The 125,531-nt window shown below is 33.7% G+C and overlaps 9 protein-coding genes across 9 annotated transcripts; 4 read left to right on the forward strand and 5 right to left on the reverse strand.

Moving 5' to 3' along the window:
* Positions 1-19,267: 19,267 nt before the first annotated feature.
* Positions 19,268-20,411, reverse strand: LOTGIDRAFT_118531 (hypothetical protein; the record flags this gene model as incomplete). Its single annotated transcript, XM_009056885.1, has 3 exons — positions 19,268-19,436; positions 19,777-19,958; positions 20,220-20,411. 3 exons carry the CDS (start codon positions 20,409-20,411, stop codon positions 19,268-19,270), a joined length of 543 nt encoding a protein of 180 aa, XP_009055133.1.
* A 10,353-nt stretch (positions 20,412-30,764) lies between these two features.
* LOTGIDRAFT_118845 (hypothetical protein) lies at positions 30,765-36,022 on the reverse strand (the record flags this gene model as incomplete). The annotated part of the gene is made up of 14 exons (XM_009056886.1): positions 30,765-30,856; positions 31,127-31,198; positions 31,592-31,703; positions 32,041-32,121; positions 32,433-32,553; positions 32,753-32,821; positions 32,991-33,138; positions 33,492-33,626; positions 33,919-34,087; positions 34,320-34,394; positions 34,657-34,759; positions 35,166-35,268; positions 35,512-35,677; positions 35,921-36,022. 14 exons carry the CDS (start codon positions 36,020-36,022, stop codon positions 30,765-30,767), a joined length of 1,548 nt encoding a protein of 515 aa, XP_009055134.1.
* Positions 36,023-39,437: 3,415 nt separating this feature from the next.
* On the forward strand, positions 39,438-45,103 carry LOTGIDRAFT_118548 (hypothetical protein; the record flags this gene model as incomplete). Its single annotated transcript, XM_009056887.1, has 7 exons — positions 39,438-39,557; positions 40,769-40,876; positions 41,724-41,786; positions 42,489-42,651; positions 44,100-44,225; positions 44,370-44,453; positions 44,886-45,103. Coding segments are annotated over 7 exons (882 nt in total), but the record flags the coding sequence as incomplete, so codon positions are not given.
* Positions 45,104-48,593: 3,490 nt separating this feature from the next.
* On the reverse strand, positions 48,594-54,514 carry LOTGIDRAFT_189601 (hypothetical protein). The gene is made up of 15 exons (XM_009056888.1): positions 54,383-54,514; positions 53,917-53,994; positions 53,693-53,757; positions 53,271-53,395; positions 53,018-53,155; positions 52,579-52,686; positions 52,011-52,198; positions 51,649-51,773; positions 51,191-51,324; positions 50,722-50,865; positions 50,288-50,388; positions 49,868-50,079; positions 49,648-49,713; positions 49,375-49,501; positions 48,594-49,211 (listed from the first exon to the last, which is right to left on the reverse strand). Exons 1-15 carry the CDS (start codon positions 54,420-54,422, stop codon positions 49,036-49,038), a joined length of 1,827 nt encoding a protein of 608 aa, XP_009055136.1. The 5' UTR covers positions 54,423-54,514; the 3' UTR covers positions 48,594-49,035.
* A 1,775-nt stretch (positions 54,515-56,289) lies between these two features.
* Positions 56,290-66,417, forward strand: LOTGIDRAFT_161520 (hypothetical protein; the record flags this gene model as incomplete). The annotated part of the gene is made up of 19 exons (XM_009056889.1): positions 56,290-56,399; positions 57,838-57,967; positions 59,430-59,480; positions 59,662-59,787; positions 60,137-60,187; positions 60,555-60,680; positions 60,869-60,985; positions 61,310-61,375; positions 61,689-61,769; positions 62,518-62,556; positions 62,863-62,964; positions 63,211-63,314; positions 63,556-63,685; positions 64,030-64,198; positions 64,562-64,693; positions 65,026-65,121; positions 65,415-65,548; positions 65,829-66,015; positions 66,302-66,417. Coding segments are annotated over 19 exons (2,067 nt in total), but the record flags the coding sequence as incomplete, so codon positions are not given.
* A 774-nt stretch (positions 66,418-67,191) lies between these two features.
* On the forward strand, positions 67,192-94,413 carry LOTGIDRAFT_71188 (hypothetical protein; the record flags this gene model as incomplete). The annotated part of the gene is made up of 51 exons (XM_009056713.1): positions 67,192-67,371; positions 67,726-67,888; positions 68,581-68,771; positions 68,895-69,051; positions 69,332-69,522; positions 69,924-70,089; positions 70,304-70,571; positions 70,973-71,103; positions 71,332-71,518; positions 71,833-71,993; positions 72,467-72,648; positions 72,894-73,047; positions 73,347-73,528; positions 73,882-74,041; positions 74,469-74,650; positions 75,041-75,213; positions 75,257-75,258; positions 75,603-75,784; positions 76,033-76,195; positions 76,596-76,709; positions 76,963-77,205; positions 77,549-77,681; positions 77,956-78,155; positions 78,633-78,820; positions 79,268-79,445; positions 79,924-80,131; positions 80,769-80,911; positions 81,433-81,605; positions 81,833-82,200; positions 82,351-82,535; positions 82,784-82,993; positions 83,271-83,411; positions 83,748-83,929; positions 84,143-84,311; positions 84,726-84,941; positions 85,319-85,471; positions 85,938-86,059; positions 86,380-86,605; positions 86,876-87,060; positions 87,446-87,605; positions 87,946-88,101; positions 88,646-88,834; positions 89,101-89,227; positions 89,601-89,818; positions 90,404-90,603; positions 91,968-92,130; positions 92,402-92,613; positions 92,801-92,945; positions 93,289-93,470; positions 93,802-93,967; positions 94,175-94,413. Coding segments are annotated over 51 exons (9,069 nt in total), but the record flags the coding sequence as incomplete, so codon positions are not given.
* A 3,019-nt stretch (positions 94,414-97,432) lies between these two features.
* LOTGIDRAFT_189606 (hypothetical protein) lies at positions 97,433-98,892 on the reverse strand. Its single transcript, XM_009056890.1, has one exon. The coding sequence runs from the start codon at positions 98,851-98,853 to the stop codon at positions 97,933-97,935; it is 921 nt and encodes a 306-aa protein (XP_009055138.1). The 5' UTR covers positions 98,854-98,892; the 3' UTR covers positions 97,433-97,932.
* An 8,871-nt stretch (positions 98,893-107,763) lies between these two features.
* On the forward strand, positions 107,764-112,154 carry LOTGIDRAFT_118541 (hypothetical protein; the record flags this gene model as incomplete). Its single annotated transcript, XM_009056891.1, has 9 exons — positions 107,764-107,892; positions 108,232-108,326; positions 108,613-108,682; positions 109,139-109,231; positions 109,572-109,664; positions 110,405-110,524; positions 110,758-110,937; positions 111,331-111,483; positions 111,834-112,154. The coding sequence occupies 9 exons, from the start codon at positions 107,764-107,766 to the stop codon at positions 112,152-112,154; spliced, it is 1,254 nt and encodes a 417-aa protein (XP_009055139.1).
* Positions 112,155-121,630: 9,476 nt separating this feature from the next.
* Positions 121,631-123,598, reverse strand: LOTGIDRAFT_161524 (hypothetical protein; the record flags this gene model as incomplete). Its single annotated transcript, XM_009056892.1, has 5 exons — positions 121,631-121,827; positions 121,967-122,059; positions 122,513-122,648; positions 122,899-123,027; positions 123,476-123,598. The coding sequence occupies 5 exons, from the start codon at positions 123,596-123,598 to the stop codon at positions 121,631-121,633; spliced, it is 678 nt and encodes a 225-aa protein (XP_009055140.1).
* Positions 123,599-125,531: the final 1,933 nt, after the last annotated feature.

A 125,531-nucleotide genomic window follows, 5' to 3' on the forward strand; every position in this document is an offset into this window, starting at 1 on the left:
ATGTCCAGAGGCCGGGTCAAGATTCATAATGGGTCTTGGACCTCTTGGCATAGGACCAGGCTGCTGACCATGAAGCATCTGTCGAATCATGTTTGGGTCCACCCCTGGATGTCTAAACTGCATCTGTTGAGGATCTAGTGGATTTCGCAAATGATACCTCTCCTGCATTGGAGGTGGTTGATCTGAATCCGGAGTTTGAGGTCTCATCATCATTCGAGGTTCCATTCCAGGTCTCATCATGGTCTGATCAAATCCAGGATGACCCATTCTAGGTCTAAATTGTCTTTGATCCATGCCAGGTGGCACCATTCCTGGTCTCATGTATCGTGCATCAAAACCATGCCTAAATTGTGAAGGATCCTGACCTCTGAACATTCTCATTCTCATCATTCTTGGATCTCCACCTCCTGGAAACATTCTAGGATTGACCCTTGGTCCAAGAGCTTGCTCCATTCCAGGTCTCATGCCAGGAGGAACAGTTCCTCGTACATATCCAGTTGATACTGATGGTGGCATGTGAGGTGCAGAGGTAGGAACCCCTGGTCTGGCTCCAGGAATTTGTGGATTACTCATAGATCCTGGTGGTAAGTGAGTGAGAGGACCTGGGTATCCAGATGACTGAGGGTAAGGTGGAGGTGGTGGATGACCTGGACCTAAAGCACCTGGTTGACTAGGTGATGATGTCATGACACTAGAGGGAGCCAAAGGTGGTTGACTTGATGGTGTAGAAAGAGGATGTTGTGTAAGAACCGTTGTCATTTCTGAAGATTTTGGTACTGGTGCAGCATCTACATTGGTTTCACTTTCAGAGATAGGTGGTTGAGACACTGTTTCACCAGCTGTTGTGGGAATAGCTGATGTTGATTCAGATCTTTGCTCTCCATCTGTGGATTTATTCAGATCCTTTAATTCCTGCGTTGCCTTTTTCTGGTGCTCACATGACGGAGCAAAAGAAGTTCCTGGTTCTGCTTTTATTCTTGGCTCTTCTGAAATAACTGCAGGAGATGTACTACTTGTGTTTGGTGTACAATCTGCTGCAGGTTTCTCATCGTTTGAAGCATCCTTTTCCTTTTGGGTTTTATCAGTACCAGGTTCAGTTTTGACAATGACTGATGTTTCTGTGATAGTTGAAGGTTCTTTCTCTTCAGTTTGTTCTTCAGTAGAATCAACCAAGGTCTCTGGTGTTGTATTGGACTCAGCAGTTACTGTCGTACTGGGCGCTGAGTCTTGTATGGCCTGAACAGTAATTTGATTGTTGGATGTTGATACACTGATAACCTCTCCCTTTGCTGCAGAAGTACTTGGAGTTGATATGATACAGGGTTGAGGTAAGGGAAGTTCCTCACTCGCACTCAAAGTTACATTTTGTAGAGTTCCAGTAACCACAGTTGCTTGTGACTCATCCATCCCTAAAGACGTATCAACACTTTTTTCCTTCTCAGTTTCACTCGTAATAGGAGCTTGTAGATTGGATTCAGATGGTTCAGCCATTTTATCTGCCTCATTTGTTTCCATGTTTTCTTCTTGATCAGTAACTGTTAATTCTGTTTGAGCAGCAGATTCTTCAGGAGCTTGATTATCTTGAGTCTGTGTTTCAGCTCCTTTTTCTGGATCTGGAATATTAGGTTCAGCATCATCATCTTCATCATCAGTGCCACAATGGATACCATCATCACACACTGGCTTTTTGGGAGGTGACTTGTCTGCTGTTTCACTTGATTCAGTTGGTTTCTCTGCTGATTTGGAGTCTTCTTGATTTGAACCATCTTCATTCCTTGTTGTCTCTTCTGAAGTTTTATCTGTTTCCTTTGATTCACCTTGTACTTTGGACTCTGTATGTGATGATGTTTCTGCTATTGAGGTCCCTGTTGTCATCTGAGTATTTGGGGATGAAGATATGGTTGGTGATTCTACTGTACTCTTTTCAGATTCTGAAGTCACACATTTCTCCTGTTCAACTGATCCAGGTTGCACAGGTTTTTGTTGTTGCTGCGGAGGAGGAGGTACTTGTGCTGGTTGCGGACTAGCAGAAGGAAGATGTGGTCCAGTCATGTTAGGTTCTGGATGTGGGTGTCTAGCTTGCCCTTGAGGTACTGTTGGTAAATGCAGTCCATGGCTTGCTGATACTGGAGGAAAAGGTCCATGAAGTCTTGGATGAGGCCCTGGATGACCCGGAGGCATACCTTGTCTTGGAACTGGACCAACTTGTCTGAAATGTGGAGGGACACCAGGACCATGAGGTCCCATAAAGTGAGGAGGTGGTCCTCCAGGAGGAACAGGCATACGAGATCCTGGCATCTGACCAAATGGAGACTGAGTTAATTCAGTGCTTGAATCTGGTTGAGATGAGGGTGGAGTTTGAGATGAAGCTGCAGTTGCTGTTGATGTCTGAGAGGATGGTGTGACTGATGTTGATGCTACTGAAGATTGAGCTGTAGTTGTAATGGTTGATGATGAGGTGGATTCCGCATTGGAAGCAGATGACTTTTGTTGAGCTAAGGCTGCTGTGTTGCTCAAAATCTCCAAAATTCTTCTTTCTGTTTCTGAATGAGGTTTGACGGGAAATTCTGGTTTCGAAACCGGTGGAGGTGGGCCAGCCTGATTTCCCATTTGACCTGAAATTATGTTACAAATATCTAACATCCAGAAACATATGAGTTTCCTTGAACATGCAGAAGTCTGATTGGCTTAGTGATAACACTTTTGATTGCAACTTTTAGACCTCAAAGATCTTCAAGATACAAAATTTATGCAAGAAATTCACATTAGGGGACATAGAAGCACAATGAAATGTTTTGGACAAAAGGTGTGGAGAGGGGAATTACCAGCGAAGTCATGCAGAGAGCAATTTTATTACAAAAATCATGCAGTACATAACATAGATAGGCATATTTTCCTTGTTTTGTATCAAATGCTAAGGTTTATGAGACAAAATTTGAGACTGAATCAAAGACAATTGTCAACACCATCATTTTCTTTCCATAATACAGTTAAAAACACTTTTGCTTGCAGATGATGTCTCCCTTTTTAGCACCTAGTCGGGTGAACCAAGAGTTATTTTCTCAATATCCATTAAACCTATTTTTCCACTTCTTTTCAAATGTATTTGACAAGTTGTCGTAATGTCCAATGGTCTTTTGTGATTTTGTGCAGAAAAGAGTAAGTTGTTAGTAAGTTAGTCACTAAACAGTGCAGGAATGTACCTAATAAAAAAGTAAAGGGCCTAATAAATCTACATGATAGAATACTAAGTGATAGTGTTGACATTTGTTTTTGTTTCATATCCCCGTCTCTAGATATCCACATATAGCCTACCACTTACACCTTACTTACAGTTCAGTCAAATATCTTTTGTGTGAGTATAAATAAACACCCCTTCAGCAGAGATTATGGTTTCAATCAAATGATTTAAATAAATCTTTATAAATTTCTTTCAAATTTGAAATACAAATTTCAGAACAACAAAATTCTGTGCAAACCACTTGCTAAACTAAATTAGAATTTAAAGTTGAAGCACGAGTTGCTAGTACATTTACCAGTCAACATAAACGTAAGTAGTAAGATATATAAGGAAAAGGGGGAGATAAGTCATATAAGATTAATCTAATTCTCTCTATCTAAAATAATATTTTCTATTTAAACTACAGATCTACATTTTCTAAGCATTTGACACGTGTTTAGAATAAAGATAAAAGACTGCTATAGTAAAATGTAGATCAAGATAAAAAGTTTAGGCTTATCATACTTCGTGAAAGTCATTCCAAATTTTGCATGTTTTATTGAAATTAGTATTTGAGAGGCTAAAGAGATAATTTAGGCTAAATTCTTATTCATAATCAAGATAACGAAAGAAATTGATGATTTCTAAACAATTGGAAATGACTGTCACAAAGTAAGATGTCAGTTCTGTTATATTTATACCTAACAAAGCAGCCTGATTTGGTAAAGAGGGAGGCAGTGGTTGAGATTGGGCATTCTCCAATTCTTCGCCCTTCTTTTTCTTCCGCCGTTTTTTAGGTTTGTCCTTCGAACCCATCTCTGGGGGTAGGTTAGAGGGTGGAATACCGAAGCCTGCAACAGCCACAATCAATATGAAGCAATTGATACAACAGCTTGATTCTGTTTCTTAGCAACAAATATATGCACGAAAAACAAATTACTGAATTGCACTTCAATACTTGGAAAAATCTGATTTTCTTGAATATAGAGTTGAAATTTAAAGACAAATTCACTATAATTAGAGAAAAGATTGAAAAAAGGAAACAAACAAAAGTTTAAAATTCACAAAATAAAGCATGCATAGTTAATAGGAACAAGCCAACTTGTGACAAAAGGGTGAATCAAGGTGGTTCAAGGTTAAAATTAGGTTAAATGTGGTTGGCGCATTGTTTGGGCATAATCAATTTATGAAAAATAAAATTTGGATTGAATTTTTCATTAAACAAAATCGCTGAAATTGAACCAAAAATTATTTTCTCAGAAAAATTTACTGCCAAAATCAAACCAAAGCCAAAATCCAAAACAAAAAGCAAATTATGAAAGCCAAGATTTTAATGTAAAAAGAAATGCTTTTAATTCTATAAAATATCTCAGAAGTAATTGACTACTTATCTAAACCCACAAGAATCTACAAAAATCTAAAAAACTAAAAATCCCCAAAATATTAGACAACCGAGAAAAAAAATTTACCTTGATGCATTGGATTAAATCCTGAAAATCGTGGATCTCCCATCTGTTGACCAGGAATTCTGGGATACATTGGGCCAGAATCTGGATAAGGTGGTGGAGGATGCTGGGAAGGGTCAAACGGGCGCATCATTTCTGCTGGTATTGCAGAAACTGAAAAAGAGGACAATCTTGAAATTTCAAATCTTAAATAAGTTGCATACAACAACAAATGCACCTTGAATTACTAAATATCATCATAAACAATAGCCATCTATACCACTAGCTACTGCCAAACAATATCAAATATTGTAAGATTCATAACGTTCATTTCTCTTGATAACCTCTGCCACTATGAGTATTTCTATTTGTCTTAAAACAGAATAATTGACAAAGTTACCTGTAGCAGAGTTATCAGCCTTGAATTTCTCCATGTTTTCACGTTCTTGGAAGGCTTCACTGAATGGATTATTGTCCTGATATAAAATATAAAATTTTTGTTATTTATTATAACAGATCATTGGTATGAATAACAAAACTTCATCAATTCACAATATATATACAACAATATTTCTCTAGTCCTTCTCAGGCATTAACAAATTATAAGAAAAAAGGAAACTTTAGTGATTAAATTTTGAAAATTTAGCATTAGCTTTAGCGCATTAACACTTTAGATCTTCAAACTATCATCACAAAAATTCATACAGTTAAGCTAGTTTCTAATAATTATTAATCTTTTGAGGATAATTGATATATAAGAGAAGATAGTTACTTACAGCTACAACTGTCATGGCAGCAGGTGGTTTTGGTATTGGGGGCACGTTAGGATTAGCAATAGCAGGATTGGCCATACGTAATCGACTTTGCATATAACTTTCATACTCTTGTCTAGCACTAGGGCTCATTCGAACTGAGTTCCCAGCTGGACCTCTGGGTCCTCTAGTAGATGGTGGTCCTCTAGGACCTTGGAAGCGTTGTGGAGTTGGCATCCTTGATGGAGCTGCCATTCTTGAACCTGGTGACATTTGACCAGGTGCTGGCACTGGTCCTGGAGGCATAATTGGCTGCCAATTACGCCCAAATTGTTCCTGAAAATGAAATTAAAGTAATCAATGGAAAGACATTCATACGAAAATTAACTGTGTCAAATTTGATAACTCTCTAAGAGATGCAAAATATGTTTAAAATTATCCTGGATTGGGTTTCTCAAAAAACCCATCTGACCAAAGCCCAGATAGTTTCAACATCTCAATAACCAACAGCCTCTTACCTTTTGTTTTTCTCTATAGTCCTGGACCATTGATTGATGATTTCTGAATTGTTTACGGAAGTGGTCCAGTTGTTTCTGTAGACCAGCTTGTTCTGTTGAAATACGTTCCAACTCAACCAAATCTGCTGGGTTCAATTCATTACCAACTTTTCGTGCCTGAAGTAAAATAAGATTAAAATTAGGACAAGTAAAATTATGTTAATAAAAGAGAGATGAACTTCTTCTTGCTGTTGACTTAGCTGAACCAAACAATGCATTAACACAATTTTTACAATGAAATGCATTAGGACAATATAAAATTCATCATTCAGAAGTCATATCTTTTAGATTCAATCTTGAAATTAGAAAGGTAACAAACCTGTCTCTGACGAGCCTGTATAGATCGTTTAGCTCGTTTCTGCTTCTGAGTTGATTGCTCAAACATTTTCACCTGCATCTCTAGAAACTGGCCCTGCTTTATCAACCAATCTTCATATGGTATTCTCTGTTGATCATCTAGTGGCATATCTATAACATTAGTTAATATACATCAATACTGGCTTGTAGCCAACATTTTTTACATAAAAACTTCCAAAACTAACAGAAGCATAATTCATTTAGCTTACTTAATTACTTTTTATGTAAACTTAAAGATATCAATCCTTACCACTAGGGGGTGTGGGAGGTGGTTGTGGAGCCATCATGGCTGCCATTGGATTCATAGGTGGTTGTTGTATTCCTGGAGATTGTCCACCAAAGGGAGATGGTGTCCTAGGACTCATCCCTCCAGGAGGTCGTACTGGAAACTGTCCAAACTGTTGGGACATCACATCTAATGGTTGGGAACTGGGTCCTTGTTCTGGGGTGGGCATTCTGTAATAGATAAACATAAAGATTCACTATCAACAAAAAGAATTAAATTCTCTAAGAATGAGGTCTTGAGCTTATGGATAATGTGGTCTGAATTAGTCCATTCTAAACAAGAGTTACTTCCCTTCTAGTCATATATAGAGTTGTCATATGACTGGATTACAGAATATTAGTATTACAGAGAAACATCTGACAGCAATTTGACTCTTGATTGTGCCATAATCTCAGATGATTAACTACATATTTAACATGGTTAGAGCAATTTCATCTGTCTGTTGCAACTCATCTAATGTCTAGCAAAAAACTAAAATTCCAAGTTACACTTTCACAAATAGACAGTTAACGCAATCCTTACCTTTGTTCCATTCTAGGACCAACAGGAACTCCAGGTCCTGCAGGTCTAGGTCCAACAGCCATCATACCTTCAGTGGTAGGCATACCGTCCCGTCTAGCTATAGCCTGCTGTTCAGCTTGTCTCTTTTGCTCCTTCTTCTCCTTCAATATAAATAGATCACAGATAAAGTTTACCATACTACAGAAAACGGGACAGACACAAGAATCAGAAAGGTTTAAGGGAATGCTTACTTCTTGTCAATAATATGTACATCAAAAATCTTTATATGAAATATAAATGTGCTTCCATACATATTTTGTATATCTATGCACAAGAATTCAAGACATAAAGAAAACGCATTGCATGTCAAATATAAAATTTCAAACAATACTCACTTCTTCCACAAGTTCATCCAGCAGAGTTTGTTGTTGAGAACCAGGTGGAAACATTCCAGGTCGGATTCCAGGCGGAAGAGGAAACCCAGGAGGACTAGATCTCAGTCTTGGTCCTACACCAGGTGGAGCTCCTTGAAAACCAGGTGAACCAGGAGTTTGTTGTCTAGGTCCAGACATCCTCATTCCAGGAGGAGGCAATCTTTGACCTCCTGTGGCAAATCTTGGTGAGCCTGGTCGCATCAACATCATCGGACGATGTCCTTGTCCCTGTGGTCTTTCTGGTCTTAGAAAAGATTGGGCATGGGTTGGAGACATGCCTTCTGGAGGAGTTGGGCCTTTTCCCATTTCCATCAATCCTTGCTGGATCTTCTGTATCATGTTTTGAGGTCTAGAATCCATGGTTGGTGAAGTCAATTGTTGTGGAGCCTGACTGGACATTCCTGGTGCTTGGGAGTACATAGCTTTAGGATCTTGATTGGGGTCCATAGCAGAGAATGGTGGTCTCATGCCAGGTCCTGGGCCTCTGATAGCATGTTGAGCAGCTGCTGATTGTCCATATAAGATGCTGTTCGGAGATGGTGTTAGAGTTCCGCCTCGAGGTGGCATGTATGGTTGGCCATAAGTTCCCTGAGTGTACTGGTTGGTTGGTGTGATAGTTGCTCTTGAAGCATGCTGCAATGGGAATGTTGCACCTTGGGTGGTAGCTTGAGATACAGTGTGTGAAGGAGATCCATATGGAACTTGTCCAGGAAGACCATAAGGTGGTTGAGAAACATTAGGTCCAAGTTGTGGAAAAGGTGAATGAGGGCCAGAGTTAGATGCTGGGTAAGGGGACAAAGGATTTGATGGAACAGGTGGACTGAATGGTGGCTGAGCTGACCCAGGTGGAAAAGATAATTCTGGATTCATGGGAGATAGAGCTGGTCCAAGGATTGGTCCAAAAGGACTCTGCATGCCAGGAGTTCTCGGTGAGGGTTGTCCTGATCGCGGAGATGGAAGAAATTTGGGTGATTGTAGTCCGCCAACTTCTGGATTCTGTGATGGGATGCCAATGCTAGGTGATTGGTGTGGACTTGTCACATGATGTAATGGAGAAGCCATTCCAGGTCCAAAATGTGGACGTTGTCCCATTGGACTATGTATTCCTTGACGAGCTTCCATGTCTTTACGCAGTGCTTCTACAGTTCCTGCCAAGTTTTGAATCTCCTGTTTCTCAGCCTCAGCTTTGTCAATTCCTCTTTCGACTGGTTTCGTTCCTTGTAGTAGAGCAGCAATATGGCTGACACCAACAGGGCCTTTGGATTTCTCTCCAGGTTTTGGAGTACCTGGTTTACTTTCCTCTGTACTGTCTTGGCGTTTTTGACTGAATTCTAGAAATTTCTGTTGAAAGTCTTTAGATTCTGATGATTTTTCATCTTCAGGTTTTGTTTCTGGCTTTTCCTCAGCTTCTGGCTTCTTTTCTTCTTCCTTGACTTCTGTTTTGTTCAAGTCATCTTCCTTCGTTTCTTCTTTGGGTTTGGGGTCGTCCATAAAATCATCAAGTAGATTGGTCTCATCCTCTCCTAATATCTTGGCTAACTCAGGATCTGTGTACTTCAGGATATCAAAAGTGCCATCATCATCTGGAAAACAATAAGTATTTATTCAGAAATGGAATTCATCAACATTTTTTGACATAATTTGTTCAAAGTTTTAATCCCTCTCCTGGTTTTAATATAAAGCTAGAAAAAATGATGTGCTACCATCTTGTTTCTAATTAAAAATATCAGTAAATAAAACATGCCAAATAGAAACGTCATTCTAAAGAGCACTAATCATATGACTATCTGCTACATGCAATACTTACTTAGAAGATCCTCATCCAGAATATCATGCTTATCATCTTCAGAGGACTGGGAAGGTTTATTTTCTTTAGTTTCTATATCAGGTAGATGTATATCAGAATCTGCCTCAGACTGGTCAGCCGGTAGAGTTGCCTTCAAATTAGATGTTGACTGGAATACATCATCCTCAGAATTTGATGGCGTAGACTCTGGTAGTGGAATATCTGCTGCAGGAATCTCTGGTAATGGTTGGAGATCCTCTGATGGTGCTGGTTGAGGTCCTATTTGAGGCATCCCCATTGATGGTCCTTGCCCAATTGGCCCAGGAATCTGTCCATGTGCTGCTGCTTGTTGTGCTTTTCTCATCATTAGATACTGAGCCCTTCTTTCAGCCATAGGATCCTGTAATATTGGTCAAAAAAATTCTTTGACTTTCGTCATATTTGATTTAATATTGGAGGCGAGTTATCACACATTTTGTATATAATCAACATACTTCAAAACTATGTTTGAAAAAAAAAACAGCAACTTCTATAGATTCCAATGCATTATTTCAACAACCTTTAGAGATGGATAAGAGCATTTTCATTAAGTAACTTACACTAAAAACAACTGAACCGCAAAACAAAACCCATGGTCCAAAACAACAGTTTGGAAATACATTGCATTGCCAAGAGGATGTCTGATATTGTTTAACATTCAAAATCTACTACTGTTAGGAGATTTACCTGAGAAACTTGTTGACTGCCATCACCTGGTGGAGGAAAAGGTCTAGGCATACCTCCTGGACCAGGGGGTCGCCCCATTCTCATCTGTGGTGGAAATCCTGGTCTCATCCCTTCAGGAAATTGTCCTTGCATTCTAGGGTGGAAACCTTCAGAATCTGAAGGAGACAATATAAATGGTTCATCTAAGACCATTTTACAAATGATGACACAATGAAATAACTGCAGAACAGTTTCACCAAATATGGGAATTGAACACCCATTTACAACATGTTATCCTCATGAAAAATTTTATATATATAGAAACATAGTATTCTTCGTAAGTTCTTCCATGAGGTAATTATAATAATTCTGAGATTGTATAACTTACCTGGTGGAAATTGTCCAGGATGTGGTGGTCGAACCATCCTCTGACTCATCCACTGTTCTTGTGATAAGGGATTGCCAGTAGCTGGATCTGTAAATGGTGGCCTGGCTCCAGGCATTCTAACCATACCTACAAAACAAAGCTTTGAATGATTTTCAAGCACAAGCATAAGCATTTTTCAAATATAATCAAGAGATCAAGTGAGGAGACAAGCAATTTTCAAATGGAGAAACATGGAAATAATTTACAAATGATTGGTTTTGTGACAAAACTTACCTGGATGCCTAGGTGAGGCACCTTCAGGATGTGGCCAACCACCAGGTGGAGCACCCATCTGCATCATCTTTTCACGATCTTCAATTTGTTTTCGAATTTGGCGTTGTTTTGTTTGTTGGGCAAGTCTTTCTCGTAAATGCTGTGGGTTAACTCCCCCTGCCATGTTGGTGTCAACTGGCATACCATCAGGTCCCTATGGGAAACAATTGAAAAGAATACAATTTGGGAGAAAAGGGTGAAGAGAAAACAGGGAACATCTGTATTTTAAACCTTATTTAAATGAAGATGTGTAATAGATTAAGTCTTATAGAGACTGACTAAGTTAAAATAGAAGATCTAGTTGATAAATAAATAAATAAACCAAATCAACAATTACTATGCAGACTTTTTGAAAGGAATAGCAAAGTCCATTCCAATCATTAATGTTTTCAGATATTAGCAAAGATATTGGTTAATTGTAGTTATAGAAAGAGCACACATATACAAAATTTTAACATCAATTATGCATATTTCCTAAATTGAAATTATTTAAAACTGAGTTGCAATGAGAGACAGATTAGGTCATAAAATAGCAACTGAAGTTATTGCAAGCCATTTTAAAACTAAAACCAAAGCCACAAAGTTATACTGGTATCATTCAAAATTGTTATATATCTCCTTGTTGATTACACAATTTTAAGCAAAAAAAAAAAAAAAAAAAAATGATGACCATTATCATGCTTATTTTTGAATACTGATAAGGTGAAACCAAGTTTAAAGAATTTGCATCAAGAATTTCAAGTTGGAATCGCAACAAAATATGAGTCAGCAATATTTTCCCTTATTTTGTCATATTTGTTCTCTGGACGTGCTGTTTTTGATGTCAGTTTGTAGTTTCATAATTCTCTGATATTAGTATCGACATCAAGAAAACTCCACAATGTCTGGAATTTGCTGTAGAATTTTGAATGATACCTGTGAAATACTTACAATGAGAAAGTGTGGATTATGAGAGAGAGGCCAGACTCCCTGTGGATATAGAGTTTGTCTACGTCCAATCAACTGTTGTAACTAATAGCAACACAAATAAACAAAAAATAATGATTTACTACAAAATTAAAAAGCTGATAAACATCAACAAAAACTGTTTCAGTTTTCAGTCAACTTGACAGGCCAAAAAGTTCAAAATAAAATGAAAAATTTCAAGAGACAGACAAGAGACAAAGAAGATCATTTCTTAAAGTAATTGTAAAGAGGTTTTCTAAACTCGATAGCATCGATTTGCATTATTACAATATCTAGTCATAGTAATGTGGTTTTGACAATTCCAATAAAAATAAGTGTTTGATGATGTCACTATCTCAAATTTTGTTTGGTAAAGCATATCTTTAATTACAGGAACCACAGACATCTGACAGAAAATTGATATGATGCAAATTGCTGATATCAGTGTCCACAATACACATAAAAAAATTTAGAAAACCTTTTTTCAATCCATATAACCTCTTGCCAAAGAAATAATCAGAGCATTTTCAATCTGGGTTTGTATTGAATCTATTGAGCCAAAAATAACAGTCATCATGGTGACATTTTTACGAATTTTGCTCCTGAAACAGCTTTGGTTTATGTTTATGTTGGTTAAAACTATTACTACATGAATACAACATTGATAAAGGTATTTAATATTAGACTAGAACTACATTAATATTGTTATAGCAGTATGGTTCTACTGTCTACAGTGCTTACAATAAGCTAGTAATGCAATGAGTATGACACATCTTATAACAAAATGACCATTTTCATTGATGATTCTGTCCAAAATAGTCCCAGATCCTATAGAGTGCACTGACTAGACCTAGACTCTAAATACAAGGTGCTATACCAGAGCAATCCATCTAGAAGCCAACACCATTACTACTTTAAGCTACAACACTTAATATTCAGCATGCACAGTTAAACGTCTAACATCAGTGTAGAGATGTAATGGTTTTAACTTTTAAAACAAAATCTTAAAATATTTAAGTCCACAAGGCATTACATATTCTTTCAAAACTTAGTTTGCTTGCAAGATAATCTGTACAAATGAATTGGAAGAAATAATTCAAACCTAATATCTCTACACTCATGTTATGTATCTTCAAAAGAATGATATTATTTGTATAGATTGAAATCGAAATACTTACCACTGATGTTTCTGGAAAAGGTGGTCTACCTGCAGGTCTGTATTGAGGCATGCCAACTTCACCCCCTGCAACAGTCATAGCTCTAGACATTGGTGACCCCATCATAGGATGAGGTGTACCTGGTTGGGAACTATATGGATCTGGCATACTCTGAGATCTTGCAAGTGGATGTCTGAATTGTGGTTGAGATGGATCTGGGTGACGTAAAGGTCCAGGTGGTCTGGCAGTGGGGGAATGTAGCGGTGATCCCATCCCAACTGATGATCGTGGTGTCATTGGCTGCTGGGCATACGGATCATGTCTTGGAGACTGTTGTGTCTGCATAAAACCTTCCGGTGGTCCAGTTGCTCTGGGAGTGCCAGGAGGAAGTGCATAAGGATCCTGAGCTGGTCTTGGAGTCATTGGTTGCTGATTTAAAGGATCTGAGGCAGTTGAAGATGGAGTTGGAGGCTGACTAAAAGGGTCAGCTGCACTTTCGGTTGGTCTATCAGATTTTGGAGTCATTGGGGGTTGGCTGTAAGGATCTGTTCCTGGTGTAGGTGATGATAATGCTTCAGGAAGACTGGCATGAACTCCAGCTAAATCAGGGGGAAGACTACTGGTGGTATCGCCTGGTTTACTTGATTCATCTGTGGGTACAGCTCGAGGTGTTGAAGGAGAAAATGCATAAGGATCTTGCGATGGGGGAGTCATGCGTGGACCAATACTTCCTGGGGTCCTTGGAGCACGAGAGTAAGGATCTGATTCGTTACTGGTTTGACGTTGAAGACCACCTGGTTGATATCCTGGTGGACCCATCCTTGGAGGATGACTCAATGGTCTGGTGGCTCCCATTCCATCCAGTCTTGGACTGGGAGGCGGAAAGGAATAAGGATCAGGATTGGACAGCTGGCGTTGTAAACCAGGGGTTGGTGATGATTGCTCTGAACTTGGTCCTGGTTTTCCTTCCTCGGTCCATATTGGTGGCATGCTCATAGTCCCTGGGCTGTGTAGGGGACTTTGTAATGGGCTTTGTCCTACAAAAAAAACGTTCGCCTTTAGAAAAGAACTCAAAATTATGCTCATCGACTAACAAATACTTACAAATTACGCCCAAAGCTATCAAATATGGCATTTATATTGTGAATGAAGAAGAGATTAAAGCTTCCTTACAAACGTACTTTAACTATGTAATACTCACCATCAACAGGAGTGCCAGGTAAGACTGGTCGATTTGGGCTCAAAGGACTGGTTAAATCTGATCTTGGAGACATTCCTTGTGGTGGTAGTCCTGGATGTCCAGGTACCATGTGCTCTAACCCAACTGACTGCCCAGGTGAATGGAGAGGTGGTGGGGCAGGTGGAGGGGGCATGACCTCACTATCATGCTTCATCTGAGCTTCTTGTCTTCGCTTTAACTCTTGGGTCACTTGCTGCAATAGATAATGATGCAGTTATAGGAAACATTGAAAGGCAAATATCTTTTAGTGTTTTCTTATTTTTGAGATCCTATGCTAATTAATTGTCTGGATCCCATTTTTGGCATTTTCATAAATATTTTCCAGTTTCAAAATACCACTAATCAGATAAATGGCAGACATGTTTAACCACAGTAAATCAGCAGCTTATCAGCGAAGAATTCTAACCAAATAAACTTACTCTTTGTGCTTTCTGAACTCTGCTACTGGTTCGATTCTTTCTGGCTTGAGCCTAAAAAAATAATAATAAGAGAACCAAGATGTTATTTCTTGACAACACTGATCTAAAAAGATTGAATCAAAATGATCATTATGTAGAGATTTAAATAAAAACCTGAATATAATAACATACCAAATAAGGAGCCTTTTCATCATGTGACAATTTTCTCCATAGTTTAGCAATCTGTTTCGCTCGTTCTGGCCATTCTGGATATTCTTGTATCAAAGTTGGGTAGTTTGTATTGACGTATAATATGGAAGAAATAGTGGCATTTTTGCCTAATTTCTCATCTGCTTCCCATTTTAAAATATTTCTCCGACTTGATCCAAATCCTGATGCATCTCCATCATCCATCCACATACTGGGATCACCACTATACTGTCCTGGCATTCCTTGTGGGCTGCAAATAGAGGAGAACAATTACATTTTAAAAAAATTAAATCACAACATAAAGTCATATTTTCGAATAACAAGTAAATCTGGTAGTCATATTTTTAACCTTTGAGTTTCTGATGGCCATATACTCCATTAGCATTCAAAGAAGTCTAACCAATTCAAGGCTAACCAATCAAAAAAATACAATGCAAAGCAGCTGATATAGTAAATTTAAAGAAGGTAGGGTAGCTATTTCCCACTTACTTGAAGTTTGGATTAAATCCTTGAGGTCCATATGGAGGTGGTGGCATCCCAGGTGGAAAACCAGCACCCGCATCAGGGGGCATGCCTGGCATACCAGCTCCAGGACCCATAGGTCTAGGCATATCTCCACCCAGGGGACTATGTAATGGTGACTGTAATCCCATGCCAGGCATTCTCGGATGTCCAACATTTGATAGACTTTGTCCCATACCAGTTAGTTGAGGCATTCCTCCTGCTTGATGTGCTGTTTTTAATAAACCTTCTGATGAACTTGGTCCATGTAAACCTATGAATCAAGAAATGGTGTCTTTAAATATTCAACATTTGAAACAAATAATATTTGCTGAAATTCCGTTGATATAAACCAATCAGAACGACCCTATGTTCAGTTAATAGAATACTTCGTATTTCTTTGGAGTGAATCTTGTCATATTAAATAATGAAAATCATTTTCAAAAGATTTTCTGAAAACTGTAATTTACCTTGGGATTGATTGTGCTGTATATTATCACCAAGAATATTGGCTACTTCACTACTGTCCATTTGGATCAATCCTGAATATATAAAATTTCAAAATTATTATACAAATATATATATATACGTTTCATGTGACTAGGGATTGTAAAGAGGTTTCGTAAAATATCTATGTGTATTAAGGACACTGTTAGCAGCAATTTCCACCTAACCATTTCCCACTGGTTCTCACAATTTCACTAAACTTGGAATTTAATGAAAGTACTGTTAATTATATCTAAGGGTCAGTCTTAAAACCTTCTGACAATACCTTTAAGTTGCCAATTATTCATAAGCAAATACTTTGAAGAAAATCTGATACATGAGAAAGGTAAACGAACCTTCAGAAAGTATTTGGTCAACATCAATATTTTTCTCATCAAGGTTAGGATCTAGTAGATTATCTAAATTATCTGTACTAGATGTTTTACTTCCACCAATATCCAGATCTAGATCAAAATTTCACAAAATAAATACTTTTCCAAACTATTGCATCATAAATAACAATGTATTAGAAATTGCAAATTCAACCATTTCATAAAAAAAATAATTAAGATTCATAGGTTGAAAGATCAAGACAGAACATTTCATGAAAATATTTTAGCAAGGAATTGAATTATCAAAATTTCTAAACTATTCCTAAAGCCTTATTTCACAGAAAATAACGTGATGTTACAAGAAAGAGTAAGAAATTACCTTGAGCTTTCAATCCCTCGTCTAGCATATTGAAAAAATCATCATCTTGTTGTATATCTGGTAAAATATCTTTTAAATCACCTTCATCTAGAATGAAACAAGAAGAAATCATTTTAGATAGTGTTTAACATCCTACTGTCCCACTCTGATGAAAAAAAAAATACAATGGAGACCCAATACTGTTTATACTGTATATTGCAAATATAGTGTAGTTGTTTCATGCAATGATATATTGACATCAGGTACTAATAATGGAAGTGGTTTCCTCCAAATGGTAACTACCCATTAGACTAACATAGCATCTTTCAAGTTAGAGAAAAATACCTAGTCTATCTAGTCCTCTTAACTTAATTATGAACCCCTTACCTAAATTCTGTATATCGTCACTATGTTCTGTAGAAGCAAGGCTAGGTGTCGTTACTAGTTGTGGACGTCCTATTAAACCAGACGATAATGAGATGGACGGACCACCGTCTAAGTTCAATGGACATGGGGACATAACTCTAAACTTTTCCTGATCTTGTTCAGAATTAACTAGTGGATCTTTGTTATCTTTAGCACTTTCTAAAACATCCCGGCCAAAAAATGCTTCCTGAAAGAGACAAGAAACAGCCATCATTCGAGTAGCTTTTAAGGAAATTAATCTGTAATGATGAATATAGAGAATACCCTTGCTACACAAGGAATTGAATTAGACATGATCAATAGATAAAGTTTTAATTTCAATTTCAATTTAGATTAGTTAAAAAAAAAATTGCATTTCTTGAATATTTTCTATAATTTTAAATTAGCATGATACTTCACATACCCGTAGATAGGGTGGAAAACTCTCTTCCAGTTGAGTTCTTTTAGATTTTCGGGGTTTTCTCTGACGTTTAAATCCTGGATCTACTCCAGGTATCAGTGAACCATCTTCAGCCTGTGTTGGTTGTGCCTGATCTGGATCTATTGAGTTCTGTCGTTTATAGGCTGCTGATGTACGATGTTTAGCTCGAGGTATAAACCCACCAACACCTTTAGTAGATAAAAATAGAAGAGATTCAAATATTTCATCCTTATTGACAACACAAATGGGTTTTTTTGTTGTAAGATAATTATCAAAGATGGCGTATTATCAGTGTGCAATTGATTATAATGTAATCAACATTTTTTGTTGAAAATTTTTTGAAAATTCTTAGTTTTTTGAATCAAATTTTACATCAGAATGAATCAAACTGTCAAAACAGATACACACAAATAAGGTTTATAAAAAAATCATGATATTTCACTCTACTACTGAATTGATATCAAACTATCTTTTCTCGGAACATTAAACTTGAAACAATAAACTCACCTATTTGTCTCCTGATTTGACGTTTTTTTCGAACCTTTTTAATGGTACCATCTTCATTGTACTCTACCAGTGGTGTTTCAGGGGGACCTCCTATTAATCCTGGCTCCTGGCTTGGGGGTAGAATAGGTGGTGATGTCAATGAACCCTCTGTACCCTCCATATCATCAGTATCTGTAATCAAAATAACATCTTTATTATACTTTAAGTTGGCACTAAAGGTAAATTTGGAGATTGGAGGGATGATAAATTATAAATCAGTTCAATAACAAGTAACAATGTTTTCAAGTTTATAAACTGAGATCCATATAGCTGTCTTGCATGCAGATCTGGCTTTTTGTTTCATGTTTTTCTCTACAGTTCCATATACATGATTTGTCGCCATTCTTCTTTGAAAACTGTTCTGTGTACTAACCAATCAATAACACTGTTAAAAGTTGACTAACAATAAACAATGAATTACCCAGAATTACTTACAAAGAACAAGGAAATATTTCCAGAACAGAGAATTTTATTTGCTTGTTAATAGATACTGCTGATTGTAAATAACATCATCATGCATCAAGCTTACCTTTATCAAAACTTTCGTCACCCTCCTGAGACGCCATAGACAACAACCTTGCTACATTAGGATGTCTATTAACACCACTAGCGCCACCACCTCTACCTCGTCTTACTACTGGTTTGCGTGGCATGTGTATTTGTAGACTTTCAACTTGTTGCATTCCAGCAGCATATAAATAAACTCCATCAACCAGGAACTTTCTAGGTGGTTCTGAAATTTTAAACAGTACATTACATTACATTACTATATCAAAGAATGTGTGTTTATTATGACAGAGAGGCTTACATTACATTTTTTGCAAATATAGACCCCTTTTTTTAGAGTTATTCTTATTTTATTCTCATTTTAAAGTAAAAATTGATAAGAATAACCAAGACATTTCAGATAACTAAAATAATTAGTACCTACCTGGTTCTTTAGGTTGAGGTGGAGGGGAGGGGGGTTTGATTTCTTTTGGCTCAGAGGGTGGGGGTGGTGGTGGAGGAGGTACTGAAATGAAAAATAAATATATCATAATCTTATTCAACCTTGGTTGGGATAATTAGTTGTAACTGATTGTATTCAATGACAGCAGTATTCTTGATAATGAACGAAATATTTCTATGTGACAACTATCTCATGATTTAGGAAGAAAAATACAAATACTTACATGGTCCATCATGACCTGTTTTAGGTCGACAGAATAAACAATGGTAGCCATAATCAGCAGCAAGCTCAGCCTCATCTTCATTCTTTAACCCATCACATTGAGCATGTAACCATCTACAAAGGTAAAATAATCATGGTCTAATATCTAGACAAAGAAAATGAAGGGCTTTTTTTGTTTTGTCATTTTGTCTAAAACCAAAGCAGGGAAAAGCAGATACTGTAGTGTTAAGGTAGAAGATATAAAAAATAATTTGAATTTATTTTATTTATCTAAAATGGAAACAGGGTAAAGTAGTTGGTGTAATACTATGATAGATATTAAAAGAGAGTGACCTACCTATCACACTGAACACACTGTAAGATTAACTCTTCTTGTTGATACGACCGTCTACAAGCTGGACAGATGACCTTACTAGCACATGGTCCACACTGCGTATAGTTATTCTTCCAGTTACAACCAAACCCTGGTGTAGTAGCTCCACAATTTAAACAACTTACACACCTGTTACAAAATATATAAGAAGGTGAAATTGAGTTCATAAATAACTGTGTCTCTATATGAAGTATTGAAGACCTTAATTTTACTGTACTTTGAAAAAGGACAAAGGGTCAGCTGAATGACTACAAAAAGGTTCTTACAACTATAATGAAATGAAATTAAACTGAGGTTTACATCCTACTTTTCTGCACCTGTTTGGGCTTTTGGGCAACGCCAATGCAGTTTGCCAGGACAAACTTTTTATCAATCTCCAACCGTTAAGGGATCTGTAATGTGCATAGGCTTCATCACAAACTATTAGAATGAGGTTTTTTAATGTTGCAATGAGAATAAACACCATTACCATTTGCATTTCCAGTTGCCTTTAGGAACATGTTCTAATGGTGGTTTAAGACAATATGTATGATAACTTATATCACAGTCATCACACAGCAGTAATCTCCCTTCATCATCTGGTTTACCACATCCCTCACAGACTGTACAATCTAGACATCGCCATCCTTTTAGTAGGATTACTTTAGTAACCTACAATACAGATATAGAAATATACAATATGGGGCTAGACTAGATTTACATTTTACTATGAAAAACATCACAAACAATATACAGTGTGCTCAAATTGAGTATGGTATTGTCTTTATTATCTGATTAAGGAATTGTTTAATTCCATACCCAAAATGCTTTTAAAAATTACCTTCCATCAACAGCTTTACATTAGATATGACACAATGCTATGTTCCTTGTAAAATCATTATCAAAATTAAAACACTTGAGCATCAAACTAACCTTAACATTAGCACAATAAGGATGATAACACTGTCCACATTGAGTACAACTGATTAATTTACTTTCTTCATCTCTCCCAAAGGCTCCACAACTTTTACACACGTCCTGAAAAATACAACCAAAATATTGACATTGATTTTCGTGTAGTGCTAGCACAATATATCGGTGAATGGATCCATCGCAATACAACATGTCAATATATGATTCGAAATACCCAGCACCATTCTGATTTTAGTTTGATGAGTATATAGACCAAGAGCATGCATGTAACTGATATAGGGCTAATTAAAAGGTAAAAGAATACAAGAATAGTAAGCAAGTATTTACCTGATCTAATGTAAAAGTATCTTTAGCACTACATAATGTTATAGTGGTAGGATGATCATCACCACTGTCTTCGCTCTTATCATCTTTACATGACCCTGTTGTTATAATCTACAATAAAACATATATACTGTATAATTGTGAATATAATGCACACTCATTCTTACCAATGTGGAAAAATCTGAGTATACACTCTAATAAACCTATTTTGTTAAATCGTTTACACAATCATCAATATAATTTAGTTTTGTTGTTGAGGCTAGTACTAAGGGTGGGACTGATATGTCAGTCATTATCTTTGCAGACAACTTCAGAAACGCCCCTCTCTATATAGGGGAGTGTCTGAAGTTGTCTGCACATGTTGCTATTAGCACAATTCAACCTTGTTATAGCACATCAAAGCACCTCCCACTTGTTTAAACAATGCAAGATCAAAGGAAATTCTCGATATATTATAATCTATATTACACCATGAATTTATACACTTACCTGGCTTGTAGGAGTTCCACCACCTAGCTTTATTTTAACTTTTGGTCCTCGACGTTTTTCACCGTATTGAATAGGTTCACTTCGATTTCTTCTCTTCTCAGAAAATGACTGACCCTGAAATTATTCATTTTATTTAGAATACGAAATTTTTCTTCAATGAAATCAGATGGAGTTTTCTCTCCTCCTTTTCTACACCTGATTCTAAGCAAAATAATAAAATTTTATGTCAGACCAAATAACTATAAAGCCATGTTTTTAAATACAATCAACAGCATAAACTCATGACAAGAAATTCTTGATTCCTAATATGAACACCAAACTAACTTACCCGTTTTTGACTTGAGGAAAGTTTTTTCTTGCCTGCTGCCTTGAGTTTACCACGATCTATTAATTTACCCTTACCACCATGACCTTTACCACCCTGAGGGGGAGCAGGTGCTGTTGGGAAGCTTGGTGGATGAGCTGGTGAAAGTCCCTAGGAAAGAAATTAAATAGCAGTATTGTTCTGTACCTTATAAGACCTATTGCAATCTACCCAGGCTGTATTTGCCAAGGACCCGCTGGTAGAAAGGAGCAAGTAGTTTTCCTTGTAAAATACAGCAGTTTCAATCAAATATTTTTTTATATTTTCTTCATGTCATCCATTCATATTTTGGGGATATATTAATAATAAGGGGAAACTAGAAGAAAGTTACATTTCTTACCTGATCAATCATGCTGAAATCAAAGTCCATACTGGAATCTTCATCATACAGTGATTCTTGAGAACTGGCTGTTAACATACTGGTACTCTCACTTAAAAACGATTCTTCTTTTAATATTAAACTCTCTGTCACTGGATCTACAGAAAATAAATCAGATATTAAGCTAAAGTAACTGAGACTAAAGGTAAGAAATCAAAGTTGTTAATCTACTACAATATATCTCGAAAATAAAGTTCACAAGGGATAGTCATTGACCCAGGGGTTAAGCAAGCAACTAACTGAATAAATGGAGAAAGTTCCAACATTTTGAGAAATGGTTGTTCATTTGAGTGATCCACTATGCATCATTTTAAGTTCAATCAGTAATACATAAGCTTTTAAATAACCTTTCAGTGGTTCAAATGTCTCTGACAATGATTCCTCTTCTGGTAATGGTAATGGAAAGGGACCTAACTCCATCTGTTGCTGCAAAATAAACAGAAAGATAAATTACTATCACTGTAAGAATCAAGATTTTTCAAGATAACACACATCTTAATATAAACAACACATATCCTTCAAGCAACTTTCTCATTTGTAACACTAAAAAACACAAAGAATCAATATCAAAATTAAAATCCTTACCTCTTGTTCTTGTTCAATACAAACAGAACATACATAATCTGTAGGTTGACCATCTCGTAATTTTTGTAATATTGTAGCGTCTATACTTATATCACATTCACTATGCACATATCTATAAAACAATGTTAATAATCAATAATCAATATAAATAATGTACAAATCTTTTAAGCTTGATGAGATAATTTCATGGTAATAGAACAACATAATTACTGTAGGAGTTACCTTAAACTGAGACATACTACTGCCCTAATCAGAACAGTCTTTCTACTAAGAAAAACTGACAACTATGTACTCTTTAACATAATCACATTAGATGACAAGCCTTATGAGCAATAAACCAAAAGAGTCTAGTTGATCATAAGAAATAGTATAACTTACTTTTTACACTTATTACAGGGTACCATGGTTTTATTATGAAAATGTCTATAAGCTTTTCCACACAATGGACAACACAATCCTTTATTTCGCTGCTGATAACAACTGTCACAAACAGAATAATTTAAATGCCATCGCGAACTCGGTCCATTACCGGGCGTCCGTGCACCACAATCACTACAAACTCGACAGTTTTTACATTTCCAACCGTTTTTGGGTATTGTTGTCATCGCTGGTTTTAAACAGAAAGTATGATATCCTTTATCACATGTATCACACACTAACATCTTACTGTCTTCTCCTGGATGCCTGAAGCATATACAAATATAATATTAATCAACGGTTTTCCTTGTATAAGGAGGCAGTGGTTTACATCTGACACTGGTCAAACAAAATATCTGAATGTGGCAAGGGATTTCCTTAGCTTTACAATAATGGACAGAGCTATTCAATATAATGGATGGATTATTCTTTTTGATTTATATTTGTTTTAAAGATGGACATAAGGCCTTTTATATAAGATTTCAATAACGACCAGACCTGGAATTGCCAAGTACCATTTACCTCACTGAAATACATTGTGAAATATATGCACTGAACTGGTTTCATCTCAAATTACCAAGTAACAATCAACTCACCGACATGTTTGACAGATCTTACAGTTAGGACATTGCCAACCAGCCCGGACAATAGCCTTGACCTCTACAGCTGGACAGAGACAGGTACCATGGTAATGCATGCCACAACTTGTACAGAATAGCTGTTCTCCTACATTACCAACTGTAGCACATTGAACACAAACTGCACTCGCTACAACAGAACATTTAATTTGAAAACATTGAGAAACTGAAAAGATTTGGCTGCCTAGTATTCAGTTATTAAAAATTTACAAAGTGATTAATGGTTGTGATCATTCAGATGCTTTGTTGTAACATTTCAAATCTTGAATAAATAAATAAATGAATGAATGAAAACTGTTTCAAAAAACAAACAATTGAAAAGATTGTTTGATGTTTGTTCCATGTAAAAATGTTTTACAATTCATTCTACTGACTTTAAATCTGTACTAACATACACAGCTGAATAAATTTACAAGAGTGTCCACTTACGTATATTCTCAGCCTGTTGAAGATGTTGTGGACACCATAATGATAATGTACTGTAATCTTGGTACGAACCACCTGCTGCAGCACAGGGATAATGATAAAATAAACCACAATCTGATGTACAACATTGGATTGATGCACCAAAACGATTACAATAATTACATTTCTACAAAAGAAATAAATCAATATATTAGATTGTTTAACAAAAATAAAAGAAAATATGCAATGTTAGAATGGGCTCAATAAAATCAATTTCAAGAGCTAAGGTTGATTTTATTTCAGTTTTAACATAGATTTGGAAAGTTTTTTCCTAAGAAGGTTTTTATTTTCTTTCCTCTTAAAATAAAGTGACAAGAGATAATATAATTAGAGTTTCACATTCTACTGGAAGGCGAATAAGGAACAAATTCTTGTAACACATACCGAAGCCGGAACTTACTCAGGGAAGAGGAAAGATTAAAACTTACATGTGTTAAACCAGCAAACACAGCTTTATCAACGTTTAATAATGTTGTTCCATCTTCGCTTCGTGTTACACCCAATTTTATTGACCATAGTGCACAACCTTCATGGGCATATAACTGACCTACAATCAGAAGAAATAAAATTAAAGGATTTAGAAGTGGGATCACAAATAAATACTTTAAAAAAAATACAATGTACAGAAAATTCATTGTCATAAACTGAAATAGCATGCTCATATACAGGTCTGACTCAAAAAATCTAGTCGATTTAGTTTCTATTAGGTACTATTTAATCTACTATAAACATACAGTAGAGTTCTTGTATTAATATCTTTTCTTGACTATACTTCACACATTTTGTGATAAAATTTTATATTTCATTAGAGGACAGCCAATGAGCAAAAGTAAAACTGAACATTTTCCAGTTTAAAATAAAGATTATTTACCTGAGGGTTCAAAAACATTTATGAGCTCAACACCTTCATGAAATCCTACCAGGGATAATTCATCTATAACATGAGATATCAATTCATCTTCTGATAATTGACGTGGTGATCGACTTCGCTCTCTGGAAAATATTAGAAATATTAGTCATCTAACTCAAAGCACCATGTAGTTGATCAAATTTCATAATGTACATCAAATGAAAATAAACAAACCAGATATGAAAATGTGTGACGGTAAGATACGTCTATAAACATTACTCATTTTTGTTATGTTAAAAACGTCTATAAACATTACTCATTTTTGTTATGTTAAAAACATAAGGATTGCACGATTTGTTCCCTAATGACAGCTGCATTAAATTACATCGCTACCCAACAAATATTTCCTTACCGACATCCTTTGGTTGGACCTCTCATTCGTCTAAATGTTGGATGTTGTTTCAATGCTCTATCTCGATCTTTCTCCACATCACTGCTAGATCTATCTCGATGTAAAACATTAGCGAAGACATCATAACCAGGTGTTGGCTCATATAGTGTTAATTTACCCTGTCCTAATAGACTTTTCTCACCACACCCACAAAATGCACAAATATTTCTAGACCTACAAATAACATGAAATTAAGCATAAATATAATATTAATTGCAAAAGGAAAACATGTTGCGAAAAGCAGACGCTGATCATACAAGGATCTTTTCACTGATGAATAGGAATCAAATACCCTATATTATATTTCAAACAAGAAAAAGATAGAGGATCAAACGTTGGCATACTGTTGATGGCGTTGTTGCAACAAATGATTTCAGAGAGATTTGGGTGTAAAAAAAAATTACTTTAATGCAAATGTCAAAAGAACAGTCCTGAGCATATAATCAATCACAAATTATTATCAAAAGTTTAGAAGCAAGACAGAATTCATCTCATAACTGAAATCTGAATTTATAATACCTACCCTAGATCTTCTTCAGGATCCATTAAACTCATGTCTCTGATTACCAGCCCAGTTTCTGTTAGTACTGGAAAATAAAACAAATTAATAATTGAAAATGTGTCGTACGAAATTGGGATTGGGAATTGTACAGAGGTTTTCTAAATTTTGTATGTGTATTGGGGACACTGATGGCATCAATTTGCACCATTCCAATTTCTAACCAGATGTCTGTGGTTCCTGCGATTCCCCTAAAACTTAATGTTTAATGACATCACTCATTGCAAAGAGCCTTATATGATAAAGCATATTTTGAGATTAGTGACGTCATCAAACTTATTTTGAGTTTGACTGAAATTTTGAATTATGCAAATTGATGCTATTGGTGTCCGATACAAATAAAAAATTTAGAAAAACTCTTTACAATCCCTTTAAATGATATAATAATACTACACTTAATATTGTACAATAAATTGAAAAATTTCCTTGAATACTAATGTAATTTGTAACATGTCATAAATAACATCTGGTTGCAAGCTCACAAATCAATCTAACAATAATTCACCGGATGTCTTCAAAAGAAATATTCAAGTGACAATAAAACCATGATAAAAATACGATACTTACCTGGAGGAAGATCAAAACCAGATAAATCTCCTGGAAATGATGACTGAGAGGATGATGATCCAAGATTACTTAAACTTCCACCACTATCCAGAAACTCTCCTCCTGATAACAATGGTGTTGAGGACATCCCAGTTAACGGAAATGCTTGACGATAAGTTAGATTCTGATATGATGAGCCTCTACCTCGTCCACGACCACGGGGACGACTTCCACTGAAAACGACAGAAATATTTTTATATTCCAAAAGTTCTAGCAAGTGTGAGAGAGAAAGATGAGGAAACTCATCAAAGAACTATAGAAGCTATGCAGCAATGGTGAAGACTTTTAATTTATCGCTCTTGCTCAACACAAAATAGATCAGCCTCGCTTTCAACAGTTTAATGAAAATGCAGTGACTTACGTTTTTTTCGGTAATGGAGACTGGCCATCTTTTCTTGGTCGACCAGGACCACGTTTTTGTATAAATAAAGGAAGTTCTGAAAATTTGTCACCACGCGTTGGTGAGCTATGGTAGAGTCCTAAAGGTCTGCTAAATGAACGACTTGGTGATTGACCATAAATGGAGGATGATGGGCCTTGAAAGTTACTGTAGTCATCAATGTCAGGTATATAGTCTTGATCAAATAGTCGTGGGTCTTGAGATTCTTCAGTTAAATACTGATCAAGAGAGTCTTCCTGTGGAGGGAAGTCAGGAACTCTAGGTGGCGTTATTCCCAGACGTCCAGGATCGAACGGTAGATGACGTTGTAATGATGAACTTAATGATTGATGAGAGAATTCTGGAAGATTGTGAGGTAATCCAAAATGTGGATTTGTATCTAACAATGGTGGCTCCCCCTGTAGATGATGTTGTGCAGTTCTCTGGGGAACATTGTCGCTGTCTGAAATGAAGAACATCAGAATTGTTTTAATCATAAGTTTCGTGTTGATAGGCTAGATATTCAAGAAGAAGTGGCTTGATGTTCAAGTCATATTCAACAACTTAATTCAAATATCTTAGTGTAAAAATGTAAATGTAAAAATCCAAGATCCAAATTGAACATCAGGTACATCAGGGTTTCCTAATAATAATGTCCATCTGTGGTTATAAAAACATGCATTAAAGGTTAGTAAAAGGTTATTAACAATAACAAATTTAGGCTTCAATTATCAAACTTTGATAAACAGTGTGCTAGCTTTGTGTTAAGTGGAAGCAAAATTTTATCCAAACATAAAAATAACACAACCTAACTCATTGGGGGAGTTTGCAAAACTTGGCTAAAAAGCCAGAAATTCAATAAAAAGATTTAGATTCTATTATTTCTTAGGTCTAAATTTTAAGTGCTAGCAGTTTAACAGAAAAGTTTGACAAGATATGTCTTCATCTAATTTGCACAGACAGTAATTAGCCAATTAATAAAACTAATCATAATACAATATTACAATCAGACAAGGTGTTAATTCAATCAGATTTCGTCATCTTTACACATTGCTGAAAGTAAGCAGCAAAAAGATTTGAAAAATTCTTGATAAGCTTATGGTTTCAAAAGCAACATTGGCTTGAAATTTATGACAACTCCTTTGTTCTGTTACTTTACTTATAAGTTAATATCATCACATGCCTTTTCTTAGTAGGTACTGGTCATGGGTGGGGAAATGGAAAAAGAAAAACTTTCTACTAAATAATAACTTTCTATAATGAGGTTAGATAATTTACTCAAAATTTGATTGAGTTTTTTACCATTCAATTCTGTTTCAAAACACAAATTGAGACATTTATGTCTTTAAAAACAAACAAATAAACAATAAGAAGCCCCAAGATTAAATGAATGAAGTTGGCTTGATATACTATTTACAATTTCTTTGTTTTATAGACTGGCTATTTTTTTTTTTCATCACCCTAAAGCATTTTGTATACATTTACATAAAGAATTAGACTAGTTGGCTAGAAGCTTATTGCATTAAGTAGACTTACTTTGTCCCACAGAATGTTTATTTCTATATGAAAATATTCACAAAGAACATATGCCATGCTTTATCCATCATCTTTACCCTGATATACTCTTTACTATGCCTCTCTCTTATTAATAATAATCTAGAGGTTTTGAATGTTAATAAAACTCAATCAAACATTGTATGGAGAAAGCAAATGACAACATACCATCCATTTAGATAATTTTGTACTAAAACCTCATCTTTATTAAGCAAACTAATATACAATTCGATTGTATATTCTTGGTCAACCAATTTGTATAATTACACTAATTAAAATAAGCCTCAAACATGGACCCATATAGCCAAACTGTAAAAATGATTACTCCAAAATCGTGCGACACAATTTAGTTTGCAACCATTAAAAATTTTTGTCCAGTTTTACAACATCTATTCAGAATCTGAAATATAGTACAATAAATAAAACAAAAATTAGCGAAAAACAAAAAGTTAGAGGGTGTCGTGAGGTGCACAAAGTGAAGAGAAACTGAGAAAAAGTTGGTGTAACATTATGAGGGTTAGAATTTCAACGCACCCGGGACACTTCAACCCAGGTTGACGAATAAAAATCTTTGTGAAATGTGAAAAATAATATTTGAATTTCTACTCACCAATTTAATCTATGTACAAAAATTTGATTTTTTAATTTAGTCTATCCAAAATAGTTTATAATCCAAATAATTAAAGGCCGCTAATTTAATCTAAAACAGTGTTAAAAGAGAAGAAAACGTCCAGAGTTTATTGATAAACTCCCCTTCAATCTCCGGCCATTTTGTTGAGTGATGGGGTTTTGTCATTGATGCGATAGAATATAGTCCTCATCTCAGACTCTTCATTGTAACAAACCAGTGAATGAAATACATAATTCAGAACTAAATTCATTTTATGAATGTAAAATGTTTCGACAAACAAAATTTTCAAAGAGTTTGCGAGAAAAAATTGTTAAAATAGGTCAATGGAAATTGACGCGGAGTAATATGTGTTTATATAGTACTAAAGTGGATTCTAGAGAAGAAGAGCGAAAGGGGAAAAAGCGTCGAAAAATGTTGGAAATTCAAATAAAAAATGATATATTTTGATGCCCTCGTCTCTCAGTTTTTCATTTTGACTGTTGAACATCCCGAAAAGCTGATACATTTAGACTGAAAGACATTTTCAGACTAAGGTGCTAATTACGTAGGGTATTAATTGCTTTCGTGCACAAGCTTGTTTGAAGTTGACCCCAATTAGTAGGGAGGCTTCATTGTTTCAGAATTAGGTCAGAAACCGAAAGTAGATTTTACCAATATAGGTCACAGTAATAAGAGATGTGGGTGATGACGATTTAAAGAGTATTTAGACATTCTGCACAGGAACTCAGGTTTTTATGACTGTAAAATTCGAGTCAAAAAAGCCTGAAAGGGGTTACCTGCTAATAAGAGGAGAAATGACTGTAAAAATTCGAGTCAAAAAAGCCTGAAAGGGGTACCTGCTAAGAAGTTCAGAAATTATGCATTCTACTCAACAAAGCTTTCATCTATGAATTTTTTTGAAGAACTATCGAAGACTCACAAGTTGAGTGAACATCACAAATAGTACTCATTATTCTGAGCTTTTATATTAGCTTTATAATATGCTTTTATTGCCTTGCTTAATTGTAATCTGATAACATTATTTTTTAGGGCTGTTCTTGTAAAATATACGTAGAACAAAAAGTTAAGCGCCACTAACTTTAATTCAGTATATTCTGGTACGTCGTAGAGACCCTCCTGTGCAAACTATAACAGAGTTGGATGAAGCATTGCATCAGGAGTGTCCTCAACAGGACATTCAAAGACTGATGAAAAACAGATACTTTGCATTTGGGACTATAAAGACAATTTAATGTATGATCATCAACTTCCTGTTGTTGATTTATTCACAAATACATATATATACATCTCTGTTATCAAATATGATTGTAAATTGAATTCATTTGCGAAACAATGGTTCAAAATCTGGTGGCGCTTAACTTTTTGTTCTAGGTATATATTAATGTGTAGACTTGCAAGGAAAAACAACAACTGAATTAATAAATACAATTTATTTCTGTGATCAAAATGAAAACTCAGTATGAGTTAAATAATATATCATTAGGCACTTGATCAAAGTTTATCAAACTGTAGTGTCAATGCACAATCAGACAAAGGATCAAAAAGTAAAAAGTTTTCACATTTTCTAGAAAATCAAAAGTAAAACATTATCATGATCTATGTTTCTGTTAAAATGTCAATAAAATTCATGTAAAATACAATTCCAACACATTTTTAAGTAATTCAATCATTCACCATCATCTGTTCAATTTTTCTGTTATGGTACATCACATTAACAATTTATCTTTTAACACATAATATAATTTGAATTCCTTCATAGAAGTATAATAAACATGTTCTCAATCTGATCTAAATATAAATCTTGCTTCGTAATTTGTTTGTTTTCGATAGGTAGTTAATAAAATAATATATAAATTAAGGAGTAAGACGTTTTGGATCACGTGGGAATAGAGAAGTTTTTCTAACATTGTCTAATCCTAGATATAACATCAATACTCTCTCCATACCTGAAAATATATACATAAGTTAGATAATTCCATGAGTATTTCCAACCTTAACAAGTAATCCTTCGAGTAAGACTGAGATGGGTTGCCTGATAATCAATGCATAGATGGATAAAAGGTCAAATATGTTCACATATCTGATCTGTATGGAAATGAAGTGTCAATATCTTCTCTACAACAGTGTCCCGATCGGCAATCACAGCATTGACCAGTATTCAGAGATTCATTATAATTTTGCTTGAATCAATAAAATGCCTTTGAAAAATATATTACCTATTCCTCCACCAGCATGAGGAGGCGCTCCATATTTAAATGCATCAATATATGATTTTATTTTACTGATGTCTGGAATGAAAAGAAGATTTATCAGGTGACTGGTTCATCTTAATAACAGTGATTGTGTGAGACTTAACCATAGATAAAACTATTTACAACGGAGTGAAGACTGGAGACAGAGGGTTTAAACCCAGGACACAATTAGATTTTTCCCTGTCAGTGATATAGCTGATATTATACTGCAGAATGGGCATATCAGAGACCCTTTGAAAATTGAAGATCTAAAGCAAGTAAACGAAGCAGAATTTCCTGCCAAAAATTTCTTTTTACCAAATGCATGGCTTGACCCATCTTCACTTGTGCAATAAGTAAATAAAAGTAAACCACCCTTTTATTGCATATTTAACAGCCTTTTCAATTATAAGTCAGAGTGATCAAAGTCAAGATAATGTTCCTTCCTACCTATTTCATGTTCTTTTGCACGTTCTAGTAAGAATTTAGAATCGTGTATTCTCTGAGCACCAGACAAGATTTCCTCTCCTCTCATAAACATATCATAAGAGTTGGACCATTTCTGGAAGTAAAAAAAATCATAACCATCAAGAGTTTTTGAATTTTCAATCATGGAAAAAGCAATAAAGGTAATAAATGTTATATTGACTGCAAAGAATTAATCTCTCGGAACTTTATGATCTGAACTATATTGCCTTCTCACTTCAAATATAACAAATAATTTGATTGGCCATAAAAAAACACAACTCTGATTTCACAAACAAACATTCTTAAATAACCATATAACTATATCATATTCTTAGGAAATCCAGATGGGAGGGTCCAAAAAGCTAAAGTGTCAAACAGATGACTGGCACACTATTTCTTGCCATGACAAATACCAATATTAATAAATTTACCTTGTTATTAGGATCTGGCATGGTGTAAAATGGTCGAACAGCCAATGGAAACTTGTCAAGAATGAAAAAATCTGTATCATACTGAAAATTAATACATAATAAATTTAATTAAGATCTTGATACATAATCAAAGTTTAGAGTGGATTCCTTTAATTCAATGTAACCAATTCCTTAAAATGTGAACCCAATTTAAAACTATCATGTTATCAAAAGGCAATTAATAGAGGTAAAGGCTTCCACATATCAATGCTGTGACAAGCATTTTAATTATCCTAAGAAGCATTCCAATCCACAGCACTTAATCACTACACAGTCAATAATACAACTCTGTACAGAATGAGTTATTTCCTCTGTCTGATCTTGGCTAATATGATGCGCAATATATAACTTACTTTGGCTTTAACCAGACGACCCAGTAACTTTTCATTTGGTGTACTAAGATCTTCGTCTTCTTCCATTTCAATACCAGCTGCTTTCAACATCTGTACACCTTCACTGTAGTCCAATCGTAAACTGAAATCATATAGTAAGATAGTTAACTATGGCAATCATTCTTGTACAGGACTTCTTGGTCATGTTCAGTAAAGGTGGCTTGAGTTAGTCAAACACACACAATAAATTCATTTGGCATCATATTGATCAGAGCCATGTTCCACAATAAACAATTGTCATAAATGTATCTTGTATGGATTATTGATCAAATTTTTTCTACCTGGGTCTTAGAAATCTAAATGGCTCTGCAGGATATTGTTTATGAACAGCAGCAATTTCTTCAGCATACCTGAAAAGATAAAAATTATCTTTTGTATTCTTTTGTACCAAAGAAATAGTAGTTTAATCACTACAGTTATCTCTTAACTCCATACAAATTCTAAGGGAAGAAAACCTCTTTTGAATCTTTTAACGATAGGACACTCCCTAATCTCTATGAAAATATTAGGTAAACTTACTGTTCCTGTAGACCAGAGAATATAGAACAGAACAACTCTCCTATAACATCTAATACTTCATGATAATGATAGTTAAAAGTCATTTCCATATCCAAGCCTACAAACTCTGTTAGATGACGGTGGGTATTGGAATCTTCAGCTCGAAACACTACAAATTAAAAGACAAATCAAATTCGCTTAAATCATTTCAACTGAAAGAAGGTTTCATATTGTCTGCATCACATCATGAGTTTGCCTGATAAATCTAGTTCCTCAGACATGATATATGGATGGGAATGAACTCCCCAAAAAGGTAACATTAGATGTCTGGAAATACTAGCCACAAAATCACATTTGTATATCAAGTCTGAGGATCTGGGTAGGGCCAGATTTGTCAGACTTTTATGAGAATATCACTTTTTAAGATAAAGCCTGTATACAAGTCTCAAAGGATTTGAGATCTAAACAATTGATATCTCGAACAATATATGTACAGCAAATTTTAAACAGGTCTGTACTTACCAGCTCCTACTGTAAAGACTCTATCAAAGTCAGAACATATTGCCATCTGTTTATATAACTGTGGAGATTGAGCTAGGAAAGCGTTGCTTTTAAAATAAGACACAGTGAATACATTAGCTCCTCCTTCAGATGCAGCTGTAACAGAATTTAAACATTAAAAGTTTCACTATCATTAGATCTGTAGGAGAAAAGGGCTTTCATCACAAAAGGATGCTATTGGAAAGAATGGTATCATATGACGCAATCTTCTTGTATGCACAATGAACTTTTTTATCAGTAATAATAATGAATTGCTTGGGTGGGATACCATGAGATACACTCATGTAACATATATCCACAATTCAAAGTCTTTGGAATCAGTTATTCTGAAATCTACATGAAAATCATCTATAAACTATTTTCACAAAATTCTAACATAATGACATACCTGAAATGATTTTCGGTGTATGGATTTCAATAAAGCCCTGTGATGTCAGATATTCTCTAAATAATCGGCAGACTCCAGCCTCTATACGGAATATAGACAGACTAGTCTGGGTTCGTAAATCTAATATTCTATTATCAAGCCTTGTATCAGGATTCACTGTAGCCAATTCCTGGATAGTAAAAATTATGACATCATATAGAGTAACTTCCCTTGAAAAATTTTTACTGCGATATATCAGCCATCGAAAAAGATAAATTCCTCTGTTCACATCAGAGCATTTAACTCTGGTAGATAGAAATCCTTCTGTGTAATCATTGCTTAAGAAATTTTTTTATATACAAAATGTTAATTAATACTACTACCAACGTAGTTCGTTGAATTAAAAGTTATCAGGCTCTTACCCCTTCCCCCTCTCTTCGACTAGCATCATCTATTTGTAAAGGAAGTTGTGGCTCAGCAGAACTTACAACCCAAATCTGGAAGACAAATTGCAGGCACTGAATGATTCAAATCTCTTCAATAAACACACTGAATATACAATAACATTAATGTGGTCTCTATGTTATTTCATATATTTTATAATTACAACAAAATTACTTTAAAAAAGAAAGGAGGTTACAAATGTATATTGAATTGAAATGGTGTTCTTTACCCTCCTTTTCTACTCATGGTTGTGCTGTTATAATACCCTACAGTATGAAAAGCTGTAGAAGAAGATGTATACTAACTAATACTAACCTGTTCAGCATGAAGTTCAACATCTTGCTGTGAACAAGCCTCAATCTTCTGATCTACTGTACGTATAAAACCTTCCACTTCAATAATAGATTCCTTATTGATACTGAAATATCAGGTATACAAATTAAATACTTATATTGACAATATGAAATTTGTAAAGAAAACAATCTATTGCATTCGGACTTTACAGATAGATCACCCAATAATTCTAATTGTATTTGTCAGTTATTTGTTCTTCAGTACTAAAATGTATTGCACTTTTCGGAAACATTTGTGCTCCATGCCATCCACACAGAAACATTCATAATTGGCTTGTAATGACATTTTTACCCAGTAATCAAAATGTGTCTTTTTATTTTAAAATTAGGCTAAGTCTCCTTTTGTTATTGTTTACTTTGTTGAGAACTACTCTTAAAATCTGACATAATTAGATTCATTTGTACACATTTTCCCATGAGTCATTAAAACAATTGTACAATATAGGCTAGAAAAGATGAAATGTTACTTACGAGGCAGCAAATTTAATCATCTGTTTACTGACTTTTTCACCAACAGATAATAATGCTTGAATGGAATATTTTTGTTGACGTAATACAAAAAAACATTGTTTTCCTGAAATATCAAATTTGTACAAATCTTATATATCTATAGATAGATATTTTGAAATTAACAAAAGGAAACTGAGGGTTCTCATTTATGACTAATTGCTACATTTGACTTTACTAAAATCTGAATTGTTTTTAAAAAAACTTAAAAGTTGACAAATAAATGATATCATAGATCATTATTATCTCCCTTGAACCACAATATACTGAATCACTTTTATTATTCTTAAAAACATTGGCATTATATTACCTTTACTACGACTAGTATGCAATCGACCACGAAGCCACACTTTTTGGCCAGCTAAATCAGTTGTTAATGTTGAGATTTTCTGTAATCTCCGAGCTGATTTGGAAGCTGATTGGATGAGAGGTAAGTTACCATAGTTATCTTTGGCATAATCTTCGGTTTCAACTTCCTACATCAAAAAAAAGTTTCTAAACTTTAGCATTAAATTGAACAGTGACTTATCAATCAGTAGAAAATAGTAAAACTTTTGAAAGCAATTTTTTGAAAATATGACCGCATCCATGGTTCAACTCTTCAACCAAATTTCATCATAATGGTTTATCCTCCAGCCCCAGAAGACTGGCATGATAATTATACTCATTTGATCTTTAAAAAAATTAACTACAGAGTTAAATATAATAATACAACTTACTGCCTGCTGTTTATTTTGTTGTTTCTCAGCCTTTTTAGCAGCTTTCTCTGCTTCTTTCTGTTGTTTTTTCAAACCTTTCTTACTGGTTGGCTTACCATCCATTCTAAAAATGTATTACGACCAAATAAATATTAAATCAAGGAAAAAACAGTAGCCTATTCATCAAACTTGTAGTAAAAACCAAAGAGCACTGATTTCAACAAATTTCATCAGAAGAATTTGTAAAATATCTACTCAATCAATGAATGATATGTTGAGGTATGTCACTGTCAGTAGTGTCAGAACAGTATTGCATCATACAATCAAACAAAACATTTAAAGATTGTAAGGCTAATAAACTCTATTAATAAAACAATTCAAGAAAAATATCACAAAGGCTTCAAATTAGAATTTAGCAATTGTGAGTACTGGTACAATATATAGTTATAGATATATATCACAGGTTAAACAGGTTAAAATATTGCATAAAACATTAACCAGTGATTGGTGTTCAATAAAGCTAAGTTCATATATCGTATCATAAATAGACTCACAGTTAGATAAATATGTTATATGACCTGTCACTAGAAAAAAACAAAATGTTTGCTATGTGTATTTTTGTACCAACTTGTTGAATGTATGAGCACTTCTCAATTCAATGTTAACTGGATTAGAAACCAGTCTGTAATTTTTATATTTTCTGTCCTTCATTTTTCACACTTCAATATTAGAAATTTTGAAACAGGTAATCTGTGGCTGATAGTTATGAAGTAAAGTATATTTGGTTAGATTTCTAGGTTAGGCTATAAAATATTGCAAAACTGTTGGAATAGCCTACTACCGTAATTAGAATCTTATTAATTACATCAGGGTGTCAGAGTTCATACAGCAATAACAATAAGCATTGCTCAATAATGGTAATAAAGCTGAAGATCAAGTTTATATGTGTACCGGTACCCTACTCCATACATTTGAATAACACATAAGTGTCATAAATAAGACAACACGTCAGCAAATAAGAAAAACAATTTCCAGTAATCCAGTAGATTAAGCCTACCTTGGATTTAAGACACTGAAAACATAATCAGATACCGGTAAATGTATTCCGATTTCATCATTTTTTCGCCTAGGACCAAGTTGGTAATTTGCAAATAACAGACACCAACTTCAGAAAATGCATGCACGTTCACTTTAATCTTACCCGATAACATCGTCAGTGTTTTTAACCTGGTCCATGTTGTCTCGTCTGCCTCGGGAGATTAAAATAATCTGGCTCAATCTTAAATAATGTTGTCAAGTCAAGCAGAACGAAGCCTGTTTCCTCACGTTCACTAGTCCGAACACGGCCACCATTCACTCCAACACACACGTGCCAATCCCAGCATTCACCGCTCAAAATGGACGGTGTTTAGCGCAGGCCGAATTTTACACTTGATCTTGATTTAATTTTAATGCCGCCAAATGAATTTGTGTGGGGGCCAGAGTAGATTAGATAGATGGCAGAAACAACCAAGATGTCGCGCAGAAAACAATCCAAACCATCGCACGTGTATAGTAAGTGCATTTTGTTAATAAAATGGGTCAATCTAACGGTAAATTTGGTGTCGGGCGTCAACAAAATTTAACATGCACGCACTCCATTACGCGTGCGCACGTGACGTGTGATCTGAACGTGACACATTCCACAGTAAAATATTCCGTGACATACTCAATACAATTTTTGAAAAACTTCAACAAAAATCTCTTTAGCTTCAAAACTTTGTAACCACTGAGCTATTTCTGATCCTAAGTTTTCTAAGTTGACAGTGTCGGCACGTTTCAGTACGTGCACAAATTTCACCGTTACCTTCAAGTGCATGGCACATCTCTCTCGATTTATATTTCTACCGCATAAATATTGTCAAACTTTGTCAGCATGCACGAGGGAAAACGTGCTAAATCGAAGAAAAGTGAGATAGAAAATGAAAAACATTTTAACCTGATGTTGAAAATACAATTTTCTCGATGAGATCATCCACTCTTTAAAGTGCTGGTGCATTAACAAGGTTCAGTTTGTAGTGTGTATTGAATGTTGAATTCTTTGATCTTATCGCCTGGATTCTTATTTCTTTGATCTTTGCTGCAGGGTGAGATTTGATTTATTTTTTATGATCTATAGCTACTGTTTGGTAGATCTACTGTGACTGTGTTGTTGGATAACCATGATAATGTTTACATTCATTGAAATTATATGAGCTGGAAATCCTGTAGGCCCTATTAGTTTAAAAGCTGAAAAAAGGAACTTTTTAATGAATGTAAATATTTATAAATATGCTTCTCATCTGTGTATTTTCTGTCTACAAAAAATACTTTTGTTATTTAGTGTAGGGCTATTATGTATTATTATATACATAGATTTAATCATAAATCAGATTTACCTAAACATAAAAGTTATCTGCAATGTTTTTTAATAACAGTAGGTCTGAATAATTATGATTTGTTTGAGAATGCTTTTCGATAATAACACATGCGAAGAAAGGTGTATTTCTTAAATGCAGACTTAATTGTTTAGTTTTCACATACTGTACCTTTACCCAGATATATACAAGCACACTGGCTAAAGAGAATACAAAAGCCTCTGTTTTGAATTATAATTCTGGCTTTTTATTGGGTTTTTTTTCTTTTTACTGATTATTTAGAACAAACTATATAATTATAAATTTTTCATGCAAATTATGAAGGCAGTAAAGTTTAATGGACTATAAACTTTGGTGTCAGTGAAATTGAGCACAGTATTCTGATAAATTGAATTTTGAATTTAACCAATTAATGATATATTTAGTTAATAAGTACCAGTATACATAGTTAATATTAGTGATTGTCTGAGCATGTAATTAATCAATTAATATTACTAAAACATAGATCAGTTGAAGGGATGGAGGGAGAGAAATAGATTCCTGTAGTGACGCAGTGTTCATCTGAGCATCCTTACATACCTTTGCAGATTTTAGAGGGCATTGGTTATGGGGTACGGAGGTTATGGCAAGGGAGGGAAGGGAATTACCCCAAAATTACAGCCTAAATATGCCACTGGATTTCTTACCAGTATTGCTAGAGATTATCTAAGTTATGTGATAAGTATTTCTTTACCTTTTATTTGTTGCAAGTCACATGAGTGAATTTTATTTTTTTTTTTTTTGCAGATGATTCTGATGACGAAGATGATAAGAAATTAGAAATTGATTTAAGTCGAGTTAAAAAAGAAGACACGGAATTTGAAGTCAAGCCTAAGGAAGAAGAATTTGAACCTCAAAGAAAACGCCCTAAGCGAAGTCATTCAAAAAAGTCGCAGAGAAAGAGTCCAAGGAGACCACCAAAATCTGAAAGCGAATCAGAAGGAGATCCTATCCAAAGTGACGCTGAAAATGAAACAGTAGAAGACATTCCACAAGGAACCAATCCTGAAATTAAAGTAGAGGAGGATAGCACTATTTCAGACCCTGGTGTAGAATTAGAATTAGTTGATGACGTAGCAGATGAATCTCTATCAGTATTTTTCACAAGGGACATAAGATTAAAAGGGAGAACTTGTGAATTCTGTGGAGAGGTGAAAGCAACACCTGCTGCGTTACAACGCCATCGACGTAAACATACAGGAGAACGCCCATTTATATGCTCGGTAAGTGCCTATTTGAAATTGCTGCCTCAAGATTTCTGAAGTTTTTTCATATCCAGATCGCAGTTCAATGTCACAGGTAGACACAAAAAGAGTCCAATAGCCATCCAAGATCTTTCAAAATGATTAATTCAAGAAGGCTGTTAATAGTGTTCCAGTCATCTTTTTGACACCCCCCTCAAACTTAAATGGACTCTCTAATACATGCTCCTTCTTGTCAATATGATATAGTCACTTGTTTGACACCCCCAAATTTAAATGGACTCTTCAACACATGTGCTTTCTTTTCAATATGAAACTGTGTTAAAGGAGTATTTTTGCTTCACCAGTGTGTTTTTTGTTACCAGTCTAATTATTTGCTGCTTGGTTTTGAAATCAATTTATTTTGTATATTTTAGAAATGTGGTAAAGCATATAAAGCTAAACGTAGTCTGCAACTTCATCAAATCACCTATCATCCTGGTTTGGCTGAACAGGAAAAAGAAGTTGAAAAATCAAAGAAAACTTACAAAACTACAACTGTCAATCCAGAAACTAGTTCAATTTTACAAGAAGCTTTAAAAACTCGTGGTCTTCAATCAGACACGGGAAATTCTCAGGACTCTAATAATTCCTCTACCTCAGAAAAAATAGTTTTTGGAAAGGAAGAAGTTGTGTCCATCGCAAAAAAAGATTTATCTGAAAAAGGTGACAATGTGTCCATTGAGACAAATGAACATGCGGGTGTGGCAAAGAAATGCAGAAACTCCGCAATGATTTCATTGTTAAAATCTGTGCCGTCTGTTTCCCAAACAACTGAAACCATTCTTACTTCAACCATTAAATCTTCAACAAATAATACTACGGACCACAAAGAACTATTGGATATTAATTCAGAGTTATCCAATCCTAGTGAGATTATTGATAAAAAGAATTTGGAAGTTAGCACTGATAATATTGTGTCTGCTACTTTGAAGCCTGAAAAAGGTCAAACCACGCAAGCTAATTTGACTTCTTTAAAAGAAAAGGGAACAGTCTTATCGGCTATTTTAACTGAGGGGAAGAAAGCATATCAACCTGCAGCTAGTGATTTGCGACAGACTAACACCTCCTCAGTTTCTGCTGCTTTGAATATTCCAAAAGTCCCACCTTCTGTATCGAGGCCACAACTCTCTGAAGTGTCATCTGCTAAAAAGAATTCAGAAGAAAAGGATAAGGTTACGCCACCTAGTGAGATGTTTGGTGATCGCGTCTGTAGCTACTGTGGGAAATATTTTGCAAAACCAAGTGAATTAAAACGTCATCAGTTGGTTCATACGGGGGAGAGACCATTTAAATGTGAGGTAAGGTGCACTATTTTTCATTTTATAATGATGTTCTCAATTTGTTGTACCGTTAAGCATCCTTTATGCCATTTGGATTTGCTTTATAAAAATAAAAAGTAAATTCAATAGAAAGGTATAATTTTATGGCATTAAATCACTGATGATATTCATAAAATATTTAAAATTTCTGTGCAATGAAATATGATTAATAGTGAGCAGAAAAGTAAGTTGAGTACCGGTAGCTCACTGCCCAGATGAACCTATGTAGAGTTCAGTTATTCATACTTCATGTGCCCAGTACAAGGTTATTGCTTAAAGGGGCATTCCAATTTTTTTGTAAAACATTTTCATTATCAAAAACATCGTAAATTATACCTGAAAATATTTCTAAAGTATGCTAATTATATCTATGTATCTACTTTTCAAATTTGTTTTAAGGGTTAATTAAAAACTGAGAGTACAAATTGTTAATTAAGCATTAAGACCTAGTTTCGGTGATTGTCTTTATAATGACTCGTTATATTTAGTTGAAATCTTTAGAAAACGTAGGAGACATAATTCTCTAGAATTAGGCGTTTATTTTACTCAGATCTAACAGCTTGCAAAAAGCATAATGAACTTTAAAAGGTTACATAATTAACTGCTGGATTTTTTTAGTTAAAACTTTCACATATGTTATGGGATACATTTCTGTAGATTTTGGTTTAAATTGGAGCAAAAAATTGTCAACCTACAAAAAAGCGGAATGTCCCTTTAAAGTTATATTTGTGGCCATGACTAGTGCTTATAAAGAACTGTTACTATTTATAACACCCAATATAGAGTGAATTCATAATTTTAAAAATTCCTTGTTCCTCTATTTTAGATTTGTGGAAAGGCATTTAAAGCCAAAGGTAGTCTGTTTTATCATCAGAAAGCAGCCCATGATGTTGATGTGGAACTTAGTGAAGGTCTAGAAGAGAGATATTTGAAATTAAAAAGTCGAGCTTTGATGAAGTCATTATTTGTGAAAGATCGCATGTTAGAACAGGAAAGGGCCATAACTGCTGAACATTCTCAAAAACAATTATTAAGTATTAATGATATTAAAAAAGAAAAGGATTCTCCATTCCAAATTTCTCCAAATTTTCCTGTGGACCAATTCTCCCGTTCCAGACAAGGACTTTCCAGAGATGGGAGTCCGGCAATCGGAAGACAGTTTTCCAATAGCAGTGAATTATCTCCTGGTGAGGGACGTGGGTTGGAAGGTATGGAGTCCGAATCTCCAGAAAGTTCGGAATCTGGAAATTACCGCCTTGATCGCTTGACAATCAAAAACGAAACTGTAGTGATCACACGAATTGATGGGGTTAACAAGGAATCAGGAAATGACGTTACTGTCTATAAATGTTATATTTGCAAAAAGATTTTCACGTCATTGAGTAAAGTCCAATGTCACATGTCTTTGCATTTTGACCTTGAACTTACGACCTATCAGTGCCAGTCTTGTGATGAGTCTTTTGATTCGAAACTGCTGATGTTAGAACATGCTAAAAGTCACCAAAATTCTTCTCTGAACACAAATTTAACGAGTGATGTTGAGTCTACAATGGAGGTTGAGGATAATTCCAACCAATCAAACGACAATAAGTCAGCCAATCAAAATAATGGCAAGAAATACTTTGTGAATTTAATGACTGGGATGTACGAATGTCGTTTTTGTAGAAAATCTTTTTCCAGAGAATTCCTTCTTCAGCGACACGAAAAAATCCACACAGGTCAGAAGGGTATATACTGTAAAGAATGTGGTAAAGGTTTCACTGAACCTATAACGCTTCATCAACATCTTGAAAAAGTTCATGGCATTCCAAAATTATCATCCTTAGATGGCGTTCTTCAAAATGGCACCCACCTTGAAAATAGTCAAGATTCTTTAGGTACCACTGATGTTGATATTAAAATTGAACCAACTGAAATTGAAGATGAAAAGGACAAGACACCTGAAAAACGTGACTTCGAAACTGCCAGGAGATTATTAGAAAAGGAAGGTTACAAGGAGGAGATAACTGTTGTAATGCCATCTGATCCACCAGAAGATGACAGTGATGGAGAAATGTCAGATTCTAGGGATTCAAACACCATTTCAGACATTCCAAGCTCAGATACTGGTGATATTGATGATGAAGCCGAAATCAAAAATGCACCAAAGCGATCTCTGATGTCATTCTGTAAAGATGGCCAACCTGCTAAATCTCGTAGAAAAACAACTCCACCAACCAAACTTCGAGGCAGGGAAGTTGAGAATGGGGAAAAGATGGATATTAAAGAAGAAGTTATGGATGATAAGGGTTCAACAATCACTGTTCTACCAAACGTTCTAACTCCTGTCTCATTATCAGCTTCAAACATGATTACTCTGAATCCAATACTTCTTGCTAACTCCATTGCCGCTGCATCTCAACCAGGCCTTAGCCCGTTTCTTCGTGGCCTTCCTGCTTCAGGATTAATAGAAGACTCCATTCCTTTTAAAAAAATTGCTCCAAAACCAAATCTTGGAACCACACCAATTCCTGCTGTCACCCCAATCTCTATTATTGTTCCTCAAGAAGAACAGACACCAACATCAGCAGCACAAACTTCACAGAGCTGCACCAATTCACATTCCTCACCAACTCAAGACCATGACAACCTAATAGGTTTCCCCCGTCTGCAATGGAATCCCAATATTTCGGAAACTGAAAGTGGAGGATCAAGCTCTGGTAGTTCAGGCGGTGAAGGAAAGGATGGTAAAAAACACAATACACCAAACTGGCATCATTCTACACCAGAAGATTTATCAGTGTCAACAGATGGACGTAAAGTTACCTCCCTTTCTAGAACACATTCCAGGTTAGTTGAAATTTTTTTTTGGGGTATTAACAGCTCTGGCCTAATACAGGATATGTCAATACTCATAAATGTTCATTTTCTGACAAGGATATCTGTTGATTGACTGCCACCAGTTTGTTAGTTTATGATCAGATATTGGATATTGAAGATGCCTTATACCTATTTCACATAATACTGGTAATATAAAGTATTTTTTAGAAAGTCAAGAAACTATTAACTCTTATGACCTTGACTGCAATAGCCACCGTTATTGTATTATTGAAGTTTGTAAATGCAACAATTTGTATACATTCGAATACAGCCATTCAAAGATAATAATCTGTATGATGCATTATTGTAATATTTTTCAGATTACATGTTGTAAATCAGCCAGTAAATCGAGATAATTTATGTAAACCAACAGTTCTACCTGATGGACGTTATGTTTATCGCTGTGAAATTTGTTCCAAAGATTTCTTGTCATTCTCAGATGTCAACAGGCATATGGATTTTCATGAAGGTATGTTCCTTTTTTCTGCTATAACTAATAAAATGGATTAGTATAATTGTAATTTTGCTGAACTGGTCACACTTAAGCAGACACTTTATATTGGTAACGTATAAACAAATCAATGTTTTAAAAGTTCCTAACATCTATTTTCAGATATTCGGCCGTATAAATGTGGATTTTGTGATTATTATGCCAGAACAAACAGTCAGTTAAAAGTGCACATGATGAGACATCAAGGTAAATATTGTTTATATCATTATAGATAAAATATAAGTATCATAATTAAAAAAATTACAACAATAGAATATTTTCACTGTTAAAATAGTGCTAAATACATCAATTGTAGAGCGATATATAGAAATACCACTGTTAAAATAGTACTCAATACATCAATTGTAGAGCGATATAAATACCACTGTTAAAATAGTACTCAATACATCAATTGTAGAGCGATATAAATACCACTGTTAAAATAGTGCTAAATACATCAATTGTAGAGTGACATAGAAATACCACTGTTAAAATAGTACTCAATACATCAATTGTAGAGCGATATAAATACCACTGTTAAAATAGTGGTCCATACATTGATTGTAGAGCGATATATAATACCACTGTTAAATAGCGCTCAATACATCAATTCTTTAACCATATTCTCATATTTTTCAGGTATTCGTGAGTTTTGTTGTAAATTATGTAATTATAAAGGTGTCACCCAATCAGATTTAAATCGTCATACCAAATCACAGATTCATACTCTGAAGGCTCGTAATGCCTGTATTCACTGTGGAGAGGGGTTCGTTACCAGATCTAATCTTGATAAACATATGGCCAGCAACTGTTCTATTAAAGGGTATGCATTATCGGCTAGTGTACGGAAAACTTAAATGATATTTTTAGCATGTCAAGAAATAAATTTTGTTGTGGTAAAATATGAATGGCATTTAAAAAAGAAAAATGAATTATAAACAAGATACTTAATGGTTGAGGTTAAGAATGAATAACAGCAGCTGAAGTAAGAAGGCTAGAAAATATAACTTATATTGTGACTTGTAATCTAAAGGTTGTGGTCTATATCAAATATATATAGAAGAATATCAACACTCAGCTTAAACCTTGGTTCTATTGACCTTGGTTTTTAAGTTAGTGTCTGACCACAACCTCTTAATTAGCCAGGGGTGTCTCGAGAGTTTCCATTGTATGACTAGGGTTGTTTTTGTACTAGAAAAATTATTTCCACACATGTGTACCAAAATTAAATATACTACAAGAACTGTAAAAAGCTTAATATCTGTGCAATGAATTTGAAGTATTTATCTTACATGTAAAAATGTAGAATATTGTAAAGAATTTTAACCGAAAATATAAGATTTTCACTTTATAGTTTAACATCATATAACACCTGTCCATATTCACCCATTTTTTAATCCTTATAGAATTGTGCAATGGATTTTAGTTTATCATCTCACATTGATTTTAATGATATTCTCTTTAAGGGAACTGTTTTTCTGAATTTCAGCAACCTAAGCATTTTATAAACAAACTAACTTAATCCTGAAAAGGGATATTATCTTGTTCCATCAGTTGATAAAAGATAGTTAGGCTGTTTTAGTTCTGTAACAATATTGTGACATTTCTCAAAGTATCAATCATATTCTGCTCATTTGCTGAACAGGCTGTAGTGTAGTCCATTGCATGACGTAATTTCCTTGATTACTTTAAAAAGAATGTTCCTGGGCTGTAAATGGGTACAGATAATCCAGGAAAGATCAATGCCAAGTGGAATCAAACTTGTTCCCTAGACTACTTATATAGTACCTAAAAATCAAAATATTACTGTATTAAATACTATGTTCATATAAATTATATCTGCCTAAAACTTAGATGATACTACAGCCAGTTAGATGATACTACAGCCAGTTAGATGTATCTTTTTCCAACCGTAAATATTAACATATTTTATTATAATGCCCTTTATTCTTAATTATGTACATGTTTCTCTGGTTTAATGTTAAATCTAATGTTTGTTACCCATTAACCAATCAGAAAACAGTATTCAAAGATATTGTTAAATGATTGGTTGATGAAATCATGTGATGAAATCAGGCTTTCCGATTGGTTTGTGATAGTTGTAAAGATATTATATTTGTTATTGTTATGTGGAAGTCAGGTTGAATGTTTCAAACATGTTTACACAGAACCTAAAGGGATTTTAAATTTTAACGTCACTTATCATAAAGGGCTTTATGTGACGTCATCAATGTTTTAGTGGAATTGCAGGAACCACAGACGTCAGATTGAAAATTGGAAATTAAAATATGACGCTATCAGTGCCCCCACTACACATAAGAAAATTAGAAACCCTCCCTAAAATCCCTTTAAGATATTCCTCATGGAAACATTAAGCATTTGGTTTTATAGAGGTATGTAGTTATAGGGTAGTTATAAGAAAAGTGCATTTAACAACAATATAATTCTAATTTGTTGAAATAAAGTAATCTGATTGGTTCCAAACCACAAACTGTTCATTTTTATTGGACTATTACAAATTTGAAATTAATGTTAATACTAAAAGCATCTCCAGTATTAGAGAGTAAGGCACTAAGTATTTTAGTCACATTTAAATGGCAATTTTTCTTTTGATATTAATCATACAATAAGAAAGAAGTAAATAGAATAATATGCCGTAATGAAATAAACAAAAAAATTTGTATTAAATTCTAGTTTAAAAATTTGACAAACATCATTTCGTTAAGCTTCACTTGCATGAATTCTTGGATTATGAATTAAATTTTCAAAGATGAATTCCCCATGATTTATTTGTTGGAAGTCTATTATTTCTGTTATGTATTTTTGTTGTCATGTTTCAGAGTTTATAAGATGTTTCAAATCAGAAAATTATTCTGAATTGTATAAATTTTATTATGAATTATGGTTTTAATTAATATGTTTATATGATTTTTAATTTAGACAAGTTATTTTTTTATCCAGCAATTACCACAATAGTCAAAGATGTTAATTAAATCATGTCACCATTTACCTACTCTATTTAATATTGTTTCAAGCAAACTGACAATTTCAAAAACATTACAAGGTAAAGACATATGAAAACTTGTACATTACTTGTTCTAAAACAGAACTTTTTGTTCAGTTAAAATTTTAGCTCTTATTTTCGATTTGAGAATTCCCCACAGTCATAAGTCATTGAAATATATTTGGCATAACACATCAAGATTTTAAATTCAGAATTTCTACGTGGTAATTGCTCGATATTTAACTTGTCTGTTCTGTAAATGACACTTCTATTGTTATTTCACAAATTGCACAGAAAATACAATTAATTTCTTTTCCTATTGTTATTTGTTACATTTTTATTCATTCCAAAGTTTATTTTTAATTTGCGCATAAACATTTTAATATGAATTTCGCATTGAATAGATTTATTTTATTCATTCATTTCTTCACTCATTTTTTACAAATTCTTCTTTAATTCATCTGTCAGCCCACCTGCTGAAAGTAAGTTCTTCACAAATATGAAAATCCCTTGTTAGTGGCTATTTAACAATATTCAACACAGATGAATGTCTTAACATATTTTTTTAGTTGAAATTTCTTAATTTAATTTCTATAATATAAGTATTTGAAATGTAGACACTGTTTATATATTATTCAGTAAAGCTAGACCAAAGGTCCAGTAGGTCACTAAACTTACTTATGTTTTCAATTTTCACCTCCATATCATGATGTTTCTCTAGTTTTTTTTCAAGATACTGAATTAGTGCAACTCAAGTGGAGAATACTCATTGTTGAAAAGTCTTTGTATTGAAATCAACTTGAAATTCTTTTGAGTTTCATTGTATGAAATGAGAATAGTTGAGGAAACAAGGATGAAAATTAGAAGCTGACTTCTAAACAGTCTTCATACATGTCCAAAATAAATTGCTAATTCTGGTGTAATGTCATTAGAGAATTTTGACAAAACAGTGAATGAAAACCTTATTCAATGAAAAACTAACCCTAGCCTATCAGTTCTGATCTACAGTGTTAAATATTCTACTCCTATATCAATATTTTATTGTTTATGTACAGTTTTAAAACCTCTATATAAAATATATTATGTTAACATTTTTATTCGTCAAAAATATTAAAATTTTATTATCATTTTGTGTGTTTTATTGAGACTTGTGGACCATTCATATGATTAGTCTAAATGTGGCTTTATGACTGACCATAATGTAGTGTATTGACATTTTGCAAATTTGTTAAAAAATTTCCAGCTATATATGAACATATTGGGTTCAGAACTGAAACCTGTTCAATATTGATTGACTGGGTTTTGGGTCATGAAATTAATGTATGCAATGGAAGAAAGCAAATAGTATAAATTATAATTTAATCAAATAATTATCACAGATAGGATCATAAACAAATTAATCAATTAATAACATGGATGAAGTATAATGCATTTCAATATTTTGGTAGCCAAGAAGAATATGACAAATCAAAACTAGTTGAAATCATTTCTATATAATTGACAAACAGCTTCTCATCAAAATATCTGAACTGTAAACCAATCAAAAATGGACAAAACTTATACCAGCGACTGTTTGACCTCATCAGTAATACATTTTGATGTCCATTCCTTTGTTTACAGGAAGAGTTTTATATTTCTAAACCAATCCAGCATTAATATAATTTGTAACATTCAGAGAATACATTCAGTTAAGTAACAGCAAACTCTGACAACTTGAATTGGGTATTTCTTAATAAATACATGCAGACATAAAACAAAGATAGTAAAGTTCTAAGTAGACGTAAATTATGACCAAATTCTAACAGTACAATCACTGCCACCAGATACCATAAATTCTCCAGATTTATCAAACAGGGCACACTGGACAGCATCTTCATGGCCATATAGAGCTGTCACTTGTCCTGAAGCTACTTCATACATTTTAATAGTGCTATCATTACTTGATATACCCAATACACTTCCTGCAAAAAAGAAAATACAGTGTGTACATTCATATGGCAGTGGCAGTGCCAAAAGGGGGGCAGAGGGGTCATAAATAGGTTAGAGATTCAGGCAATCTCAGATATCCTGACCACTTCTATTAACCAAATTTATTATGTTGAATTCTATTGAGATGTTACCAACCTGAAGGATCGAATGCCACATGATTGGCTGGATGAGGACCGATATCAACTGATACCATTTCTGAACCATTTCTAACATCCCATAACTTAAATATACCATAGGAATCGCAGGATGCTAGAGTATCACACTGAAAATAGAGTTCACTTATTAGAAATTTTTTACATTTTCTTAATTGAATCAAGGACCAGCTTGACAAGGTTTGTTTAAAATTTAAGCAAACTGAAAGAAATTCAAAGCTTCAATATTGGGAAAGATAGAATTACTCATACTTACTCTGAGGTTGAAAGTGGCATGATTAACAGAATGCATGTGACCGTAGAAAGTTTGTGTACACAATCCCTGCAATATAAATGACAATAATATATATAAAAACGAGATTTTTGAACATCAATGAACACCATGAATACAAATTTCCACATAGAAACTTTTGAAGAAAAGTTCTTTCTAACCACAACAAAAATGATCACCATTGAAGAATACAAAATCAACTTACAGTCCTGGCATCCCACAATGACAGTGTTTTATCAGCAGATGAAGTTATCAATGTATTAGAGAAAGGTACAAATTGTATACTGTTAACAGAATCTGTATGTCCTCGTAATGTAAATCGACATCGTAAACTATTCAAATCCCAAATTTTAGACGTATTATCCATAGAACAAGTACCAAGAAAATCTCCACATGAATGCCAACTACAATTCCACACTAAAAGATAAAAAAATAACAAATCATAGACATAAAAACTTTAAAAGAGAATTTTGATATCTAGAATCCAATCTGTAATATCTTTCATATAGAATAAAAGATGCTTGAACATACCTATAGTCAATTTAGTCTTATACATGTTATTCAAATCAGTATTTAAACTTTTTTAATAAACTTCTGACGATAAAAAAATGAAAGCAATAATAACCTGCTAAAGTATGATCAGTAAATGTATGGACACATTCTCCTTTCGAGAAATCCCAGATTTTGACTGTTGTATCTCCACTGGTAGTTGCTAATTTAGCTCCACTGAAATAAATACGAGATGATATCACCTAGCTGTTCGGACAATTGGATGTTATGATAATTGGACATATACATTTAGGCTCTAAAACACCCATGACTAATTAGATAAATCACCGCCCCTTTTAACCCTTTGAACCCTGAGTGTAAATGAAATATAACATCATATACCCTGAACTCCAAGTAATAAAAGTAAAAGCGTATGACGTTAACGCTGTATGATGTCACTTAGTAAAGGCCAGTATACCGGCTGCTCGGGTATATATTGCGTTAGTGTGTAGCCGGTAAACTAGCCACTAGGGTTGAAAGAGTTAATATTATCATCTCATAAATACCCACCTTGGATGGAAATCACAGCTTGACACCCAGTCTGTATGACCTTCACCTGTCATTATGATGTCACCACTTGGTACTGCCCACATTTTCCAGGAATTGTCATCACTACTGGTTACAAGAATCTGTTTACGGGGATGAAGAGCAACACTGAAAAATAAAAAACAGTCTTAGTCCCAAAGCACAAATCATTCGATATAATTTGAAATAGCTAATATTTATTCTCTTATGTTTTTTTCTTTGGCTTTTCTTGAAAAAGATATTGCTCAAATGTTATGTTTCCCAATAAAGCATGAAGTGACCACATCATTGTAGTATGTTATTGTAGAACCAGTAGAGTCTGGCCATATAATAAACTGGTCTGACATTTTCTTACCTAACGGGTTGGAGCTTGTTATATTTATAGCAATAGTGAACACACAAAAGATCTAGTTTAGTCATACACTATTAATAATAGTAAAGTAAGGCTACCTACCCACTAACAGAGTGACTGTGAGCCTGTATGGTGTGTGATAATCGGAACCCTCCTGTTCTAGTCAGGTGACTGGGTGGGGCTTTAGATTGTGACAGATAGGGGTTGACACCTGTATCAATTGGGAACTCAGAATCCTACAAAAAGAAAAAACAAAAATTAGTAAAACAAGTTGAACCTCTCATTTCAACGGAACATTTATAATAATTTCCAGCACACTTACTATCATATTGTAATATTGTGGTCTAATTAGTAGGTATTAATAATTATCTCCCTTAGAAGAGTGATTAAGGGCCTAAATAAAGAGCCAAGCCATTCTGGAAACTTGCTATTGGTGGCAAACTTTAAAATTTTTCTTTTCTGTTCAAATCTTATTGGATCATACGCTCAAATACAGTCAAGGTGATTTAACAATCTGGAAACCTTAATATCTGCACGCTTTTTACAGTACATCAACTTACATTAGGATAACGTTTAAAATCTTCTGGTAAAAGTCCGACATCCTCTTCCATTCTCTTCTCACGTTCTATGGCTAGAGCTCTCTGAGTCGGTCCTAGTTTATCTTGATTATCTCCCTTCCTTGATCCTAAAAAATGATAAATCAAGTTTGTGTATTAGTAATATTGCTAATGATATAGAAGTACTTGGAAATACCCTATATGGATACTATTTGGTCATCCAATTGTTAACGGTTGTACAATTTATTGACCTTCAAAAATGCCTTTTAGTTCTCAATAATGCAAATAAATCCCTTGTTTCTATACACACAAAAAACATTATCTTCAATATTCCTTTAATCTAGTCACTATTATTTGGTACAAACCTTGTAAGGATGTAGATGACGTGCCTTTAAAACTCTCCATAGACTTCAGGGTGCTCTGTAAACCATTAACCTGTCCTACAGCTCTATCTCGTTCTAATTTAGCCAACATTTTCTCTTTCATGGCTACTTCATACTTCCTCTTTAACTGATGTAGAGTAGGTTCATATTGTTGATAATGTCGCTTTAATCTAAAATAAAATATTTGAAGTGAAACTTGAGACTTGGTTTTGCAAAGACCGTGAAATTTAAAAAAAAATCTTTCTTGAATGGAACACAATGTTTGAGATAAGGCCAGCCAGCATTGGCATTGTACTGAGTATTTGATGGTGTTTAAATAATAGAATAAGTTATTTTTCCTCATTATTCCAGTCAACCCAGTAATCAAAGGGTATATATGGGTAATAACCCAGTAATCAAAGGGTATATATGGGTAATAACCCATTAATCAAAGGGTATATATGGCTAATACAGAAAATTTCAATGCCAACAGACTGGATCCATGTGAATCTAGGTTGTTAACATTGTAAAATAGAGTTCTTTCTTTGAATAAGCTTACTTCATATCTTACCTTTTGATGTCATCAATAAATTTATTTTTCTCCTGTACAACTCGTTTATGATGCATTCTATGATAGTCTCGTTCTTTGCGAAGTTTAACATACGTTTCTTTAGCTTTACTGAAACATCAGAAATATTTTCTAAATGTAGGCAATGAAATGAAATTAAACCAAATTGGTATAATGAAGACAGACAACACTATTAGCCTATTTTTTATATCCAACTTTCAAGGGATCTTTCACATGTACAACCTGTAGCACACAGAGTTTTGGTTTATTGTTTCATTGGAACAACTAAAAGTTTTTCCTATTTCACCCCTATGACCTGCATTAGTGGAAAACAAATTTGAAAGGTGTAAAGAACCTTTGCAGCTACATTTTTTAACTTTTTTGAAAATTATCAATCATATTTTAAAAATTGTTGTTTAGGCTTAAAGTATTTTATACTCACATAGCAGCTATTCTGTATTTATCAACTTCTTTCTTGAGAAATTTAATTTCATTATCCAGATCCTGATTTCTGGCATAAATATCAGGAACTATATCAACATCTTCCTCGTGGAGCAAGCCTTTCTGTTGTAATTCATACCTATAGATATAGACAAGAAATACTTCAAGCTGTTTTGAAATCAATGAACTAGCTCTAATCAGATGGATAACAATCAACCATCTAACTAACACCAGAATACTGGACAAAATCTTACCATTCTGTTTGAAAACAGTCCAATGTTCTATTCATTCCCATTCGTACCAGGAAATTTCTGACAAAATCATCAACAACCTCAGGCTCATGAGTAACAGATGGTCTGGCTGTACTCTCTTTACGTAGCTGAAATCAAAATAGAATGATAGAAAAAATTAGTTTTATAGTAAGGCTTGATTGGGTAACCCTACTGTATTGTATAGTTTACAAAGGATTAAGTTTTGCATCACATTCTTGTTGACTTTTTAGGCTTCTTTTTTTTTGGGTAAATGCAAGCCAATTTCTTATAAAAAGCTTGAGCAGCAAATTGTGTTTTAAGGTCTGTACTAGTAGTAGCATATTCAAGTATTGAACCTTGGTATGAAGTAAGCTTATAGCCTACTATGTAGGTCATAGGCTGAAAATAACAATTAAACTTCTTACTCCTGCCTCTAAATCCTCTTGTGATTCTCTTATTGTTCTCACTGTTACATCTAGATTCTCAATTTCTACAGAAATAAAAATATTAGTTAAGCTAACACTGTAACAGGCACTATATTAAGTTCTTTATACTTGTGAGAGAAAATGGCTAATTAAAATGTCTACCATATCGATACCGGTATGCTATACATGCTAACATGAATGAATATGCTAAAAAGAATATTTACCATCTGGAATAAATTCCTCATCAACTGGAACTTCTTCATATTGAAACTCATCATCAGAATCAGCCTGTAACTGTTCCTCTAAAATAATTTGTTAAAGGAAAACAGTTTGCTGTAAGTAAGTTTGTAGTCAGATAGATCTATGTGAGGCCTGTATCCTTTGAGCCTTTGTAAGTAACCATTACTAATGGTTTTGATGAGAAGAGTGTTAACCATAAACGTCCCCAAAGGCATACTCATGAAATTATATCATAAACTTTTTACTTCAAGAACAACATCACACAATGAATGATGATAGAAAAAACTGTTCAAAGCAAAACAAGGTGACAAGGCAGAGGCCTTATCTTTGTCTTTGAATACATGCAACATATTGTCTGCTGAATCGGCGAAAAGTAACATGAACTGTGAAAGCATAAACTAAATAAAGCAATAAAGAAATATTCAAATTAAATTGATTTCAAAAGGATACTTTCAAGGTAAAATTTCTCAGCCGCTCCGTTCGACGCCATGTTGTTGTTGTAGTTGCTAACGTGAAGACTTGTTTGTCCAGTACTAAAGTTTATTGACGATCTAACGGTAAATAATGTCTGGTTAATCTACCGTTATAGCAACGACAGTTTATTGGACTTTAAAGTTAAAGAGTCAATAGCAGGGTTAGATAACTCTGTACAAAAAAGGGAGTCAGACCCATTTGGTTTAGCTTGATCAACAGATCTTTTTCATTTACAACAAAATATTCCCATTGAAATAATCTCACGATTACTCTGGCAGTAGGCCACATTTCTTGGTTAGATGTCATAATGAAAATGAATCTAAAGCTTCCAACTACAAAAATTTGCACAATTGGAGAGGATTTCTGGCCTAACAATAGGCAGAATACTGCAGCATTTGATGTCTTGAAGATGAAGCTATATAATAAGTTCAATGTTATAGTAGTACCATTCATAAACAAACTCGCAAAAATAATCAGTTATGTAAGCTTATCAGACTTATACGTTTGATACGTTGATACCAATTAATGAGTATTGAATTACTTATTGATAGGGTACCGAGTTGGTCAGATATCACCTCGAGATAAAGACTAAAATTACATCCATACATTCCTTTCATTTGATAACGCATTAGTTTTACTCAGAACCAACTGTAACACTCTCCGTCAAGCCTAAACGCCACCGAGATAATAATAATTTAGCATATTGTTTCAAAATAAACCTTGAAAAACTCATCCGAGATAAAACAACACAAAGTTTCATAATACATTAGCATTATTTTTGACCAATGATAACAAGTAATGCGTTTAAACAGTACATTACGAAGACCCTGTCTTCCAGCTGGTCTTCTGCAAAACCTCTTTGCATTTATCTTCCAGGGATTATGCATACCCATTCACAGCTGGGTGATAATAATAGTAATGATAATAGGGTGAAAGGGTGAAAAAAATAAGGCCAATAGACTATTTATAAATTTGCCCTGTACTGCCTGTTAACTGGAATATTGAGGAAAGATGACTTAATTTCGCCAGTTGACGGGGATAAAAACCCACGACCACCACTTGTTTAAAGGAGGCAAACCAAGCATATAATATATATATCATATTATGACGTTAAGATTCCAGATTCCAGACTAGGATCTTACTTACTGTGCTATAAACCGTCGTTTGAACTAACTAAGATAAAATCATTGTTTCATAACAATCTAGCAATATTTCAAACCAGATATCAACTAAACTCAACTAAACTCCGGCGCAATTGCTGCCTGTGGATCAATAAATATCCACAACCCCTTCCAAATTTCTCTTTTTACCACATTAATTAATTCAATTTATGTCACATCTCTTCACACTTTAACTTATTCATTTTACAATTCTTACGTTTAGGCCTAAATATCTTATCTCTTTTAAGTCGGCTACAATTCAAAGAATTTTAATTACTGAACTCAATTATTGATAAGGCTTTCATAATTAGACGGTGACGTCGTTAAGAGTAGTCTGGACGTTCAAGTCTTCATTGTCATCTTTGACAATCGAGACACACAGGTATCACTTTCTTCATCTGCATAGATAAGTCAATTATTTTATTGTAAGACAATAGAAAAGTCTATTCTGAGGGTGGCAAGAGGATAATTTTAAGAGAAAAATTCCAACTTGTACCTCTAGAGCACTTTTCTTTTTCACCATTATAGTTTTTGAACAAAATTGAGATATAATATCGCTTAGTCAAGGATATTTAACTTAAAATAATGGAATCAGTAAATATTCAACCTATCCTTTGACCCCTTTAGAAATTAATAGCCCCTAATTATTTAAAAGAAATGAAATGGATAGTATGTTAAATAAAATAAAATGATTAGTTAGGGGGCGTTTAAACTTCAATCAACATGGCAGCCTACGTGAGGTGGAAATCTCCCCTAAAATTCTTAGTTTTATTTTCTCTAATTGCGTCCACATCTCAGAATTCTCGACAAAAGCGAGAAATTTTACCAGATCAGTAAGTATAAATTTCCATTTTATTATTTGATATAATATGTCTATATGTTGTAAGGACCGTCCCCACATATTGTTTTGAATATTTTGTGCGGATACATCAAATAATGAAATCGATTTAATTTAAAATCATTAAATGCAACTGTGACTGAGTCATTAGAAATTTGTAATATTTTACAGTGTTAAAATGAATTTTACACATTTTTGAAGTTCTAAAAAAAATTCTGTACGGGACGGAATTTATGATATAGGCCTTACTAAAAGATTATTATTGCAATATTCTTTCTTCTGCAAATATATCAACGCAGCATAAAAATATAATCTATACGTTATATATTCGATAAAGTTTTTTTGATTAACCAATATGACTAGTGTATTTTAGTGTATACTAGTTTTCACTATCAAATTATGGAAAGTCGTTGTCGGAAACACGACAATTTTTAAAAGGCAGGCATTGTTTGTTAAAAAACCTAGCTTAGATCATCTTTTATAGCGAAAAACAGTAGATTTTATTACAGACTAAACATTTAATTTCATTTTCTTTTTTAAAAAAAAGAGGGACCCGCGGTGGTTCGGTGAGTTAGACGCTTACTCGCGTGCTCGAGGTTCAGGGTTCAATCCCGACATAGGTGGAGAATTACCCTCAGATTTTCCAACCCGGTTTCCCACTTGTCAGTGATGCAGGTAAGAGCGTATGGTCGTTCGGATGGACAATAAACCGAGGTCCCGTGTGCTGCAGGCTGTGTACGTTAAATGACAAATTTTCCTCATTGCACCATTCATGGCCTTGCCCGTCTTCAATAACCAACAAGATGCAGAATATTAGGACGTAAAACTTCATTCAATTCATTTCATTAAAAAATAATACTTTGATAAAAATTCAAATCTTTTAAGTTCTGCAGGCTTTTATGTATCATATTTGTCTAACGGTTTAGAAGTGCGGTCTTTAAATTTTGACTGGTGAATTATACTATTGTATATCTTATTACTTTGATCAGTTTAAACAGTGAATACTCACCGTCTGGTATAATAACGTGGTGTTGAATTAATGTACTGAATAATCATAAAATATGGAGGACAGTTTAAATCAAATTTGATGCATATGTTTTTTGACCCAAATCCTCACTATATACTAAACAGATTTTCCTCTAGGATCTGAATCTGAATGTAAAATGTCAAATCATTGGCTGCACTAGCCTCGAGACTAAATAGGGGTCAAACTGACTTGATGGTTGACGTACAATGGAGCGTCTGAGAAGGTTCTCTTCAAAAAATTGAGTTGATTTGGTACATTCTGACGCTTATTTTTGGGTACAAACGGATAAAATTCATATTTTCAAATTTCTTAGAAATGAGGTAGGGGTACAAATGCACTGAATAATATTTTCCTAAAAAGGCACAATTCTGTATATTATTTCATATCTATAAACATTACATTTCAGGCCTAGAATAGTAACCCAAAATGGTAATTTGGTATTTCAAACGGGCACCGGTCATGACATCACGTTTAAAGCTATCAATGGTGGAAAAATAAAACTAGGAGAGTCAGATATTACAGATCTAGCAATATCGGTAAGCGTTTTGTAATGGTCATCTTGTGTGTATGTATAAGGAAATATCACCCCCCCCCCCCCCCCCCCCCCCCCCGCCCTGTTTTTACTCATCCTTTTAGGTATTACATGAAATGACCCGATACGACGCAAATTGGAAAAGATTTAGGCCTATCTGGGATGACTGATTTCTTTTAAGCAATATTCAATTCATTGGATTGAATTTAAGCTATATTGTAAGGAATTTATTCGGAAAGATTATTACCAGTCTCTTTAACTTTCACTTGTTCGACACCATAACACTATCAGTATATGTACAGAATACTGACAGAATTATTTAAGGCTGACTCTATAGAAATTAAGCGGTATAATCATATTAAAGGGCTCATATTACCACCAGTCAAAAGGAAGGCGAGGATATCATTGATAAACTTTAGTATCCAGTATAATGAAGGGTATATCAAGGTTGATATGTCATTGTTCTAGTTTATTCTAGTTATATAAGATCTCAATACCCTGGTTCAAATACATAGCACTGTAATATTCGACCTCGTTAATAAGTCTTCGGGAATTTTGATGCATTATGCCAACCGTTTCCAAAAGCACAAGAAATCTTCCCAGTGTATATCATAATTTTAAAACAAATAAACACTACAAGCTTTGTGGAAAAACCAAGGTGCGTGGTGACATTAGGTGTGCTGAATGGGTGAGCATGTCCTGCCTGGCCAGAGAACCCACCACAGCATTAATGTGAGTGGAGCTCAAAGTTATGTAGTATTTGGATTTTAACTCAAGGGCTTGAAAAAGGCAACCAAAAAAAAATCAAAGACAAATAGAAACAGTATATTAAAACGTGTCAAATATATTGTCGCAAACTAAAGTGATAACACAAATAGATATCCTATTTTCTACCTATTTAAAGTTACTTAGATGGCTGACGTGACTTTCAAGAAATTTGTTGTAGTCTGGAATTATATTGTTTCTTACCGAGTAACTTCCCTTGACGCATTTTTTTCTACTTTAAACCTTTGTATTTCTTTGCAAATCGTATAAAACTGTGTCAAACTAGCGGAATATTAAATTTCTGTGCACAAAATTTATCTCTGATGAGGAACTATTGTCAAATATATTATGTGATTTGCATTATTAGCTATTTTCTGTCATTTGTATTGAAATAAACATCTTGAGTTATCTGCCCACATTTGTACTCTTTAGTTAAGGATATCAGGAAAGTTACAGGTTGTCATTTGAAAACCATGTCATTTTTGGACAAAAATACGAAGATTGTGTATTGTGATCGTTTATCGAATCACTCAAAAATGAAAGGATCGTGACTGACACATATATTTTCTGTCAAAACTTAAACAAATTTGAATTAGGTCATTGTTATCAAAGACTCCTAACGTCATGTCAAATTAAAGGAGGGGTGGGGGGCAACTCTTTTCCCTTCAACATTGTCATTGTTTTTCAATGTTATATTTTAGGTTGAGAGTAACAGAAATGACATTGATCAGATCAAAAATTCTCCCACAGCTGTAAGTATTCTAAGATGAATATAATTATAGTAGACCTACTTTTTTGACTCGAGATCCAATCTGATTAAAATGCAGATCAAGAATAAGATGTTTCGTTTAGCAGAAAAAAATATGATATTAATGAAACATTTAGATTGTTCTAAAACTTGGTAACATGAAATTGTGACTACTTGTTTTTCAGTTACCCAGTAACTTGGTGAATCGTGTTGACGATTTAAAAACAAAGGTAGATAACCTAGCTACAACTGGGGAAGTGGCAAATAAATTATCTGGTCTGAGAACAGATGTCACCAGTTTACAAAGTACTGTAAGTATTCAACTGATTTTATCCATGAAACTTTGATTCCATTGATAAACTGATTTTAGGAATAGTTATGTCTCTAGCTGGGCAACATCTGTCAAGGTTAAATCTGAGTCTACAGAAGAATTGACAGAGTTTTAACTGTTTCCTTTAACTTCAGTTTTTCAGTAATAATAAATCTTCATGTTATTATCGATCATGATGCAGAAATTTCTCCTGAAATGAAATGATTTGAGCTAATTTCATTGAGCTAATGAAAATATAGAATTTATTCAGAATGTAAATAATGTAGATAACATTTATAACTAGTATGTAGAAAATTGAAATAACTGACTGTTAATGATATAAATTATAGGTTAATACTAACAGAAATGATATTGATAGGATCAAAAATGCTCCCACATCTGTAAGTTTATGAATACTCATTTATAAATCTATATTATTATTGTATATTGGGCTTGTCCAAAATATGACTTTATCTGTATCTAGATATATATATTATCTGTATCTTTCCCAGAAATCTATTTGATAATGATAAAGAAATGTCAACCAAATCAGGATGTGCAATTGTAATAAGGGATTATCTGAATAAGTGTATTTGTCATGCGTCACCTAGTCATTCAATATTGTCATAATTGTAGTATTTCTCTAATGTAAAATTCCACATTTTTGTTAATATTCGTCCTAAGATTTTTTTGGGTTCAGAAGTTGTTTTCTTGTCACCCTCTATCAACAACAGAAATAACCTTAATTACTGTATATTGCTTTTTCAGCTACCAAGTAACCTAGCCACTCGATTCGATACGTTAAAAACAAGGGTAGATAACCTAGCTACAACTGGAGATGTTGCTAACAAATTAACAAGTTTAAGAAATGATGTAACAAGCTTACAGAGTACAGTAAGTAATATTTATGATGACATAAGTTCTCAGCTTGTGGAATTGTCTAACTTAATAATTCCACAACATGAATCTAAAATATTATTACGTTCACAAAGTAAAAAGTTTTTTTAAATTTGGTTATATTTGCCAGTTATGTCTGAATATGAAAGAGAGAGTTAGTTTATTAAATATGATTTAATTAACAGAGGAATGACCTAACCAGTAGAATATCAGCTGTAGAGACCAGTATAAATCAACCTACAGGCAATGTCAAATCACAGCTTACATCTATGTCTTCAAGACTCGATACTTTAGAGGGCAGGGTAGGTCTAGATACTTCTTATATGCTCTGAAACCTGTTAGTTCTTTTTATGGAGTTAGTCTTTCAAATGACCAGGCTGATTAGTGTGATACTAGCAAGGGCTTTATGGATATAGGGAAGGTTATATGCGACTCAGACAAATGATGTCAATGATTTGTAGGAAAGATCACTTCCAACAGGATTAGTTAAAGAGCCAACTGGATTATAGTACTCTTTGCCCTTTTCCTTAATAATAAGAACTTGTGATACTTATATTTCAACTAGTGTTTGGACCTATATTGCATGATTTTTGCATGTTGCATGTTAATTAATGATATTATTCCAGATATCAACATTAGAATCTACCAGTAGTAGTAGTTCTACTACAGGAGTTACTGCTCTACAAACAAGGGTTGGTATTCTCATAAATATACACCATTGTTTCTTGTCTTCTTGATTTATTATCAAACAAAGAAATCAATCAAACTGAAACTTGAGTTTATCAGCCTTAGTAAATATGCTTTTAAAAAATATGAACTCTAAAAAATCACAAAGCCCAAACAGAGATTAAAATCATTCAGCCTAATCAAGTTAAAGAGTGTAAAGGGACCCCTATATGAAATAGTCCCAAATCAGTTAATTCTTCTCTTTGTTTTATAATAAATAGAAAGCAAGAAACAGCAATTCTAAAATTTAAATTTTAATAATTGATTTTTTCCCAACAGCCATTACCGAGTGGAGGAGGGAGTAGAGGAAGTGGTAGTTCTAGGGGACGATCTCGAAGCTACAGACGTCTAGCATCTAGGGTAAAATGCATGAACTTTCCACATGCATGATCATTCTCATTTCCAATGCATGTTCAGGATCTTAACCACTCTCCCAAGGGAGATGACTCTTAATATAATATGACAGAGCATGACATTACAATATGAAAATATGTTACTAAATTGTATTTTGAAATCAGTTAGTCTAAACATGCAAGTCTTGAGTAGTTATATCTGCCAGTAAAACTTTCTTAGGGTTCTTCTCCTAACTGCTCTCAGACATTGTACTTTTGGATTTTTCGACCAGGTTTCCCCTTTAGAGTGATGAAGGTTTATGGGAGCTAACATGGAGAAAGCATCTTTTCACTTGGACAGGACAGCCTTCTCTAAGCACATTGCATGATGTTGCCCAATTATAAGAAATTCATTTCATTTCATTACTGCTTTCATATGCACTCTTTTTTGGAATGTTAAAAAATCATGAAATTATAAATGGAAGATGCATGATAGAATTGATTTGTATTATTTGTTTTAGTAATTGATTTTGTTGATGTATTTTCTTCCTGGCCTTGACTGCATGATATGGACTGGAAAACATAACTTAAACTAAAACATAGGATATTTTATAAGATTTCCCTGACAATATTGGTAGTTGCCTTTGCATTACAGTTCCTGTAGAAGATATTTTTGAATTGATAATATTATAAGATATTAATTGATTTATTACTGAGAGAGATGGTATTTTGATATGCTAATTGTTACTTTCATTTTTATCTTGTTTAATATTTAGGTCACAACATTAGAAGAACAAGTTCGTAATTTACAAACAGTGAGTGCACAATTAACTTACCTTTTTTCTGTTGTATTTATGAATTATTTCAAGAATTTTATCTCAAGTGCTTAAATCAAGTGCATAAATGAACAATATTTGGACTGTAAATTGTAATATGTATTTGTATTTGTATTTGTATTTGTATTGTATTGTATTGTATTGTATTGTATTGTATTGTATTGTATTGTATTGTATTGTATTGGTATTGGTATTGTATTGTATTGTATTGTATTGTATTGTATTGTATTGTATTGTATTGTATTGTATTGTATTGTATTGTATTGTATTGTATTGTATTTGTAGTTATTAACAAGAAGAGAATGTGACAGTCATCCTTGTAGAAATGGTGGAACTTGTCTTGATCTATTTAATGGTTTTATCTGTAAATGCAACTCATACTGGACGGTAAGGTTTTTTTTATTGTTGGTCGAACATCTCCATTTTGAATGCTCTCTATTCTGCCATGCTTTATAAATTTGCTTTGAATCATAAAGTGACCAAATAATTGCTTACTTTCAGCTGGTTAATCTAATTGTTAGATGTCTATACAGATATCTGAAACAGAGCTCTATCAGCTGGTATAGCAATATTTAAGCAACTGAATATCTATACCTATTGTCAGTTAGTCAATGTAATAAAATAATATTTCAGGGTCCTACGTGTGAAACAGATGTAAATGAATGTAGTACACTAGCAGGAACTGATCTGGGATGTCAGAATGATGGAACATGCGTTAATAAAGTTAATGGATTTGAGTAAGTAGTAAGAAGCTTTTTGGTATCTGAAAGCAGACATGTTGTAAAGTGAGACCAGTTGCTATGTAAAGTCTATTTAAGTATCACTCTGTAATTTTTGCAGTTTTTCACCACAGATATTTAAATGTGCTCTATTTTTGTTATGGATTTCCTGTACATAGCAACCCATTACAAATATTTGACCTTGCTGTAACAATCAGATTATTTTCTTACAAATTTACCTTTGTTTATAATTTCCCAGATGTCATTGTCCAGCTAACTGGCATGGTATACGCTGTACCGAGTCTCATGATGACTGTACTGGTGCTAGTCAAACTGAACTCTGTGGTCATGGTACCTGTATTAATATACCACGAGTGTCTCAGGGACAGGTCAGTTTTTGTTTAAATCCACTTTAATAGAAATTACTACTTATCTTAAAAAATATAATGGCAACAAGATCATAAGTGCACAAAGGACTTTCAAACCTGTTACAAAAAAAACCATTAAGATCAAGTATGCAAGCATTAACATTTTGTAAGATTTTTTGAGAAAGAGGGCCCTGGGGTCTTATTCTTGAAAACTGAGATGATTTTAGTGTTCCAGTCATTTTATTGGACAATATCTAAAATCTAAAATTGAATTTAGTTTATTTTTCCAATTCTCTGTAATGGAGCTATATAACCATGGAATATTGAATAATCAGGTCTGAGATATTTGATGCTATTATTTTCAGGCTAAGTATAAGTGTATATGTGATGATGGTTGGACTAAGACAACAGGTAATCCAGCTTGTACAGTAGATGTTGATGAATGTACTCAAGCTACTACCTCGTGTTCTCGTGATCCTCTGGTACAATGTATCAACATACCTGGTAGTTTTAGATGTGGTTCCTGTCCCTCAGGTCTGTACACTTTTATCATTTGATTTATCAATCTCACATATTATCTGTGAATTCTTTTAGGAAAAATCTTATGATTGAGCTTTTAAGTTTGAATCGAATATCTAAGTTTCCACATATACAATTTGAGAAGTGACCTTCTATTCATGTCCGAAATTATAACATATTTCTACTGTGTTATACTTTTTAGGGGAGATAATAAATATTTATAATGTCACAAGACTGTCAAACATGAACACATTCACGAAGCTTGTGAATATTATATGATATATATACATCCCTTCTTGTCTAAAATAGGTTGATTTGATTGGTTAAAATAATATCAATATTTTGTTATTAATGTAAGTGTTTGATTTTTTCATGTAGGATTTACTGGTAATGGATATACATGTACTGATATTAATGAATGTTTATCAAATAATGGAGGATGTTCGTTAGCACCTCGTGTAGATTGTATCAATACTAGAGGCTCCAGACGGTGTGCATCTTGTCCATCAGGTAAATAATTTGTGTTTTTTAGTTCATAACACAGAATCTGGGGTTGGAATTTTGATCATTGAATTTGCTTCTCCATAACTTAATATGTCATTATGCACCGTTTTATCCATCCAACTGATTTATGAGATTTTGTTATTTTAAATATAAGTAAATGGTTTGTTATCAAACATATTGTAATTATATAATAATGGTATACATTCAATATTAAAATGTGTGTTGCAAATATTATTTATTAATCTGGAGGATAAGATGACACAAGTTGACAAGTTACGACCATCCACTGGATATGGTTTTGGGTTGACCCTTACCTGATATTTGTGATATTAATTCAGGTTACCAAGGTGATGGTGTATCATGTTCCTGGGTCGGTGTTTGTGGTGTTAATAATGGTGGTTGTAGTATCGTAGCAACATGTAGAGAAACTCCAGGTATTAGTTATTATAGTAGGAATTTCCCTGACATTATGATGTATATGATAATAGTCTTTGAACTCTTGCGGGCACATATTAGCAAATTGTTAGGTTTAGGACTGAGTTTTCCAGGATGGCTTTGATTGAATGGAAAAAAAATCTCAATATAATTCTGACTATCATCTTTATTAAGGCTCTCAACCACTCTTCAAAGGGAGGTAACTTGATTTTATACGGAACTTTATTCAATTGTGATGTTGATACACATAAAAAGTTAGGATATTTCTAAAAAAATATTTTTATAATTTCAGGATTTGCAGGAAGATCCTGTACGTGTCCATCAGGTTATAGTGGTAATGGTATTGGCAGTAATGGATGTACCCGATCCAGCCCTCAAACAGGATCCTGTGCAAATCAACACTGTCAAAATGGTGGCACTTGTCAGGTATAGTATTTTTCACTTTTTTTAATTTCTTGGAAATGACTAAAACATTGAAATTTGATTATTTGAAATTGACTCCTAAACAAAATCATGCTAATCATGTTGTTCCTTGCCGTGATGTCAACTATATAGCTTTATGTTAAAACCAAATCCAGAGATAAGACGTCTGTAAGTGTAACTGGAAATGTTATTTTGTTAATTTTTGTTACCAAATTTTAGCCCCATGAAACTAGAATTTATCAGTCAGTATCTAAATGTAATATGTATTTTGTTGTTATTATAGCCCTCTGGAAGTGGGTATATATGTCAGTGTACAACAGGGTATACAGGCTCCAACTGTCAATCAGATATCAATGAATGTACCAACAACCCCTGTCAAAATGGTGGACGATGTATTAACTCTATTGGAAGTTTTAGTTGTAATTGTACAACAGATTATACGGGGCCCACCTGTCAGCAAGCACAACAGAGTATGTATTCCAGCTCAAGCCATGGAGGGTTGGGGTTTTGAACTTTGAAATGTTCTTATTTGCCACATTTAATCACTGATTAGAATTTCAAAAATGGAATTGAGTTTTCACGTTGTACTTATTTCGACATATTTGATCAATGAAGATCTGCTGTGCCATGCATATTGTACAAAGATAAAAATTATGGTAGGACTGTTTTGATTCACCTGTTCGTTTCCATTTTACATTTATTGATAAATTAGTAATGTGCGTAGATGTAACAAGATTACCTCCCTTTCTGTGACAGGTTGTGGTGGAACATTGCGTGGTGAGTCAGGATCGTTGAGTTTTCCAAGAACTACAGGTACTACTTACCCACATTCTGTATCATGTGCCTGGGTAATAGAGACTACATCTGGAAAGGTAAGGGATATTTATGAAGGAAAGTGTTTCTTGAGGCTAAAAATGCATGTACACCTAGCTCAAAAATTGTTATCAATCACAATAAAGTATATCATGTCTTATATTATCAAGTTGCTCATGCTTTGTTAAAAAATTTCAGGTTCAGATTTTAGGGCTGCTCCTCTGAATCTTAAAAAAAATCTGACACACAGTTTATATCGACTTGAATGTTTAAGGTTTTGGATTTACAATTTGGAAGGTTTGATCTGGAAAGTCATCAAAACTGTAACTATGACTACCTGCAAATTCACGACGGAGGGTCAGCTTCATCTCATATGATTGGTAAATTCTGTGGAAACACGCCTCCCAATGGTGGTAGCGTCAATAGTACTCATAACCAACTCTATCTCTGGTTTTATTCTGATGGGTCTGTAGCAGGGCAAGGTTTCAGTGCCAGCTGGACTTCAGGAGATCCATGTAAGTTTTGATTTTGTTTTTTAGATATTTTTCAGTAAAAAGATTTTCAAGGACTGTATCATTCTGATCAATATGACCAGATTCAGCAACATGAATATGAATTTTGAAGATTACGTTACTTGCCGAGGAATCATGATTATTTTAGTGTTACAATCATCTTTAGCTTTAAGCTCTTCAGCTTTATTAACCAATCAAAAATTGTTCTTTTATTCTGTATTATATTCAAGTTTAAAAAAAAATGAAACAAAATGGACCTTATGGTTTATTTTGTATCTAATTTATGTTGTAATCTATTATGGTCATATTTTGATTTCAGCTTGTGGAGGAAGATTAACTGCTGATCATGGATCTATAAATAGCCCTGGTTACCCTGGTGACTATCCTCATAATCGGGACTGTGCGTGGACTGTGGCTGTAGCTCCTGGGAAGAAAATTATATTTACGTTTGCCACATTAGCCTTAGAACATCATCCGAACTGTTCCTATGATTACCTGCAGGTTCGTAGCCAATAAAATTCTGTACTTTTCCTTCTAGATATCTTAACTTGCCATTTTTCAACTTTTCGTTGTGACAATTATTATTTAAACCAATGATATCTCTTTAAATCATGATGGTGTTTCTTTGCAAAAAAAAATTTTGTCATTCATCTGCAACTATATGCACTTTTGAAAAATTCTTTCAAAATCACTGGTCCTTACATCAGTCTATTTATAAAACAAATTTATTTGAAGATGGAAAATGCAAAGAGAAAGTGAATAGGCTATGTAGTACTACCATATAGTTTTAGTGATAAAATGGCGAAGTACCAAATGAAGATATTTTAGATCATTATGTATTTTGTGTAAATTCAGATTCGAGATGGTGAACTAGACACATCAGATTTGTTACAGACCTACTGTAGTTCATCTAACCCATCTCCTGTTACCACCACTGGTCCATATGCTACAGTCATGTTTCATTCTGATAGAAGTTTAAGTGATCGAGGATTTCATATAACATACGCTTCTATAACAGGTTTGTTATTCTTTAGCCTTTAGTGTTTTAACCTCAATGTGATTTGTAAGTATTTTGGCCTCAGTCTGATTTGTTAGTATTTAAACTCCAGTCTGATTTGTTGATAATTTGACCTCAGCCTGATTTGTTAGTAATTTGACCTCAGCCTGATTTGTTAGTAATTTGACCTCAGCCTGATTTGTTAGTAATTTGACCTCAGTCTGATTTGTTAGTAATTTGACCTAAGTCTGATTTCTTATTAGTAATTTGACCTCAGTCTGATTTCTTATTAGTAATTTGACCTCAGTCTAATTTCTTAGTATTTTGACCTCAGCCTGATTTCTTAGTAATTTGACCTCAGTCTAATTTGTTAGTATTTAAACCTCAGTCTGATTTGTTAGTATTTAAATCTGTCTGATTTGCTAGTATTTAAACCTCAGTCTGATTTGTTAGTATTTAAGTCTCAGTCTGATTTGTTGTCCTATTTTATTTCATAGCAAGAATTGATTCTAAAAACCTAATGAAACAGCAAGCATTTGTATAGGCTACATACAATCATTATAGTGACATCCTAAAGAACTCAAATTAAACAGATTAGTACAAAATTTATATTTGGTCTTTATTTCTTTAACAATTATGGACTTGTTTATGTTAAATCTGATTTGGATGTGCACAGCTATCTTTACTTGATTAAACTTATGTATTTTGTACAGCTGGAGCACAATGTGGAGGTCAGTTAACAGAAGATGAAGGCATAATTATATCACCAAACTATCCAAACGCTTACAGTCATAACGCCCAGTGTGTGTGGACAATCCGAGTAACACCAGGTGATACTGTCAGTCTAACGTTCACCAACATGGATTTAGAAACACACAGCTCTTGTAGATATGATTATGTTGAGGTAAGTAAATGTTTCTTTCCTCTTCCAATGATCCAGTTTGCAAGTTCTCTGCGTAACTCTGCTTTCTTCTGTAGATCTAGTACTTTTATAAGTTTTTGTGTGTCAATTTCTATCTTTATATAGGTAAGAGATGGTCGTGAACAAACATCACCAGTATTAGGTAAATATTGTGGTAATGATGTCCCAGCTGTATTGACCAGTACCAGTAATCTCATGTGGATAATGTTCAGATCTGATGCTTCTCAGCGTGGTAGTGGATTTAGAGCTACATATACTGCAGGTACTCTTTATTTTCATTTTCAACAATGTCAACATCTTCCTCGGGCACAGAAACAATTCAAAACAGTGCATAAAACTTTAACCAGTGATTGTTGTTCCATTAAGCTGTGTCTATATATCGTACTCAGAATCATCCAAATTGAACAAATCCAACTATTGGACCAACTACCAACAATTACTTGGTTTGCAGCATCTGCTGGAAGCGATCGTTAACTTGTCATCTACCAACAAACCAGCTAAATGCCTTTTAAAGACTTAACTCTGTTATTGATGTGTTTCAGCTTGTGGTGGAACATTCACTGATACAACAGGAAGTATATCATCACCATCCTATCCTAGCAGTTATAACCATAATAAAGAATGTATATATATCATTAACCAACCGGAAGGCTATCGTGTTAGTCTCACATTTACAGGTTTTGATGTTGAAGGTCCCAACAGACAAGGAAATTGTAATTTTGATTATTTAGAGGTTTGTAAGAAGAAAATTTTAGTTTGTTCTCTTTAGATTGTCGTAACTAAGTCTTTGTCAATTTATTTTTGTTTTTTTTCCTGTGTCTGTTTTGATAAATCTTTCTCAAAGTTCTAATATGTTGTAATTTATGCTGTCAGACTGGTGTCTAGTTGCTAAGAACCTTTAAGATCCTCATAATTATTGATTGATAAACGGATAAAAAATATTGCCCAATCAGATATGTTGAATCATATAGTTTGGAGACATATACGTTTGTACAAACTGGCCCATGGTTCAAAAAATGTATTTCACTGGTCTTCGTAAGTCCAATCATGAGCCGAGAAGTAGGAACCTCTATTCAATTTATTTCATTTCACAAATTGAATTTTGATGTATTATGAGGTATGTTTTTATATCAGATTAGAGATGGAGGTTCAGCTGATTCGGCTCTAGTGGGTAAATTTTGTGGAGCAGAAACCCCAGCTGATCAGACGACAACTGGTAATATGATGTGGATTAAGTTTAAAACAGATGGTAGTATTAGTAATACTGGTTTCCAGGCTACCTTTACTCGAGAACTAGCTTGTAAGCATTATTTAATGTGGTCATTATGTCTTAAATATTTATATTGCCCGGCAGAAGGGGTTTATGGTATTGTATACATCTGTACATGTTGTAATCGTGTTTTTGGCTGACTTTGCCTGATTTATTTATTATATTGGTCCCAAATATGATGTTTATCTGCTGAACTGAAACACTGAGACAAAAACAAAAGACAAAAGATCTAGAATAAATAAAGATATAAATTATTACATGATATTTGTTTTTCTCTTTACAGCTTGTGGTGGAAGTTTAACTGATTTAACTGGATCCTTGACAAGTCCTGGCCACCCTAATTCTTACCCTCACGGAGCAAACTGTACCTGGCACATCTCTGTTACCCCTGGTTACGTCATCCGACTAACATTTCACTCATTCAGTATCGAGGAAAATCAGCCCAACTGTCGGTATGATGCTGTACAGATTTATGATGGTTCAGCTGTAAATGGCAACAACAGTCTTGGAAGGTAAGTATCAAATCCCATTTACAAACGTGCTTGACTGAGCCCAACAAATCAAAGATCCAAACCAATTTTGGTACCCACTTTGGATGCTGGGCTTAAGCTGTTTTCTCATTTCTGCCATTGGAATCTGAATTGACTTTTGATTAACAGTTGGCAATTTTGTATCAGTCAATATTATTACATTATATTATTATATAAGGTCATCATTGATGAACCATATGTGGGCATCAATAATATTTTCTGCAAAGTCGAATACGTAGGTAAAATTTTGCAGATATTTGAAAATATCAATGCCTTTACCATAAATTAGGCTAGCTAGTGGACAGAATATTGGAGAACAAAAGTTACTATCTTTCAGTCAGTTACAATGATATTTGATCCAGTGTTTAATTTTATATTTATAGATTCTGTGGATCAGGTCGACCCCCAGTATTAACGACCTCAGATAATGTCATGACTGTTATCTTCCAATCAGATGCCAGTCTGGCTCATTCTGGTTTTCAGGCATCATACGTGGCTCTTAATGTCAGTACTTGTAAGTTTTTTACTCAGTATTACTAGTAGAAATTATCAATTTGAGATATGAAGGCTACTATGACAAGGACTTGACAAAGGAAATGTCAGGCCTTTAAGAACTCAATGATGAGAAACTTGAAACCAGGGATCCCAAAGCCAGTCCAGTCTCATTCTTGGTCCCTGTAGAAATGCTACAATCAGTACATTGTAATCAACAGACGTAAACTTTTTCCATTCTTAATTTCAGTATGCGGCTCAACATTAACCGATAACACTGGAGTTATAACTAGTCCCAACTACCCTGGTAACTACCCACATCAACGAGAATGTACCTGGACAATAACAGTATCCGAGGGCAAACAGATTCTTCTCAATATCACTGATTTTAATATGGAAAGACATTCTTCTTGTAACTATGACTACCTTGAGATTAGGTGAGTTGTTGTCACTGAATGTTTGTAACATGCCAAGATGTGCAACGCTAAAATTTCCACTCATATTATCTCAGGATTTGAGATGTATTCTGAATTGAGAAAATAAGATTCTGTAGAAATGTAATGTTTTGTTTCTAAAAACCAGATTTGAAATGTACATACAATACTATTTATAAAACAGATACATCACAAAGTTTAGCTCAGCATTTTTGAAAAATATGCAAAATTGAATTTCATTTCAAATTTATCAAAAACTTAAGAACTCAATACTCAGTGGAAGTGCAGTTATTTTGATAACAGTAAATTCATTTCAGAAATGGTGGATTTGCCACCTCACCACTAGTAGGAAAGTATTGTGGTACCACAGTAGATAATATTATTGTATCTCATAGTAATAGAATGTGGATACGATTTAAAACTGATGTTAGTCGATCAGCTCGTGGATTTAGATTGAGCTATGATGGAACAGCTACAGGTATTTATAATTCTTCCAGAGGAATGTACACAAGGCAATGTGGCCCCTACCACATCAGAAAAAACTCTTACAGGAGTTTGGAGGAGGGGAATATGGCCTTGTCATAGGAGACTGGAATTTTCTCATTCGAATTACAATTCAGTAGATAAAACATTGGACCCTCTATGGTATGTAATTCAAAGTATGGTACTATAAATGCTGATAATATTACCAAATCCATCTGAATATTAACCCAGAGTTTAGCCATGTCTGGTGCTTGTATATCCTACTTGACAATAGCACTACAGAGGGGCCCTGTTTGATTAGAACTAAGAGTAACAGGATGTGAAAGTAAATAAGACCATCAATTGATGTTTATTTATATATTTGTCAAAAGACCCAAGATTATGATAGATTGGTATTACCAGAGAATCAAAGAAGCTCTGATAATTTTGGAAGAGAATCAATTGATATAAAACCTTGTACTTTTGTAGGATGTGGAGCTGATTTAAGTACTCCAACTGGAAGTTTTATATCACCCAACTATCCCATGCCGTACGCTCATAACTCAGAATGTTTCTGGACAATAACCGTATCACAGGGCAACACAATCTTCCTGTCATTCATAGATTTTAACATGGAATCTCATCAAAGATGTAATTATGATTATTTACAGGTCAGTCTTTTTCATAAATTTTGCTTTGTGATGTTGTACAGATAGTATTATAATATTAGTTTGATATCAAGTTGCACAAAGAGCAATGCTCAGCCTTGTTTTCGAGAGACAGAAGGCCCCTTTCAAAAAATCTTATGACTAATTTTTGTTGCAAGTTTTGTCCAATGTAGAATTCAACATTATGTACCCTTCCAAGTTATATCTTACTGCTTAGTTAATATTTGATGTTAATGTTATGTAATTAGGTCCGAGAAGGAAGCTCTGTAGGAGAAGATAGAGGTAGATTCTGTGGTACATCCATACCAGCTCCTGTACAATCTAAAACCAATAAGCTGTGGATCAAATATCGAACTGATCGCAGTATTGGAGGCCGTGGTTTTCAGGCTTTCTATTCTACTAGTATGTATTGTCACTGTTTTAATTTAATTGTATTACACAAACCTCCACAGTCAGTTGAAAATCAGAATAGTGCAATAAGAAGCTTTTTTCAGATACTATGAACTGGCCAGAACGTCTCTCACTGAGTTTATTTAAATCTGTTAAGTTTAAAATTTGACCCGCTTTTTTTCTCCAACCTATACCTGATGTTAGATAGATCCTTTCCATTTTAGCAAGTTAGCCATTCATGTCCACAAAATACAATAAAATCAACAGCCCTGCTCTCTAATTCCGTTTAAATGATTTCATTTATATTTCAGATTGTAATACGCGATTAAGTGGACATAATGGAGTGATCGAGAGTCCAAACTTTCCCAACTCTTACGCCCACCAACGTAACTGTACCTACATCGTAGAAACTACACAAGGCAACAAGATTAATGCTACATTCTCACACTTTGACCTTGAAACCCATTCCAGCTGTAGGTTTGATTATGTGAAGGTAAGTAAAAAATAGATTCTGGGGGTTAAACCAGGCTGAGAATTGAAGGAACTTTTCTGAGCCATAGTAAACGTGCTGAACTAGAACTCGACTGGAAGTTCCTCAGAACAGTCTAGTCAAAGTAATATCTCCCTGTGTTGACCGGTATAATGATCATTATCAGACAACACTTCACTTAAAGATTGAATTGTGATTTAGATATAGTTGTCCTTGGTCCATACCCAATTCCTATGAGTAGAAGAGATCAAATCATGATAAAGTAGAATAACCATTTAAATTTCCATAGGTAATTCTTACTTTCACCACTATTTCATTACTTCTTGACAAAGTTTACATTATATTTTTGATATCAGGTAAAGGATGGATCAACACCAACCTCGAATGTGATAGGAACATATTGTGGATCAGCTATACCACCGTCTATAGCTACAACTGGTAATCAACTATCTTTAAACTTCATCACTGATAACTCAATATCTGGTAATGGATTCAGAATGGAATGGATTACTGATGGTAAGAATCGATAAACGACAAATTTTTTGTAATGAATTACAAAATTATGCCATAACTTCTTTCTTCTTTAGAGAATTTGTACAAGAACGTGATGATGGACTCTTGGATAGACTGTGCATGTGATGGTAGATCATTGGACTCTTGATGTCATTTGCTTAGATAGCTGAAAACATCGTGGTTGAGGTTTCTAATCTATGTCAAGTCTTAAGATGTTGATTTTAAAATATGTGGTATATCTCAATTCCTATTCAACTCAACTTTATTCGGGTCTATATAATCTGAGAGAGAGGTTTATAAGGGACTGTATAGTGCAGTTAGTAAGAGCCTTGTCAAACAATGGTGGTAGTGGGTTCTATCTGGTGTTGCGCCTCTTGTTTACTATTCTATATGTGAGTGATAACCACACACTCCATATTTCTATCTGCAGGTTGTGGTGGGGAATACTATACCAACACTGGAACATTCACCAGTCCTAACTATCCCAATGCCTATCCTGGTCGACGTGTCTGTATCTGGAAGATCACCGTGCCAACAGGATCCTCCATTAAACTTACTATTAATCCTTTCGACTTGGAGACCCATACCAATTGTAACTATGATGTTTTGGATGTAAGTAGACCTATAGTATAATCATTAGCAGTCAATAAATCCAGAATATCTGAAAATCCAAACTCTGTCTTATACCTTGACATCATAAGACACTTGTATCAGGGAAGCTTGTCATTTGATTAGATTGTACATTAGTGAATACAGCCAATCAAAGCCCTTGAAATGTGAAGATGCATCAGAATATCTTCCATTTGTGATCATATATAAACAGGCTTTAAAACTGACTGGCATTCATAGGGCCTATATTGTTCGAGGAGATCTTCAAAAACTAAGCAGCAGTAATGCTGGGTATTTGACAATAATGGAATTGTCAGGCTCCTTCAGGTTATTTCTTATCTAGATAAGTTGTATATAAGTAGGGTGTAAAACTCTTTGACAAAATTTTTCCAGATTTATGGTGGAGCAGACGATACAGCACCGCGTTTGGCTCATCTCTGTCACCAGCAGTCATCAGCTCAAGTTCTTCAGACTACAGGCAATACAATGTTTGTACGATTTAAATCTGATAATACTGTAGCAGGAAATGGTTTCAGTGCATCATGGGAGACTCAGACTGGAGGCAAGTAACATCATTTATTGATATGTTGTACTGACGGGTAGATCGAGAAGTTTTTATTAATCAAATTGTTTCTTAGTTATCGTGACTGGAAGTTTTTGTAATTGTTGTGTATTTATTCCATTTTTTTAGTCAAAATAAGAGACGAATACAGCCAAGCAGAGCCCTAGACAGAGAGACAAATAACAATATTATTTGCAGTGTTTCTGTGTTTGCTATTGTACAATCCAATCTCTATCATGTTCAGGTATTAGATGGAATTTCATAATACTTTGCAATTGTGAAGATCCTCTCTCTAGAGCTATTGTATTCATAAGGTACATTTTGCCACTTTATCAAATCATTGAAACTTAATTAAAGATATTGGATATAAGTGTATATTGTGATATTTTGCAGGTTGTGGTGGTAACTATAGCACACCAACTGGTACACTTGTGTCTAAAAATTACCCAAATAACTACCCTCATAATACAGACTGTCGTTGGTTAATAACCGTAGCCGAGAACAGACCAGTCGCTATAACTTTTGAAGATTTTGATGTGGAAGGAAGCAGTAACTGTACTTATGATTATGTTGCGGTAAGTTTTAAGGCTGGAAGAATTCTCCTGAAATGATATTAGTTTTTTGTCCTGGGCAAGAAAAATAAAATGTTGAAATTTCTGGATTTTTGTATTTTAATGCAGCCCTATTCAGTGGAGTTTTTGCATCAAGTGAGGTGGCCGAGCATGGGCCATAAAAATTTCTATGGGGGGCCACAGTCCATTCTTTCACTATGTAAAATAATAAAAACAAGCTCCTGTGAATTACAATGATACGTATATTATAGATATATGATGGACCTGGTACAACTTATAATCAGATAGTTAGACATTGTGGTACATCATTACCTAGTCCTACAGTTTATAGATCTTCTAATAACCAGGTTTATGTTGTAATGAGATCAGATGCTTCAGTCAGTGCTCGTGGGTTCAAAGCTAGTTACATCACTGGTAAAGATTTTACTTCTAAGATTTACTGGATGGGTCCATGTTGTAGGCCAGAGCTTGTATAGGAGAATATCTCTTATAACACCCTACATAAAAAATATAATTTCGTCTTTATCTTCCTGTTCCTGTAATGTGGTTTTTAATTTTTTTTCCATACCAATGAAACATTGATGGAAAGCTTAAAATTTGTTAGATAGACAAATAGTTTTAGATTCATCTCTCTTATATAATGGGTTTGCCCACATTGCTCCTTTTGTCCTTAGTCAAAAATTGGAATTCTTAGTCTTGCAAACCAGTAGTTTGATGTGGATGCTACATCCAGTGCTTATGAGAGTAGGTCTGGTGTCATTTTTCAACCCATTATTAATCCCCTAAATTAAATTTAAACATGTTTTTATTTTAGGATGTGGAGGAATCAAGAATGCTGAAACAGATGGATTTATTACCTCCCCTAACTATCCTCAGAATTACGACAGTCAAGCCAACTGTACCTGGTTAATTCAAGCTCAACATAATAGTAAGTGGAAACCATGGACGAATGATCAGACCCTTCCTCATTTGATCAAATTTGGAATATTATTGTAAACAGAACAAAATGGTGGCTTGAAACACATCTATATGGAGAAGTGTAGCCTACTCTATATAGAATTTAAACATTATCCTGTGTTCAATGACAATATATAAAAATAATACTTATATAATTTTGTTCTCGCATTTGATAAGATTTTAGTGATTATTTATAATAATGCTTATGTAATTTTCATTCCAAGGTGATAGAGTAACCTTGACCTTCACTCACCTGGATACAGAAAGTCGTGGCAGTGATTGTAACCATGACTACATCCGTGTATTGGATGGAAATGACATGAATTCACCAGAACTGGGAACATATTGTGGAACGAGTGTTCCAGCTGCCATTACATCCCAGGGTTCAGCACTCTTTGTTATTTTCATCACTGATTCTTCGGTACAGAAAACAGGATTTAGAGCAACTTACACCAAATCTACCCAATGTGAGTTACTGTATAATTGCATATAATACACATACCTTCTTACACAGTAAATTGGTGAAAAATCATCCTCTGGATTGTATTTAGACACCTTTTTTAGGTCACATCTATATCACAAATTTACCATGAACTTCCATACAATTGAAAATGAATTATGGATAAAGCAACAAACATGGCAGTATATGTGGACGTGGACTTCAGGCTTTCAATGCTACCAGTATTATTAGATTATTTAGATATATAGATTTTATTTTATCATTACAATTTGGTCACTGCATCTGGTTGAATAAAATGCAAGTAGGTAGTGCCAGTAAAATAGGTTAATTCAACATGGTTTTGATTTCAGCTTGTGGAGGAAGTTATACTGCTCAGAGTGGTTCATTCTCTAGTCCAGCTTATCCGAATAGTTATCCTATCAACACTGAATGTGTCTGGACAATCCAGTCTTCTCCTGGCAACAGTATCTTGATTGCTTTCAGGTAATAATTTTGTGCTTCTAACTTTGGTTTATTCATTTAATGTCACGTTCATGCAATGGTTGTCTCATAAACTTTCAAATGGTAGTCTTGGGTTGTGAATAAATCTACTTTCTCATTATTATGGTTGTTATATGGGTATAGATAATCTAGGATAGAGGTTTGGCCATGAACTGGCTTTTACAAGAGCCAAAATACTGAATTGTTCATCTGGTATGCTATATGTGTATTGTCTTTCCCATTATCTTAGTCTTATAGCTCTTGTTTATTCTTCTAGTGTGTTTGGTCTTGAGTCAAGTAGTGGTTGTCAGAATGATTATGTAGAGATACGACAAGGTAGTTCTTCTGGTAATCTGATTGGAAGATATTGTGGCTCGTCAACTCCAGCTAATATTACATCCAGTAACGGAGCATGGATTAAATTCCGATCTAATTCTGACTCTACTGGTGTTGGTTTTATGGGAACTTTCAATACAAGTATGATTTTTTTTTGTCTTTTTCCAATTCAAGTGTATATTATACTCTAAGCTCTACATTGTTTTGCTTAGCTACTTTCAGGGCCATACACAATGCTGAGTAACAGTATCTGGGCTTTGTAAAAAAAAATTTTTGCATTGTCTGGTATATGGGAAAAAGTGTCTGCACAGCCTACAGATTTGGGCCCTTTTTCTCCAACCTGACAACATTAAAAATCCTTAGACAGGCAAATTGTCACTTTTGTTCTGGCTCCTTATTCTCAAAATGGTCCTAGTGCTGTATATCCTATTAACAATGGTAAAAGATAAGACCTAGGACATCCTAGCCCTAACATCTTTCCGAGAATAGGCGGCCTGGTAATTTTATTCTTTATGCACTACCTGTCATTGTCAATATTTATTGTATCAGTTGATTAAGTTACTGAACATAAAGCATAAGGTGTAAAGCTCCATCTTATTACCTACCTTTGTTTTGTAGTATATGGTGGAGAGCTGACTGGAAATACTGGACAAATCGCCTCACCCAATTATCCAGGCCAATACCCTCATGCTGTAGATTATACATGGAGAGTTACTGTTCCTGTTCTCTATCGAATCCGAGTAACGTTAACTATGCTGGATATAGAAAATCCACGAAGGGGAGTGTGTTTTTATGATTATCTTAAGGTAATTAGAACTTTAATCAAAATTAGAATAGTAGTCACATTTATAATCTGATTAAAATATCAAACTTCTTCAATTGTGATCCCTGACTTTTTAAAGGCCTTGGTTCACCATTTTAGCAGCTGATTTAGGTCTTTAAAATAATTATGTAGATAGTCTTCAGAAGTACTAAAAGTGCAAGAAAATCACACAATCCCTTCAAATGTACTTCAAACTAGAAATTTTCGTATTCTATAGATGTCTTTTCTATAAATGGCAGAGTATCTAGAAAAGATGAGTCGTCATTTTAACTTTCAAACAAAGATAACCCTGGACATATGTCTTTTTGACTTTTGGCTGTGAACACTATCACTGATTAACTTAGCTAAGAAATTCCTGTTTCTGAGACTAAGGTACGATTGGTTAACGTTTGGCAAATCTGTCCCTTTAAATTATTGTTGTCGTTCTTAGATTTTAGATGGAGGAGCAACTGATAGTCCTGAGTTAGTTAGATACTGTGGTAGTACTTTACCGATCAGTTCAGTTATTACTACCTCCAATCAAATGCAAGTTGTATTCCACACTGATTATTCTTCAAGTGGAAATGGATTTTTATTAAGATGGACAGCAACTTCTGACGTACAACCTGGTACAACTACTATTACACCATCATCTACTCAATGTAAGAATATTTCATTCTTCCATCACTCTGTTCTCATTTACTGGGTTTTTCAATTCCTTGTTTTATGTAGATGCTAGGTAGTACCTGTGTAATTGTCAATCGGATTCAGTGATGTAAGATGGAGTGGTAGATTTAGAAAATTGAATTGGTTAATAAATCCAGACCCTCTGTGCTACAGACTGTGTTCTTCTAGATCCTCAATAGTTTGAAACTCATGTTTTTCCCTTAATAAACACTTCAAGTCTGTCTTCGATTGTCCATTAATGCGCATGAAAGTAGGACATAAATTTCGTTTCCTTTAAAAACTTTGTGTAATATATAGGCCTAATAGTTAATAATATGATAGTTAAATGAATACTAAAATCTTTGTTTGATAAGAAAGTTTGTTCCTATCTAAGATATGATATTACCTTGTATAAAAGAGCTTCTTATTAACTTATTTCAGTACCAGGATGTGGTGGAACATTATATGCTGCAGACGCAGCCCAAAGTTTACAATCACCAGGTTATCCTAATGGCTATGGTAATAGATTGAACTGTATCTGGGTGGTCAATGCACCAGTAGGTCACCGTATTGCTGTCAATATCACCAATATAGATCTGGAATCACATGGTGTCTGTTCTTATGATTCAGTTTCATTCTTTGATGGTATGTAATGTTATGAATATTTTGGAAATTAAAAGGGATTTATATGATGCTAACACTGGAGAGGGTTAATGCAGTCGTTATGAAGGTTAATTTGAAGAATGTTCAAGAGGGCTGTGGTTAGACCCTCACTGAAGTGGCTATATAAAAAATTAAAGCTGATAAGAATAAAAACGGAATGAAAGTTTGGTCTAGTATAAGACTTCTGATGAATTCATCCTGAATTGCCTGAAGAGAAAGTTGCCAATAATTCATGAAGAAAATTGTATAAGCACTGGGGAAAGCATCACGTTAATGAAATGAAACAAACCAATGCCATTGGGTTACAGATGGAAACTGAAATAGCATAGGCTTAAACATCTGTTCTGTAATAATTTACCCTCATTGTACATGGTCTTGCCTTTCCTCATTAATAAAGTGGACGCAAAACTAGATTTGATTTGACAGTAACAAAATTTTTTTACAAATGAGCTATTTTGATACATACATATTCATATTAATAGAAAGTTTGCGTGCATGATAATTTTCCAGAGAAAGTTAAAGGATGTCAAATAGATGATTGTCATACTATGTTCACCCTTGTAGAGAAAATTAGTAATTTATTCAAGAATGGACACCAATTTCTGATTATTTACAGGTTCAAGTATCAGTAGAAGTAATTTAGGTAATTACTGTGGTCGGCAGACGAATACCAACATTATATACTCTACTACCAATGTCTTAACTATTAGATTTAAAACGGACAGCTCAGTCAATAAAACAGGTTTTTCACTCAATTATATGACTGGTAGGTCTACCTTTTCAGTACATTTATCCAGGTGATAGATAGCTCAGTTGTTTATAAGGAATGGGATGAAAGCTGTCACTGTGCAAGCTCTCAGAAGCACTGGCTGGGGCTATTGTTCTTAATGATCGAGTCATTTGGATAAGAGGGGTTGAAAGCTGACTCTAGCCTTGGATGCTGCCTGACCTTTACATGATTCATCATCTCCTAGCAGACGACAATACAACTTGCTGCTGATTGAGATCTAGAGTACTAAGGATCTTATGATATCGTTGCCTTATGTTGATATATTGAGCTCCTATCTTGACTGGTTTGTGGTATTGAAGTCTATTCAAATCTGATGTATCCATGACTTCGGGTACAAATATGCATTTATGTGTAAAAGTAAGGTCTGAATTTTATATTCAATCTTCTGCTTAGCTTATATCTTACGTTTTTCATTTTAATTCATATTTAGTTTTTGAAATGTTCTAATAAATGTAGGAATTTCTATAAAATTTGAAATAATTAAAATTGTTTTGTAGCTTGTGGTGGAGTTATTACAACAGAAACTATCGGAGTTATAAAATCACCAAGTTACCCTGGTAACTATCCAGCCAATCAGAACTGTTCTTGGTCAGTTAGAGTACGAAATGGTAGAACAGTTGGGGTCACATTTAACTCTACTTTCAATTTACCAGGAAATGACTATGTATTGGTAATTATTGTAAATTTATTTATGTAAAATATGAATCAGAAGCTTGACTTTTAGAATTTATTTTGACCTACCTTTTGGATTCTGTTACATGATTTCAACAAGATGTGTATAATATATATCCTGAAATCTCTGCTAATTAATGCACATTAATATAATCAGTTCGTGTCAACTTTTTATTTGATATTTTGTGATGATATATTTTCATAATACAATTGCTTTTTTTTCAGTTACTAAATGGAGGCAACTCAAATTCTCCACCTCTGGGCAATGGAACTGATCGTTCAGGAAATGGTCGTTACCAAGGTAACACAGCACCAAGAAACCTGGAAACCAGTAGCAACCAACTTTACGTCAACTTTGTTTCTGATGCGTCTACATCCGGCTCTGGATTTTCATTTGTATTTTCCGAAGTTCAAGTGACATGCGGAGGTCGGCTGACCTTGACCAACAGCATCAGAAGTGGATATTTCACGTCACCAAACTATCCTTCCAATTATCCTCACAACGTGGACTGTGAATGGGTCATTCTAGTTGTAGGCAATGAAAGAGTTCAAATTGATTTTGAAGATTCGTTTAGTATTGAGAACCATGCAAGGTAAGTCATTGTGGTAAACCAGATTTTGTACCCTCTAATCAAAAATATATCACCACCTTTATGCAACTTTTCAATCTATTTCTTGTCGACCTTAGGCAAACTATTATTCATAAACAGATTTGACTCTGAGATTATCCTGTCTAATTGCAGGTGTAATTATGATTTTGTTGAGTTCCGTGATGGTGGAACTCAGAATTCAGCCTTGATTAACAATCAGAGATACTGTGGTAACACGGCTCCTGGTACGATCAGGTCTACAGGAAATGTAATGTATGCTAGATTCCGTACAGACAATAGCGTACCTAGAGTTGGTTTTAAAGTTAGATACTCAATAGGTAGGTCTTATGTTCTTGTGTATTTGGTAAATTTGGAAATATCTTTACTCTTACATTTCTCCTATAACATAATGTTTGTTGGATTGTTGACTGCTATTTGATTAGGTAAAATGAGTTTGCACCACCTCGGAACCAAAAGTTTGTTATGTATCAAGAAATGCTTTTGACTGATGTATTGTCACCTCTTATCACTTCATTTCTGCAAATAACCTTTACATAATACTCACTTTTATTTTTAATTACCATAGCAACGTGTGGTGGAACAATCAGTGGAGACAGTGGAGTCATCAAATCACCAAACTATCCCAGTAACTATGACAACAGTGCCAATTGTGAATGGTATGTTCGAGCGTCTGTTGGTCATTATATAACCTTCACCTTCACGGCCTTCAATCTGGAATCATCCACCAACTGTCGAAATGATTATTTACAGATTCGAGATGGCATCAACTCTACAGGTATGACTTATGTTCAGTTGTTTTGAAATTACTGCTGGTCTGCTTCAACTTTTTTAACTCTTACCATGTCTGTTGGCCAGTTGTGAGCGACCTTTGAAATCTGAACACAATTTCCAAAAGAGTACTGATATTTATATGGACATGATAAATTGCAAAATTGCTTGTATATCAAATTATGTTCTATCAGTAACTGTGAAGTAATATTGGGTCAAAAACAGACTAAGAAATACAAATTACTCCTTGAAATGAATATTAAAGTCTAGTTAAAAACATTCAGGTGCAGTGTTAGCAACAAAATGTGGTACCAGCCTTCCATCACCTATAGACACATCTGATAGCTATGCCTATGTTAAATTTAAAACTAATTCAGCTACTGTTGCCAGTGGATTCAGTATCAGTTTCCAAGCTAGTGTAGAAGGTAGGATTATTACTTATTTCACCTTTTATAGGTCCTGAAGCTTCAGAATCTCATTTGAACTGTTTATATACAAGGATGTTCTCATACAAAAGCCTGCTGTGATACTCTGATTCTCCTCCTCATCAGATGTTCACACCATGCAGCTTATGGATAACCAGGATCCAAGATCACAGACATGAGTTTTGGTCAAGGAAAACCTGATGAATAAAGTCCATGAAATACATGATATGGATATATTATTAGCAATCAGGTATATTAGCCTTCTTGATACTCCTAAACAGACTACAAAATGGAATATTTTGCATGACCATTCATTATCTGTTGTTATAATTTCAGTCTGCGGTGGTGATCTTACGACCTCTTCTGGAACATTTACTTCTCCAAATTTCCCTGGGCAATATGCTCACTCTAGAGTGTGTACATGGAAAATACGAGTTCAGAGTGGAAGGCGGGTTTCTCTACGATTTAATTCATTCCAATTAGAAGATTCAAGGTCATGTAGCTATGATTATGTTCAGGTAAGTTGACATGAAGGGAAGTAACTTTTGTTACTAATCCAGACCACAATATGACAATAACTAGTATTTATATTGACAGCATACATTGAACATACATTGTACCACATTGTATACATTGTACCACATTGTATAGGATTATTAGATAATACGTATTACAGTAATATTATCTTAAAAGAGTTTGCCTGTCTAACCGAAGCACTCTTGCTATTTCAGGTAAAGAATGGAATATTGTCAGACAGTCCCTCAATTGGAAAATATTGTGGTGACCAACCACCTGAAGTCACAGAATCGTCTAGTAACACCATGACCGTGGTCTTCCGAACAGACGCATCACAATCTAACGGTGGATTCTCAGCTTCATACTCTTCTGAAAATGAGGCTTGTAAGTGTACAATTCAGGCACCTGTTTCTCAATTCCTGTTTCTCAATTCACGCACCTGTTTCTCAATCTAACAATTATAATTTGTCTTTATTGTAATAGTTTACAAGAGAAAAATCAACTAACAACAAAATTTGATTTTAAGATATTTTGAGAAGCGAGGTCTAGTTTTTCTCTCTCTATTTCTTGGTATTTGTTTGAATGAGGTTTTTGGTTTAAATGTCACTATTCCTATTATTATGTTCTTTATGTTCTAAGCTTATCTATGAAAAGGTGATAGTTATCGCAAATTTTGAATGAAGAAAGACTAACAAAATTATTGTGAGATGGAAGTTCATATTTTAATCAATCTCTGACAGTTGTATTTAGACATATTATTTTAGTTCCTGGGCAAATGATATATAATATCTGTTTCAGCTTGTGGTGGACGTATAACTACCCCTGGAAACCTAACCTCACCAGGCTATCTGGAAAATGGAAACTATACCAATAGTCTGGATTGTCAGTGGCTACTCGTTAATCCCTCCATCTTTAATTCTTCAATTAAAGTGAAAGTAAACGATCTAGCGTTGGAACATAGTCGTGGTACAAGATGTATATTTGATGTCTTAGAAATCAGAGAGGGTAAGCATAGTTTACCATATTCCCTTTTCAACGGAAGATATATATATATATTCATAGACTTGTATCTTCCTCTTTAGCATAGGTTGGTATGGCTTTGATAATAAGATACAGCCAGAGTGTCATCCATAATCTTAAATTTAAGAGATTTACATGCTAGGTCTATAAAGCAGAGAATGTAATATTGATTGCTCAAGTGAATGACTTAGTCAGATTGCAATAAAAGTATTTTGCCTGTAATTGACAAATTTAAATTAAAGGAAATGCTTTAATGTTATTTTGAATGAAAATCTTTTTATTGGGGCAAATTAACTTTTATCCAAATCGGCATGACTTTCAAGCAATTTAAAGACTAATTTAAATTATTATTAATTTATGTACGACAACAGGTAACGATCAGACAGGACAGTTGTTAGAGAGTTTCTGTGGTAACAACACAATACCTAAACCAGTTGTCTCCCCTGCTTCATCACTATGGATACGATTTAAAACTGATACATCTATAGTTGATAGAGGTTTTGATATTGATTTTAATTTTACTAGTAAGTTTTTTTTTACATTTAGCACCTGCTATGTAGACTTGGTGATATCTTAAGTATCTCCTATTGATCTTGTATTTAGAAATCTGATTGGTTTGATATCAGCACACCATAGTCATAAGATATAAACATTGGCTCACAAAATAGCATTATTGATGTGTTATTGCAATTCACATGATTACAATCTTCATTATTGTATATGAGCAGTTATGAGGGAGTTATTTTTTTGCTTTGTGATGTATTCATACGCTGTATTATGACGTGACAAACTACAGTACATGCATATCCAAAATTAAACACCTGTTAGCGTAACAATGAAGAGAGCGATATTAGAAATGTATAAGGGCTACAAAAATCTTCCAAAGAATTTGTCGTATGTGTAGAATTTTTCATTTAGAAATACCATGCTTACAAATTGATCGTAAGATTTTTGTGGAACAAAACCATAATTTCTGTTGATTATTTGTAGGTTGTGGAGGTATTATAACAGCTAGTAGAGGTGTCATCAGTAGTCCCAACTTCCCTAATGATTATGATCACAATGATGCTTGTGCCTGGAAAATCTTGGCTCCAACAGGCACCAGAATCAGGGTAAGTGTAGTGCTTAAAAACATTTAGATGTGCTAGCCAACGTTGGTTATTTCAACTTGTTAAAATTTTCAAAATTGACTTTTTACTACCTAACAACATGACTTATTACTGCAATTTTTATAACCTGTTATTGTTAATGATTTTAGATTTAAAAAAAGCAGTTTTAAATATTGATAACATAACAGTTGCAAAATTAATTTTATATATTCTATATTGGGCTTTGGAATAGATTTTTGTGGTAGATTATTTTGAGTGCAACTATTTGCTAATCAGTTTAATCAACAATAAAGTTAACTGACTGGAACTACTCTTTATTTTAGATTAAATTCAACAATATGTCTATCGAGGCTCACTCAGGGTGTCGGTATGATTATGTTGAGTTATTTAACGGAGGTAATACAGACTCGCCATCTATCGGTAAATTCTGTGGAGAAACAGCACCAGAGGAGTTCCGATCTCAGAGTAACTCTATAAGAATTGTCTTCCAATCGGACATCAGTGTCACTCATTCTGGTTTCAGACTTGAGTACTCCTTTGAAACAGAAGGTAAACTTTGTCTCTTAATTTCATTCAGAGTGAAAAAAAATTAGCTTAGATTTTGCCTAATATAAATTTTCATTCCCCAGGCATTTTTTTAAAGGGAGACTACTTAAACTGTACTTGTACTCTCTTATTTCAGACATTTTATATATTTCATAGATACAGACTGTATATATTTGGTGAGATAGTATAGCTTGGCCTAATATCTATGTTTTTGTTCTTCTCCTTTTCCAAGGAATTCAAATTGATATCAAATTGATCATGTTATGTTTTTAGGTTGTGGTGGTTTACTACATGGTAACTCTGGATACATTGCGTCTCCCAACCACCCGGCAGTTTACCCAGACAATACAGAATGTGTGTGGGATATCAATGTAGATGTTGGCTATACAGTCATTTTGAATTTTAATTCACCTTTTGAAATGGAGAGTTCTGGAGGATGTCGCTATGATTACGTTCAGGTATGTATGTTAAGAGTTTTCAGTAGTAATTTATTATAAGTAACTGCTTGATTATTGCGGGTTTGTGTCAACTTCCAAAATTATTGTGATTTTACATTGATTTCAAATGAATCAAATCTCAGGAAAATGTTCAATGAAAAATGTCTTTATTTGTTGAAATAAACAAAAGTTAAAGTATAAATGATGAACTTTTAATCATTACTATAAGTACTTTTTTGCTGTCTAATTCTTCATCTCAGATCACCACACTGCAATCAGTTCTGTGGTCATGTCTGTCTTAGTTTAACTGTGGAGTCAAATAGTTGAGCCACCCATGAAAAAATGTCAGCCCTTTCCTGAAACCTATGCCCTGTAGGTCTGTAATCTTTTCTATTTTATAAACTAGGTGGGTGACAGTCTGTCCAATAGAACGCTAGTAACAATGGGAAAATATTGTAACCAAGATCCCCCAGCTAATATTACATCATCTCTTAATCGATTGGTTGTTAAATTTAGAAGCGATTCTTCCCAACATCATTCTGGTTTCTCAGCTAACTGGACAGTGGGTAAGTTTCTGTTCATAGATGTTAAAATGGTATCTTTGACAGTAGCAGTTTGTTGGCAAGTTGGTTTAATTACCTGAAGGTCATGGTTTCGGTGTCAGATTATACGTTGGATATTGAACCTATTTAGAAAACTTCTAAACAGTTGTCCTGATAAGAAATGAGGATCTTCTTGGACCCAGATTTTACTATGAGAAAACACAGTGCCTAGATATTTAGACCATCTGGTAGACGATATCCATAGAATGTAGTTTTACCCCTGTAGATGGATGTTTGTATTCAATGCCTTCTTTTATGTGATATTGCACTTGTAGATATACTTTTGGAATTCCTTAATTTACAGGCTGTGGAGGAATGTTCTCAGGAGAAGGTGGAAGAATAGTGTCTCCTGGCTTCCCTGAACCGTACGCCAACAATCTCAACTGTCTCTACAATATTGCTGTTGATCCCCAAAAATTTATCACTCTCACTTTTGACAGACGTAACTTTGATATAGAAGGTGAATAAGATTGTAATTTTTGTTAAAGATGTTGTATATGGGGAGTCTGGGATAGATTTTTTAAAACTTAATGGAAGGTAAACAGCGGTGAGGTGTGCATTATTATATGCCTGTGATATACCACACCTGTCAGTTTATTAATACCATTGGGCTGTTTTAACTGTTTGGACAATCTACAAATCCACAGGCATTTTGCTGGGCAAGGAATATTTATTATGCAAGAAGTATACACAGTGTGGTATCACAAACTAGTGTAAACACATTCTATTGTATAAATTATGTCAATTTAAGGGATTGATTCATATTTAGCCTTGGTTTTTTTCAAACATGGGATGTTCCCAGCTTTGCCCTATCTTACTTTTGGTGTAGGAGCGAAATAAATAAATGCAAAAACTTAACAAGTCACTATACAAGTTAATACTTGTCTGATGTCTGTTGTGGATATAGTAACGTTTGAAATAAAAGATAACTTGTAGACAGTGGAACCCATTGTACAGTTTTCGATAATTTATATATGTATATACCTATATTGCAGCTGGTAGAGGTTCGATTCTGTGTAGGTATGATTCAGTAGCAGTGTATGCTGGTAATGATACGTCAGGTAGAAGACTGGGTAAATGGTGTGGTAAGACAGCGCCTCAACCCGTCTCAGCACTGGGTAACATGGTGATGACCTTTGAAACTGATAGAAGTGTGGTGGCTGCTGGATTTAGAGCCACATACAGAGCAGAAGGTTGGTCAATGAATTCTATAAAAATCAGTACCAGCAAAGCAATTCCGCTAACTAAAAATCTCGTCCCAGGCATGACAAACTCAAGAACAATAATTGTATAATAGTCAAATGAGAGATATCATCAAGTATTTTGAAAAGAGAAAGCATGGACTACCTTGTGCACAGTAAAGTCTTCACTAAGAGTTTGAATGTTGTAGCAAATATTTAAAAACGATCTTGGAATGACATTTTTTGTCACAATGTTGTACTGATGTTTTGTTTTTTAGCCTGTGGAGGAGTGTTTACTAGCCCTTTTGGTGTAATTCGAACACCCACCCATCCTTCCAGTTACCATAACAACGCAAATTGTACATGGAGTATTACAGTACAACCTAATAGAATTATATCACTGAAGTAGGTTTTTATTTTGCTTATGTAAATTGCTATATATAATGCTTCCAAAATAGTCTATTGGTTTTAAATTTGTTGAAAATTCAGATGTGATGTATGGATGGGATATCGACACATTTTCACCATGAATAAAGGCAAATTAGGTATCGTTACAAAGCTGAACAGTAAATGAGTCCATCAAGACGCTACCAGATGTCCCTGTGCGCCACATAGTCACAGAGTACAATCAAGAGGTAGACTTAAGTTACAGAGTTGTGCGAAGACAGAAAGCCTATCATGTGGAGGACAGGGACACTGTAGAATATTTATCAGGCAACTATATTATTTGTAAGTTACAAGATGTTGTCGAAAATTAGGAATAATTGGTTATTTTCAGGTTCCTTTCATTCGATATAGAAGCTCACAGTCTTTGTCGGTACGATTACGTTGAAGTTCGCGATGGACAAAATACGACAGCTCCTCTGATTGGTCGATATTGTGGATCACAACGTCCAGACTTTGTACGAACCACAAGTAATAAGATGTTCATTAATTTTGTAACTGATAGTTCAATAACAAAAGGTGGCTTTTCAGCAACATACAGAACTACTTATGGTATGATTTATGTCTGTTTTTTTTTTTATAAATACATAATTATAAGCCCATGTTCAAGCACGATGTCATACTCATATATGACACTCATTTTTTACCTACTACAGACAACACATTGTCGCATCATCAGTTGATACTAGCTGAGATACTGTTAAATAGAACAATTTTGTAAGAATGAAAAACATCATGATATTAAATACAGTCTTGCATGGCATTCTTGGGTATTTTTTTTTTCGATATACTTATGATCATAGGTCAACCTCGAATGGCTACCAAAGTGGATGAACTTTTAAGACACAGGAAAACAGATGAATCAACTTACTTTTTCTACTTGGCACTCTGACATCTTTAATTCATTTCGACAATGGTTGTTATGACAATTATAGGAGCCTGTTTCACAAAATTTGAACTGGTATGCAATCAAGATTTTAAGAAATACAAGATAATGATTATGAAGGTTTAGGAATAATAAATTATTATTAGCTATGTTGTTAAATTTATAGTCAATGTAAGGGATTGATCAATCAAATGACTGGAAAATTTATCTTAAGTTAGGGTTTTTTTTTAACTCCATCCGTTTTGGTTTAGGGCAAGCACAGGGTTGTGGAGGTACATTGAACCAGACCAGTGGATCGTTAACATCAGTTGATAGTGATGGAGATGGAACATATGAGAATAATCTAGATTGTAAATGGTTGATCATAGCTGGAGATAATAAAGTGGTGGAATTCTCCGTTACTGGGCTAGATATAGAAAATAATACTGTATGTCGATATGATTACTTAGCTGTAAGTATGCCCAATTAGAATCTTAACACTTACGAGCTGATTGAACTTAATTTCAGCTTACTGATTAAACTTAATTTCAGCTTACTGATTGAACTTAATTTCAGCTTACTGATTGAACTTAATTACAGCTTACTGATTAAACTTAATTTCAGCTTACTGATTGAACTTAATTTCATCTTACTGATTGAACTTAATTACAGCTTACTGATTAAACTTAATTTCATCCTACTGATTGAACTTAATTACAGCTTACTGATTAAACTTAATTTCAGCTTACTGATTGAACTTAATTTTATCTTACTAATTGAACTTAATTTCAGCTGTCAGAACTTGATTTCAGCTAATGAAACTTAAATTTAGCTAATGGAACTTAAGTTGAGCTGATGGAATTTTATGTCATCTGATGGAACTTAATTTCAGTCAGCTGATGGAATTTAATTTCTATTAATAGAATTTAATTTCTGATGATGATGGAACTTAGTTTCAGATAATGGAATTTAATTTTAGCTGATGGAATTTAATTTCAGCTTACTGATGGAACTTAATTTCAGCTGTTGGAACTTGATTTTCAGATAATGGATCTTAACTTTTAGTTGATGGAACTTAATCTCAATTTCTAATGATGGAACTTAATCTCAATTTCTAATGATGGAACTTAATCTCAATTTCTAATGATGGAACTTAATCTCAATTTCTAATGATGGAACTTAATCTCAATTTCTAATGATGGAACTTAATCTCAATTTCTAATGATGGAACTTAATCTTAATTTCTAATGATGGAACTTAATCTCAATTTCTAATGATGGAACTTAATCTCAATTTCTAATGATGGAACTTAATCTTAATTTCCAATGATGGAACTTAATCTTAATTTCAGCTTACTAATGGAACTTAATTTCAGATGATAGAACTTAATTTCAGCTTACTAATGGGACTTAATCTCAGAGTTGATTTTAGCTATTGGAACTTAGACTCATCTGGAACTTAATGTCATGCTGATGGAACTTAATTTCAGCTTACTAATGGAACTTAATCTCAGAGTTGATTTTAGCTATTGGAACTTAGACTCACCTGGAACTTAATGTTATGCTGATGGAACTTAATTTCAGCTACTGAGATCACTTTTCAAGATGCAAATCTGAAGTAATACAATAATTGATACAACTTAAATCTGAAAGATTTTTGATTGACATGACATTACAGCCACATTTTACAGATCTTTTTTGTAATTCCCCTGAACAGAAAACAGGTTTACACAGCTAATAGGATGACAACAGAATTCTTTGGAATCTATGATATCAAATATCACTGCTAGATCATCATTGATGTAAGAATGATAAAGGTTTATTTCGATTGTTGTAGATCTATGATGGTATGACTAGTAGAGATCCTCTGATTGGTAAATATTGTGGTAATACTGTACCACAGACAATAACGGCTTCTTCAAATTTCCTGTTTGTACGATTTTACACCGATAACAGTATAGTTAAAGCAGGTTTTAATGCCACTTACACACAGAAACCAGGTAGGTTTAATAGCGGTAAAATCAGTGAGAAAGTAAGGGAGAAACAAAGGAAAAAGGATAACTATTTTCCAGCTGGTCTTTGGAGAAATCTCATTGATTTTTACTTGATCATCCATACCACATTGATGACTTGAATGATAAAGAAAGTTGACTTATTCCAGGACATTATGGCTCTGTTGGAAACATTGATTTTATTCATTATATTTATTTATTTCGTCACTAGGTACACGTGAAATCCAGGTGATTTAATATGTATTTTGTATTTTTGCAGCTCTCTGTGGAGGAACCTTAATAGCAACTAATGTGAGTCAAATGATAAGTTCACCTAATTATCCCAGTCCATCAAGTCGAGGTGGCAGATGTCGCTGGATGATTGACTCTGGAGCCAGAAATAAGAAAGTCAGACTACAATTCAATGCCATTAATTTGATTAACGACCCTAATTGTGCCACGGAGTATGTGCAGTTCAGAGACTATCCTATGGTAAGTAGTTTGATTTTAAAACTTTTAAAATATTTGTGACATTGTCATGTCTTCTATTTTAGCCCCTTTGTTCATCAGCATTCAATTGAAAAATGGCCGACGTGGGGATCCTCTGGATGAAAATTCCCAAATTTTTTGTCAGTACTCCAGTTACCTGACATTCTACTATGAAGTTATATATTTGTAGGGTGTGAACGGGCAGACTATTCATTATTGTGGTTCAACAGTTCCAACCACAAGTTACGATTCTAAAGGCCGTACTATAGCTGTGGATTATAACATACCTTCAAGGTCAAGGTCACCTGGTTTCCAATTGACCTATCAACTCGCAGGTAGGACATGTATCGCTATTTTTTTTTTAAAGATCTCTTAATTCAGAGAAAGAAGAGATCTGATCAAAGGATTGGTTATTTCTTCGAGGATATTATGCTTGAGTGGACTGAAAGTGTTCACTGTTTAATTTTAAAATGGAGTATTGCCCACTTCCAATGCTTTTCTATTTTCGTGTACAGGCCGTAGCACATGAGGCTTTGGTGTCTTGTCCCATCCAAACAAAAATATGATTTTTAATGTCCTTTCCTCCATAACCCTCTTTAGAAAGTAACTGGAGACTTATTCCACAAAGACACTTTATGAGTCTTACAGTTTTTATATGGAACAATTTTTATATTCTAGATTGTAATCAGAACTTCACTGGAGAAAATGGACAGATCTTTAGTCCTGGTTTTCCAGGTCGTTATCCAACAAATGCTTATTGTTTAATACGTATAACTGCCCCGACTGGACGTTCTGTTTCCTTATATTTTAATCAATTTTATATTGAACGACATTCCACGTGTAGATTTGATTATCTAGAAGTAAGTAGCTGTTATTTTCATAAGCCCAAACACTTAATTCAACAAGGAACAAAAACGAGGATGTAATGGTGTCAAGTATCAACGCAAAAATAGAAATTATGGCCAAAAGAAAAATATTTTTGCAGAAGTGGCAGCGAAGCATGTATTAAAGTAGCTGAATTTTGTGTAATTGCTGTATTGTTACAAAGAACCACTTGATTTCTAAATGATTAAATGGCTATTGTAGTAAGAAGTAATAAAAATGTTCAAATATCTTCAAATAAAAAAGTATAAAAAAAGATTTCTGTATTATTTAAAGTTTGTGAATAAAATGTCCAGTGTGGTGTTTCAGGTACATAATGGAACAAGAGAAACTAATACTACAGTTAGTAAACTCTGTGGTAATACCTTACCAGATCCTATCTTTATATCAACCAATCAGATTTTACTTAAATTTGTCACCGATAGTTCTGTTACTCATACAGGATATGACATCACATATACCTCAACAACTGCAGGTTTGTTTGATTTTTTTAAATTCCAGAGTATGATCCTCTCTCATCGTCTAATGGAATTTTATACTCTTGATTTCCAGATTTTTAAATTTTTGTGGACATTCACTTTCTTTTGGTGGTTTGAAACTATGCATCACTTATTACTTTCAGTAATTTTCAGTTTAAAATGATTTTCAAATTTAGAAATATGAACAACAATCTTTATTCCAGGTCTTGGTTGTGGTGGCAAATTATCAGGGATATCAGGAAGTTTGACTAGTCCAGGTTTTCCAGGAAATTATTCTGATGTCCAGACATGTCAGTGGTCAATAGATGTTCCAAATCGTAGAACTATAACTCTACGATTTGCCACTCTGAGTGTGATTGGGGTAACAGACTGTACTAATAACTATGTAGCTGTGTACAATGGACCCAATTCAGGATCTCCCTTATTTGGACGTTACTGTGGTGATGTAAGTGTAGATATTAAATTCTATCTGTGATGTTTGCATTGTATTCTTGACCTTCTATTCACGTGTCCAATTGTTCATGTTTACTTTGATAGCTGCAGACATATTAGAATGTATGTCTAAATTTCCAAATATTACATTACATGTATGGTATGGAAATGTATCTCTAGCCGAATCATTGATCTTTGCTTAAAAATATTCACAGTGTTGACTTTTGTTCAGTGAGCTCTCTTCTCAAATAAACACTTATTCCAAGCCAGCTGATGATTTTATATCTGAAATGTGTCTGAAAACAGCATGAGTTCTTTATCTTAGGTGAAAAAAATGGCAACTCTGTGTTTCCGAAGAAAGAGTACTAGTTATGAGTTTGACAAAATATGAAGTGAAGAGATGTCAGATCCAGATCATTAGCTGAAAGTCATTAATTTCTGTTATCACTGTCGGTTATCTACATTGGTTTCTTTTCTTTTTTTCAGACGGACGTGGCACCATTAACAACGACCAGCAACCAGGCATTTGTTAAATATTTCTCTTCTGGGTCCAGTAATGCACCAGTGTTCAGGTTAACTTATTCTAGTTAATATTAACTGGTTTCTGTTTTACATTGCATGTTTAACCGGTTTCAGTTTAACATTCCATATTTAACCAGTTTTAGTTTTATGTTAATTTGTTAATTAATTGTTTGTTTGTAATAGTTCTTTTCTAGTTTTGTTAAATTGTATAGTTGATTTTTGAATCCATTAAAATGCTGAATGCCCTGTGTTCTTTTTCTACGAATTGTTGCAGTCTAAAGTATTAAGTTATACCTCATACAAATAATGCAACCAATATACTTTTACTATTTTCTCAACTTCTTTAAATTAATGTCCTAATTTTGTAAACTTCTATGTTTTTGAAAGGAGATATTCAAATATTTTAATATTACAATGAAAAAGAAATCCATTCCGATGATTTTAATATCGTCTATTTATATGTAGTTATTATATGTATATTTGTTAATGTATTGTTACCTTGGTAACTATGTAAATAATAGTATATATTTTTGCACCATATATTTCAATCATTCCATTTTAAAATAATATATTTTAGGGCCCTAAAATTATGCAAATAAATCAATTATTCAGCATTATATTTGTGTTCATTTTATTAACATTAGTTGGGATTTAAATGTTTTGTTGTCATGTCATGAGTCATCAGGGAGTATATTGAGGAAAGATGACTATTATTCCCAAATACATCTGGTGTAAGAATTTATTAAATCTTTTTGTCATTAAAGTGACTATACACCAAATATTTATATCCTGTCAAAATTTTAATTTTCCTAACTTTATGTTTGTTCACTGATGACCATGGTTTTGGACACTGGCAAATTTGATTTTTTTTTTTTTCTAAGTCATTTCCAATAGTAGCAAGCTGAGAATATTGAACAAATATTAAATTCTTCTTTAAAAGGAACGAATGCCATGTACATTGCAATAGATTTTGGTCAAACCATCCCATAGTAATACCCATTAAAGAATGCATTGTGTTTTTGATAATAATAAAAGAGTTGTTTTGATTAAGGTTTATTCAGCTTTCAGACAGTTTTCTTATGTTGAAAATATAGAATATATAGAAAGAAGAATACTTTATATCCTATATATTATACAATACCATACCGTGATAGAGCCATTTCAACCCTCAAACTCAATCAGTAAAATTCAAATTTCTGGCTTTCTTTGACAACTGAATCTAGTTTGAGAAAGAAATAGAGTTTTACACCCTACTTTTATGAATCAGAATAACTCATTTTAGTTGAATTTGAAGAGTCCATATTATTAATAAGGTTAAGTCTGAAGATTGAGAGTTATTGACTATAAGATTCTGATATAAAACTAAAGAAAAATTGAAAACATATTTCTGAAAAACTAAAGAAATAGTAGAAATAAATTTGTGAAAGTAAAAATAAAAATATAAAATAAAAGTAAATTTATTTTCTAAAGAATCTTCTAATTGTTAACTTTCTAACTTATTAAATATCAATATAGCTGTATCATATTTTCTATAGAATCTCATTTGCTAAATGTTTCAATGGATCAAATTGTCTAAAACCTTGGTTCTCAACCTGTGGTAATACCACAGTATTGTTTCATGATATGGGCTGCAGATTAATTCACGGCTATTGATGGTACAAACAATTCACAGCTTTTGTTCGAAGATTTTCTCCTCTTGCATTACCCTCATATTATTGTGAATAATGAAAGTAGTCATGAATACCAAACGTAAGTCACAACTCAGTTGCATGAGAGTTGCCATTGGAACTAATGACCGATGTTCTTACACAGCTGATTATAGCTATAGTGTGAGGATCCAAAAGACAGTCAAATACAGAAAGGTATACCACAAGTCTAAAAGGTTGAGAACCAGGCCCATATTCTCAAAAGGATCTAGCGCTAGGATGTTCTTATCTTCTAACATTGATTCTAGGACATCCTAGCGCTAAGATCGTTTCGAGAATACAGGGCCAAGGGTCTAGAATGAAAAGCTTGACCAATAAAATTTAGAAACAAAATTATGAGCTAAATGCATCAAAGGTTATTCTATATCATACTAATATTAATATCATGAAAAAGTCAATATCAGTAGAGAGATATGGTTATAGCTACATCATAATAAATAAGATTTAACTAAATTACCCTTTAAATCCTGAGCAATAACAAGGTCTAATCTGTGGAGATATAACATCATAATATAATATATTTTGGCCCCATATTAATAACTACTAGCTATAACATTCAATCATGTATGATTTTTCTTAGAGATTCCTAAATTATGATTTGACAGAAAACAGGTCATGGGCAAAGATATAACTAATAGTTAAGGTTTTGGATTAATGGAATAGAGAATGGTTGAGGTGACTACTACAGATTATTATAATTTGATCACAGGTTACAATTCTAGATAGAATATTTGTTCAGTAAGGTTATATATCAATATATCACAGACAAGAAATAAAGATGGGATTAAGGATCTTTGAATTGTATATTTTGGGGGACTTCTATATAATATTACCCTGTTAGTATATTCTATTATAAAAACTTGTATATATTTCATAGTGGCTAGCGATTTTTCTCGCAAGTGACTTGGCTCACAAGTTAAAGAAAACACACACACACACACACAAATTGAATCATAAAATCTTGCAACCTGGCCAGCAAGTTGAAGTTGTAGTGACTTGACAAGACAGTTTTAATGTCTTGGCCCATAGTATGATGTTGTAAATAAGCTAAAGAAAATACATGCTTCTAGAGGCAGTTTAGGAAATTATTCTTCAAGAGGAGGTTGACAGGGATAAGATGGTTGTTAAAATATATAATTTGACAGGATTATAACATCTCATACATAACTATCTCAATAAAAGATAGATTGCACAAAAAGAAAAGCAGTTATTCCCCCCTTACTCTATCGACAAAGTTCTAAATATATAACAAACTATAAATATATAAAAAATATATATCCTTATAAAATATAATCAGGTTGTCAACAGCAACGACCTTCAGATTTAGTTGCTAATGGCAACCTTCGTATAGAAAATATAAAAATTATTATTGTATTCAATATCAAAACAGCTGCCAATATATTTAAACTACTATTTGGCGAGGTGAACTCCCATGAGGCTTTCAGTTCTTCAGCACGTTCACGCATATCTCCAAGCATTGCTTGTATTTGGTCCATTGTGGCTAGAATTGACGAAATGTGGAATAGTTGATGGCTGTGACCAATGATGTCAAATTGACCTGGTCGCAGTCTTTCTGGAAGGTGAGTTGCATATAAAAATGCAGAAAAAAATGCAAATATAAACTGTCTTGCTAACAGCGGATGTGATGTCAAGGCACATTCAGTTTTAGAACAGAATAGTAAACGATATACTATAGGAATGCTGTCGTACACATACGGTAATGCAAATGATCCCAGGCGCAATACTTTTCTTAAACCACTTGGCTTCATAAATCTCGTCTCACACGATACCAGAACACACAATAACGAATTGATTACTGCCCCTGTTACAAACAAATCTCCATAAATGGTATTCCTGAGGGCTTGTGGGAAGGCATATGCTCGGTAGGCAATAGCAACACCAAGACTTAGAAGACTCAATGCAGTATAGTCCAGAAAAAAACAGATGTGTCGAGCACGTTCGGACATAGTGTTAAATGTATGTGCAATAGCACTCATGAACGGGAAGACACAGCATACTAACATATACACTAACAATGGCCATGTATAACTATCACTCCAGAAGTTGAGGCTCTGTGACAAGCCGAAAAATACCCAAATAAAATAAAATGCAGGCAAGAAGTGAGTCCAAGCATTTAAAGTTTCATTGGTTGCATCGAATAAACTCAACACACACTGGGTGAAAGAACTTTTAGGATGACGGTAACCGTGTAAAATAAACATCTCATGGAATTGTTCAGGAACTTGATCTACAGCATAAATTGGTCCACAGATTCCAAGACTACAAGATGGTGTCCTCTTGTGGTAACCTTGGTGACGAGTTATCATGTTAACATCAGCTGGACTTTCTGAAAGTAAAAGTAAGAATATTTAATGTTCCATATTTGTTTCAAAATGTTAATATTTCAATTCAATTGTAGATGAACCAAACGTCAACTGAAAAATGATTCAGATGACCAAGATGTTCTATCTGATTTTAAAAGCAAATATGTACATAGATGACTTAACAGATAGCTGAAACAGAGATCTATCAGAAGGTAACGTAAATAATTAGATGGCTGTATCCCTTTAACCAATATTTCATGGTATTACTGGTATCTAAAGTGTGATACAGTCAGGCTCGTAGCTAGAGGGAGCTAGAGGGGGGGGAGCTAGGCCTCACTAAGAAAATTTAAGCCCCCCTGAAAAATTTATATGAGTTAGATCAAATTCTGTATTTAGATATTTTAACAATTGTATAGGCTTACAAATGAATTATGATCGGTTAATTGATGATCAGAGATATTTCTTCTGTTTTCAAAGGTTTCTACACTTTATGTACCAATTTAATTCAAAATTTGATTTAATTATTGGTAACAAATATATAATGTTTCATTTAATTTTCATTTGTGATGGCAGAGTTAGCGACTAGTAAGAAATTGAAACAGGTGTGCAGGGAACAGGTGTGCCATTTTGTGAGGTTGAATTGAGTCTTGAATTGAGTCTTGAATTACGTAAATCGTCTTCAAAAATACTAGAAATTTACCAAAATCACATAATTCCTTAAAAAATATTGAGGAATTTTTGTCCCTATTTCTATTACTGACTGGATTAGCTTAAAAATTCATATTTCTGAGACTAAAGTATGATTGGCCAAAGAAATGGCACATCTAATTGATTGATGAGTCCAATGTTCTCTTTCAAATTTAAAATTTAAAAAAAGTCATAAATAAAAAAAAAACAGTTATATTTTTATTGATGATAAAGATAACTGTAGTACAACTATCTGTCTTCAAGATGGTGTAATAGAATTACAGTCTCCTGGAAAATAGACAATTTTAGTACAAGATGAGGTGATTTGTTTTTTCTAAAACAACACCAATTCCAACTAGTTCTTATGTTTTTAACTCGTTAAAATTAAAAATTATCAGCTCGTGATATTCTGGGAATATTCTTAACCAACAGCCCTGAATAAACCACTACCATACTTCTAAAACTACCCCCTATGTGTGTTTTTGAAATGGTGAGAAGGAAATAGATAGTTTTGTTGAAGTTGTAACATAACAAGTATAATCTTTACACAAACACCATCAACAACATGTTTATTATTTAGGTCAACTAGTTTTCTACCTTCAGGGCAACTTTCACATTCTTCTTTTTTTATACTAAGACTCATTAATATAATAAAATAATAATATTAATAGGTGACCAAAATATCATGACAGTCGTTGAACTGTAAAAAACAATATATCACCTAGCCAGGATGTTCTGACCTCAAGAACATCTATGATACCCCTCAGATCTTAAATCAAGGTCTTTCCTATATTTCATGATAGACATTCTTAGAAACTGCTCAAAGTCGTTCTTAAAAATCTTAAATTATCTTAACTTTCAAAAGATGATGCTGCATTAAAATGTTTCTGTGCCAAATAAATTTTATTTGGTAAAATAAATGATATAACAGTACTTTGTAATCACATGCAAGGAAAATCTGACCATGATAAGCCTATCAGTAAATCTGTTGGGAAATGAAAGATTAGTGTTGTCATTATGACCTAATGTCAGTGATATTGTCAAGTTTCAAGTAACTAGAGGACAAAATCTTTATAAATACCTAAACTTATGATTTAGTATATACACTTCAGAAGAAAACTAATTTTTTTTTCTACCTCAGTGAGTTACATCCTTGATTGACTCAACTGTTAACAATTTATCAAAACAACAATCCATATACTTTCTCAAACTTACTGGCCTTGGTCTTTTTACATGAAACAACCTTCAGTGTTCATATCACATTCTTATGTTAAATTTTACTTAATTTTATATGTGATATTTCCAAATTCACAGATTAAATGAAACTACGTAGAGTTTTACAGGGTTATACTAGTCCGCGAAAGTTCAGACCAATACAATTTAATGACAATGAGATTACAATTTTGTTTCTCCATTTCTCTACCAAGTTCACACACTGTTGACGTTCCTTTCACAGCACGATCAGGATCTGTGTCTAAATATCGACTATGAATTGTGGGATAGCAAATCCCTAAATTGAGCAATATGACCAATTATGTCTTCCGAAATTATGGGATTGATACTCGGTTGTAAAAGTAATTCTGATTGGCCCCAGAGTAGAGCATGATTGACAGCTAAATAGCTTGGTGCAGGAAAATGACACATCATGAATATTTATAACCTTGGTGCCATACCAGTAACCCGACCAATTCGAAATACACAGTGTTGATAAATTTTTTAAATATTTTCATTAAGTAACTATACTGATTTGTACCTAATGAGTTGATGGAACTCCCTCTGGTTTGAACAATCACACAAATCAATATCACTGAACAATTGAAGCAGGTTTACCTAGCGCTCCAATCCCTCAAAGACTCAATATTTCCAATGCCAAAACTTTTCTGTAAACAACATATATACGATTCAATATTCTTTACACCTTTGTTGTTTGCTTTCAGACTTATTTAGTATAGACTAGACACATTTACAGGCTTAGAATCTTGTGTCAGGCTATTAAGAAACTCATTATATACCATACACTATATTGCAACTGTTATTAAGCAAAATAAGCTTCAACAATTTCTTCAAATCAACACGTCAGAAATTTGGAATGTTTTTTCTGTTCTAGTTGAGGAATCTTCAATGTTTTTGACAAATTTCTAGATCATATGAAAACTGGTAAGTTTAAGATGTCCTATATCAGACATGGCTTGGTGAAATACGTCATAATATAACAACAGTCTTTCTCCTTTGATCAGATGAGATTATGATGTTTCTCCCAGACTAATGCCAGTTTAACTACAGATTATTTCATCTTAATACTCCATACTGATTTCTTCATCAAAGCAAGAAGCTTTTAACCCTGTGACCCCCTGAGTGTAAATGAAATATAACATCATATATCCTGAACTCCAAGTAATTAAAGTAAAAAAAAAGCCTATAACCTTAACGTTGTTTGATGTCACATAGTAAACGGCCTTCTGCTTGGGTTTATATTGCGTTAGTGTGTGGCTGATAAACCGGCCGCTAGGATTGAAAGAGTTAAGAGGTCTAATCCAAAGCTTACAATAAGACAATCTTTTAAAAGAGCATCAAAATTAGAGTGTCCTTGCTTCTGAAAAGTGCAATGGATTTTTTAAATTTAGCTCCACTAGAAAAAGTTGTTTTCTTTCCTCATAAACATCATTCATCTTAAATTGTTCAATCAGTGATTTTTCAGACACTTAGTACTTTTAATATTGACATTAACTCCTAATTCGAAACCGATATTTTACTGGTTGGTATTTAGATGACTAAGCTTTAATACATTTACATAAAAATCATATTTTCATCTCCAATATAATCAACCTGTCCTAAATCATACTTCATTAATTGATCCTGAAAATACTTTTCAATCAATATACAATTTATAATATTGACCTTCGTCTAGAAACAATAGCGAACCAAAATAATTAGCAGATTATTGAACTATGTTATAGATCGAGGCTTACATGATAAATACCTGTCTTAATTAGTTTAGTTACTAATCAGAACCATTTAACACCAACTGTAATAAGGTAATTACAATCATGTCATTGGCAATACATCAACATTACAGCAACATACCTGCTATATACTTGATAAAATTATTCCACTATTTATTTTCTTCCAAGAATGTTAATTCCAGTAATTCGAAACAGATACATAATTCAATTTAACTCGATGAGAAACTCTTTATTGAACAGAACATTTGAGAGGTTGAATACTAAATGATCAAGAACCTGAGATTCATAACTATTTGGTAAGATTATGGATGGCAAGTGGAGACACCCTAATGAAAAATCAACAAACACCATCATCTAGATTTACATTTTAATTAGATTGATAACATCAACATTAAGATAATTAATGTTTTTCTATACTACTGACTGCTACCTGTATTCCGCAAAACAAATTACTTTAAATAGAGTGAATTGAATGCTAAAGCCGTTTGACTGAAATTTCAGACACAAACTTCTAGTTAGACTCAAACCATATCTTCTCATATCAATATACATTACCTGTTATCCTTATCATTTAAAACTCATCAGTAGACCATAATTAATTATAGATCATTAAGATTATTAATTAATATTTCATACCTCATCTAATTAAATATAATTACATTAAAAATCTAGGTTAGAAAAGAACTATTTACTACTGTTTAACCTAACTTATATTGAAGCTGAATTTCATAATAAACCAAACGTTTGCAGGATTTGATGACATGCAAGCTCAGCAAGATGAAAAGTCTGTTATGGTCGCTTACAAATAAGTTGCGCCACGCTTTTTTTTTACTTTTTTCACTAACTCAATAAGGACCACTTTAGAAAAATAAATACAGGCCTTTCATAGATTAAACTTCACCTTGAACCATTATTATAGAAATGAGTACCTGTATTTAACTGAACTCTTCAATAGTTTGACATGGAAAATATCAAGATAAAGCTTCCTTTAAATGGTTTAATGGACTATTACAGCTGAATTGATATATGGGAATATTGCATGGACAGAATATTATATCTTCCTTGTATTTCTTGTTAATTAGTCTTTCTATTACATTCCAGTATTTGAGATCATTGAATAAGGAAATGAGAATGACTTAATAAAGACATGTTCAGAAATACGGTACCGGTATTAAATTTTCCTAAGACATTAATTATTGCAAACTACATAAATATGATTTGCTGTGAAAGAAATACACTTTTATCATGAATATCATAGCTTTAACCTTTGTATAGTTGGACCTTCCAGCAGATAAATTCAAATTTATTTTACCGAATAGTATATGAAATACTATATACTGAAATATGCTGGGATAGCACATAACGTGACTTTATATGTTAACATGATTCAATACAAATTACATTCACAAAAAATTAATATTGTTGAAATCAATATGAACTAAATAACTTATTATAAAATGTCTAACAAACATATATTTGACTCTATATCAATTTCAGGTTCAATAACCCACACACACGACATGTTTAATATACATTACATTTTTTAAGAATTTTAAATTAAAACTCTTTTTATAGCTATGGTAAAATAAAACAACATGTTTTTGAATAAATTTCATTGACAGTTTGAGCAAACAAAAAATCTAATTTTTTTCCCTGGTGTTATGCTATATCAGTCACTCAGTAGCTGATATTCAGTGAATGATCAAAAAAGAGGTTGAAGTTGATTGGTTCTGCAATGCCAAATGAGTATTGTTGCTGGTGACAAGGATGAGACAAATGAATGTTATGTAACCCTTCTGAAAGGGACAGGTGCTACATTTTTTGACCAATTACACCTTAGTCTCAGAAACATGAAGCTAAGCCAATCAGTTATAGAATTCATAGCTCACCGTCAAAATTTTGCACCTTAATCCTGATAAAAAAGATCTTTTCAATACATACCTTTGTCTACTTCGAATGTTCCTGCATCATAAATCACTTTCTCATCATTATTGTTGTTTTCAACTATTACTTCAGCCTTTGATGCTGCTGAAGTTGATGATGTCCCTCTCTTGACAACTGATGTTGAACTTGAAGCCATTCTTGTTACCTTGTTGAGTAACCAAGTCGTTCTCTCACCAGCCTCTAATCCAATCAATCGTCCAATTAATCAATCAATCATTTGTAAATATATTGTTGAAAAAACTCTACCTGAGCCACACTAACATACCATTACCAGATTAGATAAAGCAAATGTTCACAATGCACTTATTGAATTCAGCATCATTCAATTCATCAATAAATAATAGTGGTAGTTGCGAGATGAGATTTATCCAATGAGCTAAAATGTTGAGAACATCAAAATCTTTCTGGAATAATTTTCCACAGTTATAAAAGTACAACTATTTGGCAAAATATCAATTTGACCAGGCAACGCCTTTATTTTACCTTCGGCTTCGAGTTCGACCTGTTTTGTTTTCAATTTTGTAAGAATAAAAAAGAAAAACAAACAGATGGCAAAATACCGGCAAAAAATTCTCACTGGTGATCTGCACAAATAAATTACTCTCAACTTCAGTCAAGTCTTCTGGGGATTGAAGTTAAAAAAGTTGCCAGTTTGTTTGCCGAAGTAATGTTTGTGGCCCACGCAACGGATTATTTGGGTTGAGTTATTTCTGACTTTCACCGGCGGTTTAACCGGAAGTCGTAGATGATATTTTCTCGAATGACCAGACGAAAATTATATTAGCTAGTTTCATCACGTTATTTCAACTGGTATAATCTGGACAAAAATTGCTTTTGCGGTTTTCCAGACATTTGTATTATTAGATCCTTATATGACCGTAAAAGACTTGAAGACCGGGAGTTGAGTATGTAACGGAATGGCGCCGGATTTGAGGGAAAATACTGTTATTTTCTTGAACTGAAGTCAAATTTTTATTTTGGGATTGATAGTTCGAATCAGAAAATTTTGAAATAGGTAGTTGTAGGCAAATCTTCATTTAGGCATAGATCCACTCTTCAAATTGGCAGTATCTTTTGAGCTTGAGATGCCTTTCAGTGGCAGAGGGTTAGGTCCGGTACTTCACAAGCCTGATCAGTGACAGTGACACTGACTTGACAGTACTTAACACATTTGGCCTACACTCTGCCTACATTGGGCTAAATCAAATACGTAGACGGAGTGTAGCTTCCCTTCACCGTATATAAGAAATAACATAGTCCAAGGCTGGACTACATTGGGCTTTGAATTTTCAACTGCATGTTATTTGTCTCAGAATGTCTTCGGGTCCAAAGAAATATAAGGTTCAGTGATTTTTATTTTGAAATAGACACACTTCCATCCCATAAAATATCTAATCTAGTAGGCGTACAACTTAATATGTTTTTTTAATTTTAGGGCCAGATAGTCTAGGTCAAAGCCAAAAGATAAATTTATAATGGCATTACGAGAAGAACTTTTAACTAAAGTACAGAATCAGTCAGTGGAAGAGCTGGATCATTTTCTGCTCCAGGTAATTCTACATTGGGATTAAATTTGAGTTCCAGTTCATTTCTTTCAGCCCCAGTCATCACTTGGATTCCTTTGCATTGCATTAGACATGACGGCACACTATCTATCCAGCAACCTTTAGTATCTGCCAAATGTTGATGGGAGAAATAGTTTCTAAAATGTAATGCAGAGGAGTTCAAAAGTTAAAGTGCTGGGAATTTCCAGCATCAAATAGATCTGAAATTGAAATCTGATTTTTTCTTTTAGTGTAAGAAAGATAATTCGAGTATCCATGAGATTTTAGAAACCTGCAGTCGTCAACAGACTGATGAATTATGGGAAGGGTTACAGACATTGTGTTCATCTACTTTAATGTCAATAGAAAGTTTACATCTAGATGAGGAGTCTGAAGAAACACAGGTAAATATTAGATTTAGATGCCCCTGGTTAATCTTCCCCGTCATAATAAGTATAAGCAAAATTGGTTAGTACTTCTTCAAGAGTCATGATTGTTCCTTAAGTGTTCCTTAGGTTTACTACTTCTAGTATCAAATATGTTGTAATTAACTCAAAATGAAGAGTGGAAAATAACTAAAGAAAAGGAAAGGTGTAACCATATAATATAGTATATAACAAAACATATTCGGTTATACTACTCCTGTTTGCATGGAAGGGAAGTAACTCTTGTTAAGAAGGGATCAAAATATGACACTATGATTTTTAAGAAGAAGAAGATGCCTTATAAATAATATATTGTTATCTATTATAGAAATTGAATGAATTGGTGAAATTATTGAATCATATCATTAATCTGATGAACATAACAATTCGTACTGCAGCTTCTGATCATCTGTCTATAGCCATGATAGATACAGCTTTACTCTTACATGGTAGGTATAGGGACCTAAACTGCAAGATGGGCAAAAGGGTGGGATGCAAGGTGAAACAAACTGTTGATTTATACTGAAGCTTCTGATTTTCTGTCTATAATCATAATAGATACAGCTTTACTGTATTTAGACCACGGGCTGTGTGATGTCCTAGATCTAAAAGTCAAAGGTGAAAAACTTGAAACAATAGAAAAGTACCAAGACAACATTCATTGCTATCTCAACTCTCTGAAAGCGTTAGTCAGTAGTTGCTCTTGAAGGATGAGTGTGACCTACCTTGATTGAAACACCCTCCAAAGTACTATATTGTATATACATGATTATTCCACCTACATTGGAGGTTAAACTAATGATGAATGTTTCTATTTGTAGGTATAATGCCCACATTACCTGATACAACCCCCTCTATCAAGAATACACTGTCTATGTTATTTGAATATTGGTGGTATAAAGATATCAAAGGAAGAGAAGAAATAATATCTAATACATTTGATTATATTTTATCACAATGTCTACTCTCTGGGAAACCTGTAAGTTTAATCTAGATATACTACAGTTAGTGCCAAGCTTGTGGGATATATCAAGGACTCTCACTCACAGTTCCTGATTTCTTTGTTTTGATAATGGATTTGTATCTGAAATTCGTGTCCATTATGTAAAAAAAAATTTATATTGTTTTTCAAAGTACATGTTCTTTTAAGTTTACATTTCATCATTTATTAAGAGATGAAATTTGGATTACAATTTCTTTTTGCAGTAAATGATAAATAATGTTTTTTTGATATTTCAGATGACTATGATAAAAAGATTATGGAAATTACATGATTATTTAGACATTGTTGATGTAACCAAGGAAACCAACTTAAAACTGAGAGGAAAATTATTACAATGTTTTACTAATTATGATTTTTACAAGGCTCCACAGGTTTATTTATTATTATTTTTCACTTGGTCTATATTCCATCCAGAAATTGAAAGTATTCAACAAATTAAAGGGTTCAAGGACATAAACCCCCTCTTTTTAAAAAGAGCTCTTCCAATCATAGGTATACCTTTTCCTATTGATAGAATGTATGCATGTGTGGAAGAGTTCAATGGAAAGGATAGGGGTGTCATAGAGACTGACACACTATATTTAACCTTGGCATCACATTTCTTTGATATGCTGCCACCATCTCAAATCATTAATGCATAACTGACAAGTAATTTAAATCAGCCATCTTGACTTCTAACATTAAAGCAACTTTTATATGATTATTTTCAGGGTGTGATGTTTCTCAGTTTTTTGTTCCATTTAAATGATAATTTTATTCCAACATTACATTCTGCTATTAAACAAGAAATTCCCTTTGCCCCCAAGTAGGTTAAATATCTTCTTTTTTCTCTTTGATAAAAATTTCCTGGAGGTTGGAATATATGAGGTACAGGAAACATTACAGAATTATTGATAAAGTAGAAATTAGTAGAATCATACCTGCACCTTTATATTTTCTACTGTATCTATTATCCTCTACTTTGTCTAGTCATGGCTTCACTCTAATGTTGTTCAGAATTATAAGTTTCTGAAATCTTAATACTATTTCATGCGGACAGATTTCATTGAATATGACTAAAAATGTTTTAATATGGCTTGCTATAATTTTAGGGCTTTGCTGGAGAAATTTGGTGAAGTTTATTTCAGTGCTTGGCAGAAGTCAACTGGAACAACTCGTAAGGTAGGTTTTAGTTTTACTATTTTCAAACATTTATTGGGAAACTTTGAATGTCACAATATCATGAATTTCGTCTGAAATAGCAACCTTTATAGCCATTCTTTATGTTGAGGGCTCAGATTGGCTGAATCCAACCAAATCGCTGCATTCTGTGATACAAGAAAGGGAGCTATTGCAGCCAAGTTATACGACAATGTTCATAATACCTTGACATTGTGAAGATGGGTTCTGACATGTCAATGTAGCATTCAAAGGATTGGTAGTCTGAATAAAATGCAAATCTGCACATGTTACTGATGATCTAACAAAATTATTATTCATCTCCTATTCCTGGACTTGATATTCACCAAACAATAATTCTCTAGTCAATTCTCAATTTTCTGTTACTATATGTAAAGATACAGCCAAAACTAAAGTGAGTTTGAACCCTACTTCAGATTTCTTCTTTCAATTTTGTAGATAATAGAAGATAAATGTATTCAGAATTTGATGCATCAAGCAGCTGTTGCTCCAAGGACTGGGGACCCGAATATGTCTACCATTTTACTGAAGGTGATCTATTATTCAGTTATATCTTGTTACGAGTGGTCCAGCACATGATTAAGATAAGCAGTGTTATATGCTATCACCAGAAGCCATTATTACTATAATTTTTACAAGAAAAACATCTTGGATTTGAGGATTTGTCTACTAACTGTTCCCAGGCCTATATGTTTGCATTGATCTCCTGGATTGTCTATATCCATTAGCTGGAATCTAATACAGCATGAACATATTTTTGAAATTGTTTATTATCAGCAATATTTTTTATAGTGAAATCCTCAATCCTATCTCCACACTTTATAAGATATGAACCTATCAGTAATGTTCTGATAAAATTTAAATGTTGTAGGTATTAAGATATATCCATAATAAAAAAGAACAGACTGGAGTTGATTTGATGCTACATGAGTTATACTCGCCTTTTCTCTGGAGATATTTAAGGGTATGTTACAGCACTTTTGATTTTCTGTGGTCTTTGGAGAGGGGTAATATAGGCCCAGCCTGTTCCCCAATCCTTTTCATAATGTATATATTTTGAATATATTTATGAATAAAATACTATTTACAAAAAATTTTCTGTGATCATGAGGATTCTCAACCATTCAGTATTTTGCTGCTTTCATTTGAAAATTTTGTGATATCAGGTGTTTTGTTTTTCAGTGTAGGTTTTTGTTTTTTTAATCAATGGTGTATCTATGAATCATTTAGGACAGTAGTTCCCAACCTTTCTCAGCCTTCAAACACCTGGAGCAATTACCTGAACCTGAACCCCAAAAATTCCATCCACATTTTCAGCTTGTGATGATGTGAGGTGCTCTCTCAATTCCAAATAAATTCTTCTCCTACACCAGTTGGTCACACCCCTGACACCCTTGTCCAACACCCCTAGGGGGTGAAAACACTCAGGATAGGAACTGGGGATTTAGAAGTAGGGGCCTCAAGGACGGCAAACCTAACTCGGCCATGAATTCTTGAAACAATCTTAGAACTAAGATGTCCTAGAGTCATAACTTCTAACACTGTTTCTATGATATCCTAGCATTAACATCGTTTTGAGAATTTGAGGCCTGGCATTTAAGAACTCACTGATTATGTATTTGAAGCTGGCCCTCATTTCTGAATGAAAACCCTTGATATAGAAACAATAAGACATGAAGTAAGTGATGTTTGATTTGTTTTTAGGCTCCTCATTCTGAAGTAAGAGCTAACTGTGCCAGTATTCTTATGGATGTGTTTCCATTGACAACTGATGAGAAAGAAAGTTCTGATGATTTGATGCAAGAACAATATGAATTCCTATTGGTAAGATAATTGTCCTTAATGTTTTTACAACATATAAAGAATTGAGGTGTTTCAAAATGACAAAACCTTTGCAAAACGTGTGTTATGATGTTCGTAAAATGTTTTATAGATTAGTCATCTAGGATGAAGTCATATAAGATGTATATTGTATACACTTGTATCTCCTTGTAGGAGAAGTAATTTTGTTTGTGGTCAATTGCGGATGGTATCTTAAACTTCATTTATTTTTCTAGTGTTTGTTAAAAGATCCAAACCATGGTGTAAGACTGATAGCTGTGAAAGGTGTTTTCAATATACTCTATTTATGTTGGGAGTTATTGCCCTTGACAGCGTTAAATGGTATATTAGTAGTATTGATTAAAGATTTATCATGTGACAGTTCATCTGATAATATAAGACAGGCTGTTATTCAGGTATGTAACCAGGAAGACCAAAAGATCGTAAATTCAAAAATCGAAGTTAACTGTTCAAATCACAATTTTTGAAAATAACAAGTCGAGTTTTTTTGTGGTGAATTGCTCAGTATCAAATCGTATCACATTTTCGCGTATTCATACTCAATGATAATAGAGAAGACATCTAGATACACATACAGAGTTAGACAGTCAACAGAAATATGAAAACAGTAAGTTGTTGACAATTTATTGACAATTATATATGGAAAACAATTACCAAAAATCATTGAAACTCTGTTTTTTGTCCCCAATTCCATGATATTGTGATATGTATTATTATCCATTTATCACAATAGATGGTATGACTGTCAATATCAAACACTTAAAACTATACTCTATGTTTATATTCAGGGCTTTACATCATTAATAGACAACCCTCAAACTTTCCCTGTATTACAACCAATACTACCACAGTTAAAATTCAGTATACATGATTCTTCAGAGAAAGTTCGAATTGCTGTCATGGAACTTTTGTTAAAGATAAAACATGTCAGAACTTTCAAGGTATGTAGAGACCGAGTACATTTGAAGAAACAAGGCCATACGACAGATTTAAGGCAGTGAAGTTTAACCAATGAACACACCCTTTTAAAGGGTTGCTCATTTTCGAGTTTTTTGTTTCTGTCTTCATACATTGTATTTACAAAACCAAATGTATATAGAAGTGTGTTGATTGGTCCATTTGAAAATCACAGAACATCATGAATATTTATGACCTAAGTCCTGAGCTACACCTACTAAGTTGAACAAGGCAGAAATATATAACAGTTTGACATATCAAAAAGATGATGAATTTAGCCATTCTAATGATGTTATTCATGTTGTTTAGACACAGTGCTGTTAATTTATTTCAGTACTGGACAGTCATACCAATAAAACACATCTTAGCTCATCTGAATATTACCGAGTCCATGCCAGTTAAACGTCGTATTATGAAGCTGATGTTTCGCAGTTTCTTCCCCATTGATCAGGACGAGGATCATCAAGTTGACCGTTTGGTCACACTGATAGAAATGAATACTGACGCTTGTCGCCATTTTATTAAATCTTTTCCCCAGTATATGACTGTAGCTGAAACAGGTAATGGTCTGATCTCTTATACCCCCGTCACACTGAAAAGGGGCACTTACTGTGCTGTTGCAGTGATACAAAATGGACTTGAAGTTCTGGTGTGATGGGTGTATTAAAGCTTAGGAAAAGAAAGGGGGGGTCAGTGAGTAAAATACTGGGTGTCAGAGTTCAGTATCTGCATAAGGCTTGATGTGAAACAGTCCAGTATTTTTGGGTATCATTAAAATGTCCTAAGGCATCTCAGTCCTCATTTTCACAACTTGATTAATAAAGTGAAATTGGATTTCCAATTAACAGAATAATTTAGACTTTTAATGGAGCAATTCTTGAAGTTAAATTGAAATTTTCCAGCTAAGTACATGATTACAGTATGTCGTACTATATTGACGTTAATAAAACAATCAGAGATGAATGCAGGGGAGGAAACTGATGATAGTAACGAAGATTCTAGTCACAAGTCAGGCTCTAAGGTAGGTCAGAGTAACAAAATTAATTCAAGCCATATTTATGTTTGTAGAGATCCATCAAGAACTTCAAACATCGTGCTTCCAAGCATCTGTGAAAATTAGCCCTATGCTTCAATTGCGTTATATGTTGATTTGCAAATATCTTGTATGAACAAGGATGATTTGACGAAAAAGATGGATGCATTTTAATTGTAATATTAAATCTGTTTTTGCATTTTTTGGACTGAAAATTAAAAATATTGAAAGAAATATACAATTTAGAAAATGTAATTTAGAATAATAAAGAAGAGGAAGAAGAAGATGAAGGTTTAACTATTAAAGATATTCCTATTGTTAATGGTTTTCTAGAATGTATATTGATATTGTGGGTGGTTACAACAGAATTATTTGATGTGAGTACAACATGTTGATTCTTCCACGGCTGGAAATTCTAGAATATAACTTTTCTATTAGAAATAAGACAGAATGCTTCATTGTAACTGCTAAAAGACTAGCGGCGATTATACTGGTAGCTCAAAGTGGTAGAAGGCTTATCATAGTCATGAGTACTGAATGTTGTTAAATATGGTCTAATGTGATTGATGTCTGTTTTGTAGCCAGCTAATTTAGACCTGTTAAAAGATCTACAGAGAAAGTTTCGAGTTGCTGTTCCAATGATGCTAAAAGCATTCCAGGTAATTATGTAGTTGAGATTCCTTATCACCAATAATGAAGTATTCATTTTAATCAGTGCATCTACACATACATTCATTTGTTAAACTCTACAATTCATCTACTCCAAGGTCTTGGCATTTCCTTGCAAATTCCACCATTATTCATTGAACAAAATTAAAGGGGAAGTCTGTTTTATTGTAACAAACTTGAGATTTGTTTACAATATATTGTAGGAGCCAGAGACAATAGATCTTGTTATACAGATTGCTGCCTATCTTCCTTCACATTATGTTCCTGCTATCAGGTGGGTTAACTTAATTATTTAGCATAATATGGTTCCGGCAAAGATATTTGAAAAGCAGGGTCCGATTCAAAATATAAATATTAGCATTCTATATTATTTTGTTCGCTTGTCTAATGGAGAGCAGTTTAGATGTTAGAAGCATGAAATGGCTTGATCAATGGTTTTGTTATTTCAGCTTAAAATGTATATCAAAACTAAAACAAATGACAGCAGCTAATCAACCCAAAGATTTTGAGATGTTTCTGGATGCAGCATGTAAATGGCAGAAAGTTGATGATATATTTGAAATTATTTCTGATTGGCTGACAGGTGAATTGAGCGGGAAGAAAACAGGGGCAGATAACTGTGATACACCTGAAGTTGGTGCTCCAACTGTAAGTACAGTACGAGAGTTGAAAAGAGATAATCATGCACATGGAGATCGGATTCAAACAATAAACATGACCGGCTCATTTTAATTTTTAGGTAGTGTAGGCAGTAATGGACAGAATAAAGCTGCCTTTTTACATTCAATTTCTAAATATTCTCCCTAAAAATCAAATGGACTGCTCTTGGTTATGTTTGAATTACACCTTAATGTATGGAAATATCTCTGTTCCACTGTGTACATTAGATAAAGAATTTTTCAGTAGAGATGCATTTTTGTAGTCAAAACAGGGAAATTTAAAATAAACTGATTAAAGGAAGAAATCCTATTGGTAAATTAATAATTGCAACAATTTAGTTTTTATTTGTTTTGAGATGTTTGCTGTGGGCTTGATTTTCTCCTTATATCTCTCCAAGCGTACTTCTTCATGTAAATGACCTAGAACATGAAACTTTTGAAGCTTCTCCACCTGATAATATTGAATTTATACCCCTTAACTTGTCAATTCATAGTATGTTCCCTGAGAGCATTACAAAATTAGCTAGTATACTCTTTCTGGATTTTATCGTACACACTGTTTCAACAATTGACATTAACACCATCAGCTGAATATTGTATTATTCTCTGACTTCAACTTTTTCTCTCCAGGTAAAAAGATCAAAGAATAAAGGAGAAAAGAGAGTTGGATTTATAGAACCAGAACAACCTGAATGTCAGCCTAAAATAGCGTTGGATTATTTAGAATATTTGACGTCCAATCATACCTGTCAGATGATGATAACTAATAAATATCATAACTCCTTAAAGAAACTAACAGATATATTATATCAGTATCAGGTATGATGTTTCAAACTTTGACTGAGTATAAGATTCTATTTATCAAGAGAAAAATAGGTAACAACAGTTTGAACTTAGTTGCCTTCTTCATACTTGAAGAATGGGCTTGTCATTGGAAATAGACAGTGTATCCAGTCTTTTTTACTGAGGTAATGCATTCCTTTTGTTTAGCATGGAATTCTCTTATGTATCAAATTCTGTATGTTTGGTTGCTTGCCATGTTGAATTCTAGGAAACTCTTGATATGGATATAATGCTAATGGGTCTATAAGACTTGCACTATTGTAAAAAGCTGTCAAGCCAAATGTTATAGAACTGTTCAAACTTTACAGTGGTAAAACTTGCCTCATATTATCTGCATTCATAACAATGACTTTAATATGGTCACCGACATCATCAACTTATTATATTATACTTCTAGGAAAGTGGAGGTAAAGTAGCGAATGGAGACCCCACAGCTGAAACTAGAAATACCGAACTTATACAACAAGCTTTTACCCTGTATTTAAAATGTCTAGTTTTACTTCATGATCAGGTAATGTTTTCACATTTCATTTGGTTGTTTTCTCTTTCTTTCCATTCTTATGAATTTACTACAAAAATTATATGCTCGAATTATGTAGACCAGGCCATGTATTCTCCAAACTGATTAAAAATAAACGCCTAATTGTGGAGAAACATGTCTCCTCCTAAAGATTTCAACTGAATATAACAAGCCATTATAACGCCAATCACTGAAACTAGGTCAAACTGCTATAATAACAATTAGTACTCTCATTTTTTAATTGAATATTTCTAATATCAAAATTTATTTGTGCTTTGCTATCTTACTACAGGAAGATCCAGAATTAAATGCTGCCAGAAATATACAACCAGTGATATCTTGGGCAGAACAGAATCTACTTCAGAATTTTACACCAACAGAATCATGTAACATCACCTCTACTCAAATAAACAGCACGACTTTAAACAATACAACTAAACTAAATACCACAAAACGTAAACGAGCATTGAGAGATCTCTCCACATTCTATCTTCAACCAGATGCCAGTCCAGATCTGATTGCTCCTGATACCAACAAAGATAAATCTGGTGACAAGACTGTGGGTAATTTGACTGGCGCCAATAATCCAGAGTTGGCACTTAATATGACAAAGGTATGAAATTATAGTCTGTTACTTCTGCAAATAACTAGAGCTAAGCTGATGCTGCAGATATATTGCCCCCATCAGGACAGCTAGTTTGGAATTGAGGGGTTTTATTCTGAGATAGAATTTTCAGTATTTTTTTTATAGAACTATTGTGAGTTAGATCTTAACATCTGAAATTGTTTTAAAATTGTCAGGTGATTAAAACACCCTTCATGTGTTAAACCTTCTGTTATAGTGTAAAAGATTTTATACATATTAGAAATGAAGTATATCTGTTATTTATAGATCTTGTTACGTATATGTGGAGATGTTATTCTATGTGGATTTGCTAGTATTGAATTTAGTAAACAAGTTTTAGATTTGTGTTTACAATGCTTAGAAACAGGTAGATACAATCATTAGTTTTATTTATTTATCAGTCAATGTCTTAGTATATGACTTTTACTGACTTCTTTACTGACTTACATATTTCTACCATGTATCACTTTAGTAGGTAAACTTTGTATAAGGAACAGTTGATATTCATCATGTCACATGATTTTCAAAACGACCAATTAACACTCTTCTACGTATGATTTGTTCTGTAAATATGAACTCATGCAAAATTATGATACAAGCTACTCCTCTTGTATGAAAAGGTTAATAAAGCTTCCCCTCCTCACACGCATCTATTTGTATAAAGAGAACCACAGTCCCATGGCCTAAACGATTTTGGGGATTATCATTAGCTTAATCAGAGGTAGATGCAGGGTGCTATTTCATTTCTTTTCATCTTAATCACAAACAAAGATTACTTCTGATAGATTTATTTTGGTTATTTCAGATGAGGATCTAAAGTTATTAACGCCAGTAATGATGTGTTTATATCAGACTACAGAGTTCTTCTGGTCAATAGATATACTGGATAACGCTAGAAATGGTTTACAAATAACCTCTATACCAGCCTGTATGTCCAAACTTTATAAAACTATAGCTTTCTATGCTAAAAGAAGACCTGAAAAATGTGGAGATGTATGTATCATATTATTTTATATAATTGTTACCATGGAGACACTTCCTGGCAATACCCATCACAGCAACAATAATTCTTGCCAATTATACGTACAAAGTATATTGAAATTTTTGTCACGTCTTTGAGACTGTCAGACTATGCCTGTCATAGCTACAAACCTGATAGACTAAAAAGATTTATCAAATTAGAATTATTAACACCTATGATTGCTTGCTAAATTGTGGACACACAAACGGTCTTGATCAAAGACCACTCTTGTGCCTGGAGCAAGAGTACTAGGATTTTTACCAACATTAACAAGCAGGCTGTGGTCAAGCACTTCTAAGGACTGGGATTGTGAACTAAGCATTCCTTTCGGAGAGTCCACATGGCTGATATACCTCTTGTTGTCCAATATATACTTGGTGTCTGACAGAGACATGGGATTCTCAGAATTTGTTACTGCCCAATATCTGGCAAATAAACAGTAATCAACAGTCCTGTATTGTTATGAGAATATGTGATGAGTTTTTATTATAATATTATTATATGTGATGTGTATTGTATAATATTATTATATGTGATGTGTATTGTATAATATTATTATATGTGATGTGTATTGTATAATATTATTATATGTGATGTGTATTGTATAATATTATTATATGTGATGTGTATAGTATAATATTATTATATGTGATGTGTATTGTATAATATTATTATATGTGATGTGTATTGTATAATATTATTATATGTGATGTGTGATGTGTATTGTATAATATTATTATATGTGATGTGTATTGTATAATATTATTATATGTGATGTGTATTGTATAATATTATTATATGTGATGTGTATTGTAGGTTGTAAGTGAAATAAAGAAGTATGTTGTACAGATTATGTCAACTGTTATAAAAACTATGTCTATAGATAAGACTATATCACAAGACTTGATGTCTACAACAGTAGCTGCTGTGGTGGCTGAACTATCAGACTCCAGTCAACAGGTTGGTACCAGCCCCCCGATCTTCACAATGTTTGAGAACAGGGGGCTACATCTTCACAATGTTTCAGAACAGGGGGCTGCATCTTCACAATGTTTCAGAACAGGGGGCTGCATCTTCACATTGTTTGAGAACGGGGGACTACATCTTCACAATGTTTGAGAACGGGGGGCTACATCTTCACAATGTTTGATAACGGGGGGCTACATCTTCACAATGTTTGACAACAGGGGGCTACATCTTCACAATGTTTGACAACGGGGGACTACATCTTCACAATGTTTGAGAACGGGGGACTACATCTTCACAATGTTTGACAACAGGGGGCTACATCTTCACAATGTTTCAGAACAGGGGGCTGCATCTTCACAATGTTTCAGAACAGGGGGCTGCATCTTCACAATGTTTCAGAACAGGGGGCTGCATCTTCACAATGTTTCAGAACAAGGGGCTGCATCTTCACAATGTTTCAGAACAGGGGGCTGCATCTTCACAATGTTTGAGAACGGGGGACTACATCTTCACAATGTTTGAGAACGGGGAGCTGCATCTTCACAATGTCAAGTTCTTCTTATACCTTGACTGCAATAGCCATATTTCTTGTATCTTGGAAGTTTGTAACCAACCAAATCACTTGTTTTACACACTTCTACGATACAAAAAAGGGTGACTATTGCAGTCAAAGTATAAGACATAGTTCTTAATTGCTTGACACTGTGAAGATGCAGTCCTCTGTTCTTAAACAATCTTGATAAGAAATTGTCTAAATGGTGTATTTTTATATTGAGAATTACCATACTTTGGTTATTTGGTTATTATATTTTTTGAGAAACATGGGCCCAGGGCATTAAGTAATATCAATTTCACCCTCAATCCTATGAGTTTTTGAGACTGTAGCATTGTATTATATTTTATTTGTTTGTTTAGTCTATCTCTCTTCCTTGTATTTTATGATGTATGATTTTTACTTGATTTGAAATTTGCTCATTCACAATTTTTGACGTAATTCAGTGTTAATTCTGTACTTTTAGTTTAGTTTGGGTGAAGTTAGAAGTGATTTAAAGACATTACCAACTTTAACTGGCTGGATAATTGAGATTATTAATGCTAAAACATTAACCAGACAGTAAGTCTTTTTAAAAGTGTTTCTTAATTATCATACAGTCACATTATTGATTTATTTGTAAATTTTTGAACATATTTTAATATGCATGTATTTATGGATTGTTTTCAATAAAATGTTAATCTATGTTCTAACAACTTTCTGGACTAATATGGATGCAAATGATTAAGTAATAAAAATCTGTCTCTATCAAATATGCAAACAGTTATCATTCAAGATGTAAATTCTTGGAAATCATTTTTCTGAATTTCAGGTTGTTTTTAGAAGAGATTGTTGGTTGTTTGGAATCGGAGGCTGTCACTGATTTACATCCAATTCATGGCTTAACACATTTACTTGCTACACTGTATAAACGTATGTATTTTCTGCAATGAAATGACTTGATGCAGACTGACATCTTCACCATGTTAATATATTTTGTTACTGCTTATACTTTGACCGCCACAGCCACCATTTTTGTGTCATATATGTTTGTAAATGCACTGATATGATTGGATTATACTAGCAAATACAGCCAATCAAAGTCATATACAATAAGACTGCAAACTATTTTGCTACATGTGTATTCAGGGGCTCTGATTGGTTGTAATTGCTAGCATTCAATCCAATGACATGGTTGCATTTACATATTTCAGTGATGCAAGAACGGTTGCTACTGCCATTGTCATGGCCTCATTTCCCTCATTGCACACTATTACTGCCAGTCTGCACAATCAGTAGATGCCATACACGTCCATAGTATTATTAAACATCATTTCACTTCTTTATTACTCATTGTCTAGATAAATTAAAGTCACCCAAAATGGAAGATTTTCAGAAAGCATTAGAAGACCAGATTTTGAAGTTAATAGAAATGAAGGCTGATCTAAAAGAGAGGTATTGTTATAGTTAACAGTATTTTCAATATTGGTATTTCAATACTGGTATTTTGATATTATTTTGATATTGTTATTTTGATACTGATATATTAATATTTCAATACCAGTATTTTAATATTTTGAAATTAGCAATACTGGTATTTTGATATTGGTATTTCAATACTGGTATTTTGATATTGGTATTTCAATACTGGTATTTTGATATTTCAATACTGGTATTTTAATATTTTGAAATTAGTATATTGATATTTTGATAACAGTGTTTTGATTTCGATACTGGTATTTTAATATTGGTATTTCAATACTGGTATTTTGATATTTCAATACTGGTATTTTGATATTGGTATTTCAATACTGGTATTTTAATATTTTGAAATTAGTGTATTGATATTTTGATAACAGTGTTTTGATTTCGATACTGGTATTTCAATACTGGTATTTTGATATTGGTATATTGGTATATTGATATTAGTATTTTAATATTAATATTTTGATTTTTTGGGAACTGGTATTGTAATATTTGATAACAATTTTTCAACATTTTTTCCAGCGAGGTGATGGAGCTAATTCATGCTAAATTTCAGCTTGTAAAAATTAGAGCAGAAGTGGAAGCTGCATGATATTTGACAACTTGATATTGTATATATAATAATAACATATTTTCACTGTTAAATAATGCTTAATACAACAATTGAAGAGAGATATTGAAACATTAAACAGTACTTAAATCATGTTGTTTCTCAAGAGTTTCACGCTATGTGATCTTCAGACAACTGACCTATATTCAACCTGCGACCCTACCGAAGTTGATATCACTGATCTATTTAATTTCCGTAAGAAAAAGATATTCTGAAAAGATATTCTCACTGACCCAATCTAGAGGTGATCTAAAGAGTACATCTGCATTCTACTTTAAATTCTACAGTCTAAATTATGTTCTAGAAAAATTAAAATTTAAAATATGAATAAGATTCATATTTTATTAGATAAGTCATTTCTACCCTAGGAATGACCACATGCTTTAAGAATTCATACCAACTGATTTAGATCCTGTTTTGAACCAAATACAGCACTATTAAAGGGGGTTGTAAAGAGGATTACTAAGTTTTGTATGTGTATCGTGAACACTGATAGCATTAATTTGTTCCATTCCAATTTTCAATCAAACGTCAGTGGTTCCTGCAATTACGCTAAAACTAAGTGATTGATGACATCATTAATCGTGAAGGGCCTTATGTGATAATATTTTGCAATTAGTTACGTCATCGAACACTTATAAGGCCATTCTAAGTAATCTTAAAAAATGTATTTATAATGTTTCTATTATACAAATTATCAATATATCTATTGTATATTGGTTAATATCGCAGTACGTATCTACATAAGCCATGCATCACAAATTATTTATATTTCGGAGAATAAGAAATGATAATAAAGTCAGTCGTATGTGTAAAAATCAATGAGCTAGCTGTACTGATTTTTATTCCCGCTTGGTTTGTTTGGAATTTATTAAGTAACAGTGTGTGCTGAGCATTGCTCGTTATGAATGAAGAAGTCCTAAAAGCAGAATAACATTATTATGAAAACAATTGAAAATTGGACTATGTAAAGAAAGTTACTAGCAAAGGAGGTTCATAAAACACAGGCCAAGAGCCAGACTCCAGTAGAAAACACGACTTGCTATTTACCCTCTCGGAAGTCGTAGGTTATTTTCTATATTTCCCAGAGGTAACAAACACAGCAATACAATTAATTTCATCGACGTCATAATTTTGATGCCATAAGTCCTAACTTCATCACCGTTCATACACCGTCACACTTTACACGAAAGACAAACAAAACACCACTTTTTCCAGCAAAATGATTTGGAAAATTGATGCGGTCTTTACTTTCCCATTTGCCTTCATCTTCCAGTTGTTTCATCAAAGGTTCCAGTCGATCCTTATACTCTGAAACAGTGAATAGATATTCTTCTCTCATCACGATACATACAACACCTCCTGAAATAAAATTACCAGTATATTAAGGTTTGCATTAAGCTAACAATTAATGATATAACGATGGCTTAAATACTCAATCGATTCATTTGATTTGAATTAATCTAGTGCGTTAAGTTTAAAATTTTGTGACATTTCGTACCTGGTTTAACCACTCTGATCATTTCATTTAAACCAGAACATGGTATATGACCTTCACCCATTGCACCACAAACAACTGTACAATCATATTCATCTGAAAGAAGTAAACTTACAGCGTGTATTGTCATATTGTAGTCTCAAACAGTTCCTTCTGATCCAGAGATACTTTCCTTCTAGTCTGTTGTCATGTGACAAATAGAGACATTCGGCATTCGGCAATCTTCAGCAGTGATTGAGGAAAGATAATCCGGTAAAAATCAATGCGTAGAGGTTTCGCCAAGGACCAGATGGTAGAAAGGATCCTTAACTGTGAACGTAAATTGTATCCTTGTAAAATATAATTGTTTCTTTCTTTCGTTTGTTCTTTATCCTCGGCAGTTTTCATAAGCTGAACCCAGAGCCATATATTGAGTATATATTATGGCTCTGACTGAAACTGTTGCAGAGCGCTAGCGTAACTTACACGGATGCCGTTTCAGGAATAATAGCTTCGCAAGTCATTCATAAAGTTGGTAATTTACTATTACAGAAAATATTCCTGACATACCATCATTTATATGGACAGCAGTTCCGCCTAAAATATCACAGATATGATTCTTGTATATTTTTTTATCTTTGGCCTGTTGTAGCATCACTTTTGATGGTTCTAAAGCATCCAAATTGAAGTATCCTTTGTTCCTTAGCTATAAAAACCAATAAAACGCATGATATATTGTTTATGGTACTGAGTAATGAGCCAATGTCGTCTGTTAAGCTACCCCAACCCTCCTTACTTGACCACAGCGCAAAAGGCGTATAGTACAGAAGAGTTTTAATGTATGTTCCTTTACCAACGGTAAATATAGTTCATATCTAAATGGACTATATTTACCGTTGCTAAAAGAACACGTTGAAATGAACTATTTTTTAATGATGAAGATATGAACAACTCACCTCTTCTCCAACATATCCTGTTCCAGCAGCAATATCTAGAATTCTGATATTTTTATCATCAGGATAGAGCCTACTGATCGCTTCACCAGCTATTATTGGACCATTATAAGTTCCTCCTTTAGACAAATCCTGAAATATCGTATTATATATAAATAATGTATGATCTGGTACTGAAATATAAATAATATAGGCTAATAATAATAATAATATATTTATTTCATACAAAAATAATAATAAGTCTATAGTTAAACAATTTTTACAAGAAAAGCTGGGTGGCACTCGACTTTCGGCAGTTTCCGTGATAGCGCTTGCTTAACATTCTCGTAGGCCGTTTGCCATTTTGAATCACTATACTTCGACTAATAAATCGAATTTTGATAATAACTATAATCTTTCAATAAAACCTTCAAATCACATTTATAGGTTGAAATATAAGTATAGACTTTATTAAGTCGAAGTAGCGATTCAAAACGGCTGTGAACTAAGTTTGTGTGTAGTTTCGTATTTTTACCCATTTGGGCTTTGAAAAAGTCATTAGTTGGCACGCTTTAAATTTTAAGACTTAAGTTAGTCTTACCTTTTCATATTCTCCTGATTGGCACCATTTAGAATAAAAATCTATCCTTTCTGCTACAGTAATATCAGCACTAAAGGCCTGGCTATTATGATCATACGCATTTTTGAGAGAAAATTTATTCATTGTACTAATGAATAAATTGAAGTAATTTTCCGAATATTAATGCAAATTGTAAATTATATAATTGTATGTCTATAACAAGCTGTTTCAAACTTTTGTCTTTCATACAGTTTGAAATTGTGATAGTATGACTTTTAAAAGCTTATATTATACTCCCTTTATTTCGAAATGCACATTCGAGTTTAAAGGGGCGCCTTCCGTTATTTTCGGAGGTTGAATGTTTTTTTTTGCTGAAATTTATGAAAGCTTGCGAAATCTAGAGAAGTGTGTTAAAAGACAGTATATAACTATTTTGTAACGTCAAAACTATTTTAAAAGGTTTAAGGGTAAACTTTTAAAGTTCGTTATGCTTTTTGGTAGGTATTAGTACTGTGATACTGTTTGCACGTTATCGTGTGATTTATTTTTTCCTAGATTTAGAGAAATATGTTTTCTTTGCATTCAAATGGTTTCAACTTAAAATATTTAGTTTTTGGGAGACCCAACATAAAACCTATATAGTTGCTTAATTAACAATTATACACTGAGAACAATTCAGTTTGATCAAGTGAAATATATAGATGTAAATAACGTACCTACTGCCCCTTTAATTGTAAAAGAACTAAACAAAATTGTTTAAATATAAGACTTTTTTAAGTTTTAGATATTTTTAGTATGCAATTTATAGACCGTGAATTTCACTAGATAAGTATTGTACCTCAAATTACAATTGGTACTTTTCCTCTTTTACAGAATTGTTACTAATCAATGACAATAGAGGGGATGTTCCTTTTGTTTTATCGGGTCCGTCCGTAGCTACAGATGGTAATGCCCCCCCACCCCACTGCTGAAAAAATTCGGACAACCAACCCTAAACAATAAAGTCTGGCTCTGGACCTATGTTTATGAACCTCAGTCCCATTTTCAATTGTTTTCACAATAATTTTTAGTGCCTTTTTAAGGCCTTTAGTAGGACTATGACATGGATATTTCGTAACGAGCAATGCTCAGCACACACTGTAACTTATTAAATTCCAACCAAACCAAGCGGAAAAGTAAAATTCAGTAGGCCTACTACTGGGTTATTGATTTTTACACTTTTGACTAAATATTTTATTGGTATGTGTTCAGTTAGGCTATAACAGAAACATTATAAACACATTCTTTACTTATAAGTGTTTGATGACGTCACTAATCACAAAATATTATCAATGATGTCATCAATCACTTAGTTTTACAACACAGACGTTTGATTGAAAATTGGAATAGTGCAAATTTATGCTTTCAGTGTCCCCGATACACATACAAAATTGAGTAGGCCCTAATCATCTTTACAATCCCTTTAACTGTACATTCTGCTTGGCAGAAAGAATGGTAATGAAGATAGCTTGCCAGACAAGGTAATAATTATACGCCCACTGGCAGCTTTGATTTTGAATAAAAAATATATGACAGTAGGCCTACAGTAACAATTACCCCTATGAAATATTCAACCTTCGGTCTTACACTTCTTTTTTTGAATTTTTTGGGGGATACTGTATAATATTACCAAGTTTCATAAAAAAAATCTCTCAAGAATTGGGCCTTCTAGAGTGTTTACAGGCTAAAACTTGAATGTTTTTAAGAACAAGGTCAATAACTCAAACTAAATATTTTTTGATTCTTCTGAGTTTCGATAGGATTCATCTTTGGTTGATAACAAACACTCACACAAAGTTTCGTCAAATCCGTCAAGAATTGTGTCTTGTAGAGTGTTTACGAGTGTTTCAAGAACAAACACTCACACTAAGTTTCATCAAAATCAGTCACGAATTGCACCTTCTAGAGTTTTTACGAGCATTTCAAGAACAAGGGCAATACATCATACTAAATACTTTTCGATTTTTCTGATTTTCAATAGGGTTCATCCTTGGGTGGTTACAAACAATCATACCAAGTTTCATCTAAATCAGTCAAG

The sequence above is a fragment of the Lottia gigantea genome, assembly GCF_000327385.1.
Source record: "Lottia gigantea unplaced genomic scaffold LOTGIsca_29, whole genome shotgun sequence".
Taxonomy (NCBI): domain Eukaryota; kingdom Metazoa; phylum Mollusca; class Gastropoda; family Lottiidae; genus Lottia; species Lottia gigantea.

Bases quoted from the DNA above. Each gene is read 5' to 3' on its own strand.
- LOTGIDRAFT_189606 (XM_009056890.1), bottom strand. From the start codon at position 98,853: ATGTTTATTTTACACGGTTACCGTCATCCTAAAAGTTCTTTCACCCAG.
- LOTGIDRAFT_189601 (XM_009056888.1), bottom strand. From the start codon at position 54,422: ATGGCGTCGAACGGAGCGGCTGAGAAATTTTACCTTGAAA. The intron at 53,758-53,916 runs GTAAATATTCTT...TTATTTCTGTAG, and splicing joins TGAGGAATTTATTCCAGATG to AAATTGAGAATCTAGATGTA. The intron at 50,866-51,190 runs GTAGGTAGCCTT...TTTATTTTTCAG, and splicing joins CACAGTCACTCTGTTAGTGG to TGTTGCTCTTCATCCCCGTA.